This window comes from Scardinius erythrophthalmus (genome assembly GCF_964197995.2).
Source record: "Scardinius erythrophthalmus genome assembly, chromosome: 14".
Lineage (NCBI taxonomy): Eukaryota > Metazoa > Chordata > Actinopteri > Cypriniformes > Leuciscidae > Scardinius > Scardinius erythrophthalmus.
Window position 1 is genome coordinate 15,200,554 of NC_138234.1, and position 128,794 is coordinate 15,329,347.

General features: G+C 38.2%; 4 protein-coding genes and 1 long non-coding RNA gene across 6 annotated transcripts; 4 read left to right on the plus strand and 1 right to left on the minus strand.

Annotated features, from left to right (window-relative positions):
- Window positions 1–2,920: 2,920 nt before the first annotated feature.
- On the plus strand, window positions 2,921–49,557 carry LOC308702529 (uncharacterized protein). Its single transcript, XM_081385459.1, has 29 exons — window positions 2,921–3,019; window positions 3,220–3,324; window positions 3,580–3,636; window positions 3,873–3,974; window positions 4,093–4,194; window positions 6,508–6,606; window positions 7,125–7,229; window positions 11,677–11,793; window positions 12,516–12,600; window positions 13,606–13,801; window positions 13,900–15,730; window positions 28,412–28,582; window positions 28,671–28,841; window positions 32,006–32,176; window positions 34,015–34,188; window positions 34,495–34,662; window positions 35,078–35,251; window positions 38,109–38,276; window positions 39,509–39,682; window positions 39,854–40,024; window positions 40,146–40,316; window positions 41,101–41,274; window positions 43,333–43,503; window positions 43,979–44,152; window positions 44,236–44,409; window positions 45,125–45,298; window positions 46,830–46,991; window positions 48,261–48,403; window positions 48,810–49,557. Exons 1-29 carry the CDS (start codon window positions 2,952–2,954, stop codon window positions 48,962–48,964), a joined length of 5,907 nt encoding a protein of 1,968 aa, XP_081241585.1. The 5' UTR covers window positions 2,921–2,951; the 3' UTR covers window positions 48,965–49,557.
- Window positions 49,558–50,585: 1,028 nt separating this feature from the next.
- LOC308702527 (uncharacterized protein) lies at window positions 50,586–54,130 on the plus strand. Of its 2 annotated transcripts, none has more exons than XM_081385456.1 (4): window positions 50,586–51,131; window positions 51,647–51,802; window positions 52,418–52,489; window positions 52,665–54,130. In XM_081385456.1, the coding sequence occupies exons 2-4, from the start codon at window positions 51,757–51,759 to the stop codon at window positions 53,000–53,002; spliced, it is 456 nt and encodes a 151-aa protein (XP_081241582.1). In that variant the 5' UTR covers window positions 50,586–51,131; window positions 51,647–51,756; the 3' UTR covers window positions 53,003–54,130. The 2 variants fall into 2 exon arrangements, with proteins under 2 accessions (XP_081241582.1, XP_081241583.1); XM_081385457.1 differs by having other exon boundaries at window positions 50,978–51,233.
- Window positions 54,131–57,499: 3,369 nt separating this feature from the next.
- On the plus strand, window positions 57,500–60,633 carry LOC308702535. The gene is made up of 3 exons (XR_014031617.1): window positions 57,500–57,631; window positions 58,228–58,346; window positions 58,725–60,633. It is a non-coding gene; the product is annotated as an uncharacterized lncRNA (long non-coding RNA).
- Window positions 60,634–63,745: 3,112 nt separating this feature from the next.
- LOC308702522 (CD48 antigen-like) lies at window positions 63,746–65,508 on the minus strand. The gene is made up of 4 exons (XM_081385445.1): window positions 65,264–65,508; window positions 64,861–65,166; window positions 64,062–64,346; window positions 63,746–63,955 (listed from the first exon to the last, which is right to left on the minus strand). The coding sequence occupies exons 1-4, from the start codon at window positions 65,304–65,306 to the stop codon at window positions 63,771–63,773; spliced, it is 819 nt and encodes a 272-aa protein (XP_081241571.1). The 5' UTR covers window positions 65,307–65,508; the 3' UTR covers window positions 63,746–63,770.
- A 3,975-nt stretch (window positions 65,509–69,483) lies between these two features.
- Window positions 69,484–120,862, plus strand: LOC308702502 (NACHT, LRR and PYD domains-containing protein 3-like). The gene is made up of 20 exons (XM_081385403.1): window positions 69,484–69,613; window positions 69,807–69,871; window positions 71,585–71,715; window positions 72,128–72,272; window positions 72,565–72,672; window positions 72,862–72,946; window positions 73,237–73,432; window positions 73,527–75,354; window positions 75,665–75,835; window positions 92,400–92,573; window positions 92,798–92,968; window positions 93,630–93,803; window positions 95,792–95,965; window positions 96,061–96,234; window positions 114,627–114,800; window positions 115,243–115,416; window positions 116,312–116,485; window positions 117,392–117,565; window positions 118,465–118,623; window positions 120,141–120,862. The coding sequence occupies exons 4-20, from the start codon at window positions 72,223–72,225 to the stop codon at window positions 120,142–120,144; spliced, it is 4,164 nt and encodes a 1,387-aa protein (XP_081241529.1). The 5' UTR covers window positions 69,484–69,613; window positions 69,807–69,871; window positions 71,585–71,715; window positions 72,128–72,222; the 3' UTR covers window positions 120,145–120,862.
- The last annotated feature ends 7,932 nt before the right edge of the window (window positions 120,863–128,794 follow it).

Here is a 128,794-nt window from a genome sequence, read left to right on the forward strand (position 1 = left end):
ATACCCTGAGCATGATATTGTAAAGCTGGAATGCATTAACCATGCTCACAAGCGAATGGGCACAGCGCTCAGAAAATTTAGTGCAGAGCGAAAATTGGGTGGCAAGGGTTTGGGGAAACTGACTGCAAAGAAATGCAAAACACTGCAAAATTATTACAGGGGGGCAATTTTGAACAACCAGGGGTCAGTGGATAGAATGAAAGCAGAGATCTGGGCAGGCCTTCTCCACTGCATGTCAACAGATGAAACACCATTGCATACTAGGTGCAATCCATCTTGGTGTTGGTATCGGAGGGCAGAAGACAAAGACGAGACCCCTGAAAGCCACACTCGACATGCTGCAAATTTTCTATCTCACGAGGTAGGACAGAAACTTCTTCCCATCTATCATCGCATGTCAAGCGACAGTTTGCTGCAAAGAATGCAGCATGGTGGCACACAAAATGCCAATGAGTGCCTCAATTCGGTTATATGGGCCCGCTGCCCAAAAACTGTTTTTGTAGGCAAGAACAGGGTCGAGGCAGCAGCAAGCATGGCCATCTCCTCTTTTAATGAGGGTGCCTCAGCTATGCTTAATGTGATGGCAAATTTGTGGCTGGAGAGCACACTTATTACAGTGAACACCATCAAGCAGACAGACCTGCTCAGGGTGTCCAAAGCAAATGCCATTCAGTCCGCAAGTGCGAAACGCAAACGAAAACTTGTGAGTACAGACAAGAAAGTGAAAAGGCACCAGCAAGAGATGTTGGAGGGACCTACATATGGTGCTGGAATTGACAATTAGTCTTTAAAAAGCTGTGACAGCTACTGTTGGTCTTGTTCTGTGTCCATACTGTCTAGCGTGGTTTTTGTCTGCAATTTTATGCATGATACGCCAATGTTAATTAATTGAGTTACTGCAGTTGTAGGCCTTATATGCCTGCCATGTTATTAAATAATCAGTTTTCATGAGCTTGAAATATTATATATTGTTATTACTAAGTGCCTGAGCATTTATTCTTTTTTTGAGCAATGTTTTTCAATAAAAATGTATTAAATTCCCCTATTTAAATCTTTAAATGCCGTTTTCTCAAAATGAGTTTTTTGTCATTCTCCAGTACAAACATCTCAGCCTATGTAGCAAACTTTCCAGTTATACACTTAGCAGTATTTTGAAGATCTGTTCAGAGGGATTTGTTAATAAATCATTCCTGGCCTGATTTATGTGACATTTTAATTAAAAAAAAATGGCGAAAATCGATATTTTAAGGCTATGGACAGTATATTTTGATTTCCTAGGTAATGAAAGTATATATCCTGAAATCCCTCTGAACATCTTTTTTCATCTTGTGTGTAATCAAAATGAAAAAATAATTTTGCTTCTGGCTTTAGCATATTTTCAGATATATCTACTGAAAAAATATGCAAAATTGCACATATTTAATGAGATAATACCTAATTTGCATAAGTAAACATAAAAATTTCAAAAACTTGTAAAACATTTTTTTTATGAACTTGTGTAAGTAATGAACTGAGGAAGTTTCATGGTGTTATCTATTATTTAAAAATTTGACCCTATTCACCTGTAGTGTCTCGCCTTAAAATATCCCATAATCTCAAGGCCAGTGTTATATATTTTGTTAAGTTGATTACTTACAATATCCCAAATGTTTCCAACTATTTTTAAATCGTGAGAAAATTGCGATTTTAACCAAGGAAACGGGGCGTTAGAGCAGGGGGGAGCTGGGAGTCGCCAGTCAATTGCGTCATATCCTCGTTACCCTCGGTTTCCGCTCGTACTGCGTGGAGTCCTGGACAAATGTGGAAGTTGTAGTTGTAGCGTCTATCAAGAAACAAACGTTAGCTTGTTCATGCAGTCGTTATGGAACACAATTATTCTTTACCGATTGCAGCTGGTTCTGTCGACAAAGCATGCTTAATTTTATATTTTCCAAATGAAGCATTCAGTAATAGTTATGTTTATGTAAGGGAAGTATTATTTCTTTAGATTTGTGTTTAGTTTATTGACATTGTTTATCACGTCTGGTGTTTATGGCCATGTAAATAAATATGGCATGTGTTATACATAAAGATAAATCCGTATTTTGGCAAATGATGTGGGTATGTTCAAATGTACTTTTACAACAATTGTTTAGAACACGTAAAACTGCGCCGCGTTATTATCACAACAATGAATTCGACATACAGTAACATCTATGATAACCAATTTAGTATTAAACCTTACTTTTCTCGCGGTTAATTCATTTTAATGAAATAAAAGTGTGATGAGGTTCAAGAGTCAGGAAGGAAGAAGACAGGGGTCGGTGTGACTGTGACTCGTACTTTATTAAAATAAAGCAAAACAAACAAAAGTCGTGCACAACGCGCATTCACCGTGGCAACCGCGACGGCACAAAACAGTTCAAAAATGAGAGCTCGGATCCACCGGTTTTCTTTCTCTGCGTCCAATTTTCTCTTCAGTCTCTCTCTCGTTCCACCGCGCGGTTTATAAGCGGTCTCTCCACGCGGATCACAGCAATAAGACACAGGTGTTCGTCATTTGCACTTGACCTACTTGCGTCCCGCTTATCTCTTCTCTCTCCCATTACAGACCGCGCTGAACCTCGCCCCCCCTCGCCACAAAAAGCATGTCATTATAAAAATAGAACTTATCCTCATCCATGAACATGATTTTTCGATTCCCGTCTGACTGATTTACATCCACGGTGGAGTTTAAAATGACAGTTCCCATCATTCCACGCTCCTTCACATCGTCATCAAGCTACGCCGTTGTTGTTGTTTGGAATGTAGCGCCCTCTAGCGGCAAAAAAAATCTTGCATATTTTACCTTTTAAGCATTGTGTTAATGCATTTTCTATATATATCACTGAGTAACCTCCTGTTGTAATGTTTTATGTTTTTTTTTTTTCGTTAGTGAAAGATCGGGCTCATGTGTGTCCAGCTCTGTGTCTATGAAGAGTGACCATTCAAAAGGTGATGGACCAAACTTCAGTGAGAAAACACCATCATCTACCAAAAGGTATTTAATGGGTTTCTTATTGTTGCTACACATAGACTGTAAGAAAGTATTTTAATAAATATTTTTCTTAAAACATTTAGATTTCTTTTCTTAAAGCATTGTGTTAATGCATTTTCTATATATATATATATCACTGAGTAACCTCCTGTTGTAATGTTTTATGTGGTTTTTTTTTCTTTTTTCTTTTCTTCTTTTGTTAGTGAAAGATCGGGCTCACATGTGTCCAGCTCTGTGTCTATGAAGAGTGACCATTCAAAAGGTGATGGACCAAACTTCAGTGAGAAAACACCATCATCTACCAAAAGGTATTTCATGGGTTTCTTATTGTTGTAACACATAGACTGTAAGAAAGTACTTCAATAAATATTTTTCTTAAAACATTTAGATTTCTTTTCTTAAAGCATTGTTTTAATACATTTTCTAGTGTCATGGTTGATAAAATAATAATAATACATGTTTAAACTGTTTTTTCGCAGTACATTGTATTTAATAACTTAATTGCAAAACTAAATCTGACTCCGTAGTTCAAATTTTCTTTACTCTCTTCTTTGTATTATTAGTAAAAGATCCGGCTCACGTGTATCCTTCAGTGAAGAAACACTGTCACAAACCAAAAGGTATTCCACATGATTTATGTTACATTATTTAAATTATGCTATGTATTGTATGGTGGAGACAGAGACCATTTTTGCACAATGTGGATAATAAAGTAAACTGAAACCAGAACTTGAATGAATAATACCGGTACAATAAATGCACGGTTATTCCTTATTTAATTACCATTTGCAACTTCTCTTCAATGGAGACTGAAGTAATTCTTGAAGTAAAGATTCTTTTTTCTTTGTGCCATTAGTGTAAGATCAGGCTCACTTGTGTCCATCTCTGTGTCTGTGAAAAGTGACCATTCAAAAGGTGATGGACCAAACTTCAATGAGAAAACCCCATCTAACGAAAGGTAACATCTAACAAACGGCTGAAATACTGTACGTGAGCTGTTGTGAGAACGTTTGACAATGTAGTTGGAATAATTTCCTGTAGTCAAGTGTTTTTCTCCATGTTCTTTTTGTCATTAGTGGAAGATCAGGCTCACATGTATCCAGATCTTTATCTGTAAAGAGTGACCATTCAAAAGGGGATGGACCAAACTTCAGTGAGGAAAAAACACCTGGCAAAAGGTATTTTATATGTTTTGCATTACAGCAACGTTAACTAATCTTCTCACGGTGGTAAATGTGATAGAACTTGACTAAATACAAGAATAAATTAATTAATACACACAATGTCTGTGTAATATTAATCCTCTGGAGGCAAGTTGAAAGTGAGAACCCATGTGCAGTTCATTGAAACAGAATTTTCAGTATTTTGATTCAATACTTTATTGACTGTAAGTCTGTTTGTACAGGAATGTAGTTCAACATAAGCCTATACAATCAATGAAGTGGGGTCTATGTTTTTTATCAGTTTTATTTTGATGTACATGACACAATATAACATCATGACTACATGAAAAGAGCTTTTACTGTTATAAAAAACAGATTTGTGAACATTAGTAGAACTGAAGGTGTGAGAATAAACATGAAACAGACGTGATCATTGTCATGCGGTGAATCTGGGCCAATCGTGAAACAGTTGTGTCGTCATCAGAGCTTGTGCAGCCACTCTGGAGAAGCTGCGCAGAATGAACGAGCCAGCTGATCTCAATTCGCTCTCGCAGTACTTTGATGGCATACGTCACAGTCACGTGGCGTTGGTGCTGTTTCAAGACGTTTTTCTAACCAGCATGCGCTACTTCAAGTCAGTTGCCGATCAGTCTGCTCAGCGCTGCATGAAGTCAAACAAGCCTATAGCAAAAGGAGCACATGACATGAACACATTATGAGATCACAGGAATTATGGGAATCACATGACAAAACCAGGAACAGAAGTGTGACAAATACAAAATAAAAGACATAAAAACATGAAAGTGATATCAAATCCGAATGTGACATATCCCCCCCAAGTTGCCCAACAAATGGCGGATCCATTTGCCAATGGCACACCCACCCAAAACACAAACAAGATCAGGAGGGTGGTGGATTGGAGAAGGCCCAAGGGGAGGAATGGAGGGCCAGGCCCATGAAGGAGATGAGGGAGAGGGCCTGGATCATGGACAAGATCAAAGACTGTGGAGCAGTCAAAGAAACCATGGAGGATCAGGTGCCCATAGCAGAGCCAGGAGCTAAGTGGGCCACCAGGGTAGAGCTGGCGATGACCACAACAGTAGAGCAGTAAGTCGCCATGGCGGATTTGGTAGATTGGAAGGCCATGGTGAAGCAAGAACATGAACAGCCTTCATGACCGTAACATAGGGCATAGAACGTTCTTGGACTTGAAGAGACTCTGGCATGGCATGTGCTGCGGAATTGCGAGGTTTCTCCTCTGCAATTCCCACAGTGAATGATGAGCTGCTTAACAACAGAGTATGATTGTATTGCGCCAGAGACCAGTGGATCTTTCCCCCAGGAAGCCACAAGCAAATTTATTAATATAACCCCCTGCAAAACAATGTCCCTAAGGGTGATGTCTTGAAAATCCACATGGTTGGAGAGTCCAAGAAACTCATCAACGTAGTCCTCTATAGTCCTGTTTCCTTGACGTAGTCGAAGAAGACAAACTGCAAGGTTAATTTTAGCCTAGCTTTCTGTAATATTAATCTTCTGGAGGCAAGTTGAAAGTGAGCAGTTTATGGAAACAGAATACAAGACAAACCAAACAAAAACATGACAAACTTAAAGACTAGAATATGGCTTAAATTGAACAGACTTCACTATGAACAGATCAGGCTTGACAAACTCACTAAACAATAGGTTACACACACACCAAATCTAGACAAGGAAACAATGGAAATGTGGGCTATATATACTCAAGGACTAATGACATAACAAGACACACCTGAAAGTAATCAACACAATAACCCAATAAGACAATGACACAGAAACAAAGGAACCAATAAAAACAAAAGCAGACTGAGATGAGGATCAAAGTGCAGGGGTGTTTAATGAAACAAACAATAACGAACATAACACATAATTCTTCTGAGACCTGGAACTTCGACTCTTGAGAGATTTCTTTGAGACCCGATTTGAGGACTTTGAATTTACCACAACATTGACCACTACGGAGGAGCAGGCAGAGCTGGTGACCACTATGGCGGAGCTGGTGGAGCAGGGGACCACCACGAAGCTGGCTTCCTTGGCAAGTAGATAATGAGTTAATTTTGGCCGACAGTTCAAGGAAGGCTTCCTTGGCTGTGACAGAACAGGGGCTCACAGGGTGTTCAGGGATGGCCTCCTTGGCCGTGTAAGAGCAGGCATAGAGTTCAAAGAAAGCCTCCTTTGCTGTTAGTTTTTCCATCTACCCATCTAATTAGCATTTGCAACATCAAACCTTTTTCAAATGAGACTGAAGTATCTCCAGTAGTAAAGTGTTTTTTGTCTCTTTGTCATTAGTGAAAGATCAGGCTCACATTTGTCCTCTGTGTCTGTGAAGAGTGACCATTCAAAAGGTGATGGACCAAACTTCAGTGAGAAAACACCAGGTGACAAAAGGTATTTAATCTGTTTCTCAAAGCGTCTTACATGTGATCCATTGATTAATTATTATTAAATAAGTAAAATCTATTGTCACATGTAACTGTATTGGGGTGCATGTCTATATTAAGAGAAGGAAAATCTAAAACAAACACTTTATACAAAACAAACACGCAGAAGATCACAGAAGCAAATGACAGAACCAAACCAAAACAGAACAAACATGTTACACAAACATGCAGTGATGTTAACTTAGTGTATGTACTAGAACTTGACTAAATCCAAGAATAAATCAAAGAATTTTGAAAGAAAATTGTAATCGGCTTTACTTGTTAATGAACATGGTCATTCAGTAACACAGGTAGCCACTAGGGCACTACATTCCACAGTGGAAATACAGAACAGGCAATAAAGTATAAATAAATTCCATATGGGGCAATATTGCATCTAAGTACCATTTGCAACACCAAACCTCTTTAAATGACACAGCAGTATCCTGTAGTTTTTTTCTTCTTCTTTCTGCTCTGTGTCATTAGGGAAAGATCGTATTCACATGCATCCAGCTTTGTGTCTATGAAGAGTGACCATTCAAAAGGTGATGGACCGAACTTCTGTGAGAAAACACCATCATCTACCAAAAGGTATTTCTTGTGTTCTTTTTTTATCATAAAACAGTTTTTTCAATCAACCACCTTTCTGTACTCATGAAGTAGGTAGCAGTAAGCTGCTGGTTTGATAATGGTTCTGTCAGGACCACTATCGTCAAATTCGATTGTCAATTAGCATACAGGGCCCTATTATACCCAGCGCAATGCAGCGTAGTTTACATTTTCATGTCCTGCGCCACGTTGTTTAAATAGTAAATGCATTTGCTCCCATTTGTGTGCCCATGGGCGTGCTGGTCTGAAAATGAGGTGTGTTCAGGTACGTTGTTTGTGCATTGGTATTTTGAGGCAACTGAAATAGACTGCACCATTGATCAACTGAAACCTGGTCTAAAGTCAATGGCGCAATAAATATATATATGTATATATATAATTTTTTATAATTTTTTATTTTTTGTTAATTAAAGAGCAAGTTAGTAATGTGTGCCTGTTGGTGGGTTCACAACACAGGGATGCGTAGCAGCACACAAACATGCCAAATATTACAAAAGAAAAAATATTACAATGTAAAAAATTAATATTGTGTACATAAAGAAGATATGATGGAATCTGGCTTGTCCCGTAGATGGTCTGTTTGTGCGCTTTAACCTCGCGCACGAGCAGGTCCATTTGCTTTCTTGAGATGCGTTTACTCTTTCCGCTTGCAAACTGGCTTTAAAGGGAATGGGAAATTACACTGATAGGTTTTTTGCACGTTACGCCCAAAACACACCCATTACTCATTAAGAGAATAGGGACAACCCTTTTAGACCATGTGACTGTCACGGTATAGATGATCATGAGACGAGGATACAAATGCAGAGGAAATTTATTAATGACATGCAGACAAGGTACAAAACAAAAACTCAGGAAACTCCAGGAACGAGAAATACGGACAACGAACCGACACAGACTGCAAACAAGAGGGGACTTATAAAGGGAACAAATCAAGAGGGAACAGGTGGAAGAACTCAAACAATAATCAGATAACAAGGGGGAGGGATCAGACAATGAAATGAGCACATGGCCCAAAATAACAAAACACCCATGTGCAACACAAGACAGGACAGGCATGTGACAGTGACGGGCGCACCGACCATTTTTCCCGTTGTTGAACTAGCAAAGGTGGATTCGGACACTCCCTAAGTGCACTTGCCTGTAGACCATGCACATTGCGAAGTTTTATCACGATTAATACCGTTCCAAATTATCCTACATCCTATCCAGGACATATAGATAATCCCGCGGTAACTAAAGAGCCTATCCTTTAGTCGTGTCCTCAATAGTTAGGCGATCAGTCTCTACAAATTCGTATTCTATTAGAAAGATAATAGATTTCCCCTTCGTAGTATAAGTCTATATTTTTAGGTACTCTTCAACCGTGTTCGCTATACAACAATAACCCTGTCGTAAGCTGCCTCTTTGGCTAGGCTTTTTAATCAATCAAATCTCACAGTGATTATTCTTATATCAAAAGAATGCTTACCCTCTTGTCGTTTCCTCCGGTCAGGATCTTCCTGATCCAGAAAGAAGAATGTGACACGTACCCAAAAATCCAATGTCTAGTCAGATGATTATAATAAATGTTTAACAATATTTATTAAAAGAATCAAATGAAAAGAATACTTGTTACAGATTATAAAAGGAGTACTAACTAACAGAGAAATACTAGCTAGGCTTTAAAGCTTCTTGCATCCGATAACTGCTGGCGTATCGGACTGGAGATTGCAAGGTAGAGCAAAGAGTCCTGTCCAGGTCTCTTCTTTTATAGTCTGAATTCAGAGGTCTTCATCATAGTTACTGTAAGGCACATGACTGTTAGTTCAATATCACCAGTGTTGTGCAAGTTACTTCCAAACTGTAATACATTATACATTACTTGTTACTGTTATTTAAAAGTAATTCATTACCTTACAATATTACTGTCTCAGAATTGTAATGCGTTACATTACTCCTGTATTACTTTTGAGTTACTTTCACCAAAATAACTACAGAAGTAGAACTTAACATTCTAAAATGATTAGAGCTGTAACGATATGCGATATGAAACTGTGACACTCAGATCCACAAACCTGTGTCACGGTGCGCGGTGTGAGAAGGCAGAATCACGACACACCCCTTCCAACTCCCAGAGTTATCTTTCCCGTCCAGATCCAAAGCTACCACATCTTTAATTTATAGTATTATTTGAAATTAACATTATAAAATACGTACCTACACCACAAAACTAGTTGAGAATAAATGTTTTAAAATTGGGCAGTTCCAGCTTTATGGATGTGACATTTGCAGTAAAAACTTGAAATATAAATTCTCAGAAAATGTATTTAATACCAATATATTGAAACGTCTGTTTATATATCCATAGGCTACTCCCTTAATAAAGGTGTCCAGACATTAGAAAAATATCAGTCTACACATGCGTTTTATATTTAATATGAGGGAAATAGACATGCATGCATGCGTGACACAAAAACTCTTTAACTTTTAGGTAGCAAAATATTGTTTAGTAATTCTGTGAATTACACTATAGCCTAAGCAAGCCAAAACTAATACTACCCACCGGATGAAGAAGGGTTGGCTATCCACAGAACATAATATATTCATTTTATTTTATTTTATTTTTCGTGTTCGCTTTTATGAGGAAAACAATGTTATGGTTGGGACAGTTCCCGGTTACGGACGTGAGCCTTCTGAAAGCGGCACTAAAAGACTGATTTAAAACTTTCCCAGAATTCTCAAACAGAAAGCACAAAGCCTTTCTTTGGAGTGAATTTCGTTTTGTATTAATTGTATCTTAATTTTAATCAATGTTTCATCAACCAATTGCCTGCATGGATTAAATAAATAAGAAGTAAATATAGTAGACAAGAGATAATCAGGACACGGAGGCGCGGGCGCGTGAACTGGAGCTCTTCTCATAAATGAACCGAAACATAGCATCTACTTGCCTCACAGTCAGACATGTCTACTTTTAAACAGAACAATTCAAAACAAAAGAAAACAGACTGCTCTCTGGTTAGAAAGAAAACACAGAACAGAGTAATGCGTGTACGTCCATTCCGCGAATGTACAGTCTTCTTACCATATTATCCCATTAACCGCTCTTCACTGGCCAGCACCAGCACATAGACCGAAATCATGCCTCGCGGCACTCCTGTAAAACCTGCCCAAAACACGCTTTTACTGGACTGTGTCACACAATACAAAAGGTACACCAGCAAGAGGGAGATGAATGAAATAAATCGCTATACAAATATATCAGAAGCTGTAATTTAGTCATTATTTACAAACTTGGACGGCTATTGACTGACCACAAACAGGTAATAACTTGCTTGCATTTTTCATTCGTTAAAGTTTCGCGGTCTGGCTGTTTTTTTTTTGTTTGTTTTTTGAACAATTAAATTTTGGGCTAAAAGTGTGTTGTAATGCAAGCGTTACTGAACATGTACCGAGTAAAATATTACTGAAAATTGATCAGTAATGCCTTACACTACTGCGTTACAACAAAAAGTAACAAGTTACTGTAATACATTACTTTTGTAACGCGTTACTCCCAACACTGAATATCACATGTATGACTTGCTGGTCCCAGCAAGTGTAGTCCTGCTATTTCTGTGTAAGCATGACGATGTCTGGCCAGTGGCTTGTTCTCCGAAGATACAATAGTTCCTTTGTATTTGTGGATAATGAGCCTTGTCACTGCTCTCTCATGTGATTTGAGAAAGACAGAGATGGACAGCAACCTCTTTATTCAGTAGAATATTTTTAGATGGTTATATGTTTTAGTAACCAAGTCAGCTCGTGGGCTGCATCCTGAGTTACAGATTTCTTATTGTGACCCTTTCTGCGTTGATGTCGAGTTGGAGGTGCAAATGAAGCGAAGGAAGTGCCACTCTCAGGTGGACCTCCCTCAACACCCAAAACAACATAGATCGTTAAAATAGGGCCAACAGTTTGTATTGACGGTTCTGTTCTGGGCGAGAACTCCCTGCGCATCCATGCAGCCTTGCATGGATAAGAGGAGGGAGAGCAGAAATAACCCTCCTTAGGGTAAACAGAACAGAACCAACATGAACGTATTGCAGATATCATTAATTCAATCTTTTAATGTACAAGATAATTTGAGAATTTAGTCTAGTTCAAAGGGGAATCAGAATGCCAAATCCTGACTGGACGAGAGGAGCAGCTGGGGAACAGAGGAGGGTAATTAGCTCCTGAGAAACAAGATTGTTGTTGATAATACTGAAGGAGCTTAAATATATGAATGCTGTGAAAGGTGTCGTATTCCTGTAGGTAGACATGGAGAAGCTGAGAGTCAGCTGATGCTAGCTTTACTAACGTGACTTGCCAGAACTGACGCTACTCTTGATTTTGGCCAAATGAAATTGACAACTGTGAACCCGTTAATTTTTATGTTTTTTTTTTCTTTTTGTGTGTGGTTCAGTAACAAAGGGCAAAAGACCACAGTAAATATTGGTGCAGAATGTACACGGTGGGAAGCTCTAAAAGCACAGAAGCAATTGAAGAGTGATGAGGAACTGGCATCTTTTCTTCTCAACAGGTGAGAACACAATACAGACCCTTTCCAAAAAATTAGAATATCATGGAAAAGTTTATTTATTTCCATAATTCCATTCAAAACGTTAAACTTCCATAGATTATAGATTCAGGGCCCACAACTTAAACGATTTCAAGTATTTAGTTGCTTATTTGTACATAATTTGAGCCTCCAGCTCATAAAACCCACGAAAACAGGATTTCAAATGAACAACTAAAAACTTGAAATCGTTTAAGTTGTGGGCCCTGAATCTATAATCTATGGAAGTTTAATGTTTTGAATGGAATCATGGAAATAAATAAACTTTTCCATGATATTCTAATTTTTTGGAAAGGGTCTTGTATACCACAGTTTACCATTCACTTCCAACTTAAATGGATCTATGTTGTCAACATGTAATTAGGTTTATTTTTTTCAGACGTAATAAGCCATGATATGTAACATGGTTTTTCAATATAATGTATTTGTGCCTTTTGAATCAAACTGACTGTGTGCAGTGACCCATTTAAATATAAATTACACTGTCAATTTTTGAAAGTTCGATTCAGCACTTTGCAATGAGATCATAAATTTCAGTCATCAGGGTCAAGTGGAATATACTGTATATGCAATAGTCTATTATTACTACCAAGAGGATAGTGCCCCCACAAAACTCTGCTCTTTCTTGTAACTGAGCCAATAGTATGGATTGAAATGCAAAAAAATCACATTTATTTTGCTTCCAGGGTTCAATATGAGAAATCTGACTCGGACTTCAAGAATTACCGCTTCCGCAGAGATTTCAAAACAAATCTCCTCTGGATATTCAAGGTAAGTAAAAAACAGGTTATTGAACACATTTAAAACTGTATTTAATTCTTATTTTTAAACCTTAAAACATAAATAGAATCATACTAACTGATGTTCTAACAATCCCTAATTTTTCAAATCTCAACTCAAAAATAAGTCAAACTCATGACTTATTAATGGCAGTGATTAAAAAATCACATGAACTGAGATACCAAGAAATCATGTTGATTGTTGGATTTGATCCATACCAGGTAATAATAATGTAATAATAGTCGAGTCAAGTCAAGTCAAGTTTATTTATATAGCGCTTTTTCACGTATCAAAGCAGCTTCACAGTAATAAATTAAAACAATACATCAAATAATATTGTTATATTATATCGGCAAAACAGATTTAGCAAACGCTCCAGTGCATATTTGCGTTTCCGCTCTGGAGAACGTCAAACGTATCTATTTACAATGTGTTTTTTGCAGCAGTGAGCAATGTAGCCAATCACAGACATTGTTGTTGATCTCATGAACACAATGGTCAATCAGAGGTGTTTAAGTTAGTCAGAATCCACTCACCGCTCAAAACCCCAGAGTTTTATTCAGTGCTGAGTTATGCAGGATTGCGAAACCTCTCATTAACAAACAAGGTGTAGACACGGTGAGTTAGTTAGAGATTTATTGTGTTGCATATAATCTTAAATGTCCCTCTGTAGCCTACACTGCTATGGTGGAACCATTGCTCTGCCTTCATCTGCACTTTAACAAAATACCCTCACTAATTTCAGAAGCACCGTCAGTTATTTGATTCTGGAACCGGGCCTGCTGTTTGTGTTTTTTTATTCACCACGACTTTACCTCACATATGGTCAATACTGTCATATCATAACTAAATGAGTGACTTTTATTGTTGCTTGTCTGTCATTTGTACTACAAGTAAATTGTTTAAATTTTTTACGTTTTAAATGTATTTGAGAAGGGTATAGGATTTGGTTACTTTTTTTGGTCTGCCCCTTATTTTTTCTTGCTTTGTTTTTAGGCTCTTGAGAACAAAATGACCATATTTCTGAAGAATGAGCTGGAAAAGTTTAAGAAAATACTGAAAAGAGAGAACACACAATACTTTGTGCAGGACTTTATAGAGGAAATGCGTGATATTAAAGAAGCAGCTCTTGATATGACACTCTACTTCCTGAGAGATATGAAGCATGTTGAAGCTGCAGATGCTCTACAAGGTAAGAGTTTCATGGGCATAACAATCTGTCTATGTCACTTATAAAATGTACAAGAGAAAATGATGCATATCCATTTTTTATTATCATTTGTATGTTAGATGAGCTGGTCCTCATTCATCAACGACCACTAAAATCAAACCTGAAGAAGAAGCATCAATCTGTATCTGAAGGAATTGCAAAGCACGGTGACTCCAAGCTTCTGAATAACATCTACACAGATCTCTATATGACTCAGGGTGCTAGTAAACAAGTCAATACAGAACATGAAGTAAGGCAGATTCAGGCTGCTGCCAGGCGGCAAGAATCACAAGAGATACCAGTTGAATGCAAAAATTTGTTTGAATCACCTGAACAAGACAAGGAGATCAGAACTGTACTGACAAAAGGAGTTGCTGGCATCGGAAAATCCATTTCTGTGCAAAAGTTTATTGTGGATTGGGCTGAAGGAAAAGAAAATCAGGATATTACTTTCATATTTCCTCTTGCATTTCGAGAGATGAACTTAAAGGAGAAAGAAAAACAAAGCTTAACAAGTCTTATAAGTTTTTTTTTTCCAGAGATAAAAGGACTGAACCTTGCAAGAAATGATAAATTCAAAGTCCTTTTCATCCTTGATGGATTGGATGAATGTCGCCTTCCTCTAAACTTTGAGGGTAATGAGACGTGGCGTGATGTATCGTCACCAGCCTCTCTGGATGTTCTCCTGACGAACCTCATCAAGGGAAATCTGGTTCCTTCTGCTCTCATCTGGATCACCACCAGACCAGCAGCTGCCAGTAAGATTCCTCCTGAATGTATCGACCGTGTGACAGAAGTACAAGGATTCAATGATGCACAAAAGAAGGAGGAATACTTCAGAAATAGATTCACGGATGTGGATCTGGCCAATGAAATCATTGACAATGTTAAACAATCAAAGAGTCTCTTTATCATGTGCTACATCCCCGTCTTCTGCTGGATCTCAGCCACTGTTCTCCAGAACATTTTGGAAGAGAAAAGAAATAATGACAATCAGTCTGATGAAGCCTCTAAAACACTGCAGGAATCAAATACTGAATACACTCCCAAGACTCTGACACAAATGTACACACACTTTCTACGCTTTCAGATCCAGCAGAACAGACGAAAGTATGATGGAAAATACGCACCAGATGTTTCCTGGGATAAAGACGCCATCCTTTCACTGGGGAACCTGGCATTTCATCAGCTGCAAAGAAACAACCTGCTCTTCTATGACACAGACCTGGAATCATGTGGTATTGATGCCTCTAAAGCATCAGTGTATTCAGGCATGTGTACCCAGATCTTTAAGGAAGAAAAAGGGATCATTCTTGGTACCACTTTCTGCTTTGTTCACTTGAGTATTCAAGAGTTTATTGCAGCTCTTTATGCACATCTGTTTCTAGACATCAACAAGAAAAGTGTGTTTGTTCAAGAGTCTGCAGAACAGGAAAACAAAAATGAAGCCATGATTGATTTGCTCAAGACTGCAGTGGACAAGGCGCTCGAGAGTGAAACTGGACACCTAGACCTTTTCCTTCGCTTCCTTCTCGGTCTGTCACTCCAGACCAATCGTCCACTCTTACGAGGTCTGTTGACACAGCAAGAAGACAATGACCAGTGCAAAAAGGAAATGGTTCAGTACATCAAAGAGAAATTAGATAAGAATCTGTCTCCAGAGAGATCCATCAATCTGTTCTACTGTCTGAATGAGCTGAATGATCAAACTCTGGTGAAAGAGATACAGACTCAACTAAGAGAAGGAAGTCTGTCAACTGCTGATCTTTCACCTGCCCAGTGGTCTGCTGTGGCCTTTGTGTTGTTGACATCAGACGAGGAGATGGAGGAGTTTGATCTTCAGAAATTCAAGAAATCAGACGAGTGTCTCTTTAGACTGTTGGAAGTTGTGAAAATCTCCAAAAGAGCTCTGTAAGTCATTTAAAGCAGAGGTCCTCGGCCCGGCCCTTAAGGCCCACTGCCCTACAATGTTTATATCCAACCTGCTTCATTTTGTGTTTTTATAGTAATCCCGAAGAGCCTGATTAGCTGCTTTAGGTGTATTAATTAGGGTGTAGTCCATGGGGGGTTGGAGCTGGGGTTTGTGGCTTGTGAGGTCTGGCACGCCACTGGTTGAAGCTAAATTTTGCAGGACACTGGGCCTTCAGGAGGCAGGTTGAAGACATATGATAAAAATAAAAATTACTAAAAAGTAATTAAAAAGAGAAAAAAAAAAAACATTGATCAAAAATTTCCATAAATTATTATTCATATACCAGGTACAAGTATATTGTAATGTCTGAAGAACAACCAACAAAGGAGGCTCCGTTTCTGAACTTTTAATTGTAACACTGAACAAATGTAACACAGGTGCACCAGCCTAACTCTCTCTCTAGTTCCTCGACCTGGCTATGGAACCCTGTGAATAGGCTTTATGCCCAGCTCCACTACTTCCTGAACTTCAGCCAGCTCCTTTGTTTCCTGTCTGCAATTATTGGACAAACTGATTAATCCAGGTGTGCCTGACCTCAGTAACAATAATCAGACACACCTGGATTAATCAGTTTGTCCAATAATGACAGACAGGAAACAAAGGAGCTGGCTGAAGTTCAGGAAGTAGTGGAGCTGGGCATAAGGCCTATTAGCCCTTTGAATGCCGGTGCAAAATAAAAAAGCAATATCAGCAGTAACGATTATAAAAAATCTGTGCGCTATACACTATGAATGTTATTTAACATATTAATTTACAGTTTAATTATAACCAGTATTGCTTAGTAAGATAGTTAAAATGTTTAAACTATATTTAAGCATCTAGGGAATTCAGTTTAAAAAAAAAATTGCAGAGGAACACAACATCATTAAAATTAAATTCTGCAAATATTCTGCAGAATGTTGAGTTTGTATTCTGCTTGAATATATGTAATATGCATCATCATTAGGGAGTATACTAAATTTGTTCTCTTAATATTTACCTTTTTTTTTTTTACGTTGAGCGTTTTACAATGTCCCATCATTTTAGTGATTAAAATGCTGCGGCGGCTTCACAAATCTTAACATTTGTTCATATATCTTTGTTTTTCTTCTTTTGAGAGGTAATCTAAATATTTGTAGCTAGGAAAAGGTGTAAAATTCTATGGATGTTTTGCCCTCCAGATCTCTGTGAGAATCATGTGACAGACTTTGAATACTTAGGTCACCCACATCAAATCATCATTAACTCCCAGATTCTCCACCACTACAGACTCATAAAGTTAAATCAAACTAAACTCCTTTTCATTAAAGATTAAATTTATTTTATATAATCATGTTTATTTGTTTCATGTAGCAGTATGAGATAAGCTGTATTTTCAGTGTAGCCCACCACACTAGAGTATATTGTTATATATAATTAGTATATTATATTTTATTTATTGTTCGTCTAAATGTAATAAATGGAATTTTAAAAATAGTTGTATATAGCAAATCCATTGTTTGTAGTAAATTTTACTTTGCAATTTAATAATTTCTAAATGATTTCTTTTAGGTTAAACGATTGTGACTTAACAGACAAAAGCTGTTCAAGTCTGGCTAAAGCTCTCGAATCAGAAAACAATCTGGAAGAGCTGAATATGAACAATAATAATCTACAGAGTTCAGGAGTAATTCATCTCTGCTCTGGACTGAAGAGTTTAAAGTGTAAATTGGAGATACTGAGGTAAGTTGTGTGGCAGCAGACAAAAGGTGTGATTTAGATATCCTTTACAAAGTTTGTGTATAAATAATAGATTTCAATACCATCAGTTAATTAATATAAATTGTAATGACTACTAATTAGTTTACCACAATAATACAGTAGCTACTGTGTTTCAGAAAAAAAATATGGTTAATTTACATTGTAACCACACTGGGTACGTACATTAACAAATAGCTCAAATGATCTATAGGGAATTTTAATAATTAATCATGAATATGATTAATATATTGCATATTACAGTTACATTAAATTATCGAAGCTGAAACTAGATCGATTGCATATGAATAATCAATTACAACGAATTGTAATTCCTCATTCAAATATCAATTATAGTCCCATCTCAGATCGATTTATTTGAGATAAGCCTTAATGTAAATTAATGTAATTATCGAACAGGTGGTTGTCCAGCAACCAGCCGTAAGATTAACTTAACTTCTCAATAAAGTTAACACGTCTTATAATTCAAAGAAAGCTGTTTGCTGGCCATTGAAACAACTCTCTTGTCCTTACAAAATTTAGGTTACTGAAATCGTAACAAGATAAAGCCTGTAGCTGGGATCAACAAATCATTGACTTGAAAATGAGCATTGAGACAATCAGGGATATATGAAATTTAATAATTGAACTAATGAATACATAACTACGATTCACACAGAGTAAATATGTATGTATATACAGAACATGTAAACAAAAACAAGACTAATAACGAAAATGAGAGAGAGAGAGAAATGAGATCGGACAATGAGAGAGATGAGAGAAAGTAAAACTAACATGTGCGATCAAAGAAAGATCACAGTTAGGCAAAATCACAGACCAGATGTAAACTTTGAGAGACAACAAGAAATCAGATTACATTAAAAGTTCAATAAACTTATCTTGCAAAATGGTTCTCTTTGCTGCTGAAAGACGAGCGTGCGTGGGTTTGTCCTTTTGGATCTGTGCGGTCTTTCGTGTCTTCCGGTGCGACTCGCGCGAAGTCTAAAGGTTCACCGAACGTGAAGTGCCCGAAACATCCCTTTTGTGGAAGGAGAGTGTCACGAATCACACAAGAGGAGACAGATCCAAGTGCAGTATGTCTTTTAATTAGGAAATTCCAAGAGAGTAAACAATCCAGGCATGAGTCGATATTCATTAATTCAGTCCAACAATAAACACAGATCTCACGGGCAAGGGAACAAGAACACAGAGTGTCGTACATTTTACAAGGACTCGACAACACACACTGAAACGGACAGGACTATATACACAATCATAATTAAGGTGATAGAACGCAGCTGAGACTGTGATGGGAATCAGGTGTAGCGAACAGGATTATGGGAACTGAAGTCCATATGTGATGACACCGTGAGGGAAGGAGGACATCTCGTGGAAACCCGGGGAAAAGCAACCAGACACTGTGACAGAGAGGCACATATGGAAATAAAACTTAGTAAAGGAAAGGAAAGATCGGTCGGGAGTGACGCGGAGTTGCGCGTGGGTTTCCTGAAGAGCAGGGCATGCTCTTTCGTCTCTTCATGGCGAGCGCGGTAGTTTCAAAAGAGTCTTTTTCTTTGAGCTGACGTTGCCGGCTACGTTCAGGAGAGTCCGAAGACAAAAATAAAAGACTTAAAGGGAAATAAAAGAGAAAACGGAGAATGCTCCCTAAAAGGGAGCCATGGATCTTGAAAAACCTCTCACGGAAAAAGTGCTCTCCAAGAAACTTCGGTGTCAGTCTCTTATGGAGAAGCTGGGTCCACGCCTACTTCACGTGCGTGAACCAATCATCTTGGAGCATCTCGGGCGGGAAGATTTTTCCTTTGTCCTGTTTAGACACGCCCACTTGAATAAGTCATGATGAGATGGGCTTTGAGCTGTTCAGCTCCAGAAATATGAAAAGTGTAAAACAATGTACATTATTGCATTCTGCTATCGAAATTCGACCCTGTTAGATTGCGAGGTTTACAGAGATATGAAACTTGTCCTATGAAGATTAAAAGAACACCAAGTTACAATAACATGCACAAATAGAAGCACTTACAAGTTCGTTCCTTCAAATAAACGTCATACACAAAGTGAATATAACCTAGAAAAACACTCAGGAGTATATGAAAAATTACATGCTTATATTCTAAGTTTAATGTACAAAGTTCGTGTATGTGTGTGTGTTAATGTGTGTGTTGGAATGTTGGCTTGCAGAGGAACTGGATGAGCTGCAGCTTTGGAGTCATAAAGTTTATGACCATGTCGAGGTTGGGTTACAAGCCACTATTGAGGAACCTTCTTTCAGTGAACATTTAGGGCCCTATTTTAACGATCTGAAACACAAGTGTCAAAGCGCAAAGCGCAAGTAACTTTGTGGGCGGGTCTTGGCGCTGTTGCTATTTTCCCGGCGGGATAAATGACAAAATGATAAAAAATGATAAAATGGGTTGGTCTGAAGTAGCTTCATTATTCATAGGTGTGGTTTGGGCGTAACGTGAAATAAACCAATCAGAGCGTCATCTCACATTCCCTTTAAGAGCAGACGCGTTTGTTCTAAAGCGGATTCCTATTGTAACGGCGGATTTGCCAGGCGCGCGCCAGGAGCGGTTCACAGCCGAGGAGACCGACGTTCTCGTCAGGGACGTTGGGGATGGAGAAACCCACCCAAATTAACTTCGGTTAAAAAGGCGTATGATAATTTGGGTAAATGTGTAAGCTAGATGTATGCTTTTATAATAAATTGTCTATCTATCTATCTATCTATCTATCTATCTATCTATCTATCTATCTATCGTAATAATGTATGATTTGCAAAAATGAAAACTGCTGCTTCTGTGTAGATGAGAGAATCAAAGTGCATTCGCGTTGTGCACACGCTACATTGATTATGGCCAAGCATGCGCCCTTAAAATAGCATATGAATAACATGCGCAACGCGCCACTGACTTTAAACAATTTTTTCCTGGTTAGTAGCGCAATTGTTTTCTAAACCTGCAAAATAGCATGAAGGAACGTTTGCGCTGGAACACGCCTCCTCTTTGCGCTGAACCGCCCCGGGGAGCGCAAGTGTATTTCTTAGTTAACCGACGTGCTTCTGTGGAGGGAAAAGCGCGCTTTAAGCGGGTGCAAAATAGGAATGATACATGCGTCGGTGTACGAAGTCAATTGCGCTGGGTGCAAGATAGGGCCCTTAGAATTCAAAACTATACTCTAGCAAACCACACCTCTATTATAAGGCAAACTAACCACACATGCATAATGGAATTGTACATATATTTAAAAGGATATTACTTATTCTAATACAAAGGTGTGTGTGTGTGTGTGTGTGTATGATGTCACGTAGCAGGGGAAAGTTTCGTTATCTCTTTGGTGCAGGGAGGAATGTTAGTTTCAGGTTCTGGAGTGTCTCTGAGGTGTCATATAGTGTCGTAAAAGTCCATTTGCTCCAGTCTCTCTGGAGCCGGCGTATGATTTGTATTTGGGAAGGAATGTGCTTAGAAAACACAGAGTCTGAATTTGTTATTTCAAATCAAACGAACGAATGATTCAAATAGCCCAGTTGCTACAACATCTACTTCAGTTTGACGGATAAGGGGAGTTAATGGAAATTCACCATAACAAATTTACAAAATTTAATATTCGACTTACTAGTTTTAGATCTATCTGCTCTGCTTTTTCTATATTGTTGACGCCACATGATTTATTACATAGCAAAATGTTTGTGGCAAGGTTTAAATTGAAATAGATGAATAAGAATCAGGAAAGATTTGATATCCAGTTAGCTAAGTAGACAAAATGGTAAAGGTCTGATAGATATGAGAGATGAAACTGAGACTGTAACGGAGGCCAGATATTAAGTGCTTTGCAGTAAACCTCACTCCCTTTGCCTCAAGAGGCGCTAGCAACTGCTTCCGCTAGCATGCCTCTCATTGATTTATACAATTACATTGAAAAAAAAAAATTTTTTTCAGGCTCAGCCAGTGTGCGATAACAGAGGAATGCTGTTCAGCTCTGGCTTCAGTTCTTAGTTCAGACTCCAGCAGTCTGAAGGATTTTGACCTAAGCAATAATAATCTTAAGGATTCAGGAGTGAATCTGCTTTCTGATGGACTGAAAGATAACCATAAACTAGAGAAACTCAGGTCAGTTAATGTCTAACATATATGTTAGACTAACTCTGTCTAACACTGGCCATTTCGTTTGTCTCTATATTCAGTGATCAACTTTTGATCGAAATCTCTTTTCTGTAGACTCTCAGACTGCAGTATCACAGAAGAAGGTTATAAAGCTCTGGCTTCAGCTCTGAGATCAAACCCTTCACACCTGATAGAGCTGGATCTCAGAGGAAATGATCCTGGACAATCAGGAGTAGAGAATCTCCTTGATGTACAACAGAAACCAGACTGTAAACTAACAATAAGGTGATACATGATGAAATAATACAAAATGAATGTTATGCAGGCAATTTACTTGATAAAAGTACTGTAGCACTGAAATATTTCAATAAAAGTAAATTCAAGATTAACCATTTCACACTTGTTCCATTAGAATCAAATGCTACATCAAATTTAGTTAAGAATTGAATTCAATTTGGTTGAATCTCCATTCTGTAGGTTTTTGGGTTCTGAAGCAGAGAAAGTCTGTCAGAATCTGACTGATCTTCTAGGTGAAAACCTGTTACTCCTGAGAGAGCTGAATCTGAATGAATGTCAACTGGGACACTCGGGATTGAAGAAACTTGTTCCTGTACTGGAGGATAAACACTGTAAACTCAACAGACTGATGTAAGTTGTATTGTTGTTATGATGACAAGTTTAAGTGCTTTTAAACCTGCATTTTATTTATTATGTGAAAAGAGTGCTGAATGAATTGCTGTATGTTTCTTTTGTATTTGCATCATCATTATCAATTGTCACTTAAAGTAGTATCAAACACATTTACTTGGGTAATACTGACCCTTAGTTTTCTCTTTATACAGTCTGAAAAACACCCATGTAACAGAAGAAGATTGTAATGCTTTAGCTACAGCTTTAAATTTAAATCCTTCAAATCTGAAAGAGCTGGATCTAGGTCGGAGTATACTCAGAGACTCAGGAATGAAGATCATCTCGTCTCTGTTTGCAAATGTAGAGTGCAGACTGGTAAAGCTGAAGTAAGTAAATCTAAATGTGTATTACAAAGGCACAATATTGAATAAAAAAAGATTTAGTCATATCTCATATGGATGTATAAAAGCAGTAGCAAAGTTATTGGTTGTATAATTGTATGCATAGCTTAGTTTTGGATGTTATCACTTAGTTAAATTTGAGGTTTAATTACGTAGTGTTTAAACCCTATTGTAATTATAAAAATTTCCAAGGATCAGTGTAACGTGGTATGTTGTTACGGGAAGAAGGAGGCGGGAACCGGCGAACATTCAAACATTTTTAATAAAACAAATACAAAATGAAAGTAAAAGCCAGCAGCCCCTCACGGACGACTGCTGGCAACACCAAACAGAAAACAAAACACAACATCAAATAAAATCAGGCCTGTCCTCTCTCGCTCTTCACTGTCGTCGCTCCTCCTTTATGCTTCCGCTCCTCCGTGAGAGATGCGAGACCGGTGCGTCGCGCAGGTGTCGCTCATTTGCAATCACGCCACCGGCCTCGTGCCGTCCTCCCACGGCCCTCGACCTCGTCCTGCTCGCCACATACCCCCATCACCCCTCGCAGGCCGGGGGGTACCACCGAGGCTGCGCCTACTCCCCCCCCCCCCTCCCGTGGGGGGACCGATCACGGCGGCTGCGGTACCTGGGGGTATGGACAGACGAGGCGAGAGAAAAGGAGACGGAAGCATGAGGAGCGACAGAGACGAGAGAGGGGAGAGAGGAGAAACAAACAAACAAAAAAAATTCTTGATCCGGTTCCCGGACACACTGCCGCTCGGTCCTCAACCAGCTGAGAGTCACTCGCGGTGCCATGCGATGGCACTGGACATCCGTTGGGGGACGGCTCGACGCTCCTCCGCCTCCTGGCGGACGGCGATGGCTCCTCCGATCGAGGGCAGCTGGCAGCGAGCCTCCCGTCCCCTGCTCCGCCCCCATCATGGCCGACGGCAACAGGCTCCGGCCCACGGCGAACGGGAGCAACTCCTCCGCTCCCTCGCGGATGGCAGCCATCCCTCCTCGACCCAGGAGGACGACAGCGAGCTCTCCGTCCCACCAGATCTTCTTTCGATCCAGCACCATCGCCTCGGGCAGCAATCGGCGGCAGACGCTCCCTCGTGCTGCCCGACCTCCTCAGCACCGCGATACCTCCCAGCAGCGAGGGCTCTCCGACAGCGTGTCCCTCCTTCCTCCCGGGTTTCGGCACCAATGTAACGTGGTATGTTGTTACGGGAAGAAGGAGGCGGGAACCGGCGAACATTCAAACATTTTTAATAAAACAAATACAAAATGAAAGTAAAAGCCAGCAGCCCCTCACGGACGACTGCTGGCAACACCAAACAGAAAACAAAACACAACATCAAATAAAATCAGGCCTGTCCTCTCTCGCTCTTCACTGTCGTCGCTCCTCCTTTATGCTTCCGCTCCTCCGTGAGAGATGCGAGACCGGTGCGTCGCGCAGGTGTCGCTCATTTGCAATCACGCCACCGGCCTCGTGCCGTCCTCCCACGGCCCTCGACCTCGTCCTGCTCGCCACAATCAGCATTCTCACCAAAAAGTGATTGGGCAGACCAAATTGTAAGTTGTAGAGACTTGAAACTTTGAGGGATGGAAGTATTCACATCGTCTACAACATCACCAAGGATCACTCCAATCATTCTAATGGTGCCGCTATAGCGATCAAGAGTACATAATGGTTTAGAACTCCTAAACCGTTCGTTACAGACTCAAGAGTATTATATCATTGTAATCCTTGGGTCAAGACAAACCTCACTCAAATGTTTATGTATTTTGGATTTTTGTTTTTAAAACTACTTTTGTGAACTAGTCCTAGGTTTTTTGCCCAGGTCACAACCAAACCAGTGCAGTGAATCTGTAGTCTCTGGAGTCTGACTGTCAATAATTATTGGCTTTCCCTCTTGAACGGAATGAGATAATGCCACCAAACTCAGTACACCCATGTATGGTCTCGGTCTGTGGTCACGAGAATAAGGACTCGGCAACTCGCCACTTACTGGCGCTATAAAATGAAGAAAAAAATAAACACACACACACACACACACACACACACACACACACACACAAAGAGGGCTATAGCTGCGCAACCGTCTGTTTGATTGACTTGAAAACTGGCATGCTGTACTGACAAGTCTCACGTGTCCAAGGTGCCGCGATTGTCTACGAGTACATTAACATATCTAAAAAAAAACAGCCGCTGTCGGCCAATAAAGTTTGAGCGGCTATCAGACAAGATTAAAGGAGGCCGATGGGAACTAAACTCGCTGGGCCTGTTTGATTCACGGACCTACAGGGCTGTGAGAAATTCAAAAGAAATCGGCCACAGGAGGGCACCTTCACGTTAGTAAAGGATTGTATATCATGCTATTTTTTGCTACACACCGAATTCATTCATACCATATGGTAGAACTCCTCATTCTGAGGAACTTTGCCTCTAGGACAACCACTGTCAATCAAATCTTTCATTAAATATTGGAGATTATTTCAAAAACCTACTTTCATGAACCAGTCCTAGGTTTTTGGCTCTACCTCGACAACTGTGTAAACATGTATCTCCTTAGTAAATTGCCTGTTTTGGCTATAAATTATCTTTTCCATCAATGATCGGTGGTTACAGGCTTGCCAAAAAAAACATAATACCTTTTTTTACGCATGTGCTTAAAGGTCTTAAAGTGCTTGAACCCCGTTAATTGCTGCGTGAAGCTGTATTGTTCAAATTTTTTCTACAGGTTTAATCACATCTGTATTACTGAAGAAGGTTGTGCTGCTCTGGCGTCTGCTTTTAACTCAAACCCTTCAAACCTCAAAGAGCTGGATCTGAGTGAGAATAAAATAGGAGACTCTGGAGTAACACAAGTCTCCACTCTACTGGGAAATTCACAGTGTACACTGCAGATACTCAGGTCTGAATTCAGTTTATGTAAACATGAATTAATAAAGTTGAAGCCTAAAGCTGGCCGGTAAAAAGTTTCAAGTGTTGGAAAACATACTATTTGGCAGGCACAATATGCATGTAAACATTATACAACTATTGAAAAACATATTCATCTTTTTGAGGTGCTGGACATTATAAATGTCTCAATGGTGTAATGCTGATAATAAAATATTGTTTTTATTAAATGAGTAATTGATTAAAGTCTTATTATTTAGACTTTCAAACTGCAGTATCAGAGAAGAAGGTTATAAAGCTCTGGCTTCAGCTCTGAGATCAAACCCTTCACATCTGATAGAGCTGGATCTCACTGGAAATGATCCTGGACAATCAGGAGTGAAGGAGCTCAATGATTTACTACAGGATCCAAACTGTCAAGTCAAGACACTGAGGTGAGACATGATGAAATAACAGAAAAAAATTACATGCAGGTGAATTGTTTATAGAAATATGATTTAACTAATATTGTCTGTTGGATCAAAATAAATTAAATAAAAAAAAACATTTTCATTTTTTTTCCCTTCTGCAGGTTTTTGGGTCCTGCTGCAGATGAAGCCTGTCAGTATGTGATTGGAATTGTGGGTAAAAACCCGTTACTCCTGAGAGAGCTGAATCTGAGTGGACGTAAACTAGAAGACTCAAATGTGAAGAAGCTTGCTGCTCTACTGCAGGATAGACACTGTAAACTCAACATACTTCAGTGAGTATTTTATGTTGTTATAAACTGCAAAGTATCTAATCACTTTCAGAGTCTAATTGAATACTGTTATTGCTGTTCGTTAAAGTTTCGGGCGGCTATTAAATAAACCTACATATTGATTTATCTCTCTGTTATTGTTACTGAAAAAAACTGAAGATGTTTCCTGTCTTTGTTTTATTTCTCTTCAGGCTGAATAATAACAGTATTACAAAAGAAGGTTTTGCTGCTCTGACTTCAGCATTTAATTCAAACCCTTCAAACCTGATAGAGCTGGATCTGAGTGGAAATAAACTAGGAAATTCAGGAATAATGAGTATCTGTCCTCTGCTGAAAAATACACAATGCAGATTGGAGAAACTCAAGTGTGTATTTTTATTCATCAACATTTCTGAATGTTAATATGCATTCGTAAATTCTCCTTTTATAAGATTAACTGAAAATGAAAACTACAGTGGCTTAAATTTCATATTTACTCTTTTCACCTCAGTTTCATTATTTGGATAGTTTGACTTTTCTCTTCACTTATTTTAAATATCGTAATCAAGTATGTAACTGAATAAACTATGTAAATGTGGTTTAGTTCATGTTGTTGAAAGTTGTTTTTTTAGAATGTATTTATAAGCCCACAACTAATCTCTGTCCAAACTTATTTTTGTTTTTCAGACTTTCAGACTGCAGTATCACAGAAGAAGGTTATAAAGCTCTGGCTTCAGCTCTGAGATCAAACCCTTCACACCTGATAGAGCTGGATCTCACAGGAAATGATCCTGGACAATCAGGAGTGAAGGATCTCCTTGATGTAGCACAAAAACCAGACTGTAAACTAACACTGATGTGAGTGGCTTAAAATTATATAGAGCAGTATTTTGAATGAACTCTATAAATTAAAGACCATCAGGTGATTAATTTTTTTTTAAATATTTATCAAAACTGCACATTTAAAAAATCCTTTTCATCACATACAATTTGGGAAGGAACATAAGCATAAGCATAAGCCACAAACACATTGGTTTAACATAGCATAGCAGAAGTGTTTAATCAGTTACCATACTTTAAGTGCACAAGTGAAATCTGTGTTTTTCCTTTTACCGATAACAATGTCTGTCCCTTTGAAACTGCATAAAATCAAATGTTTTATACAATTGTAATAAACATTTAAAATACTGTTGAATAACATCACTTAACATTACAATTTAACATAGTATTTCTGTGTAAAATAATGAAAAAATATATATTTAACCTCATATCTAACAACAATTCAATAAATAAATTTGTAATGTCTGTTAACTTTTAAAAATTAACATAAAAACTTCATTCTAGTTTATTGTGAATGTTAGATTCTGGTAATAAAACAAAAAGAATGTTGCTAAAAAATCTGCTCCAAAAGAACCGAAATCAGAATCTTGCACTTAGACACTAACCACACACTATGTACATAAACTGGGCCCTTTAAAAAGTAAGAGTGTTGCAAAAGGCATTCAATTTTAAGATTATGTGATTTAAAATGTTAATCTGCTTTGTTTAGATTTTTGAAAAGTCCTGCTGCACTGGTAGCGTGTGAGTATCTCACTAAAGTTCTGGGTAAAAGTCCATTACTTCTGACAGAACTGGATCTGAGTGAAGATAAACTAGGAGATCTGGATGGAGAGAAGCTCTCTGCTCTTTTGATGGACTCTCATAGCAAAGTGGAGAAAATGAAGTGAGTAAACATGATTTTATGCATTATAACTTTTCGGTTTACTCATTCTAAAATACTGTAAGTCACATGTGTGAGCAGATATGAAGACCTGTTGATCTGATGTGTGTTGAACATGTGCTGAATAATAAATAATGCTGCTTTTGTGTTTAGGCTGAATAATTGTAAGCTGACAGAGGAAAACTGTTCAGTTCTAGTTACTGTTCTCTCTTCCAAAACCATCCTGAAAGAGATGAACCTGAACAACAGCCGTCTGCTGGACTCAGGAGTCAAAGAGATCTGTGAGGGACTGAAGAATCCTGTGTGTGAGCTGAAGATACTGAAGTGAGTACATTTCAGCTACACTCAACATCACAGCAATCACAGCAATATTGTGAAAAGTTGTATCATGTGTCTTCATTGATGCTTTATTGTTGTTTTTTTTCAGGCTCAGTAATTGTGATCTAACAGAGGAAAGCTGTATAGCTCTTGCTTCAGTTCTTATTTCAGACTCCAGCAGTCTGAAGGATCTTGACCTGAGCAATAATAATCTGCAGGATTCAAGAGTGAAGCTGCTCTCTGATGGACTGAAGGAGAACTGTAAACTGGAGAAACTCAGGTGAGTTGATAATCTAACATATTAATTGTATCTAAGTCTTTTGTCCTCATATTCAGTTATCAATTTTTTTTAAATCTTTCTTCTGCAGACTTTCAGACTGCAGTATCACAGAAGAAGGTTATAAAGCTCTGGCTTCAGCTCTGAGATCAAACCCTTCACACCTGATAGAGCTGGATCTCACAGGAAACGATCCTGGACAATCAGGAGTGAAGGAGCTCAATGATTTACTACAGAATCAGAACTGTCAACTAAAACTAAGGTGAAATTAGATAAATTTTTTTTTTTATATATATATGCATTACATCAAAGTATATTCAAGATAAAACTCACTGAATTTAAGCAGGGTTGAGCCTGGTCAGTATCTGGATGGGAGACCTCCTGGGAAAATTAGGCAGCTACTGAATGAAAAGTTAGTGAGACCAGCTGCACTCACTCTGTGGTCTGTGTGGGTCCTAACGCCCTAGTATAGTGATGGGACACTATACTGTAATAAGCACCAACCTTCAGATGAGACGTTAAACCGAGGTCCTGACTATCTGTGTTCATTAAAAAAACCAGGATGTCTTTCGAAAAAAAGAGTATGGGTGTAACTCAACCCTAATTTCCTCTGTCCATCATGGCCTACTAATCATCCCAATATATACTGATTGGCTTCATCACCCTGTCTCCTCTCCATCAATAAGCTGGTGTGTGTGATGGGCGTAGGGCTGGGCGATAAAACAGTATTGTTATTTATCGACGGTACACCATTGTCAGTAATGATATAAAAAAATTTCTATATAGCGCTCAATATTTTTATTCAAAATTGCGCACATCACTGGTGCGACCACCACAACCTAGCCTAACATTAAATGGCAAGCGTAATGAAAGTAGAACGAAACTGCGCTATTATTTTGTGCTTCACGGACCGTTTATCAGTTTGGACCATCAATGTCAGTGCAGGCTGATCTTCATCAAGCGACATTGTTACTACACAGCGCTAAGAGATCCAGTAAAGAAAGCATTTGAATTCGCCATAAGAATTAATAACATGGCTGCGAGATCTAGTGAGAAGCATTCACATTTCTCTGTTATTAGCACAGATCAAACAACGTTGACGTTGAAACCAGGAGAAACATTGTGCCATGAACGAACTAGTTAAGTTATAGGCTTTTTATCCACAGATCTGCACCATTCATCATGGATTTAATGTAGTAACACTAACTGTAAGTTAACCATGGAAGTTTGGCATGAGTAAATGCTTTCAAGTACGTCACACATCCTTTTCCAGCACTTCAAAACTCAAATATTATCATATTTAAATGTTATTTTTAATTAGCCTAGCAAGCCAGACCTACATCAAGATGTTAGGTCTGGAAACTTACCATAGTCACGGCTCACTCCGAGGGGCGGGATAAACGGTTGTCTTTCAAATTCCCTCTGCACGCAATAGGACAGCGCTTCAACCAACCAGAGCGTTTTCCCAACAGCGGAGCTTAGTTGATAGATTCAACTTTTGCCATATCTGGCCGGCAAAACGACGAACACATCTCCCTTTTTTAAAGAATGACTTAAGTGCCGTTCTTTGCTCTTTTCTCAAAGAAAAAAATAACTCCAAGTCCTCCAGAGTCGCGGCCAAAGCCGATTCGAAAGACCGTTGTTCTCCATTAACAGCCGTCATTCTTTGTTTTCAAGTAGCAGCAGGTAACCGTCGCAACTCTGTCGTCATATGTTAAGCCCGCCCCGCCTACTCTATACACGACGTGATTGGCCTGACCCAATTTGGGTTTTTGCAGCTAGAAGGTTTATTGAGAGTTGCTAGACTAACCTGGCTGCGAAATACATTTTGCTGCCGCTAGGGTGCGTCTAGATTTCTAGGCTAATTTTTAATGTGATGACCAAAACATTATTTGTTCATCCTTCAGATATTGCCCCCATTTATAAAACTAAAAGTGTCAAGGTGTAAGAAAACTCGCACGCATTTAAAAAAAAAATTAAATCAAGGAAATTTCTTTGGCATTTATTTATTTTTGCTGTATGTACTTAACCGTGACACCACTGTGTCGCATCGAACCGTGAATTTTGTGAACCATTACACCCCTACTTTTTACAGATGTTAATCTACCTCAAAGTTTACCTTGATTGTTCTACGTTTACACTTTTACATTGCACACATTTTGTAACATTTTAAGTTCAAAAGTTTCTTTAACACTTACTTTTTTATGTTAATATTAGACAAAAAGAAGATATTTTTGTTTACATTTTATTTTTGACTGCTAAAACTAATATAATTTGTTGTTTGCCTTAAAGGGGTGGTTCGGGATTTTTGACATCGGACCTCATTTTTAAGTCAGCCTGGTTGTTATTCATCAGTGGAGACATTTTTTAAAAAGAATTATCCAGTCCTTATATTTGGATAGTTAGCCGATGCTAGGCTAGCGCGAGTCAATGGTAGATGTTAGCCAGCCATTAGAAACCGTTTTACCCACTCCACAGTGCACCAAACGCAAATCAATTATAACACTAGACTATCAATGTATATGTCCGTTGAGAGAATAATGTTAGAAATCAAACTTACCTTTCATCACATTGCATTAGTTATAATTTGTTCCCTGTAATCATAAGCCTTGTCTACAGCAGCAGCGGAGTGATATTGATTACCTAGGCAACCGAGTGAGCCGGTCCACACATGACATGAAGCAAGTGTATTTACCTGCCGCTGGCACACTGTGTTTACTTTTTGCCGCATTACTAACCGGAGCAAAGTAAAATTCCGCAGCTGCTGAGAAACTAGTTCCTTTGGGATCATTGAGATGAAAGGTAAGTTTGATTTCTAACATTATTCTCTCAACGGACATTTGCATCGATAGTCTAGTGTTATAATTGATTTGCGTTTGGTGCACTGTGGAGTGGGTAAAACGGTTTTTAATGGCTGGCTAACATATACCATTGACTTGCGCTAGCCTAGCATCGGCTAACTATCCAAATATAAGGACTGGATAATTAAAAAAAAAAAATGTCTCCACTGATGAATAACAACCAAGCTGACTTAAAAATGAGGTCCGATGTCAAAAATCCCAAACCACCCCTTTAATAATGTGGATTAATAAAATAAATAAAAAACAGTGGTTTAAATTCCAACGTTTCTACTTGTCTTTAAAAAAAAAAGGTAATACAAAAAAAGGCAATTATCGATACCAAACGATATGAAACATTATATTGTGATATTTGTTTTAGCTATATCGCACAGCCCTAGATGGGCATTCTGGTGCACTTAAGCTGCCGTCGCATCATCCAGGTGAATGCTGCACATTGGTGGTGGTTGATGAGACCCCCCCCTTCTATGTAAAGCACTTGACAGTTTTTTATTAGAATCAAATGCAATGTTTCATTACACCAACTTTGATAACTGAACTGAATCATGCTTCATCTTCTCTTCTGCAGGTTTTTGAATCCTGCTGCAGATGAAGCCTGTCAGTATGTGAAAAAAGTTACGGGTAAAAACCTGTTACTCCTGGAAGAGCTGAATCTGAGTGACCGTAAACTCGAATTAAAGAAAGTAAGGCAGCTTGCTGATCTACTGCAGGATAAGCACTGTAAACTGAAAATAATTCAGTGAGTATTTTACATGGTTTTCATATTTGCAGTTTGCATAAAAAGATAGACCCAAAAATGAAATTACCTATGTACTCAACCTCCAGTTGTTCTAAACCTGTATGAGGTTCTTTCTTCTGTTGAACATGAAGGAATGGTCCCCACTGTCTTCCATAATATAGAAAAAATACTATGGAAGTCAATGGGGACCAGAAACTGTTTGGTTACCCACATTCTTCAAAATATATTCTTTTGTGTTTAGCACAAGAAATAAATACAGATTTTAAACAACTTGAGAGCGAGTAATTGAAGACAGAATTTTCATTTTTGGGTGAAATATCTCTTAAAAGTATCTTAAAATTATAACATTTGTTGTATATTGTATTTTAATGACTGGTTTAGATTAACGTATGTATTCATCTACATGTATTTATTTATCAAAGCAACAAGACACCCACTTCTGGACCAGGATGTACATACATGGGTCGCAGAAGTTATGAAAGTCTCGTTCATTTTCAATGGGAGAAAACAGCTCTAGCACAGCTTTTGATTAAAAGTTTTTATCTAATCAAAAAGATTATTGAAAACCAATCGTAAAAAAATCACTAAGCTCATATAGAGCTAAAAACATGTAGACAATTTTCATTATTGCATGATCCCCCTTATTTTATTTGATCACTTTTGTCTGCATTATCAACTGATTATGATTTAACTTATTATTGTAATCTTACTAATATCTGATTTGATTTAAAGATAGGGTAGGCAATTTTTGAGCTGCTAGCAAGAGCTAACTAGCTTTGAAAGCATGAGATCCCACCCTCCCTTCAGAGCGTTTCTAAAGCCACGTCTCCTTCAAAACACATGAACACACACAGCAGATTCTGCAAAGCATCACAAGATGAGAGACGGCGATAAACTACCTCATGTCTCAAAGCACATAATATTTCAATAATAATGAACATCAGCAACTTAAAGAGCACTGACCTTATCACCTGACTGCTGATTCATTTCAACATTGATAGTGTTGACATTGAAACGCATAAATTTGAGAAACAAAACACTCTGAGTTTAACGCCACCGGTTTCCATTTCTTCCAAATGACAGAAGTTATGGTGTGAACGCAGCATAAGCTCGTTGTTTTGGTTCAGGAGCAACTGTAAAAGGCAGCTGCTGTTTCAGTTGCAGTGCTCGAGTCGGTGCAACATCTGTTAAACTGCATAGCATGAAGTGCACTGATGACGAGTGATTTCTGTGAGAGCAGGTGCGCGGAGGTATAAAAATATGTTGACTGGAAGGTAGGACACCGTTTGGACTGAATGCAATGATTGAACAAACATTTTATTGTCCTACGCCTTCCACATATTATATACATATAAATATTTTTAGACCACTTAACTTAGTGATTGCTATCCGGATGCAAAGAGATTTACAACCAGCATTGCAAAAAAATCTTTCTGGAACAAACTGCCTACCCTGCCTTTAAGTAATATATGAACTAGACTTTGTTCGTATTTTATTTATAAATACAAATTTTAAAGATTTGACAACGAGGTGCAATGACGTTGTTGATTGTGACTATGGTAACATCTCCAAAACCGTAACATGAGCTGCACAAACTGCGCACACACAAGCTGCGCTTTGTGGCAGCTGCACAACAATTCCACCGGTTGCTGTGTCCTATGAGAGAGATTCTTTAAACCAAAATCCACCATGCCCCCCCCCCCCCCCCCCCCCCCCCAATTTGTGTGTTCTGGCACAGATTCTGAAACAAATGATGATAATATGAGCAGAAAGAGTTACGCCAGTTAAGAACATTTAAGGTTTACAATATTTTCTGTCTTTGTTTTCTTTCTCTTCAGGCTGAATAATAACAGTATTACAGAAGAAGGTTGTTCTGCTCTGACTTCAGCGTTTAATTCAAACTCTTCAAACCTGATAGAGCTGGATCTGAGTGGAAATAAACTTGGAGACACTGGAATTAACAATATCTGTTGCTTATTGGAAAATCCACAATGCAGATTAGAGAAACTGAAGTGTGTATTTTAATTGATCTATTTCTTCATATTAATATACATTTGTGAATGTCCATTTGATTAGATTAACTGAAAAGGCTTAAAAAGGCTACTTACATATGCTATATTTAATATTGTAAGAAATGTTTAGAAATTCAAATTAAGTGGATGTTAAGGCATTTGTTGTATGTATATTTCTGGGGTGAAACTTTGTGCAAATAGGCACATTTTTCCACATTCTATAGCAATATATTTTTTTCTAAATAGGTTTTATTTGTTTTATATCTTAGAACATGCAATACCTTATATAAGCCTCTTTTCATACAGACTTTCAGACTGCAGTATCACAGAAAAAAATTATAAGATTTTGACTTCCTCTGTGAAATCAAACTCGCACCTGAAAGAGCTGGAACTGAGAGGAAATTATCCTGGGCGATCAGGAGTAAAGCTGATAACTGATATGATGCGGAGTGGATGGTCTAAATTAAAGATCAGGTGATAAAATATTTGAAAATAAGCCACAGTCATGGAGTCAGGAGTGTTAAGATTTAAGAGTGATAAAAAGACAAATAAGATGGTATAGAATTGTAAAGAGGAATTTGCTGAATTGCAAAACAATATTTTTCTCTACTGTGTGACACATTTTGAACTAGAACTACGTTTTAGAACTATGTAAAAACATAAAGTACCACATAATTTTGACATTGATTATTTATTTCCTGTTTATTATTTGTAATAAATCTTCACTCAAGGGTATAAACTTATATACATAACTTCAGACTTCAACCAGATACTTCACACTTTACTACATTTTAATACTGCTCTGCACACATAAAGAGGATGGATGATGTCAAATGTACAAAATTATGAGACAATTTTCTAATCTAGATTTTTTTTCTGCATTCTGTAGCTTTTTGAAAAACTCTGCTGCAGAGGACGCGTGTAAGTATCTAACTGAAGTTCTAAAAACAGATCCCTTACAGCTGACAGAACTGGATCTGAGCGGAATTGAACTAGGAGATCAACATTGGGAGAAACTAAATGAATTTCTGGTGGACTCTTATTGCAAAGTGGAAAAAATAAAGTGAGTGAACATGATTTTGTACATTATAACTTCACTGTGTGTAGATTTACCATAGCTATGTGAAGTTTTGCAGGTGAAACAATGAACCACCCAAGTTCGTTGTTTTTTTTTTATATAGAACTTTGCTAAGTTCTATGATTCACGTTGAAATTATTGAATTGTGTCGCAAACTTTTGCTGACCAACAGTAAATGTGACCTTGCCTTTAAACATTTTATTTGTATATCCTTTCTCAATACACATTGTTTCAAACCAGCTTTACAGAAAATCTGTCCGTTTTTAACTGAGGTATTGAAGAGCAAAAAACCTTCATATAGGAATCATACCCATCTGGGAATAAATGTCCTTATGACACAAATAAATAGCTCTAAGGTTATGCATAGTCATGTGATTCATTAGACAAGCGAAATGAGGCCTATAGGAGCTGATGCAGATGGAGATGGTCATGGAGTCCTCATTGTCAGGACAGGTCAGGCAGAAGGTTTTAGCTGGCAGTATGAGAGATGCTGAGGTAGACAAGGAAAACAACATGAACATGATTTTTAGGCAGATATTAGCATGGGCATCTGTAATGGTTTCATCACTCATAATAATTAGATGAATAAATAAATTTGTAATCAAAGTGAAGTAAATAGTTGACTATTGAGACGTTTCTAATTTAGTTTTAAACAGAGGTCTGATTCCTCGTACACTGCCAGGTAGACTTTTCCAGAGTTTAAGTGTCAAATGCCAAAAGGTTATTTTTTTGTGGACTCATTTTGTGGTGATATTTGTGATACTACCTATAGTTTAGAGTTTGTGACCTTGTGGCATTTATAAGTAGCAGTATTTTGTAAGCAATGTGGAACTTAACAGGAACATAACTGTTGCTGAATTGAATTATAGTTAGTTCTAATTCTAATAATTTAAGAGAAGGAACCACGCCGACGTGGGCAGCGACAGTGACACCTGGAGGGGCGTGATTGGGAGGAACGGTCTCCCTGATCTGAATCCGAGTGGTGTTCTGTTATTGGACTTATGTGCTAGTTACAGCTTGTCCATAACGAACACCATGTTCAAGCATAAGGGTGTCCATCAGTGCACATGGCACCAGGACACCCTAGGCCGGAGGTCAATGATCGACTTTGTGGCCAAAAAATTGGGCTTGGGAGGAGTTTGTGAGGCCATGGAGATGGACTACCTGTTGGCCTCGAAGAAATTCTGGCAAACCGTCTGGTGCCTCAGGAGAGGGAAGCAGTGCCCTACCAACGCTGTTTACAGTGGAGGTGGGCAGCTGTTGACCTCGACTGGGGATGTCATCGGACGGTGGAAGGAATACTTCGAGGATCTCCTCAATCCCACCGACATGTCTTCCATTGAGGAAGCAGAGGCTCGGAGGTGGACTCGTCCGTCACCCAAGCTGAAGTCACAGAGGTAGTCAAGAAACTCCTTGTGGCAAGGCACCGTGGTTTGATGAGATCCGCCCCGAGTACCTCAAGTCTCTGGATGTTGTGGGGCTCTCTTGGCTGACACGCCTCTGCAGCATCGCGTGGCGGTCAGGGACAGTGCATTTGGACTGGCAGACTGGGTTGGTGGTCCCTCTTTTTAAGAAGGGGGACCGGAGGGTGTGCTCCAACTATAGGGGGATCACACTTTTCAGCCTTCCGGGGAAAGTCTATGCCAGGGTACTGGAAAGGAGAATCCGGCCGATAGTAGAACCTCGGAGGAACAGTGTGTTTTTTGTCCCGGTCGTGGAACACATGTGCTTTGTGGATTTGGAGAAGGCATTCGACCGTGTCCCTCACGGCGTCCCGTGGAGGGTATCCAAATTAATTATAGGCAGGACACTGGAAATCTGGCAAATAGATTCTACTTATTGCTATCATGGGCTTTGGTTGCATTCTGATGGCATTATTAATACATTTGACATGACAAAATACCTCCATAGATATATTAGTCTGGAGCGGTTTCAGACCATACTAAATGCTCTGACTGCATTTGTGCAGGACAAAGCTCTGAGGACATCAGAAGTTAGAGGGACTGATGGCAGCTGTACAAAGTACACAGGCTACACCGTAATTTTAATTTTACTGGACAGTAAAACAAAGGCAGATAACCATACAGTCTGGTAGGTAACATTATTTGATAGAACACCGGCACAGTAACTTCATATTGACGCACTGCTAAACAAAGGCAGAGTACCGTAACTCAATTTGAGCGTTCCAAAACAAAGCCAAAGAGCGGTAACTGGTGTTACGGTGTTCTGCCTTAGTTTCTCATGGGCTTTTGGAAGTTACTGTTAAGAACTTTAAAAAAACAAGCTCGACAACGACAACTCATTATTCTCTCGAAAAAACAACAGAATTGATTCAAGGTACTCATCCACATGATAAAGGAGGTCTTGAATGTGCCAAAAATATAAATAACTCATTGTCGACCAAAAACGAAGTCACGGTCTTTTGCCTTTGCAAGGCAGTATTGTTCTCTTTTAAAATGTTTGATTTTGAAACTGAACTTTTTGAAAGAACTGTCCGTCTTTGCCTGCACCTTTTTTCACTCCTTCCATTTCAGGCAAAGCACATTTCAAGCGAGCCTATATATTGTCCAGTTTTCTTCGCGTTTCATGCACACCGTTTTGTTTCCATCTAGCATATTGGATTGTTCTTTTCTTTTATTAAATAGTTACACTGCTGTTTTAGATCCACTTTGCCTGATCTTCTTCCCCAGCCAGTGCATGACAGCAAGAGTTTCTGAAGTGCTACACATTTTTGACACTGTCAGACAAATTTGTGAACATACAGTATATGAAAACCTGTTGAACTGATGTGTGTTGAATATTTGCTGAAAACAAGAATAATAAATCAGGTCTTCCTGTTTAGGCTGAATAATTATGAGATGACAAAGAAAAGCTGGTCAGTTCTATCTACTGTTCTCTCCTCCAAAAATACCATCCTGGAAGAGATGAATCTGAACAACAGCCATGTGCTGGACTCAGGAGTCAAAGAGATCTGTGAGGGACTGAAGACTTCAAAGCTGAAGATCATGAAGTGAGTATATTTCACCATCAGCTACACAAACCAGATCTAGCTTTATTGTGTAGTATTATTCTTTATTGTGTAGTATTATTATACATATATCAGTGCCACAGTGACTTGGGCACACAGTTTTCAAAGGTAATTAAGAGATTAAAATGTTTTGGTTACCTCTGTTTTATAAAGAGATTTAAATATTGTTTGTTGTTTTTCTAAGCAACAGTAAAGATTTATCTAAAAGCAGGCAAAGATATGATCGATTGTCTTATGATGAAAATAGCTGGCTCTCAAAGTCTGATGCGAGTTTTAATTTTTCAAATTTAATTTGCAGTAATTTAAGAGAAAATACAGGGTATGGATTTAATTTCAATTAGTAACAACATATTGTGACATGTATAATTGCTGTTGCTGACAATTAAAGATTTTGGTCATAAAACATCCCAACCTCTAAGTAGTTTAAACAGAGCTGCTAGAAAGTTGCTGCTAGACATGTTGCATTAATCCCCCAGTGATCGAGCCAGAGGTCACAGTGGCAAGGAATGAAAAACATCAAATATGGTTGTAGCAGGAGAAAAATACTTTGAAAGAAACCAGGCTGCACCGGGGGAGCCACTTCTCCTCTGGCGTAACAATTAAAACAATGTCAACTTAAAGGAGAAGTTCACTTTTAAAATGATAATTCTGTCATCATATACTCACCCTCATGTTGTTTCAAACCTGTATGAATTTCTTTCTTCTGCTGAACAGAAAGGAAGATATTTAGAAGAATGTCAGTAGCCAGACAGTTTTTGGGTCCCATTGTCTACCATAGTATATTTTTTTCCTACTATGGAAGTCAATGGGACCCAAAAACTGCCTGGTTACTGATATTCTTCTAAATATCTTCCTTTCTGTTCAGCAGAAGAAAGAAATTCATACAGGTTTGAAACAACATGAGGGTGAGTATATGATGACAGAATTTTCATTTTAAAAGTGAACTTCTCCTTTAACAAATGATAACAAACAAGTGTCTTTGAGGCTTGTGGTTGGCATAGATTGTTTCAGATTTGACATGGCAGCAATTCATCGAGTCTTTGACCTCACAACAGTGAGGCTCCTGGTGACCATTATTTATTTGTAATTCATTAGTCAACTTAGACATTAATGACAGAATGTGATTTACTGTGTATCTGATAAGCGATTCAGCTCATTAATAAATTGGATCCACAATGTTAACTTTATTTAAAAAAAAAAAATTGTGTGTGTAGACTTTCAGACTGCAGAATCACAGAAGAAGGTTATAAAGCTCTGGCTTCAGCTCTGAGATCAAACCCTTCACACCTGATAGAGCTGGATCTCACAGGAAATGATCCTGGACAATCAGGAGTGAAGCAGCTCAATGATTTACTACATAATCCGAAGTTTCAACTGAAGACACTGAGGTGAGTGTTATTAAAATAATAAAGTCCAGTAGTTTAAAAACAGTTTTAGCTGAGAGAAATAAACCATCAAAAATTGGTTTATGGTGTCTTGGAAATGACTGGAGGCACTTTCACAAGATACTGTATGCCATTTACATTACTGGTGGCCATTTAATGAACGTCTGTCTCCAGGTTTTTGGGTCCTGCTGCAGATGAAGCCTGTCAGTATGTGAGAGGAATTGTGGGTAAAGACCTGTTACTCCTGAGAGAGCTGAATCTGAGTGATCGTGAACTAGGAGACTCAAATGTGAAGAATCTTGTTCCTTTGCTGCAAGATAAACACTGTAAACTCAACACACTGATGTGAGTATTGTGTTCTTACAGAAATCAGATGACCTTAACACAATAATCCTCAGTAATCACTGAATATTGGCATCAAGTACTTTGTGTTTGTAAATTCTCTCTCTCCTGTTGATCATTTTAGGCTGCGTAATTGTGGTCTAACAGAGGAAAGCTGTTCAGCTCTCGCTACAGTCCTGAGATCAAACTCCAGTCTGAAAGAGCTTGACATGAGCAATAATAATCTGCAGGATTCAGGAGTGAAGAAACTCCAGATCGCATTAGAAAATACAAACTGCACACTGGAGAGACTCAGGTGATTTAAATGTTTATTTAATTATGTTAAATACTGTTTTTTTAAAATAATGAAATGATCTTTTGGTTAAAGTTTAAATATTTTATTAGTAGTAAACTAAAGAAAAGACATGCACTTTGAATATCTTGCATTTAAAGACTAATGTTATACATTGATCATACTATCCTTACTAATAGTGATATTAAAACACATTTTAGGCTTAATATTAAGAAATGTGAACTGTGCAATAAAATACTCCGAATAAAGTTAATTATAATATTTATATCAGCAAGTCTCAAGCAATATGCCAGTAAATATGTTAATGTATTTGTAGTATACTGATGGTGTTTTCACACTTGAGTCCTCTTTAAAATAATTTAACTCAGACTCCTTTAAGTAGACCAAGAGGAGAACCAAGTGAAAAAGGACCCAGTTCTCTTTACGTACACACTGTCCCTGAAAGAGGACTCAGATAATTTTTTGGTCCACTGAAGTAGGAATTTGGTCTCAGACGTCTTTGTGTTCATACTGTTGGTCTTTGGATCTAGTCCAGTTCAGTGTTTTGATGGCTGATCCTATGGCCTTCAATATTGTATCCCATTCACTTACATTGTATGTGCCTCCCTAACCAAGATATTTGTTTGTAAATGATGATTATTATTATTATTATTATTAATTATTATTATTAAGTGTAATGTATTCTTAGTATGAAATAAGTGTTTTGTTTTTTACTAGGGATGTCTTTGATGTTTTTACGATATAAAACATTTTTCAGAATTTAGTAATTCAATTCTCTTTTCTATAGACTTTCATACTGCAGAATCACAGAAAAAGGTTATAAAGCTCTGGCTTCAGCTCTGAGATCAAACCCTTCACACCTGATAGAGCTGGATCTCACAGGAAATGATCCTGGACAATCAGGAGTGAAGGAGCTCAATGATTTACTACAGGATCGATACAATTCACTGAAAACATTGAGGTGAGGCGTGATGAAATAACAAACACAAATGATATGCAGGCATATATATATATATATATATATATATATATATATTAGGGCCGGGACTCGATTAAAAAAATTAATCTAATTAATTAGAGGCTTTGTAATTAATTAATCGAAATTAATCGCATTTTAATTGCATATAAATTAGGGCTGTCAATCAATTAAAAATAATTGTGTTGAACATGTTATTGAAATAATGTTCAAATGTTCAAAGGGTGAGCATTGAAATAATTGTGCCTAGCAAATAATCAATACAATACAATTGAACATTATTAAATTATTGAACATTATTAAATTATACATTTAATATTAAACATTAAAGTATAAACATTATTTACACTTGCTTTACAGGTTTTTAACATTACTTCGAAAATGCTTCAATTTAAAGTTTGAGATGTTTTTCATCTGTTTTAGAAAGTATTTTTAGACTTTTGTTTTTTCAGAATAAAACTTGTTTTACAATCTTGAGCATGTGTTATATTTTTATTAAATGTGTTTAATTAAGCCAATGCTGCAAGTAATTTGACAGTTAATAATATTTTAGTGTACAGTTAATCACAAATTCAGTCAGCATCGTCATGACTCATTATCCCATGATGAAAGGTAAGACGGTGAAACAACGTCACGATATCAACGTTGATTCAATTTGCAAAACCGAAGCATAATTCAACATTGGTTCAATGTCGACATACAATCTTTATTCACCCATATTGAAAGAAGAGACGGTGAAACAACGTCACGAAATCAACAATGAAACAACGTCACGATTTCAAAGTTGATTCGTTTTGCAAAATCGAAACATAATCCAACATTGATTCGACCTTGGTCCCTTACGTTCACCGGTGAATCAACATTGAAATGCCGGCTGTTTTTTTTATAAATAAATGTTCCAATCAATGATCCAGGCAGTGCCAGCGCGTTCTCGTCTCCCTCCTTCATCTTACAGTCGAATGGTGGCTAGAACGGCTCCAGGTTCAAATGTCAATATGGAATGGATTAATCTGCGTTATTTTTTTTTTAACGCGTTATTTTTTCTCAGATTAATTAATCGAAATTAACGCGTTAATGTCACAGCCCTAATATATATATATATACAGTGCTCTGCATAAGTTTATACACCCATGCTAAAGTTGACTAAAAAGAGGAATAAAAAATCATATTTTGGAAATTGAACTTAATGCCTTAATTTAAAAATTAGGAAAAATCCAACCTTTAAGGACACCAATTTTCTTTGTGAATGAATAATGTATCGTAAATAAATAAATGTTCTTCCTTAAAATACATGGTGCATAAGTGTGTACACCCCTATGTTAAATTCCCATAGAGGCAGGCAGATTTTTATTTTAAGTTTTTTTTTTTTTTTTTTTTAGGATACTATGCATCCTGATAAAGTTCCCTTGGCCTTTGGAATTAAAATAGCCCCACATCATCACATAGCCTTCACCATACCTAGAGATTGGCATGGTTTTATTTCAGTTAGCCTAAAAGCTAGTTTGATTTGCATTGAGAGATCCATGCCAATCTCTAGGTATGGTGAAGGCTATGTGATGATGTGGGGCTATTTTAATTCCAAAGGCCAAGGGAACTTTATCAGGATGCATAGTATCCTAAAAAAAAAAATGTAAAAAAATACTTAAAAATAAAAATCTGCCTGCCTCTATGGGAATTTAACATAGGGGTGTACACACTTATGCACCATGTATTTTAAGGAAGAACATTTATTTATTTACGATACATTATTCATTCACAAAGAAAATTGGTGTCCTTAAAGGTTGGATTTTTCCTAATTTTTTAAATTAAGGCATTAAGTTCAATTTCCAAAATATGTTTTTTTTATTATATAAAAAAGTTTATATATTTTTATTATATATATATATAATTTTTTTTTTTTATATATATATAATATATTTCTAAATTTGTTGTATCAATGTTTAAATTATTTTAAGATGTTTTTATTAATATTTTCTATAGTTTCCATTATACCATAAATGTGTCATAACTGAATCGAATCCTTCTTCATCTTCTCTTCTGCAGGTTTTTGGGTCCTGATGCAGATGAATCCTGTCAGTATGTGAGAGGAATTGTGGGTAAAAACCCATTACTCCTGAGAGAGCTGAATCTGAGTAATCGTAAACTAGGAGACACACGAGTGAATCAGATCGCTGCTTTACTGCAGGATAAACACTGTCAACTTAACACACTTCAGTGAGTATTTCACATGGTTTAAAATATTTTTTTAGTTGACCATACTATGTCATAATTTTTCTCTGACGGAGTCTTATTGCCTTTCACAGAGCCACAATAAAATTTATTAAAATGATTCAAGCTTCTACCCGAAGCTCTGTAGAAACTAGTGACGTCAAGCTTGAACAAGACACAAATTATCTCAGTTGTACTGGAATGTATCATAATGAAATTGATTAGTTATCAAGTCAGTAGTATGTTATAAAAAGTATTTAAAAAATCAAATGTCTATACATACATACTGTATATAGGAAGTAAATAATATAAAATAATTTGTCTCTTTTCTCTCTCTCTCTCTCTCTCTCTCTCTCTCTCTCTCTCTCTCTCTCTCTCTCTCTCGTCCAAAAAAAATGTATATGGTCAAAAGATTGGATCTGTGCATTAAGACTTACAGTGTAAATGCAGCCTTTTTTTCTCTTCTTTTTTCTGTCTGCAGGCTGCGTGGATGCAGTATTACAGATAAACAGTGTCTCATCCTGACTTCATCTCTGAAATCAAACCCATCACACCTGAGAGAGCTGGACCTCAGTGAGAATGAAATAAGAAACACAGGAGTGAATCACTTATGTGACGTACTGAAGGATTCACACTGTAAACTGGAGAGATTGAGGTCAGTAACATTCACATAGGCTTAAAGTAAAGCCTGGGAAAAAATAGTTTTGGCATTTGAATGTCACATTTCTCTCAATATAGGTTAAGAGGATGTAAAATGACAGATGAAGGTTGTTCTGCTGTGACTTCAGCTCTGAAATCAAACCCATCACACCTGAGAGATCTGGACCTGAGCGGGAATAAACTAGGAGACTCTGGAGTGAAAAACCTCAGAGATCTACTGATGGAAAAACCATGCAAGCTAGAAAAACTAGAGTAAGTTGCAATATACTTAACAGCAGATACTGTGTTATTCAGTGATAAGTTTAAAGCTGGTATAAAAAATGTAATTATACAAAATGTTAATATTAGTAGTGGATATTACTGCACTTATTGTGGATGAACCATAAAGTAATTTGCCCTTGTAATCTTTAGATAAAACTTGATCTTTCTGAGATATGCTCACTTGACGTCTATGACTATGACTATGACGTCTAGTACATAAATCAATGCACTTCACTTCCATTAAGCCCAACTGCATTTAGAGCTGCATCCATTAAAATATACATTGCTCATTCTCCATCTAATTAACAACAGACAAAAATCAAGTAATCTGTCCCAAGTATGGTGGACACAAGATGCCCTGCATTTTTTTTCTTTTTTTCACAGTTTCAAATATGCCATAATTCAGAGATAAAAATCGTTTAAAACAATGGTTCAGTTTAATGCTAACTTTGCAAAATTTGTATTTAGGGATTGTAAACAGCACTTCATGATTCATGACTTTCTCACATTTAAATTTTGAAAATAGTATATTTAAATTTTTTCTAATTAATTTATTACTTAAATTATTTATTTATTAATTGTTCTTAATATCCTAATCCACTGTACATTTGATGAAACCTAGACTTCTTTTGTCTGTTTGTTGTATTAAGTGTGGGTTTAGGAATGCATTTTACTGAATCTGGCTCATTGTTCTTTCTGTCTTCAGTCTGTGTGAATGCAGTATTACAGAGGAACAGTGTCTCATCCTGACTTCAGCTCTGAAATCAAACCCATCACACCTGAGACAGCTGAACCTGAGTGGAAATAAACTAGAAAACACAGGAGTGAATCACTTATGTGACGTACTGAAGGATTCACGTTGTAAACTGGAGAGACTGAGGTGGGTAATCTTCACCTACAACAATTTAAACTAAGACACTTTATATACTTAATGTTAGGTATGCACTGAATTGAAAATTCTGTCAAAACCGAAATCAAAAATTCAGGATGCACTTAGCCAAAAACCGAAACAGACATATAAATTAGAAATGAATAATCAATTAATTAATCAAACTTATTTAATAACCAACACTCATAGATCAAATTGAGTTGTACAAACAAGATAAATCTGAGTTGTACAAACATTTCAATTGCACCTAAGGCGAGTTTTAAATCAACTTTTTAACAGAACAGAATAGTTTCTACTCCAGTTTGTTAGTGAAATATAAACATTTAAACAACAATTAATGGTAATAACTTGTTTTCATGACAGATTTATTCAAACATAAACTATATAATGAAGACATTAAAAAAACAGGTTAAGTAAAAATATAATGAATATGTAAAAAAGTGCATATATTTAGCAAAATGCTCTTCTCTAGGCAAGGCAAGTTTATTTATATAGCACATTTCATACACAATGGCAATTCAAAGTGCTTTACATAGAATAAATTAAAATAATAAAAAGAAACAAGAATAATTAAAACAGTTTAGAAAAATAAAAAATAAAATACAGTACAGTACAAACAGTCGGACGAACATTGGCACAGTGCTCATTCAGTAAATTGACAGTTAAACAGATGTGTTTTGAGTCTGGATTTGAATGTGACTACAGTACTCTAGAGTTCTCTAGAGTTATTTTTTTCTAGCTAACTAAGTTTATGAGTTTATGGACATAGAACAGCTTTCTTAACGTAAAAGTAACATTAAGTGTATAGCCTACAAGCTGTTTTATTGACGTCTTTCCTTCTGAAGGATTACATGAGACTTACATGAGGCATGATTAATTTCAATAAATTTGTAATGTAATGTATCTTTCAACATACCTTCTGGTGTTCACCCATTTTATTTTGTGCTGTAACTAATAGTAAAGAGGAGATGATCGGTTCATGTGGACTTGATCTGTGCTCCTGAACTGAGGCTCTACAGCGATCTGTCATGGCGCATTAAGAGTGCCAAAACATCATTTATTTTTTTAATTCCGTAATAAAATCGACAGCATTTTAAAGTTCAGAATTTGCTTCATATTAAAAGTAACAAACATTTTTGCCTAGCAGGCATGCTATAAATACAAAAAACATTAAATACAAAAGTTATGTTCAAGCATAAACAGAAAACAGCAACCATATCATTACTGATTTAAAAAAATTAAATAAACAAATAAAATTGTCAATCCAGAGTTAGTGTCTAAACAGCTGACATGTTCAACTGTTGTATCTTGTCCACGTTGTGTGCATGAAATAGACACTGAACACAAAGCGTGCCATTGAGGAAGTCCTAATTAAACGTCTTTTTCAGTCACTGATTTAGGCCCTCCAAAACTGTTTCAGTGCATCTCTACATAATATCTCATCTCATTTTTCACCTTAGATTTTTGTGATCTGGTCAAAGTAAGATAATCTCTCTTCTTCTGTCTGTTTGTCTCTTTCTAGCCTAAATGACTGTGGCATTACAGATGTTTCTGCTTTAACTCAGTCTTTGTCTAAAACAAAAGCACTGCGGTTTTTAAAAGAGCTTGATCTGAGAAACAATACAATAGAGGACTCAGGGAAGCAGCTCGATGACGTGCTACGAGACTCAAACTGTACACTGAGGTGAGTACATGTCTCTTTGTGGTATAAAATAGAGCTTTCCCCTCTTTTCCCCTCTGATACTGCACAACCACAGCTTTATGGAACAATACCTGTTTTAATAATTGCTTTAGTAGAAAATGATTACAGTTTCATATAAAATCAGTAAAAATGGGGTCAACTCAAGCATAGGAATCGATTATCGTTATCTGAAATCGTCATATACACATAAGTGTAGAATAAACACACAAGTGTACATTGTAAGTATTTTTTGTATGTATTGTATTAATTTGGCTATAATTATTAATTAATTAATGAATAATTGGCTCTCCTGGCCAACCTTTTAAGATAATGATCATGTGTGTTTAGCGCTATCACCTGACCATTATAATAAGATTCATTAAAGAATATCTTCTTTCTTGTTTATTTAATTCTGACGTAATATTCAACTACAGCTTTTTTCGTGACACTTCCTTCTGTTAAATTAGGTTTTGCAACAGCTATCAGTGTTGATAGCTACTCATCAATTAAGTCATTACGTCAAAAGTGTGCTGTTGAACACACAAGGGAATTGTAAGGCTTTGTGTCGGGGGAAATAAATTAAGTGTTTAACAACTGCAATCTTGTATTATCCCTTACCCTGTTTTGATGTAAAGTAAATGGAGTCAAGGACTCCATTCTCTCTAGGACTCTATTCCATCGACTCCTGCGGTGGGATTCGGAGTCGACTACAAAAAAACTGGAAGCGAAAACCCCGAACCACTACAAACACATTTAAACTAGAGGGCAAGCTTTACCTAGTGTAAAATGTTGACTTATTTTATTGTATTTTTTTTTATTAAAAATGAACTTGTGTATTTGTATTTTGTATTTTGTATTTGTATTATTTTCAATTATCACATTTAAACACTCAACAGCATTTTTCTCCTTTACACTGACTCGATAGAATTCATATAAATATAAATCATGTTTAAAATGCATTATTTTTTAACTAATATTCTCATTCACTAACCATAGTGCATAGTGTAAATCTAATTGCAAATGTTCACAAACAAAGCGTGTTTCATCAATTCGTCCTTAATTTTATTCTTAACATAATTATGAAAAAATGTGAGCAGTTCTTTAGAGAGCATAATACATTTTCTGAGTGAAGAAAGGCTGCAGAAGAGATCATTTGGGAGTGTTTTTATGCAAATTACTAACTTCTGGCATGCAGTCATTTATTCATATAGTATAATTTGCAACTTGTTTCACCCATCACTGATCATTTTCTTTTCTGATTCCTCATTACAGCCTAGACAGGGAAGGCTGGATAAGAGCTGGTATAAATGTAGGTAAAAATGCTGGCAAAAAGGTGAAAAACTTATTTGATGGATTGTTTGGATCTGAAACTCAGGAATCAGTGAAATCAACAGGAACAAACCCGTCATCATCAGGTGAGAGATCCTCATGAAGAGCCTCACTATATTACTGTCTTTATCAGAATACATTGAGGATGTGACGTCTGTACAGCAAAATCTAAAATATACCTTATATATTCAAATATAAACTTTTAGAATACAAGCACAAAAATAAACTTGATCTTTGTATGAGTTTTAAATCTTTGAAAAACGCACTAGGTAACACTTTTCAGCACTTACATTATGAACTCAGTCTGTTCATACATACGCCTTTATCTGATTTTATCAGAAAATTTAAATGGCATTGTTTTATATTATTTAAGTTTATAGCTCTTATGTATTACTATTTATAATGCACACATGTGTTAAGAGATTCAGATGTTTAAATTAAATGATACAGCATTAGTGGACACATGCAACTGATGGTTTTGTTTGTTTACAGGTGGAATACCGGATGAAGAAGGGCCTGCTCAGAGATCAGACGGGTCCAAAAAACAGAAACCTGGCTCTTCAGGAAAAGGCCTACAAACCAGGGGCGTTTCCTCTAAGGAGTCAAGGGAGGCAGTGTCTCCTCAAAAAAGCTGGAAGAAAAAATAATCCATATTGCAAACATTAAAACGGTGCACATATTACAAAATGTGACGTTAAAAAGTGTAAGGCACTCGTTTTTATAAAGTAACAGCGACATCCGCAGGTGAAGATACAAGCGCACCTCCTCTGTCCTCATAATGTGTGCGGTGGGTTTAGTGGGGGTTAATTGAGAATGAATGGGGGAAAGTCGCATTAGAGGAGGCAATGTCTCCATGGCGTTATGATTGGATTTGATTGGTTCACGCAATAAATCCCACCACTTGTTTTGTGCATGTTCTCATTGGCCTGAATGAAGAAAATGACGGCGTTAATGGGAAGACTAATAAAAAATTAAGAAAACAACTCAGCAATTTCACCATTTATGTTATGTCAAAATCAAACCTGAAATGGTCTGAAAACTTGATGACTGTGGGTTTTTTTCAGCAGTCAGCTTGGGGAAATGAAAGGTAAATGTGTCTTTGACAAGCTTGATGACTGCTGAAAATAAGTTGACTATTAAAAAGAAAAGCTGAACATAAGTTCACAAATAATATATATTGTTTACATTGTTACTGTCTTTAGTTATTATTTTGGAATAAATTCCTTACTTGATGAAATTTATACTTTGTTTTTTTATAAATAGAAATCTAGTTATAGCAAAAAACAAAAATGCAAAATAGAATTGTATTTGTCTCTCTTTTAATGTTTATTTAACCAGGAAAATGAAGTGTAATGGACATACATTTACATTTGATATACAGTATATAAAGAAATGAGAGGACACTTCCTCATTTTAAACCACCACCGCACATCACTGCTACAAACATAATGGCGTTGGAATTAAACTCATCCATAATGAAGCAGTTAACATGCTGCTTATCTTAGAGCTGATTTAGCAAATCAAAATTTAGCACACAAATATATCAAATTCTATACACTGAATGCAAAAGTCTTTAAAATGTGATAGTTAAATAATTTTTTTAATGCAACAAGGACCACCCGTCAGACCTATGATGGAATCCAGTGGTTTGGGCGAAGGTATAATGCATGCATGTATTTTCAGTGCTCCAGTGAAGTTCACTTAATTTATTAGAATTTAGTTCCAATATTACTTTAGCTCCATGATTAATCTGACTCCAATTTCAAATGATTATGAAATTTAGATTGTGTTTTTTAATTACTTAATTCAGTGTCACAAGGTCAGATTTGGATATAGCTATCAGTTCATTTAAGATCCTTTCAGATATATATTTTGTCAACAAATATCACTGACCATTACAGGTTAACAATCTAATTTCATTATAATCATTATCATTATTAAACATCGCATCAATTTTAAAATATTGCTGATCACGTACAAAGCACTGTTTAGTAAGCTATATAATATGATATTCCTGCAAAGATCAACATGGAGTGGTGATGCTGCACAGTTATAAGCACTATAGATTCTATGTTCACTTGGAGACAGGTTTTTTGCACCCAGAAAGGCAGTGATGATACTTCTTGGAAGTTGTTCAAAATTCCTTTTATGCTGTATGTGTCTACTGGTAAGACTTTTATTATGAAACGTGTTATTGTGCGTTGACGTTAGTTTACGCTTTATACTTTCACTTTCACCTCACCACAGTCACCATGCCGCTTGCTCTGCCATTTTCTTTAGGTATGAAGGTGCGTGGTTGAATAACACCACATTTAATATCTCGTGGCTATACTTATTACTTGTTGACATGTTATCACGGCTGTACAATATCCAATCAAACTGGATAGCTGTTGATATGTTTTGTTAGTTGCTGTGAATATTCAAGATTTCATATAAAAATCTGAACAATTCCCTGTCTCTTGTAACACTTCTAACGGAGCCCCGTTAGTGGATGAGCATTCACCTACGTTCAAAATACAGATAGCCTATGTCAATTGATTTTCAATGTTTATTTATTTTTTTATTTTTTTTTTTTAAATTTTATACGAGACACCGAACAGACAGTCGGACAGAGACAAATATATCTTAATCAGTCAATAATTAAACCACTTGAAAATTAAATACATTCCTTTAGGCCTACTCGTCTGAAAATTACATGTTTGCACTTTGCAGTCTTTTGAGATAGAAGGCTTCACTTGGTAGTGCGCATGTGTGGAACGGGTCCATTCTTGCTCTCGGTTTGTTGAAAGCAAATATCTTACCTGAGCTTTTCTGGTAAGTAGCACATCCTGAGGCTGTGGGAGACTCTTTTGTGTCCCATAAGAAACTGCTATTAGCTGTCATCATTTGTCACACAGTTTTCAAGCATTAGGCTACGTAAGTATTTATTAGGCTATTATTTTAATGAGATGTGTTTTTTTTTTTTTTTTAGCCTAAATCATTGTTTACGTTCTCATATTTTAGAACTCGCATGGTTCTGAAATGTTTTGATAAACGGTGGCATAATAATACGTGATACGTGGCTGGTCTAGGATAGCTAACGATGACTGTTGCTAATGACTAAACATTGTAAAAAAAAATATATATATATTCCTACTGGTTAATTTTATTAACTGGCCCCTGGACAATTTCTAAAAAGTCCCACTCTATAAATAATTAATCTGAACTAACTAACTACGAATAAAAGCCTATGTTTTGCCATGATCAAGTATGTATGAACACGTTTGACCATTTTGACCTAGTCCAGGTTCACGTCGAAATAGTATGACGTAACACATCTTCTTTCGCAGAAATCACGTGACTTGGTTGGTTTGACACGAGCCCATCATCAGTAGACGGGCTAGCCTACACTGAATCACTGCTGTCATTCAGTTTAGATGCGGTCAGAAACGGCATCACCATGAGGAACCTTTCCTTTCTTTCGGGGGTTTTATTACTCTTGGACGGTAAGATATTTATTTTTATTAATATTATAAATACTTTCGGTTTCAATAAGCCATAGAAAATGCGCATTTGCTGCTATCTCCTGTTTTAAAAATCTGCAGTGTGTTTGGTGATATAGACACTAGAGGGCGCTGACGGCCTATAATATTATGCGCATCATTTGTGGACACAAGCGTCTGCTTAATGAATAAATGTAACTCACCCTGGTCGTGTGGGACCGGTTGTGTCAGTAGTACTATGACTCTTACTTTACACTAACGTTTACAGTTTGCTATATTTATTTTTATGAGATAGCCTAAATGTGACAACAGCCTATTAAAGTTTGAGACATGCATTATGTTTATAATGCTTTTATGTTTAAGCTTGATGTAGCCTTTTTTTGTTTCAATTTAGTGTACAACACAAACTTATTTCTTACTGTTTTAGCAGGATAGAAATACTAAATAAAGACAAAAAATAAATCTCAGTTTATAAAAGCATCTACAAGTTATTTAACATTTACACATCACAAGAACATGTAGAAAAGAGCAAAAGCTGACATCTGAGGCTGTGAAAATAACTATTTTTATACAAATCATTTCTTGCGTGGTTTATTTTTATTCTCTTGTGTTTTCCAGTTTCTCCATCTGGTCATGTCAAATCCAGTGAAGAATCCAACATGGCGAGGATTGAGCAATATTCTGGCATGAGTATGTTTTCTCCTCCTTTTAATTTTTTACTATTTATAATAGATTGCACCAAGTATATTGCAATGCTGTAAGTACATATTATTCTTAAAGGATAGTTATATATATATATATATATATAAAGAATTAATAATAATAATAACAGCACATATATTAACACTTTGCAATCTCTCTTCAGATGTGTTTGTTGCTGTGGCAGACGGAGTGAAGACGGTGATAGTGATGGAGGAAGATTCTGTCACTTTAAACACTAATGTTACTGAAATAAAGAGAGATGATACGATACTGTGGATGTTTGGAGATGATAACTCTATCATAGCTAACATGAATGAAGCAGCTGGAATGTTCTCTACTAAGGAAGATGAGAGATTCGGAGACAGACTGGAGCTGGACAAACAAACTGGATCTCTCACCATCAGAAACATCAGAACTGAACACACTGGACTTTATCAACTAAAGATCAAGAGCACAACTGAGACAACGAAGAGATTCAGTGTTACTGTCCGTGGTGAGTAAATTAAGTCTTACAATGTGATAATTAAAAGTGCAGTGAGTGATTTCTGAGAAACGTTGTTGCAAGCGGATCGGACCAAGCAGCACAACACACTTGTAGCCAATCAGCATTAGGGGGCGTGTCCACTCATGATGGGGAGGAGAGTGTGAGCCAATCAGCATTAGGGGGCGTGTCCACTCATGATGGGGAGGAGAGTGTGAGCCAATCAGCATTAGGGGGCGTGTCCACTCATGATGGGGAGGAGAGTGTGAGCCAATCAGCATTAGGGGGCGTGTCCACTCATGATGGGGAGGAGAGTGTGAGCCAATCAGCATTAGGGGGCGTGTCCACTCATGTTTGTGTTCCGATCTCAAAAAAAGTTAATGCGATGGATGTCGGTGCCCCTGTGACAAGCTTTATGCACGTGCTTAATTTATTTTTTAAATGCTCATTAATTTGGTTTATTTTTCCTCCCTGACTAACTGACTAATGGCTTATAAACGACTAACTGTTGACTGGGAAAATCTTTAGTCGGGGGTAGCCCTAGAGATTTGAAGAAAGACTGTAGAAAGAGAGACGGCTGAGAGGCATTACAAAAAAGAAAAGATCAGAGGAATATCACTGGAAAAAGATCAGGCAGGAGCTTTAGGACCTGCGTTAATATTAGAAAAGCTTTCCTGCGCTGCAGAAAACGAAGCAGGAAGGCCTGAAAACGGATGTCGAGGTTGCGTTATTTCTGCACTATATGCAAGTTGGTTTTGCTATGTCTCACAGAATATGCTGTTGTTGTAATGTTAGCTATAGTAACAGGACAGTTTTGAGTGTCATTGCTTGTCTGGAGCTGCTGGTGACTAACAACAAACTATTGCTTGTACTCCTGTGTGTTAGTTTTTTTTATCTTTGCTTCAGTTTGTTGAACATGATTTTGCGTTCATGTATTTTGGGGGTAGAGCAATGAAGGGAGGGGTGTGTTTGTTTGGCCGGATTTCAAATATCAACAGTGTTTCTCTAAATCACCTACTGCACCTTTAATTGTCTGAGAATAATTTAGGTGCTGTAAAAATTATCAAGTTTCACCTTTATAGATGAGTTTGGATTTTTTTTTCTTCTGTAAAATAAATAGTTACAAATAAAAGCAGCAACTAGCAAATACATTAAGAGTACAGTGTGCTTATTCTGATCAAAACTGCTGTAAAACTATTACACCAGATTCAAAAAAATATTTATTTCATAATCATTCTCAATTCAGGTAATTGCATAGCAATACATATGTTATCAAAGCAACTTCAAAAGATGAACATGTAGAATGACAGAGTTAATAGACAAAAAATGCAATTGTGTTTGTTACTGTGACAGACGATGTGGTGTCAGTGTCATTGATGGAGGGAGATACTGTCACTCTACAGACTGGTGTTACTAAAATAGAGAAAGATGATCAGATACTGTGGAAGTTTGGAAGCGCCCTCATTGCTCACTTAACCTTTTAACAGTCGCCCCCCGTTGTTGAGCTCAAACGCAAACCTGACATACACAAACTAAAACAGTCACAGTTCATGAACACTCTGGACTACAGGCATAACTGACGGCTCTTTAGAAAGATGACAGTTGAGAATTTGTTGTTCAAGTATGCGAATGAATTATTTCTGTGTACACAAATAGTAAGAGAGGCTTAGATATTTTGAAAAGAAATAGTTTATTTTTTACATAAAAGATATTTAGGAGCAAATATTTGAAAATGTGCCATGAGCAACTTAAAAAGCAATAAAGTTAAAGTCACAATTCTGACCAAGTTATAAATCAAATTTGAAGATTAAGCCACTAAAAATGAGGTTCTTCTAAGCTTTTCTTCTTGAAGAATGCAACTTTTAATAAGGGCTCTTAATACAAGTAATTAATACAGTCATTAATATGAGGTGAAACACAGAACATGGTTTACACTAAGCACAATTGTTGTGGCTGTATGAACACTAATACAGTCTTTGTAATGTCTGAAACATTCATGTTTTGTCTGAAAGCACAGTGGCACATCATGTTAGAAACATGACTCTTCTCTTCTTCTGAAGTTTGATTCATATGTTCAAATCTGAGATTCCAAACTGTTCTTTTGCCATCCATTCATACATTTACTTACACATACATAAACATACACTTTTGCACTTCTTATTACCGTCTTTAGATTTCTCAGTTTCTTTTTAAACAGCAGCTTTTTTAATGGATATTGTGGAAGTCACATTCATGTCTGGCTCCATTCTCATATGGAACGCCCATGTTTTACCATCCAATCAATTCTCATGTATAAAATCAAGTCCTGCCCTATTTTTTTCTCATTGAATATACTATTTCACTTAGTAATGAATCAAATTGCATTAAAAAATTGCAATAAAAGGGGTTGCTAAGTTTGTTTCACATTGATTTTAAGATCTCATTTTCATGTTTTCAATGTTAAAGTATATTTTCCTCTCCCAGTTTAATATGCAACATCAACTATAAGTGAGCCATTCATAGATTTCACTGGAAAGGGGAAAAACTGACTTAAACTGTTGAGAAAACTTTGATCTGTTTCAACCAGCTTGACAAAGCAACATAGACTCAACCAATGGAGTAAGATTGGGGCAGGACTACCTGTTTGAGCAACCAAAAGAATATAAGGGGAGTGTTTGAAAAACCTGTTTGAATACAGTTACCATTTTTACAATTCTGCTGTGTGATGCCAGTGGCCCATGAATTACACAAGGTAACTTCAGTAAGAATACACAAATTAAGATTCCTAAGTACACAATTCTGTGCTTGAACATTTACACATGGCTGACTGAGGAATCCAAACAATCCATATATTCTCTTATTCTCTGTAATTATTTGTTAACTGCATTTTACATCCATCAAAACTTCTACTACTAGCGTTATACTGACTTGACTGTGTGCAGTGAATTTTTTTTTTTTATATATATAAAAAATACGTTTTTTATTTTTTTTTTATATAAAGAATACGTTTTTTTGAGGTCACGCTGTTAGAATGTTTTGAGTCACTGACCAATCACCGCTGCAAAAAGAACTCAGGGGGCAGGGTTATTCTGTTCATAAGAGTCTAATAAACATGGTAATATAGCGCTTTATTATTGATAAAACCTCTGAGTGCATAATTCCTGGACAATAAAAAAAATAAACATTATCTCTCTGGAGAATGTTATGTTAAGAAAGCAAATGTTTCAGTAGCCTATTCATCTTAAATTTCCAATTTTTTAACTAAAAACTAACTGATTTTGTGTTCCGTGTAATTATCATGAACACTACATCGATGTTTGTGTGATTGAATTTATCTGTCATCGTCACTGAACAAAAACAGTCCAGAACTCCCTGTTTCGATGTTGTGTGTATTTATACAAACTCCTGATACGTATTAAAAAGAGGTTATCACTATAATATCACAACTGTAGATTTCTAATCTTGAGACTTTGAGCTTTCAAATGACATATTGTAAGTCAATATTAATTAAGACTGTGATAGTAAAATTATTCAGTAAATGTAAACTTACAAACCTCGGAACCGTCGATGGTCTCGAGCAAGTTAATGGATTAAATGGCACTATTGATGCAAGATGGAAAAACGTTGTCAAACTGAACGATCATACCCGAGACCTCATCATCAGAAACATCCAAATTGAACATTCTGGAGACTATGAACTGGAGATCAACAACAGCAGCACGATCTTACACAGGAAATTCCATATTGCGGTTAGTGGTGAGTGGCTCAAACATTTCTATAATGTATTGTTTTTTTATGATTTTGTTGGTTTCTATAGGCATAATTATCAAATCGTCATATTTTATGCTCAAATTTACACCTAATTTTGCATTAATATAGACACAAATTTATGGCATTATATTTCCATTAACTATCTATTATAATTCAGTGAAAGGTAAAATGAAAACTGTCATCATTTATGCACCTTCATGTCATTCCAAATACTGTATTTCTTTCTTCTGTGGAACATAAAAGAAGATTTGAGAAATTTCTCCAGGTTTTTAGTGCATAATAATCGATAAAAAAAAACTGTTTGGTTTCCAACATGCTTCGAAATATCTTCTTTCTTCCACATAATAAAGTCATACAGGTTTGGAATTGCATGAGGTTAAGTAAATGATTGCATAATTTTGTATTTTGGGTGAAAAAATAATACTTTTAAGTATAAAAAAAAAAAAAAAGCCTGGATATTTCAATGTGACACAATGAAGGATTATTTTGCGTGCCAGTCATCCTCTGGAGGATGAAAAACTTTGAGTTTGACAATGGTGACATTAGTGTCCTTTGAAATAAGCAAGTTATGAGAAGAACTGATTGCTGGTGTCGATCACCGGCATATGTGAGGCGAGGTACAGTCTTATTAAAAGCCTCATGTAAATGTTCATGCATATATGTATTAGGTATTGGGGATGAAATAAAATGTCAATCAGCCTGTCTGTCAACATATAAGGTCAGAATAGCAGGAGTCTATCATTAATGTCTCTGCTGAACTATTACAGAGCTCCCCCCAAGTTCACATTGGGAAATAACTGGTCCAGTGTTGGCAGTGATTGCAGTCATTGCATTCGTGATTGGGATCGGAATCTATATTGGGATCAAGAAGGGCTGTATTAAAGTATCCTGGAGTAAGAGTAAGTAACGTGAATTTAAAAGTGCAATTCAAGCATGAACGCTTGTAAAACTAGCCTGTTTTATTATAAATGATTATCATTGAAAAAATACTCCAGACTGATGGAAAAGTAATAAATACCACTGAAATACCTTTGGCTTAGGAAGATCCTGCTATTTTACTTGATCGCATCTGCATCTGATATCTGAACTCTAAGAACAGATAGGACAGATTAATCAGTGTTTGGTTTCTGAATAATTGTGTGTGTGTGTGTGTGTGTGTGATGTGATGTGACTTCATTCAGACATCAAACACCATTCCAAAGAAACACCATTCCAAATATTAAAGTCCCTGTGAATTGACTTTATGAACCCAGTTTTCCTCTGTGTTGACATGAATTGGAGTACAGGGTATCCATCCATCCATTTTCCAAACCACTTGTCCTACTGTATGTTAAGTAACAGGGATGCTTTAGTCTATCCCAATGTCTTGGGCTGTAGGCAGGGAATCACCCTGGATGGATGGCCAGTCCATCACAACGCTCACACAGGCATTCACACTCACACCTAAGGGCAATTTACTGTCTCCAATTGACCTGTCCTGTATGTCTTTGGATAGAAACCAGAGCATCCATGCCAACACAGGAAGAAGATGCAAACCCAGCAGAGAAAGAATGCCTGGATCGGGGACCCAATGCAGGCGACAATGCTACCCACTGAGCTATTGTCAAGTATATGGTATATTTCAACATTTTCGATTCATCATTATTTGTAATTGTATTATTTATTAAAAAGAGAAGCCCTAGATTTTGACACACTGTATCATTGTGTGTTTCTCTTCTTTTTTCAACTGATCACCATCAGCTTGATATCAAACAGAATATAATTTAACATGTTTCTGCATGTTAAACTGGGAAAAGAAACATTTCTTTTAAAATCTCTTATGTACTAGTTTTCCCATTTCAGTTAACCCGTTAGAGACTGTAAAAAATAAAAATAACAGTAATAGTCTTGCATACATAAAAAACACCCACATTTGTAGCATTAGCATTACATGTAGATCACTATTTCTCTGTCTCTTTTTAACGTCTGTGATTCTTTTGTGTTTTATTATAGATGGTGGTACAGATACAGAGCATGACACAATGCTGTAATTGAACGAAGATGCCCAGCAGCAGTAGATCATAATCAGCACACATTAACAGTGTTTGAAAATCAAACATTTTGCACTGTAAAATGAGTTAAGACTTTCATTTGGTGTAGCATAAATAGACACCTTTAATTTATTATAAAAAAATATTACATCAATACATTAGTGCTCTCTGACAAGCATGTTGCATTCCCCTGAGAAACTTTGCATTTGCTCGCAAAAAAACAGACGGGGGAATGCAAAGTTACTTGTGGGAACGCAACACAAAACTTTTGTGAGTGAACGCAAAATCATTGCATTTTTTTTCTCCCATTCCATATTTTTTTCAACCACTGTGTTCTTTTAAGGGGTCCGCAACAGGTTATGTTAACCAATATATCCTGTCATTGGCTAGATCCATTGACTGTTCCAAATGGAACCCTAAGCCCTTGTGATCTTCCGTCCAAACTTTCATGACGTAATGCTGCTTTCTATCAGGTAGAAGTCTACTACAGAGCTTGGCGAAAGTGCGCATCAAGGGCGCATATGGCCACAAAGGGGGTGCACGTGTGCACCCTTCTGAAAAATAAAATGACAAATGGGACACCCTACAGTCTTGTTAGGAACTAACAGCCATGCGCACACGGTGGCAATTGTAAGTCCACAAGACTCCAAGTGCTCATTAAGTGTGCCATTTTGACAGATTACACTTAAGGTGATCTATTGTAAATTATAACTGTAATTCGCACTCCTGTTCAGTTGGTGGTGAGTGCGCACCAGTGTAGCAGCACTGAATATCAGAATATTTACTTGAATATTCAGCTTCCAGAACAAAATTAAAACGAAAAGTCGGCTGCGTCTGAAAACTTAGGCAGCTGGCTTGTTATGACTTGCTGGGGAACATTAATTTGCTTCATATCTGTTCTCTTTATAAATAAATAAATAAATAAATAAATTCATAATCTAGCCTATATGCTTATCCTCGGCCTGTTGAAATTCTAATACAGTGGTGCCTTCGACTATGGCTGTACGTGCTGTGCGTACCATGAGCACTCCAACTGACCTGAGAAACATTTTACCTAAGAATATTTCAGCAAATATGATGTGTGTCCAGTCTTTATATCAGCTGTTCAGAATTGGGGTACGTTTACACGACAATGATGTACTAAATACGGTGGTTTTTCATTTGCACTTTTCACGTACAGATGACAACATTGTCAAAATAATCCCTGTTCACACAGATCCAAAAAAAAGAAATAGACTAAAAATGCTGTATTATGCTGCCAGGCCAGTAGTTGGCGATCTCACTTTGTAAAGAAACACTACATCTATAGACTGAAAGCATAATATGCATGCGCATGACGTCAGTTTTCACAAATTCACATTTCTGTAGTTTACATGGAGACGATATCGGTATCGTTTTCAAAAACTTCTTTTCAGCCCCCCAAAACACTGTTGTCATGTAAATAAACACACCAAAAAAAGTTTTTTTTGTTTTTAGTTGAAAACAGTGCCATGTAAATGACCCCTTAGTGATGATATTTAATCATTAATTCTGTTTAATTGGTCAAATGGGTTTTCAAAATGATCTGAATTAATTTGTGATTTGGTTTAATTTGTTTGGACTGCTTTCTTACTGAATGGTTCTCTAGAATGTAATTGTATGCTGTAGAATTAAGGTCCGTCTTCATTGGAATTACTGGAATAACCAAACCTGTTAATTAGAAGATGTGTCCACATACTTTTTGCTGTATATGTGCTAAATGTACAGTATATCTTACTTTCATGTTGTTCTGTCCTGTGTGATTTAGTGTCTAATTGGAACATGAATTGAAACACATACTGTACATATGCTCTACTTTTGTTTGAATTTAAATAAAAAAAATTGTGCTGATCATGTGAATGATTATTCTATGAGCAGACATGCCGTATTTAACATTATTTATATACATGCACAAATATCATAATAGTATTAACATTTAAATATTAACTAATTTAAACAGGCCCATTTGTGACCCTGGATCACAAAACCAGTCACAAATCGCACGGGTATATTTTTGGCAATAGCCAACACTACATTGTATGGGTCAAAATTATTGATTTTTCTTTTATGCCAAAAATCATTAGGCTATTAAGTAAAGATCATGTTTCATGAAGATATTTTGTAAATTTCCTACCGTAAATATATAAAATATTTATTTTTTATCAAATATTAATAAACAAACCAATACATCAATGAAAAGCTTATTTATTCAGCTTTCAAATAATGTATATATCTCAATTTAAAAAAATTGACCCATGTGACTGGTTTTGTGGTCCAGAGTCACATTTATAGAATAGAGTGACATTTTGAAAACTTGGAGGGGCAGAATTATCCTGTAATGGTTCATGATTAAATTCAAACGCAGTATTTGCAAATTTAGAACAATTCACTTTGAATCGTAATAACAATAAGAAACAGTATCATGACATTCCCATGTCTTGTGTTTCAGGACTCTTATTCTGAAGTGTTCCTGCTGTTTGTCTTCCTGTGATTAGTTTCCATTGCTGCCTTGTTAGTTTCCATAGTTACCCTCATTAGTAACCATCGTTTAGTGATGGCAAAATGAGGCTTCCTGAACCACTGAGACCTCGCAGGCCATTGCTTCAGCTAAAGGTTCATTACTCGAAGCTTCATTCAGCATTGCTCACTAGTGACACCTAGCTACTGTGTAAAGAAATAGAAGACAAATTAATTAATTCTGAACCAGTGTCGCTCCCTCCCTCCCTCCCTCCCTCCCTCCCTCCCTAATTTTCTAACAAATATTTTTTTTAATATTTTTTTTTATATTTTCTAAAAATACTTTTATAAATAAAAATATTTATTTGTAATGTAAATATACAAATAAATATTTATATTTATTTGTATATTTATATTTAAATGTATATTTTATAAAAATATTTTTATAAATAAAAAATATTTATTTATTTATTTTGTACTCACTGTTGATGTCTGTAACCTTTCATTTGCAATAATAAAAAGACATGATCAGACATTTGCCCATTACTGTGTATAATATAAAATATGTATCTTTCTCTGTCTGAATTTACTTGTCCAGAGTCACACACACAGTTAATTAATTATTCATAAATTGTTTGGATAGGGGCAGTATGAACAACAACAGTGACACTGTTGAGTGCAGTGCTTATGTTAGAGGGAGTGTAATAAAGTAGCCTACATTTATTAATTTAACAGATTATAGATAACAGATTAAAGTAAACTGCAACAGAATAGTCCGGAAGGAAGGAAAATAAGAGAAACAGAATTATTTCAAGTGTGTTGGGGTTTAGACGATTCCTCTTCTCGGACAAAATCTCTCAAGCCTTGGAAAATATCCTTTCACAAGGAACAGAGGATGCAGGGGAACGTAAAAATGGCAGTGGTACAAATGAGGACACGGATGCTTCTGTTGAGCCCAGACAGGGGAGGATTCCCGCTTTCTTGCTGGCTCCATTACCAGGGAAAAGGAAGAGTCACAAAAAGCAAACAAATCCAAAAGGGCAATCCAAATCAAAAAGCAGTCCAGTCCAGATCCAAAAATCCAGAGCAATCCAAATAATCTTATCTAATTAATATAGCAAGACTATAATATAGGCCTACTATAATAATAATATACTATAACTATTCTAACCTAATAATGTAATAATATAAAGCCCTCACATATGACACAATAACGACAATGAAAATGATAGTTATCTAACTCTCTGAGACACTACTACAACTGCTTCTACTACTGCTGACAACACCCACAAGGTGGCGCGAGTTTCGAACCGGCTTTAATCCGGAAGCGACACTCAGACCGAACCGATGACGTATCCACACAAACCGAGGCCTCGTTTGTCATTAGTCACGTGATTTTCACGTTAACAACACAAGCCTCGAATCGCGGCTTCATCTGGCACGCCCACTTTTTCTCGACACACGCTCCGACGCCTCGGTTCAAATGTCACATCACTACCATCGTTCGATCTCGTTCATCAAAATGAACGAATCTTCATTCGAGTCATTTCGTTCATTTAAGTGGCTTTAAAATGTTATACTTTTAACAGCCAAATTCCCAGAAAACATCCACCTACGCAATCTTGATCATATGTTGAATTAAGAAATCATTATAATGCAGCCATAGATAATTTACAGGGAACATAAATATTTAATTTACCTTTCAAGTCTTTGGTTCATTTGCCATGTGACACATGCAATGAATGGATCATTCATGAATGACACATCACTATTAGACAAATTTAAACAAAACAACAAAAGTAAATCCAGGCAGAACACAGGTTATTCCAGACACAGGAGAAACAGAACTAAAACACACACACACACACACACACACACACACACACACACACACACACACACACACACACACACACACACAGAGACAGACAGACAGGTGAGGTAATAAGTTGCTATGGTGACTAACAAGGGTAACTATGGGAACAAACAAGGTATCAATGGAACCAGGAACTAATCACAGGAAGACGAACAGCAGGAACAATAATACAGTCAAAATAAGAGGCCTGAAACACAAGACAGGAATCATAACAGCAACATGCATAAAAAGCTCAGAAACCTTTTTGGGAAATGACAATGTAATTTAGTTTAATTTATTGTTACCAAAGCTTTTACAATGTAATGCTTTCTTACCAAGCAAATAAAGCTACTTGGATCTTAATAGTAAAAATAATAATAATAATAAACTTGCTTAGCTATGCAGAATTACTCAGCATGTAGTTTCAGGTGTTATTTTTGAACCAGTGACGGTCTTTTTGTGAGACTAATGGTCCTAATGGTGTAATGCCTTTTTACATCATTATAAAATTAGCAAATTTGCATTTTGATTTACATTTCTTCATAACCAAATTGGAACCAGGATTTAGAATTAAAAATGACCATCTACCATGTGAAAATGAAAATATTTTATATATTTCATTACATTTTCCAAAAAGAAAAACGAAGAGAAAGAATCAAAAACACAAACTGTTTATTCTCATTTTAGAATCTTAGATCCATCACTGAGGGTCTGATGTCTCTCCAGTTCAACTCTTCTTGATCTGATGTCATAAACCAGCACAATGAAAGCAGCCACAGCGGCCACGCCCACCAGAGCAGTGACGACCAATCGGATCACAGCTTCAGTCCCTCCACAATAATGGACTTCATCTGAAGAGAGAACTTAAGCACAGAAACAAAATGTTCCGACACTGTTCCGCTAATATTACACTAATGAACCTGACAGAGACTGGTTCATAAATAAATTATAACATCACTGCTAACGTACCTGTACACAAACGACAGAGATCAGTAATGCAGACGTGTTTGGTCTGGTTGTTGATAGGATTGTTGATCACACAGCTGTAAGTGTTGTTATCCTGATATTCCACCTCCAGAGGTAGAGAGAGACTGATGCTGAGATCAGACACACTGATGCTGGACAATACACTGATTCCTTTGTACCAGGAGAGAGTCACATGACTCACATTCATCACTGAACACAGCAGCACACATTTTGAGCTTGATGAACATTTTGAAATGTCACTGGTAATGACAGGAATGGGTAGTGGAGCTGCAAAACATGAAATAAGATGAATCCTGTGTACATTTAAGAGTAACAAGAGGACTGTTTTATTTGTTAGTGCTTTAAGTCTTGCATGAGCATTTACTGTGACCACATATAGTTGGGACCTGAACTTGGTGTTTCCCAACTGGGTGTTTCAAATGAGACAGAGGCATCCACAATGCGGAAAGGCTCCAGGAGCGGTTTGAAAACCCGAATGAGTTACATTTGTTCATTTCATTTCAGGAATAAAATCTGACAAGAAGTATATCACAAAGTGTGCTTAAAAACTTTAAAAAAAAACTTACAAAAAAAAAAAAAATCAGGCTAATGCTATTGTGCAACAGGTGATACCTCCATGAAAAAGTAAAATGGCTGTTTTAACTAAAGTGGGACCACAGTCTATATCTGTAAATTCAAATGTTAAAACCATTGTGAAATATTGCTCATTATTATTAGGATGATATTGTAGGCTACTATTTACAATATGAATAGGATATGACATGCATTATACTCTACTCACCATAAATGGTAACACTGAACGTCTTGATTGACTCATTATTGATAATAATACTTAATTCATAGACTCCAGTGTCTGTGGTTCTGGTGTCTGTGATAGTGAGAGATCCGTTTCTCTCCAGCTTCAGTCTGTCTCTGAATCTCGCATCATCATAATATGTAGGATTGCCCTTCATTACTTTAGCTAAGCGAATGCCGTTAAACCTCCACTCGATCTCATTCTTTAGCTGTATTTCAGAAATATCAGAGTCCAGAGTGACAGAATCTCCCACCATCACGGAAACTTCATGTGACTCAACATCAAACACGCCTGCAGAAAAAAAATCAAATAACGTAAATATTTAAACAAAGTTCATTTTCTTACGTGACGATAAAACAATTGGCATAAATATAGATTTATAACTTACCAACCAGACACAACAAAAAGAACAAAACAAATGTGCGAATCATTTCCGTAAAGCCTCTGAGAATTAAAACTAATGTGACATTAATTAATATGTTTATTTTGCGTAAATCGCTCAAGTTTAGAGCCTTTCATAACCCCCCTCAGAACTCCGACAGTCTGCACACACACACACACACACACACACAGACATTATTGTGCGCGCGCCTATGGTCGTGAACTAGTCCTGGCTGCAACACGTGGTGACGTATGCATCTGTTCAACCAATGAGAGTTTTAGAGAGGTTAGTCCGGTTGTGCTTTCGGAAATCCAGTTCATTGGTCAGTTTTATTTATAAGCTTATTTATTTATTTACTACTAGTGATTTAAGTTGAAATTGTGTATAAAGCTTACAGTGACTGTAACATGTATTTTAGTGATGGGAGTGGTAGCATGTAGAGTTTTGATAATTGGATAGGGCCAGTGGACTTTTATTGACTTTTTAGTGGCTATTATTGATTGATGTTTGGGCTGGTTTTGTTACACAGACCTTGCAACCCTGTCATTGAGCTCCTGTTTAACAAGTCGGATAATAAAATTGACATGGTAAATAAAGTTTCCAATCAACTGTATTTGTGCATTATTACATGTACAGAAAGTGGTCACAGATCTATTGATCTGTCTCATTTAGCGAGAATTCCATCCACCGACATGTTGACTGACTATTTAGATCATGGCTGCCCAATCCGGTTCCTGGAATACCTACCACTTCAGTTCACACACACACACACACACACACACACACACACACACACACACACACACACACACACAGACACACACACCTATCTGTAATGATAAAGTGCTTCTGAAGATCTTCATTTGCTGCTTTAATCATTAACAGGATCATATACTAACCAAAAGCCTATATGTATTGTTTTTGAGAATGAACTCAAGCATGTATGTACAAACAATTCTATAATAAAAAATAATAAAAAAAATCTAAAGCTGCCAAGACTGAGGCTGAGCTTTCGAGTGTGCTGAACCCCATTTATTGGCCTGTCTGATGTATTTTTCTTAATGTGCATTATTCAATTTAGATTTATAATATCATATTATGTTATCAAACACTGTTTGTATGGGAACAAAAATACTAAAAGTTGGTCATTTGACCATAGGTTTAAGAGATTGGCTCAAAAAAAGTGATTGGCTTCTGATCAGTGTTGCAGTCGATGTTTGGTTTAATCTGCTGTCTTATTTAGTGCTGAGATGATCATCTGTTAATCTGTTTCAGAGAAAGTAGAGAGGTTCTTGAATAATGCATGATGGGTTTGACGAATACCACTGTGAGGAATTCACTTTATTTTACAGCGAATCTTTTGTGTAGAGTGGAAATCTGACTTAAAGGAAAATAATGTATTTTTCCATTTACCCATCAGTCAACCGCACACACGCAATAGTAAACAGGAGCAAGACGTTTGTCCACTCAACACAAACCACATTCATTTGGGTCACTCTTCCACTAAACTAACCTGAAATAAACTCAGACCGCAGCAGTTTCACTTTAACTCAGAAACTGAGCTGAGAGTGTCTAAAGTTTTCAGTGGAAACATGATGTTTCTTGCAAGAGAAAAAACACCTTTATTTAACATTATTCCAACATAAAACCGGTTTTGAGGGGAAGTCATAGAAGATTTATAAGCACTAAACATACAAGCTCACACATGATTGGTCACTATTTTTACGGTTCTTTATTCCGCTTCTCATTTAACTTTTTTATAACTTTTAAGTCCAATAGTCCAAACAAAACAGTCCGGCAATCATGTTTGGAGTTCATATTTTATGATAATGATTCTGTACTCATTGAATGTAAGTCATCTTAAACGGATATCTGTTCTCTGATCTAAAGCTAATGTTTGCAGATGGTCTCAGTTCTTGTGGTTTATTTTCAGCATCTTCTGTTCTCTGTGGTTACAGACCCTGTCTAGAGAACAACAGCATTAACAAAACCTTTCCCTTATTTCCAAACCTATCCAACCAAATCTTTATTAGTGGCATATTAGTATGTGGATACATATCAGGACTCACAAAAAGAGCTTTGTGTTGTTATTTTAATTTCTCATCTCATACCGACTGAACTTTGTTTTTTGTCACTGAGTTCCAGAAGACCACATCCTGTAGATGTTTGACAGTATCTCAGCAGACACAAACTGACCCTTCATGTTCTGTGCACAATTTAATGTAAATGTGTATTTAGACAGAATCTAAGGAGCATTTACTCCTTATAGTATTTAATTCATCACTTTGGCATGATATTCTGCACTCTTTTTTTTTTTTTTCTAATGATACATTATATTTCAAGGAAACTGAACATGGCTTGTGACTTTGTTTGGAACAATCCTTCTGTGCATTTTTGTTGTGCCTTATTATTATATTAGGTTTTTTTAAATCATATTAACTACAATGCATTCAAACACATTGTTTTTTTAACTTTAGACCTCAGATTTTACTCTGATCTTCTAACAGATAAGGCTCATTGGGCGCCCCCTAGTGACTAAACATGAAAACATATCTCTTTTTTCTCATGAAAACATATCTCTTTTTTTTTTTCTTACTGTTGATATGCCATGATCTAGGATTTTATTTTATTTTACAATGTATGGTCATCAGCTACTTCCTAAACCACTCACACCTCATTGTTTAAAACAGCGATGAGTGCAGGTAAGTCTTAAAAATAACCTTCTTAATACAGTCAAAATTAAACTGTTAAACAAGTTACTCTGGCCAATGTACAGACAAGTGTTAAATAACCCATTCTCATATCACTGTAAGTAATCATTGTCAAATCAAAGTCAGTGTGTTGTTATTAACATGCACAAAGCCAGACTATTGTCAAATGATGGAGAGAAGAAATGAAGTAAAAATGGGATGACCCTGAATGACCACACTATCAGGGTTAGGCTTTTTTTCTCTTTATAGAAAAGCATGTTGTGTTTAAAATGTGCAACCAAATTGAATATAAATATTACTTCACTTTTATATATAAGTTTTGTGCTTTTTATCTTTATTTTTATAGGAAAATGTGCAGACAGAAAGTAGGGATGAGACTGGGATTTGATTCAGGACAGCTTTGGACACATGTCCAGTGTGCACATTTGATTTAATCATAAACAGATTAGCCCATTAAAATCAAATCACATAATTATACTGTTTATTGATTTAGGATGTAATGCTGCATCAGTCTTCTAAAACACTGTAAAATTGATCTGCAGTTTGAATTCATCACATGTGAAGTGTATTTCTGGCCATCAGCCGGGCAAAGTAATGATGGAACCAAAAACCAGTTGGACGGGAGGCTTTAGATTATATTATAATTTGTTTACTAAATAGTTTGTAGTGTGGTAGGCCTATATATATATATATATATATATATATATATATATATATATATATTTTTTTTTTTTTTTTTTTTTTTTACTACTTACACTCTCAGAAAAAAAGGTACAAAAGCTGTCACTGGGACAGTACCCTTCAAAAGGGTTCTAATATGTACCATTTAGGTACTAATATGTACACGTTTGGTACCAATATGTACCTTTGAGGGACTTAAATGCACTCTTTAGGTACAAAGGTGTACCTTTTGAAAAGGTACCGCCACAATGACAGCTTTTGTACCTTTTTTTCTGAGAGTGTATAGTAGGCTATTTATTAGTTCGTCTTGCAGGATTTATAACGATATGTTGTAGAATATTAACACTCCAGCAGGTGGTGGTAAGCACATGTTCAGCTGGTTCAAAACCCACCAGTAAAACCCAAGAAGAAGACGAAAACGAAAGTAACTAGGGAAAACACATAAACAAACAGCGATACCAAGAGAAAGCGTTGCTCATTTTGGATTTGATTTATGTATATGTCCCAGAAATTTGATTTATTGATCATTTATTTATATTTCATCTACAATTGTGGTGGGTAGTCCGGTTCTTTTCCGCGAACCGGTTCTTTCGGACAGTTCGTTTAAATGAACCGGTTCAAAAATACGGTTCAACGGTTCTTTTACGTCCTCACGTAGCCTAATTACGTCAATTGTATAATCCCGGCGATAAAAATAATAATAATAATAATATATATATATATATGTATATATATTCAAAGACAGCAATTTGTAATCATATTTGGTGTACTGGTTCGACCGGTTCACTAAAAAGAACCGGTTCAAAAGAACGATTCGTTCATGAACCGGACATTACTCCACTCAACCTACGAGAGATTTGGAGAATGTGTTGGTGACGCGCGCTGACAGGCCACAAGCATAAAGGACAGAACAATTCGTTTTTTACGTACTAATAAATACACTTTTTAGTGAACAAGACTGCAAGTAAGATTTGATTACTATTAATTGGGGGAATGAAATAGGGATTTCATAGACTAGCCTACTGTATGTAAGTGTGATTTAAATTTGAAGGTACAGAAGGCCGGAAGTTTGTATAGGCCTATAAGTTCATGAACATGAAATTTACTGACAAATATTTAAGTTCACATCTTTATTGAACACACTCTATCTTTAAAAGGGGCATACATTTGTCAGTGAAGAGTGACTCGTCAAAAGATGGTGGCCCAACCAAACTTACCAAAGGTATTCTATGTGTTTCTTATTTTTGGTCACAGACTGTGTTAGAATGTGTATCAATTAATATTATCATATAACTATATAGTTGAAATATTTACCAGCGTTTTTTTTTTTTTTTTTTTGACTTTGCTAAAAATTATTTACTGGATATATTGGTAATATTTTCCCTGGAAATGCAGTAGGCTTTTTTGATTTATTTTATACACTAACATGCTTCAATATGTTTTTCATTATGCTGTTTTTGTTATATGAAATCGAAAATATTTTCAAACCAGACATTTACGCCTGCACTAAGCTATTCGGCTGATATCTCTAAATAAGCTCTAACTTTAATAATGTTCGACCAAGGGTAAAAAGGCTTCTGGGGGGGTGTTTGGCTCGAGGTCATGGTGCAAAGGACCCTAGGTATGTTTTACTCCGAACCATCCCTTTAAAATACTCTATAGTTTCTGGTCATACAGAAAAGAATAATACATCATTCGCAACTACTTTTCTTTGTGTAAACTCACAATAACAAGAAAACGTTGTGCTTTTGTAAAATAAAATAAAACAATCAGACGCGCTTTCATGATCTACGTGAACTGGAGCGTGTCTCAACAATGAACTGAAACAAAATATCGCCTACCTATATAAAGCTTGAAAAGTCCACTTTTAAACGAACAAATTCGAATCGAATGTAAATACCGTCTGATTATGTAATCCGTATGAAAGGTGCATTTCTCTCTAAAGGCGCATCTGCTTTACAGCGAAGATTGAGATATATTTGCAGCCGACACTGATTTAGAAAACACTAGTTTATTAATAAACAATTAAAATGCCTTGTTATTTTTTTTCACATTTATTATCATTAGCCTATAAATCACCTCTCTGTTTCAGAGACATGGCTCTTCTCATTCAGCACTGCGGGAAAAATATCATTTCCGGGTTCTAATTTGGCCTTAGAAAACCAGTAAAGTCGATATTTTTTCCATATTAATTTGTGAATATTTTAAATGTGTAATAAAGGGGCAAAAAGTCATAATCAAAAACCTGAAAATAGGTCAATATATGTATATATATATATTTTTTTTTTTTGCACAGCATTTGGTGTGTACAGTTCAAATTCAAATTTTAGTGTTCAACTTTGCATTTTAAAAATACAACAACCATTCAACCATTCATTTTTCGTTTTTCAATAACGGGTTAAAAAAAGAGAAAGGAATGGACGCAAAAGTACACGGACTGGGGTCCGTTGCTATCTCCATTTGGTCCTGTTTGGTATTGCATTTTTCTACCCTGAACGAAAAATTAAGTTGAATTCTTGTTTTTCTTTTTTGAAAAATTTAAAAAGGCCATTTTCTAATTTTTATACTTACCGCATAAAATCAAAAACCATTGAACAAATATACAGCATTTGAAAATTATTAAATTTATTGTGAACTTGAAATAATGATCAAATGACAAAAGAATCAACAATTAATATTATTGAAACATTAAACATTAAATATGATTGTAAAATTATTCTAAACTGCAATAGAGAATGTAACAAACTGGGTATAGTTATCCCACTCAATGTTTTTAACACGCAGTGTAAATGTATATTCACTAATACATTTAGAGCCATGACTCAGTTTATTTTATGTTATAGTGTTTGTTGTTGTTGCTAACTTAACATTCTTCATTATTTTCTTGAATAACTGCCATGTTATTAATCTCAGGAATATATATTGTCATCTCCAGGTCAAACTGAATAAGTGATTGTTTCCACAAACCAGAGCTGATCTGTTAGCACTGGTTGTTTAGCTGCAGTATGACAGAGGAGCGAGGAAAGGACTCTCTCTCTCTAAGATGAGTCTCTCAGAGAAACTGAGGTAAGAATCTGTTTTCACTCAATCATTTTAAACTACTGAAGTTTTAGATTCTTCCTGTGAAGATCAAAAATAGCATAAAACATATTTTGTGGCCAGTAGATGATAAACATCTCAAATCTGAAAGGGAAAATCAATATTTACAGTCTAAATCAAATGTACAGGCTCTCCTTCAGCAGTAGTGTTATTTTGCAGTACTAAAGTATTGTTATAGGAACATTGATTTTTAAAATTCATTTTAAATACTAAGTGTACAGTAATGATTGTGCAAATGCCTCATCGGTATTCCGTCTGTGAAAAGAATGAGCGATGGGTGATGCGTACGTTTCTGTGAAGGACTAGAGAGAGTTTGTGCCGTTATCAAACACAGATGAACATCTGTAGCAAAGTTTCTCTTCTCTCTTTGTGTCATTAGTGAAAGATCAGGCTCACATGTGTCCAGCCCTGTGTCTGTGAAAGAGTGACTGTTCAAATGATGGTGGCCAACCGAACACACAAAGCCATGTCCACATGGCTTTGTGTGTAGGTGTGAACGAGGAAAGGCCACAAGAAGTTTTAAGGCAAGTTTTGAGATCATGTTTAATAGAGCACAAGTAATAAAGAAAAACATTTGTTTGCATCTACATCCGTCTGCATGGACTCTGTTTGTACGCGTTCTAAACTTGCTTACTCCTATTATCAATGGCAAAGGCATTGGAAAGTCAATACACCATCTATCCAGTCATGAGAGGGACAAATACATGACTATACTGTATTTAATTACCAATTGTAACATTAAACGTCCTCTTAAAATGAGACTGAAGTATCTCCTGTAGTGAAGTGTTTTTTTCTCTCTGTTCTTTGTTTCATCAGTGTAAGATCAAGTTCACATGTGTCCAGCTCTGTGTCTGTGAAGAGTGACTGTTCAAAAGATGGTAACCTACCAAACTTCAGTGAGGAAACACCATCACAAACCAAAAGGTATTTCATGTGTTTCTTATTTATGGGCACAGACTGTGTTAGAAAGTGTATCAATGAATAATTAGAATAAAGCTGTATAGTTCAAATATTTACAAGAGTATACTTTACTAAAATCATTTACTAGAGATTTTGGTCATACATCTCCTGGAAATGCAGTATTTAGATTTTTATTTATTTATTTGCTAACAGGCTTAAAAATGAAACATTAGATTCAGATTTCCAGACTCATGGGAAACACAAGAATTTCACAGACAATCTCTTGTGGATCTTCCAGGTAAAAAAAAAATCATACATTTTTATAAATATTTAATAATTATAATAAAAAATATATATTTATTATGTTTTCCTGAAAAAGTACTCAATAGAAATGTCATTTCTAATTATTTCTGACCATTTACTTTTCATTTAAAGAACCTATAAAATAAGAACGAAATATGAAAACAGTTTATTTTTATTTATCAATAATTACAGCTAATTAAAATGTTTGTGTTTTTACTTTTATTTTTATAAATATAGATGTACGGTTTTATTTTATTTTATTATTATTATTTTTTTGCTTTGTAGGATCTTGAGAGCAAAATAATCACCTTAATGAAAAATGAGCTGGAAAAGTTTAAGAAAATATTACAAAAAGAGAACACACAATCCTTAGTGAAGGACTTTAATGAGAACAGATGCAGTATTAAAGAAGCAGCTCTTGATTTCACACTACACTACCTGAGAGAGATGAAGCAAGATGAAGCTGCTGATACTCTAAAAGGTAAGAGACTCGTGACCATCTGTCAGATTAACACTTATAAATGTATGAGAGAAAATTAAGATTAAAACTGTCTGTTTGTTGTTCCTGTCTTTAGATGAGCTGATCTTTAATCATCAGCTAAAAAGTAACCTAAAGAAGAAGTATCAATGTGTGTTTGAAGGAATTGCAAAGCCTGGTGACTCCACACTTCTGAATAACATCTACACAGATCTCTATATCACTCAGGGTGGTAGTGAACAGGTCAATACTGAACATGAGGTCAGACAGATTGAAGTTGCTTGCAGGCATCATGAATCACAAGAGATACCAGTTGATTGCAAAAATTTGTTTGAAGCTCCTGAACAAGACAAGAAGATCAGAACTGTACTGACAAAAGGAGTTGCTGGTATTGGAAAATCTGTCTCTGTGCAAAAGTTTGTTCTGGATTGGGCTGAAGGAAAAGAAAATCGAGATATCAGCTTCATATTTCCTCTTCCATTCAGAGAGATGAACTTAAAGAAGAAAGAAAAACAAAGTTTAATGAGTCTTATAACTCGATGCTTCCCACAGACAAAAGGACTGAGCCTTATAAGAAGGAATAATTTCAAAGTCCTGTTCATCCTTGATGGATTGGATGAATGTCGTCTTCCCCTGAAGTTTGATGGTAATGAGACGTTGAGTGATGTATCGTCACCAGCCTCTCTGGATGTTCTTCTGACAAACCTCATCAAGGGAAATCTGTTTCCTTCTGCTCTCATCTGGATCACCACCAGACCAGCAGCTGCCTGTAAGATTCCTCCTGACTGTATCGACCGGCTGACAGAAATACGAGGATTCAATGATGCACAAAAGGAAGAGTACTTCAGCAAAAGATTCAAAGATGAGAAAATGGCCAATGAAATCATTGATCATGTTAAACAATCAAAGAGTCTCTTTATCATGTGCCACATCCCAGTCTTCTGCTGGATTTCAGCCACTGTTCTCCAGAACATTTTAGAGGAGGAAAAAAATAATGTGAAAAATAATCAGTCTGATGAAGCCTCTAAAACACTGCAGGAATCAAATACTGAAGACACTCCCAAAACTCTGACACAAATGTACACACAATTTCTCCGCTTTCAGATCCAGCAGAGCAGACGAAAATATGATGGAGAATACACACCAGATGTTTATTGGGATAAAGACGCCATCCTTTCACTGGGGAAACTGGCATTTCATCAGCTGGAAAGAAACAACCTGATCTTCTATGACACAGACCTGGAAGCCTGTGGTATTAACGTCTATAAAGCATCAGTGTATTCAGGCATGTGTACCCAGATCTTTAAGGAGGAAAGAGGGATCATTCTTGGTACCATGTACTGCTTTGTTCACTTGAGCATTCAAGAGTTTATTGCAGCCCTTTATGCACATCTGTTTCAAGACATCAACAAGAAGAGTGTGTTTAATCAAGAGTCTGCAGAACAGGAAAACAACAATAAAACCATGATTGATTTGCTCAAGACTGCAGTGGACAAGGCGCTCGAAAGTGACAATGGACACCTGGACCTTTTCCTTCGCTTCCTCCTCGGTTTGTCACTTCAGTCCAATCGGCGACTCTTACGAGGACTGTTGACACAGCAAGAAGACAATGACCAGAGCAAAAAGGAAATAGTTCAGTACATCAGACAGAAATTAGAATCTGATCTGTCTCCAGAGAGATCCATCAATCTGTTCTACTGTCTGAATGAACTGAATGATCAAAGTCTGGTGAAAGAGATACAGACCCACCTTAGCAAAGGAAGTCTCTCATCTGGTGAGCTTTCACCTGCCCAGTGGTCTGCTTTGGCCTTTGTGTTGTTGACATCAGAGGAGGAGATGGAGGAGTTTGAGCTTCAGAAATTCAAGAAATCAGATGAGTGTCTCATTAGACTATCAGCAGTCATCAAAACCTCCAAAAGAGCTCTGTAAGTCAGATAAATCTCATTTATCTACATTGCTCTAAAGTGATTCTTAATCATATAACACATATTTTCAGCAAAACATGAACTTCAGTTAGCAAAGGACGAAGAACTCTATTTATGTTTGTTTTATCTAGCAAATTTGTCATAAATACTAAGATAAAGAAAATACTAGTTAAACCGTAATGTCAGTGTAGCTCATACTGTATATTTACTGTTAATGCGAAAATAATGGAACATATTTAATATTTCTATACAGAGAGTGTATTGTATATGTTCCATCCAATTCTGTGATGTGATTTATTTTTTCTTGTAGGTTAAATAATTGTGACTTAACAGACAAAAGCTGTTCAGCTCTGGCTACAGTTCTTGGATCAGATAACAATCTGAAGGAGCTGAACATGAACAACAATAATCTACAGGATTTAGGAGTGAAGATGCTCTGCACTGGACTGAAGAATATAAAGTGTAAATTGGAGATAGTGAGGTAAGTGGTGTGTCAACAGACAAAAAAAAATAACTCAACCAAAATGAAAGGTGTGATTTGCTTTAGATATTCTTTACAAAATATATGAATAAGAATGTGTTGTTTGGATGGAAGGCCCGAAAACATTGTAAAGTTTCAGAAGTGACAACTGCATTTAAATGTAGGAGTGAGTCCTGTAAATTATCGTTCCATCTGTGTAAATTATCGTAAATAATTGTTCTGTAAATAATCTTTCCATGTGTATATGGAACATGACTCACTCACAAAACTGCAATGATTGGCACTGTGGGAAACATAATGTTCTGACATTTTGCGTGTTTAGTATCCTCTATTCTGACCAAAAAATATATAGGCTATATTACGGTAAATTGACAAAAGACTCGTTATGTTAAGCAATATTAACTAAAGCACAGTTGACGGAGGCTTTGTGTTTTTATGCTGTAAAAACTGTTTCAAAGAGTGTGCTTTTTGCTGTGTTGCCATGTCCAGTTATTATAAGAAGTATTTGGGGTTATTGTTTAAGCTTAGCTCATAAAGCAACCGACTTTATTATATAATTATTAAACTGCGGGTCACGATATTTTGGTCTTATTTTCAGCATAAAGCATTTGGATTGATTTCTGTTTATTGTGGACTTGTTCTTCTTTGCTGTTTTTCTAGCAAGATCTGGCAACACAAATGAGTCAAGGCTCAAACCGCTTTCCCTTAGATTTATTTTTTTTTGCTCCGTGCATTAGAAGAGAGAATTTTAGCTGTTCAGTTCTGTTCTGTACACACTGTGTCGAATTTTTTTAAATGCGGTTGTCACTACATGCATTTTTCCGGAGTTAATTCGGTTGTAGAATGAGATTGTCACTCCTGTAAATTACTGAACTCTGTGTGTACAGAACAAGATTAAGCACTAAAAGGTGAACTGACAACTGAATTTAGCTGCAGTGTGTACATGGAATTTCTGCAAAAATGTGTTATATAAAGTATGTTTTCTGTTAATATAAAGGAATGTTTCATATTGATTTTTCACAGGTGTTTTACCCTTATTCTGAATTACACATTGCATTTTATTGTGTTTTAGGGTTGAAGGAATTGTCTGTAACTTTAACAGAAAAGGTACTGGCAGTTTTCTGCATTAGTACAGGCTTGATCTTGTAAAGATAAATCATTTGAACAAGAGTTGCTTATACAGGTATAAAAAAATAGGCAATAAGTGAAATATTTTAATGCAGCAACTAATGGATAATACTTTGTTACACCTCAAATGACAAGGAAATGTCTATTAATGTAATTATTAATAAGCAAGTCTGTGCGCTGATTCTTCCTTGAACATGGAAATAATCAACAACAACAATTTATGTTATCATTAAGTCAGGTCTGTTTTTGTTATGATTATTGCAGAATGTCCCTTTAGAAAAGGGAAGAGAGAAAGAGCCAGAGCTAAGGAGAGCCAGCGAAAAGTATCCAGAGAAAAAGAAGAGCCAGAGAATAAAAGAAACAGAGTTACAAGCCCTTATGGCTATTTCTTTTTGGCTTGTTTGGAAATACCGTAAAACTTCAAATAATAGCCCGGGCTTTTATATTCCCAAATCACCGAACTGCACCGGCTTGTATTTGAGACAGGCGTCTATATGAGTCGGGCCTTTGATTTAGTGTTCATTAAGTGTAGGCTTAGAGATAACGATCCAAATAGCATAGGCTGATAGACGGTAAGCATGACAGTAGGACGGCGCTGCGCTTCTCGTACGGTGTGCGACCCCCTTTAGATTATTGGCAGCATAAAAAAACAAAATGATGTGACAGCCATGCGCTGAACAATACAAGTTACCGGTAATATCCATCGAACCTATGAACTAGTTGCCCGAAACACATCAACAAGAAAGAATGAAGGCTACCCTGTAAAACAACTGCAATCATGTGATCCAAAAGGACCCTATTTATCACTATCATCATCACTGCGATCCTCAACTACAAATTCATTGGCGAATTTTGGGCTTGTGGCTTAGCAAGTTGCGCCATCCTGTTGATGCTGATTTTCCAAATTTTTTCAAATTTGTCATCCTTCAGTGTGAGAATGAGCACACTAAACCATTAGTTAGCATCAAAACCATTTAACCATCTTATTTTTATTAAATAATTTAAAATAACAAACAGGCATTGACATATTATCATTGTTAAACAATTAAACATTGTTAACAATCAGACCAAGCAGTATATCGTAAACAACAATAATATCTAAGATAACTTTGTCACTAACATAAATTGTGTTTAACCTGATAGTCAAAATCCACATTAGAAAGAATAGCTTCTGATTAGCATGCTGCTAAGCTTACTAGCATATGGCAACAAATACAGGCAAGGTCACATTCAGAGACGAATATCTCGGGAACGGTAGTGGGCCCTGGGCCGTCAGGGCCAGCAGGGCCTTCTCTGCTGGCCCTGTCAAAAGTGGAGATCATTACTGAAGGTGTACGTTACCATCAGAGGCGGACAGAGTACACAGCTTCATTACTTGAGTAAAAGTACAGATACCCCTTGCTAAATTTTACTCAAGTACAAGTAAAAGTACTACAGTCAGATGTCTACTTAAGTAAAAGTACTGAAGTACTTGTTTTTAAAAGTACTTGAGTATCAAGAGTACAAGAGTACATTTTCTAAATATTGCATTACTACTGCCACAGTGCTTACATTGGTAAACACAGCAAACACACCTTAAGGGAAATACTACTAAACATCTCATTAGAGAAAATGGAAATTACTCTCCAGAACAGGACCAAACCCAAAAAATTCTAAAGACTTAAACGGAAAAGAGTTTCTGAGGGTATCAGACACCTTGAAAAAATCTAGAAATAAAAGTTTGTCTGAGAAATTAAATAATTATAATCAAACATATTAAAGACAAATCTACGATGACTGTAAATATGTCTCCTTTTGATAAAAGTTCACTGATCATTTCACCAATGCCTTTTTTAAGTTTATTTGCAAAAATAACAGAGCAGTTTGAAACTGTTACATTAAAGAGTTATTGGTCTCCAGTTGTCAAAAAATTATTTACCCTTGTTCGAATTTGGAAATAGAATAATTAAAAGATGCTTCATTTATGGAGATAATTCAGCTTTATCTATACACTCTTTTAGTGATTCAAAAACTAAGATTCTAATTTGGCGCCAAAAATATTTATATAGTTCTACTGTGATGTCATCAATACTGGGGACTTTCCAGTAGACAGTCGTGAAATAGCAATGTCTAATTCTGAAATCCCAATGTCAGCTTCCATCATATTTCTAAAATCAGTGTCTATAATAGGAACTTTATATTTTAAGAAGGAAAAGAAAAGATCACAATCTCTCTGTAAATTTATTTATTTAAAGGAGCATTTCACCCATGGGAACATTGATCTTTATTGAAAGTAGGTCATATATGTAGTCGAAATCATGGGCGTCGGAAGCAAAAAAAAAGTGGGTGGGTCCTCCCCCAGAAAAATGTTACTAATGTCATTTCATGTATTCTGATGCCTTTTAATTAAACAAGTAAACTAAACTCACCTCCACGTCATGCATTAAATGCACAGCTATCCGTGGATTAACCTGCTGACCATGGTCATTTGCCAGCATTGACAACTTAAAGCGATGTTTGCAATATTTGACTGGAAGGGTACAACAGGCGTTTTTTTCGTCAGTTGCGGCTCGTTGAGAAATATAATGTAGCTATTTCAGCGGAAATGGAGTTTAATTCATTAGGGCATTCCTCAAGTGGAATGGATTTGACTGACAACGCTCTAAAAAGCGAACAGACATATGCGCTGAATGTAAAAGTGAGTGGGTCCAATATCATTGGTCTTAAAAAGTGGGTGGGTCTTGTCCCACCCATATACAATGGTTCCGATGCCCATGGTCGAAATGTAAAATAAATTTCGAATTTGGTGCCTTCTTGACTGAGGAAAAACAGAAAGTAACTTCAGGACGCATTTGTATGAAAGACAACAACTCCCACAATGCACCACAATGCACCACATTGCACAGCTCCGCAAGCCACTCCCACTAATTCAGAACAGCGCATATGAGGTATCCGCCTATCGGGGAAATCACTCTTCCATCTACAAGGCTAGCTACCACCAGAGCTTGAAATTCATTTCACACAAAATGTCTAGTTAGTTTGCGAACTCATTAGTGAATTACTCCTCATTTGTATTTATTTCATAATGGTGAATTATTGCATGGTACCGTGTTCAGTCAGAACATATGCGGTGGGAAACTAGGATGGTTCACAACACAAACGTCCGTGTCCTCGTCTGATTCAGAGATTTCGTCCAGGAGAAATTGGCATCGTTGAAATTCTTTGCAGCAGACGGACTCTATCTTTGTGTCCGTAGTCACACAGTGAGAGCACCGGCGCCACCAGTCCGCCCCAGCTCGAGGATTAGGGGAGGGGTTAGGATTAGGCAATCAGGTGCTGACTTCAATGAGGGGGGTAATAATTTGGCAGGGGGTCGAAATTCTGCACAACACCTTGATCATCGCACTGTGTGAAAGGGGCTGTAGAAACATGTCGGCACAAAATGCCTATTTCAATGTAAATAGCCTGCGGTGTATGTAGATAGAAATGGCTCATTCTAAGGTAATAAAACATAACGGTTCATTACACAAGGCCTTTAGTTTACACACCACTGAAAACATAGTTATGTATATTATATTGCATTTCTGTCTACAGATCCTCATAAATATTACACAATGCACCTGTAACGCTTGTTTGTGCTTTTCTAAGTCAAAGAAATAAAAATATTTTCCTCTCCTCAATCCACCTGGCTCTAGATTGTATAAATGCTCTTTTTGCCTTTTTTTAATAAAAATTAACCAGCTCTGATTGAAGAAAGTGAAGTTATTTCTGCTCTCTATCACTGAGGATGTCTTTATTACCAAAATAATTTAGTCTTGATAAAATGATCTGTCTTAATTTTCTAGCTTTTACAAATTTGTTTAATTGCCAATCTTTAAATGCTAAATTCAACCCATTCCTATTCAACCAATTGAAGTTAACAATGTTAATAATTTTAACATTGCTGATCATTAACCTAAAGGGATACTTCACCTCTGGAAAGATGAATGTGTATTTAAAATAGGTCATTTATGTAGAAGAAATGTGAAGACATTTTTGAATTCGGAGCTTTCTAGCCTGAGAAAAAGGATAGTAGGATAGTAACCCCTACTACTCAGTTTTCTCCACAGAACAAGAGCCTGCTAGCTTAGATTCCAAAGCTGACACTGTGTGTACTGTGTACATTCTGTGAGTGAGATCCCACCAGGCGGGAAGGAAGTCGACCGGAAGTTGAAGCCGGCCGTGTGCCACCATCTTGTAGCAGAACTTCAGCTGCAGTTAGCATCCCATTGACTCCCATTCATTTTGGCATCACTTTGACAGCGAATAACTTTACATCTGAGGCGTTTGAAGACTCCATTTGTCCATTATTTATTTCTAAAGAAACACGACAATGTATAAAATGCTCCATTACCTTGTAGCTTATGTTATGGCCCCGTAGAAGCAGTTTTTGTAAAAGTAGGCTAGCGATTGCGTCATAACCACGCGACTCTCTGTCGCACAGTAGAGAGATTACCGTATGGACGGGAGGAGAAGCTCGCGGGCAATCGGGGAGACGTGGAGGCAAAATGACAAAATAATTAATCAGAATACTTAGCAAAAGTTTCTCCTGCTCCAAGCTCATGGACAGCTCCTACTCACACTCTCCGTCTCTGCAAGATTTGGAAGGGAATGATTCAGATTTCTCTTGGCGCAGCTACTAGAAGACAGACGGGTTGCTCACGTGGTCCGTGTAACGCTTTGCTCGGTTGGAGTCTGCGCGTCAGGAAAGGAAGTGCTAAAAATCTCTAAAAATGGGCTTCACTTGTCTTAATTGAGTTCCAATGGGGTCGCTGTGTCCATTTCTTTTACTGTCTATGGATCCCACCCTGTAGTCCACAAAGTGCTCTCACACAAAGTCTAACCGTATCAAACTTCTACCCGCTAAATTGTAGCATTCTTTACACGAAAAGTTATATAAAAAATTCACAGACAACATATGTTCACATTCATGGCACAATTCAAATGGGACCAGACAATAATTATTTTCTCCCATTCACTTGCATTGACGGTTTTTCAACTTTGAGGTCCAGCGGGGTTTTACGGAAGGGGCGGGACTTACCAGCTCTATGGGCGGGTTGAAAATATGCGGAACAGCTCCTCCTACTGAATCCGTGTATCATTCGTTCAATCGTTTTTTGATTTAATATTGAAAGTAGAAAAATGAGAAAACAGTTCCTTTTTCGATTTTTAATTTTTTCCCAAAAAACCCGAAAAACAAGAATTCAGCTTGATTTTTCGTTTTTCGTTCTGAATAGCAAAATTAATAAACAGCTGGAAAATTCGATTTCTACACGTGGGCGGGAATGAAACGCCCCTTTCCTCTGATTTGTCAGCCGAAGATCAAACTGTCCCGTCATCAGTTCTTCCTCAGTTCTGCACTGCAGAATAAGAGTCCTCCGTTGTGTGGATTCTTAACGCGTTTATTGCAACTACATTTAATCTTTTTTTCATCAAACAACCAGACTAACGAATGGTTCGACACAACCCGTACTGGGAAATAAACTAGACAGGGCTTTCTTCTGTGTCGATATAAATTCACCTAACTTTATGCTTTGCCTCAGCTCGGTATTTAGGGTAAATGACGGCTGTTAGCCTATGGTCGCCCTCGATCGCCCAGTAATTTTTTTTTAAATAATAAATGTAGATATAGATAATCAATATAATTAGTTGTAAATTAAATATTTTAACACTTAGAAAAAGAAAATAATAATGCATTGACTATATATAGCCTATAAGCCTAGGCTTTATTAACATAAACGCATGAACTGTCATTCAGACTGACTATCTAACAACCGGAGAACAGAGAACAACAGAGATATTAAAATACATACTCTTCTGAGTTTTATAATGTAGGCCTTATTGTGTTTTATTAAAATGTATTAATTTATATCTCAAAGATGTGCGCTTGTGCGCAGTGCACTGGGTCATGTTAAGAGCATTTTATTATTAGCCTATTCAGAAAAAGACCGGTAAATAAAATTCAACATTAACATTATAAACACTATTAATAACATATAGGCTATTTCTATGCGTATTTTACTTCCCCTTACCATTACTTCCCCTTTGACATTTGCCTATGTCAAATCCTTAAATGAATGGTATTCAGAAAACAACAAGAATAAAAAATAAGTAGCCACGTATAATAAAAATATAACCTAATAGCTTATAATAATAGCCTATTGTGTCCTTTATTATAAACAACATTTAGCCTATTTTAAACGCCAAGCCTAAACAAATTTAGGCTATTTGAATCGAAACTGAAACTGTACCGACGTTGGTTTCGCTTATCTCGGTCCCAAGTTTCCAATATAGGCCTACACGTATAGGCTAAATCATCATCTTCACAGCATGGGAAATGAGTTTGGAATAACTGCTGTGCGGCACAGCCTTTATATTGTACAACAGACGAATTAAATTAAGCAGAATAACTTTTTATATATTTGGTTGACTGTGTTTTATTTTAATAATGAACAGGCTGCGATGTCAAGTTATCAATGCCAGAAGTGAACTGATAATAGCCTATGTTGTGAGAGCGAGCGATGCGTCGGCGCCATCACTTGGATTTGTTGCTCAGCAGGGGAAATAACTTCGTTATTCGTTACTCTGTCATTCGAAACAGTAAAAAATTATATTTTTATTTGTGTACATTCAAAATGACTACAAAATGTCATGCCTTTGAAAAATAAAGAAAACAACATGATTTCTACTTTAGTGCGTCTCAGTCTCCTTGAACATCTTTCTGGCGCACACCAAAAATGAACCAAAAAAGAGTGAATAGCGTTCGGACGCACCTACTTTTCAAAGTCAACATTTAGATTATTTGAAGTAAAATGCATTATATAGTCACTTAGGAAAATTTTACAGTTCGGAAAATATGAAAATAGCAAACCCCTGGCACTTGAGAACTCTGGTCTACAAAGAAGAAAGCCGGTCCGTGTACTTTTTGGTCATTTCATTTCCTGTTTGGAATGGAATAACGAGAAATGAAAACCAGCTCGTTTATTCGTTTTTTAGTTTAGTTTAAAAAACGAAAAATTTGATTTTGGCTCGATTTTTCATTTTTCGTTTGTGGTTTACAAATCGGTTTATGGGTTCAATATTTCATTTGCACACGTGGGCGGTGCTGAAACGCCCCTTTCATCTGATTGGTCAAAACGCTCCACCTTCAGTAAGCTAGAGCTTTTCTTTCTGTCAGGCAGAATAAGAGTCAGTACGAGTGCGGCACTGACAAATGCACTTTAATAAAATAATGTCTAAAACCACCACTCACTGTTAACTACGCACAATATTTGAAGCAGAATATGTTGCTGGTCACGTAATTCGTGCTGCTGCGACTTGCAAGTGTGACTCCATTAATGTGAGCCACAGTAAATGACAGATTATTTTAGCATGATGTATTTCCCATTGATAAATACAGTGCAAATAGTTCAAATATCTCTTTGGATAAAAGGGAAGTGGAAATAAAAATCAATAATAGGCTGAACTGTACCATGATATGTCCGTAACATGCGCGTAGATGACCTACCCATAACTGTTACATTAGAGTTATCTAAGTTTAACACAGTTTGTACAGTAGCTATAAAAGTTAAAAAATTATGTCTAAAGTTCCCATAAAACATGAAAACCCAACAACCCAATGGGAATATATCCTTGTTGTGTAAAACATCTGTTCATAATCTGTGATTACACAATTCTAATGCGAATAGCACCGGGAGGCGTCTGGAATAAGTCTGCAATGATCAATCCGCATTTTTAAGACAGCTAATTTTACAGTAGGCTCATATTCAGAATGTCGACCTTCTCGTATAACGCCAACGACCGCACAAATGGGCTTCCTTTGTGAAATATAGCAGACCACCGTTTTAAATAACAGTTTAAAAAAGATGGTTTGTTATAGTCCGACAGACAGACAGACAGACAGACAGACAGATAGATAGATAGATAGATAGATAGATAGATAGATAGATAGATAGATAGATAGATAGATAGATAGATAGATAGATAGATAGATAGATAGATAGATCTTGAAGTGTAAAGCTGGTTCTCATACACAGATAATGCCTATTTATGAATGAAATTCATGCGTTTATTTGTCATTTAAACTGATGCAAACAGGGAAAGAGTAGAAAAGACGTATTATCCTGTCGCCCCCTCTAGTGGACAGCATTAAGTATTACTGCCTTCATTGCTCAGATAACGTCAATGGATTTTTTTGGGAAGTCAGTCTGACCAGACCACTAGTTAGAAAAGATATTAGCGAGTCAGACCAGTGTAAAGGTCTGAGCTGAGTTTGGTGATGCATTTAAGTTCTAGGCGGAGTCAATTTCTCATAATAATAATACATAATAATACACTCAGAAAAAAAGGTACAAAAGCTGTCACTGGGACAGTACCCTTCAAAAGGGTTCTAATATGTACCATTTAGGTACTAATATGTACACGTTTGGTACCAATATATAACTTTGAGGGACTTATATGCACTCTTTAGGTACAAAGGTGTACCTTTTGAAAAGGTACAGTGACAGCTTTTGTACCTTTTTTTCTGATATGCTAGCTTTTTCAAGCCAACATAATAAAGAAAACTCAGAGAAACATCGACCAATTCAGTATGTAATAAAATTGTATTAGTTTTATAATAAAACTAATAACATTTTAAAGGTATGCTGTGCTCTTCAACCGACATGATTTAATTAATCCCAAACCTGGTAATTTTGTCAGTACTAATGTACGTTCACTTACAGTTTCTCTCTTTTCTGTCTCTTTCTTTTCATGTGAACTGAGGCTACACATGCATACATTCATAAATATAATCTTTATTTCTATTCAATTTTCAAAATTATGTATACGTCACACACACCTACCGGCCTTCTGATGTAAATAAAAGACGAGAGTGGTAAATGTTACGGACATATTATCAAGTTACAGTTCAGCCTATTATTGATTTTTATTTCCACTTCCCTTTTATCCAAAGAGACGGAACTATTTGCACTGTATTTATCAATGGGAAATATATCATGCTAAAATAATCTGTCATATACTGTGGCTCACAAATGGGGTCACTTGCAGCACGAATTACGTGAGCAGCAACATAGTCTGCTTCAAATATTGTGCATAGTTAACAGTGAGTGGTGGTTTCAGACATTATTTTATTATAGTGTAGCCTATGATTTGTCAGTGCCGCACTCGTACTGACTCTTATTCTGCCTGACAGAAAGAAAAGCTCGTAGTTTACTGAAGGCGGAGCGTTTTGACCAATCAGATGAAAGGGGCGTTTCAGCACCGCCCACGTGTGCAAATGAAATATTGAACCCATAAACCGATTTGTAAACCACAAACGAAAAATGAAAAATCGAGCCAAAATCTCATTTTTCGTTTTTTAAACTAAACTAAAAAACGAATTAACGAGCTGGTTTTCATTTCTCGTTATTCCATTCCAAACAGGAAATGAAATGACCAAAAAGTACACGGACCAAAGCCCCGTCTAGTCTGTACGGGTTGTGTCGAGCCATTCATTAGTCTCGTTGATGGAAAACATGAAAAAGTTGCAATAAACGCGTTAAGAATCCACACAACGGAGGACTCTTATTCTGCAGTGCAGAACTGAGGAAGAGCTGATGACGGGACAATTTGATCTTCGGCTGACAAATCAGAGGAAAGGGGCGTTTCATTCCCGCCCACGTGTAGAAATCAAATTTTCCAGCTGTTTATGAATTTTGCTACCTCAGAACGACAAACGAAAAATCAAGCTGAATTCTTGTTTTTCGTTTTTTTGGAAAAAAATGAAAAATCGAAAAAGGAACTGTTTTCTCATTTTTCTACTTTCAATATTAAATCAAAAAACGATTGAACGAATGATACTGATTCTACTGGCTGTAGTCTTTAGCCTCTGGACAGAAAATCCTCCGATGACGCAAAATGAAGATTTTTGCATCATCGGAGGATTTTTTCCAGACAAAAAAATACATAAATCTCTCGTCTCAGGGGGATATGAGGGTGGAAAGCATGGTAATTCGAAAATACTACAGGTTTTCTACTAATACAAAGTTTAATGCTAAATCCTGAAGTAACCCTTTAACAAAATTACAAAATGAATCATATTCTAACAGATTATTGTTAAACTTTCAATGAGTTCTGGTAGACGGTGAGCTGCCATTGCTCCTAAGACAGAGTGATATGGCACTGTGATCAGTTAAAGGAGACATATTATGCAAAATTCACTTTCACATGGTGTTTGAACATAAATGTGTGTTGGCAGATAGACAAATAAGGGCTTTTAAAACATCCTATAATAAATAATCTGTGGGGTATTTTGAGCTGAAACGTCACAGACACATTCTGGGGACATCTGAGATTTCTGAGATTTATATTACATCTTGTAAAAAACTTATATTATATTACTAGTTATCAACCAAAAATTAAATCTAGAACGTTGAATGCACCCTGAAAAGGTCCCCCATGTAAAACATCAGTCAAATCAAGAAACTGGGATACATTAGAAATCAGGGGGTTATAGGAAAAGTTTTGAAAGGAATCCTGACATTCATCTGGAACGGCGTTAAAATCCACTCCCCTAATAATTTTGTCTATAAAATCTGTTCTTCAAGTCATCAATTTTGGCAGCCATATTCAAAAAAAAAAAAAAAAGTATTATCAGACTTTTAGTGTAACCATTAACATTAACCCTCATCTTTCCCTCACGTTTTGTAACCCAATCCTTTCCTCGCGAGTCAAAATGACGCGAAGCCCTAATTATAATTTTTTTTTTTTTTTTTTTTTTTTTGTCCAGAGAGCTTATTTTATTTAATTGTGATAATTTTTTTCTATATTTTTATGCAATTTTTTGGGAGATTTTATTTGTTATTTAGACTCATAATTTCATGCTTTTCATTCAGCTCAAAATATCTTACATTGGGTGTCTTTGACGACTTCTTGTGGAAAAAAATTATAATATAACATCATATTTCATGACTTGAGACTATGGCCTTATAGCACTATATGGAGCAAATGAGCTGTTCAGCTGGGTCCTAAAGTCATTTCTCTTCAGTATGCATTCAGATACAAATGTAGACATTATAAAATCATATTTTGCTAAAGTTTTAGCATTTTTAGTCAGAATTTTGAGCATTTTTAGGTTTTTCTATGTGTACTGAAGCATTCCTCGCAGTCCGTTCATTCCTTTGACGGTAAATTTGACCCGCAAGGGAAGGATTTGTTACTTTTATACATTTTAAATACAAAACTCCTCGAATCCATTCGTTTTTTTTTTTTTTTTTTTTTTTGGTTCAAGTGTGACAACATTTCTGGGGTCTTGGACCCCTCCAATGAACACTCAATTTAAAAAATAATTTCATGATGATTTCCGGGTCAAAATGACCCTAGGGAGGATTTAATTACATTTTATTAGAAAAACAACGATAATCCGTGACTCTCGTTATCGCCTGAACTTGCAACAATTTTGCTCTCCCTCCATTTAGACAAAAATACAACTCCTGCTGAGTGAGAAGTTCCAGAATAAAGAGAGAATAAAGCCTCTCCACCCCACTGTGACTTCCAAAATTTCACATCTACATCAGTTGATTGAGTATCTTGAAGAAAGAAAGAACGTTTAACATTACACCTAGCCTACCTCGAAAATTTAAAAATAACAGAGAAAAAGACATGAGCTAAGTGGTGTTGTATGTACTGTATTGATTTATCAAGCCTCTGAGAATTACTCACAAGAACACTGCTAAGAATGGACTTGAGAGTAAAACAATTCTTGGCTCAAAGCTGCGCTTAAAAGTTAGTTATCAAGTGTAACGAGGATCGTTGTTATGGGAAGAAGGAGGCGGGAACCAGCGAACATTCAACCACTTTAACACAATAAATGAAACCAAATACAAAAGTAAAGTAAAAGACAGCAGCCCCTCCCGGACGACTGCTGTCACAATAAAACAAAACAACACACAAGTTCAGGCCTGTCCTCTCTCGATCTCCACTGTCGTCACTCCCCCTTTATGCTTCCATTCCTCCGTGAGAGATACGAGACTGGTGCGCCGTGCAGGTGTGGCTCATCAGTAATTACGCCACCGGCCTCTTGCCACTCTCTCAAAGCCCTCGGCCTCGTCCTGCTCGCCACATCAAGCATCTCACTCGTAATTTAAGTGAGGTGTAGGACTAAAACTTAAGTGTCAGTCTTGGAGATGATTCCCAACACTTTGCTGTGCCACAAATGGGATTTTGGATGATGACATAGGCATGGATCAATCACTGAATAGATTTAACCATCGCTTACAAAGATGATGCCTGCTCTGTCCAAATGATATGTTTGATTAACTGCTCGTTGTCAAACATTTCAAAAACATTCTTCCTCTCCTGAAAGATTTGTGCACATCTCTGTCTCCTCAGTGCGATCACAAGCCCCTACTGGCAACTCCTCACTTGAGAGACCTCTCGAGTTGTCTTAATGGAGGATCTGTTGACAGAAATGCAATATCATATACATAACTTGTATGCTGAAATGTTTTCTGTGGTGTATAAAGACCTTACCTACCTAGAACCATTATGTTTTTACTACCTTAGAATGAGTCATTTCTATCTACATACCACACCACGGGTCCCCTTACATTAAAATGTGCCGACCCTCTAAACAGACAAATGCGTTTTGTTACTATATTGTTCTTCATGCAAAGAAGCCATGTAAAGTCAGCGAATAAAACACTGACACAATGATGAGCAAGTAACAATAATATTCACAATAACATATCGTATTACTGAATAATTACGTAGGCTAATTATAATTTCTTAATATATATTTGTAAAGAAACCTTATTGCTTAACTGGCTACCCTCTGCAGTCTCACCCCGGATTTCCACCAACTGCGGAACGGCTACGGATCGGCTCCGCTGCGTGTCAGCTCCGTGCTCCGCTGTCTTTCAATACCCACCAGGTCCGGATTTGTTGCGGAACGGCTGCGGGCATGACTAACAGCTGAAGTCACAAGGACCCACGAGATCTCATGAATTCACGTATGATCGCGCGATATAAGTGCTGAATTGCTGTGGAGCTCTCCGGCATCTGGCAAAAATAGAAGCTCTGCATATCTGCTCCGGAGGGCTGCGGATCGCCGGAGTCGGAACGCAGCCGTTCCGCAGTCAGTGAAAATACACACATTGACTTTAATGGAAACCTATTGACTCCGCCGCCGTTCCGGAGCGGATCCGCAGCCGTTCCGCAGTTGGTAGAAATTGGCGGTAAGACGCAACACCTTTTCCTGTCGGCCACCGTAACTTCTGTTGGTTGCATTTCGCAACCTCACCACTAGATGTCGCTAAAATTACACATTGCTCCTTTAAATAACTGGGAGAGTAAAGAGTGATTCTTAGCTTTAAGAAATTTGAAAACTTGCTTTTATACGTAAGTTTGAAAGTAGGAGTAAATTTCATGAATTCTCAGTACTTAAGACTAAAATGGCACTTTGAGAAGCTTGATAAATTCGGGCCCTGATATTTAAGACTCAGGTTATTTATTTTTTAACATATAATTTTAAGATTTCTTAGTGTTTTAAGATATCTATTGATTATAGATTCAGCTTTCACCTCGCCAACTTTGTCCCAATCAAACATTTCCTGTAGTTGTTTATCCCCCGATCTCACAGACTAGGCTTAAAGGGGTCATGAACTGGATTGTTTTATTATTTTATAATGTTGCCTGGGGTGCCCTTATAATGTTAGTATGATTTTTATATCAAAAATTGTCATAATTTATAAATAAAAGCCATTTTTCCAAGCCTGATTTCAGCCTCAGGTTTGAACGCTCCGTTTTAAGGGGCGTGTCTGCTGTGAGACTGCAGTGCAAACGCCGACTGCTGTGATTGGCTGACATGCTTGCATATGAAATAGCTAGTATTACATGAACTCTCTCGAAAACTTTTACTACGTTTTTACTATTACAGCTATCGAGATTAACAAATCGTGAAAAGAATCGTTTAAAGCATTATATGTAAATCTATTCCATCACATGAAAGGTTGCAGCATGATGAGCACTGAGCGGATGACAGACAGTCTGTTGATCGCGTGAATAAAGATCTTATCATTGCAATGCAATTTTTGCACTCTCACAAATGCTTACACCAAATCACAATGCAAACACGATGTGAATACACAGTAAGAGCTTCGTTGTGTAGTGTAACAGTGTCATTATTTCATCACGAGTCTGGTAAGTGTCCAGATAAGCCCTCGCGGCTCGCGCTGTGCTGTTTGATTGACAGCTTGGGCGAATGGAAATGGATCGTTCTTTGATCGCTTTCTGTATATAATTTAATAACAGTTTAAAAAAGATTATTTTCATAATACTACGAGAAATTATGTGAAGTTGATCGTTTAGTCACTGATGCATTAATAGTATTGAACGATTTTAAGAGAAAGATATCTGAACTTGAATAATTACACATCAGAAATCACTGATCGCAGATCAGGCATTAGAATACACATGGTTTACTTACATGTTGCTGGCAGATCCGTCGGGAAATTGTGATTGACTGATTTAATAAAGTTTAACCATGCTGGAGTCCGAAGGAAGCTTATGCAGACTGTCTTCTTCCACAAACAGGCACGCACAATATTTAGTAAACAGCATGTTTATTGCTTGGAAGTAGCTCGATCCGGTTTAGCAATCATCATGTCATCCTATGTTATTTAGCATGTTTGGGTGAATCGGTGGGCGGGGCTAAACAGGCCGTGTTGAAGTAGGCGTTGATCTTCTTTTGTGGAGGCGGTGTTTTATCCTCTTTGACGTCATAGATCCCCACTTTGAAAAAGGAGTCGTTTGCTGAGCCTGATGTCTATAAAAGCTTTTATTGGACTAACAAGGTAGTTTTCAGTTCTGAAACTTACAGGATATTATTATAGTATGATGATCTCTTATATGTCAAAAGCTCAAGGAAAATTTGATTTCTCAGTTCATCACCCCTTTAAGTCAAGTCTTAGACTAAAATGCATGTTTGAGCTGTTTTAAATGAAAGCAACTTGCACTGTAATATCTTAAAATATGTCAGTGCCATTGTTTTGTTTTGTTTCAAGATACACACCAGTAATGGTTAATTAAAAAAAAAAAAAATTAAGCCCTGACTGTGAAACCAGGCCTATGAGTTTTATACCACTGTGGAGATATTTTAGACACATTTTGTTAGATTCCTCCTTACAAAACTGCTTCAGCTAGAGTGAAATATGTAGTAGGCTTTCCAGCATGATTCTTTGTACATTTCACATCTTCTTTGGGGCCTTTTGTTTGACTGCATTTCCAATTGTCTGTTTTTTGTTTTGCAACTGACTTTAAATTTTTGTTGTACAAGGAACAAAATATAATTCAGTCCCGTTCATTTAATTTTATTTTGTTCAGGTACTTTCTAGAATAACTGATTAATTAACTGAATGTTACAACTGTCATTTTTTTCTAGACTTTCAGACTGCAGTATCACAGAAGAAGGTTTTAAAGCTCTGGCTTCAGCTCTGAGATCAAACCCTTCACACCTGATAGAGCTGGATCTCACAGGAAATGATCCTGGACAATCAGGAGTGAAGGAGCTCAAAGATTTACTACAGGATCAGAACTGTCAACTGAAGACACTGAGGTGAGACGTGATGAAATGATAGAAAATATATTATATGCAACCAAACTATGTATAGGAATATTATCTCAATAATACAATAAGCTACATAATATGTTGTTGCATAATATGTTACATCAAAGTTGACTGCATGATTCCAAGACTAAAGTCATGTAAAATGGATTTTATCATTACACCAAGTTTAGTTGAGAATTTAACTGAGTCCTGCTTCATCTTTTCTTCTGCAGGTTTTTGGGTCCTGCTGCAGATGAAGCCTGTCAGTATGTGAGAGGAATTGTGGGTAAAAGCCCGTTACTCCTGAGAGAGCTGAATCTGAGTGCACGTGAACTAGGAGACACACGAGTGAATCAGATCGCTGCTCTACTGCAGGATAAACACTGTAAACTCAACACACTGAAGTGAGTATTTCACATGGTTAAAATAGTATTTTTATTACCTTTAATAGTAATGTTCTATTAAAGGTAATAAAACCCCCTGCAAAAAAAAAAAACGCTGCAAAAGATGCTTTCCAGCAGGTGTTTTACCATTCGTTGTAAAACTGTGGACCTATTTTTCCAGGCGCCTCACACCCGTACATTCTTCCTTTGAGAGCTTGAATAATAGACACACCAGCCCAGTTGGTGGCGATAATGCACCTTTGCCAATTGCAAGCTAGCACAGAAACCGAAAATTTTCGGGCCAGCAGCATGTGTCCAAATTTCAGTCTTAACCATTCTATTTTATTAGAAACGATCTGAAAACAGGGCTTTAAGTGTAAAATACCGAACTTGTCCTTTAACTAGGCTATTACGTTATTATAGTTATGTTATCAATGCATGTGTGGATGATACCACACACACACACACATTTTTTGTTTTGCAAAAACAAACAAACAAATAAATAAATCTCATGAGAGAGCATGCCCCGGGACCTCGCTAAATGGTTGACACTTCAACTCCCCCAATGTTCAAACCAAAACTATGCCCTTGGACATGACCACCAATAAACAAAAAACAAAACAAAAATAATGAGTGAGCCATCATAGATCTGAGTCACTTTCTTTTCTCTTTCTGTCTTCAGTCTGCGTGAATGCAGTATTACAGAGGAACAGTGTCTCATCCTGACTTCAGCTCTGAAATCAAACCCATCACACCTGAGAAAGCTGGACCTGAGCGGGAATAAACTAGGAGACTCTGGAGTGAAAAACCTCAGTGATCTACTGATGAACCCACAGTGCAAGCTGGAAAAGCTACAGTTAGTATCATTATACTGTACAGCAGTTACTGTGAGATTACAGTTCACTGTTTATTTTAAAACAACAGGACTGAAGTAATAGTGTTTATAGCTCTGAGTCTGCACTTTCTGTTACACTTTATGTTAAATGTTTTTTTATATATATAAAACTTAGTGTACCAGTATATATAAAAAAAATTCTCACAATCTCATTTTCATACACATAAAATTCAATATGCCGTCTAACCTGACTAAGGTCTATTGCGTTACAGTTGAAGAATTTTATACAATGTACTGATTGTGTAAATGTTGTTCTGCAGAAATCTGCTGCTACGATAAAGAGTAAAGAAAACTGATAAAATATATTGTTGAAAAATGATAGAGAAGAATCTTCCACAGAACTATTGTGACAGCCTTAAAGGGGTGGTTGAGCAAAAAAGCAAGGGTGTGGTGTGTACACCCTAAAATGTACACAAACCCCTCCCCCGGGAACACACAGTCCATGCTGAGAAGGGGAAAAGTAGTTGTATAAGAGTACATTTGTGAGTCAGCTCAAACTTTAGCATACATCTTTTCACATGCAATAGAAAGTCACTCTGTGTGCATCTCACAACAGTTCCTATACGAGCGATTAATAGATTACCATGACAGAATATGCTAATTGAAGATAGTTAACTCCACATCAACAACATAAATTCATCAACTAACAAACCATTCAGAGACGTCCTGTTGCATTCTATGTGTTGTCACTTCTTCTTGAGTCTCTCCATCTTTGTCTAATTACGTTTTAACATTAAAGGCAGAACAGTTTCTGTCATTTTAGTGTGTCTGCATGAGGTAATTGCAGCTGCTAAAACACACGAAACCCCGCCCTCTGCAGCAGCTCATTTGCATTTAAAGGGCCAGGCACAAAACAGTGCATTTTTTGCAAACCCTCAAAAAGTGACAACTTTAACATGCTATATAAAATTATCTGTGGGGTATGTTGTGCTAAAACTTAACACACACACCCACATCAGGACAACAGAGATATATTTTACATCTTGTGAAAAGGGCATTTTACCACCCCTTTAAAGGATTGGTTCAAATCAAAATGAAAATTTCCTGATAATTTACTCACCCCAATGCCATCTAAGATGTCCATGCCTTTCTTTCTTCAATGGAAAAGAAATTAATTTTTTTGAGGAAAATATTTCAGGATTTTTTTCTAAACAATGGACTTCAATGGCAACCAGAATGTTGAAATTCAAATCAATGCTGTTTCAAAGGGCTCTGAAGTGCTTCAAAGGGTACTGCACGATTCCAGCTGAGGAATGGGCTCTTATCTAGCTAAACGATCAGTCATTTTCTAAACAAAAATAAAAATTATATACTTTTTTAACCAGAATAGTTTGTCTTGTGCTGGTCTGCGACGCCCCACGCATTGCATCATCACATTGGAAATGTCACGCGTCACGTCATCTATATAAGTTCTTTGTGTACTCCAGTTCAAAAAGGTAAGGAAGGGTGAAAAATTCCATCTCATTTTCTCTTCCAAATTCAAAATCGTCTGACATCTTTGTTTTAATTTATTATTATTATTTTCTTATTTTTTTCATGACCTTTCCAACTTTATGACGTAATACATGGCACATCACAGACCAGCACAAGACGAACAATTGTGGTTAAAAAGTATAAACATTTAAAAAAAAAATTGAAAATGACCGATCGTTTCGCCAGATAAGACCCCATTCCTCAGCTGGGATCATTCAGAGCCCTTTGAAACGGCATTGATTTGAACTTCAACATTGTTTAGAGAAAAATCCTGAAATGTTTTCCTCAAAAAAAAAAAAAAATTTCTTTTCCACTGAAGAAAGAAAGACATGGACATCTTGGGTGACATTGGGGTGAGTAAATTATCAGGAAATTTTCATTTTTAGGTGAATTAATCCTTTAAATACAGAGTATAAGAAATTTAACTAAGTGCCTGATGTAGCACTTCAGTTAGTCTTTTCTCTTTCTGTCTTCAGTCTGTGTGGATGCAGTATTACAGAGAAACAGTGTCTCATCCTGACTTCAGCTCTGAAATCAAACCCATCACACCTGAGACAGCTGTACCTTCATAAGAATCAAATAAAAAACACAGGAGTGAATCACTTATGTGACGTACTGAAGGATTCACACTGTAAACTGGAGATATTGTGGTGAGGAAGATTAATTTAATCTAAACGAAAGGCAAGAGTTTTGGTATTTGACTGAAACAGAATTAAGATATTTGGTCTTATTTCTCCCAATGTAGGTTAAATTACTGTGATATGACGAATGAAGGTTGTTCTGCTGTGACTTCAGCTCTGAAATCAAACCCATCACACCTGAAAGAGCTAAGCCTGAGTGGGAATGAAATTAGAAACACAGGAGTGAATCACTTATGTGACCTACTGAAGGATTCATACTGTAAACTGGAGATATTGAGGTCAGTAACATTCACATACATCAATCATACAGTTGGTAGACAACCAGAATAATACTTTTACCGCCGCCGTTTCCGCAGTGGTAAAATTGGGGATGTGTATTTGCTGCCTTTTACCGCTCAGAGGCGCTATAATCACATACTTTGAAAAGTGTCAGTTTATTATCTCTATTGCGTAATCATTGAGAGCTGTAGCAGATAAATTCAAGAGAAACATTGTAGTTAAACGAATTCATACTCACAATACTGAAATTACAGTACAAATTTAGAACTGAAACAAATGTAGGCTTCTATTATTGGATCAAATTTAAGCAAAGTAGGCTAAACATTAACATTGTGTGCCCAGTTTTTCTATGATTTAGAAAGGCTACGCATGTCAATAGGTTATGCTTTAAATAGATTTATTTACTGAAACGGTGAAATAAATTATACTAAATGATTGTAAAATTAAAACATTGTCAGGACTTGCTAACCAATGTCAGTCAGCAGCATTTGTGTTTAAGCATTCTTTAAGAATTAAATAGGCTTACAGTAGGTTGTTATGATTAGCGTAATTTTCTTAAATAAATAATGGAAACATTTCAACATAAAACATTTTGCATGAGCATAAGACTTAGTTAAGCACATGCTCTTAAAGCGGTGTTCAGACGGGGTGTAACGATACGCGTATTCGTATTGAACCGTTCGGTACGAGGCTTTCGGTTCGGTTTTCGGTACGCATTTTCAAACCGAACGGTTCGTTGGACCATTTTTTCTTGCCAACCAAAATTTTGTTGTTTCAAATGTAGCCGCGTTGCGCGTGGCAAGCGACATGTGCCTCGCTGTGTTTCAACCGTTCTGAGTTCGAATCTCAGCGCTAAAAACATCTTCATAATTATGTCACTAGTTTAATATTTGTCAAAATATATATTTTTTGAAATGTTCATTTATTGATTCAAAACACTTTTCGGAGATTGTACTTTATTGTCTGTCATTTTTATTAATAGCTGTTTAGAAGATAACATTGCAGCCTGATGTTAACCGATGTTGGCCGACAGTGTTTGTTTTACCGTTCTTGATGCTCAAGTAGGTAACATATTATTAAAGTCAAGCGTTTTGTTGAATTAATAATGGCACATTAGGCCTACAACATAAATTTGCTCCAGTAGAGCCTCTGTTTCACTGCACAGACGACAAAACACGCACAGGCGATAACACACGATAAAGCTCATCTTTAATCTGCTAAATTATTGATTTGTGAATCATTCACGAAATTGAGATGACTGAAAGTGATAACCAACGAAATAAAAATTTCAAAACAGATCCATACATTGAACAAATCAGAAAAATACTCTTAACATTTTGTTGACTTGGCTACAAAAATAATAGACTAACTAAATAGTATTGCTTTCAATATAAAAACCAATGAAAATGTAAAAGAACACTAAAATTAAAACCCAATCGCACATTTCAAGGTTTAAATAAAGTCTCGAGGCAGTTTATTTATTTAAAACAAGGTTGCATCGAGTTTAGCGTTTTCCCTTTGCGATGCAAAGTGAGAAATACAGAATATTATTCTTGCGATATTTTAAATTTGTTTTGCCAAAGAAATTTCAGCTTTGCTGTGTACAATTAAAACAGTACAAAATGAAAATAGTACAAAGAAACAAATTAAGAACAGGCGTTTTTATTTGCCCCTCTCTCTCGGGATTATGGGGGGTGCTGGATGGCAGAGGCAGGCTAAATACACATAAATTGCGCAGATATTTACATAAATTAAAATAATAAAAAGAAATAAGACTAATTAAAACAGTTTAGAAAAATAAAAAATAAAATACAGTACAAACAGTCGGACGAACATTGGCACAGTGGTCATTCAGTAAATGCATAGTTAAACAGATGTGTTTTGAGTCTGGATTTGAATGTGACTACAGTAGGAGCACATCTGATCTCCTCTGGAAGCTGGTTCCAGCTGCGGCTGGCATAATAGCTAAAAGCGGACTCGCCATGCTTAGAGTGAACCCTTGGTATTTCTAGCTGATATGATCCTAATGATCTGAGTGATCTGTTGGGTTTATATTCAGTGAGCATATCTGCAATGTATTGAGGTCCTAGGCCATTGAATGATTTATATACCAGTAATAATACTTTAAAATCAATCCTAAATTTAACTGGGAGCCAGTGTAAAGACCTGAGGACTGGTGTGATATGTTCATATTTTCTGGTTCTGCTCAGAATCCTGGCGGCAGCGTTCTGTATGAGCTGCAACTGTCTTATGGTCTTTTTGGGAAGGCCAGTGAGGAGTCATTACAATAATCCACCCTGCTGGTGATGAAAGCATGAACAAGTTTCTCTAGGTCTTGTCTGGAAACAAAGCATCTAATTCTTGCAATGTTTTTCAGATGATAGTATGCTGATTTAGTTATTGCTTTGACATGACTACTGAAACTAAGGTCTGACTCTAGTGTCACACCAAGATTCCTGACTTGATGTTTAGTTGTTTGACCCCTGGAGTGAAGATATGCGTTCACCTTGAGAACTTCATCTTTGTTTCCAAACGCAATGACTTCAGTTTTGTCTTTGTTTAACTGAAGAAAGTTTTGACACATCCAACTGTTAACTTCATCAATGCATTGGCACAGGGAGTCAATGGGGCTGTAATCGTTAGGCGATAGGGCTAAGTAGAGCTGTGTGTCGTCTGCATAGCTGTGGTAAGCAATTTGGTTCTTTCTCATTATTTGGCTTATTGGGAGCATATACAGGTTGAACAGGAGTGGCGCAAGAATTGAGCCTTGAGGGACTCCGCATGTCATGGATGTCCACTCAGACTTATGGTCTCCTATACTCACATAATAACCTCTCCCATCTAAGTATGACCTGAACCATTTTAGGACTATCCCAGAAAGCCCCACCCAGTTTTCCAGCCTGTCCAGAAGTATGTTGTGATCGACAGTGTCAAATGCAGCACTGAGGTCGAGTAGTACCAGCACTGATAATTTGCCTGAATCAGTATTTAAGTGAATATCGTTTATTATCTTTAAGAGCGCTGTCTCTGTGCTGTGGTGCGGTCGGAAACCAGATTGAAAATTGTCAAAGTATCCATTCGAGCATAAGAATTTGTTCAGCTGATTGAAGACAACTTTTTCAATGATCTTGCCTATGAAAGGAAGATTTGAGATCGGCCTATAGTTGCTTAATATGGTCTTATCTAGATTGCTCTTTTTCAAGAGGGGCTTGACAACTGCAGTTTTTAGGGAGTTTGGAAAACTCCCAGAGAGAAGTGAAGCATTTACCACTTCTAGAAGATCTGCTTCTAAACTGTTTAACACACTTTTGAAAAAAGATGTGGGAAGTGTGTCAAGAGCACAGGTTGATGTTTTAAGGTGCTGTACGGTTTCTTCCAAAATTTTGCCATCAATTTCTTTGAAATCAGACATAGTAACTACTTTCTCAGGTGGTCTGATCTGTCTGACCCCAGTGCAACTCAAGGATGTGCTGATCACCTTTCTGATATTATTGATTTTCTCAGAGAAGAAAGAAGCAAACTCACTGCACTTGCTGTCTGAGAGCATTTCACTGGGAATCTGGCTTGGGGGGTTTGTCAGTCTCTCTACAGTAGCAAAAAGAGTGCGTGTGTTGTTTAAATTGCTGTTTATAATATTTGAGAAGAAAGTCTGTCTAGCTTTGCTTAGTTCCATATTGAAAGCATGAAGGCTGTCTTTGTAGATGTTATATAGGACTACAAGTTTTGTCTTCCGCCACATGCGCTCTGCTTTTCTGCATTGTCTTTTCATATTTTGCACTGCTGTTGATTTTCTCCAAGGTGCTTTTTGTCTGCCACTCTTCTTCCTGACTTTCACAGGAGCAATATCATCAATTACACCTTTGACTTTTGAGTTAAAAGAATCAAGGAGAAAATCAACAGAGTCTGCAGATATGCTTGGTGTTAAGGATATAGCCTTCATAAATAGTACACTGGTGTTCTCATTTAAGCATCTCTTCCTGACAGACACAGATCTAGCTTCAGTGGCAGGAGAGATCAATATATCAAAGAAGATACAGAAATGATCAGACAGTGCTACATCCTTAATAACAATCGATGAAATGTTTAGACCCTTACTGATAAGTAAATCTAGAGTGTGTCCACGATTGTGTGTGGGTCCATGTACATGCTGAGTCAGATCAAAAGTTTTTAAAACACTTTTGATTTATTTTGCCATATTGTTCTCTGCACTATCTATGTGGATGTTAAAATCTCCAGCAATGGCAAAACAGTCAAACTCTGAGGTAATTGTTGATAACAGTTCTGTAAAGTCCTCAGCAAAGGCTGGAGAGTATTTTGGAGGCCTGTAAATAATGATAAGTAAAATGCGTGGAGCACCTTTTAACACAGTACCCAGATATTCGAAAGAAGGGTAATTCCCAAATGATATTTGCTTACATTGATAGATATCTTTAAAAAGAGCAGCTAGACCCCCACCTCTCTTAACAGCTCTGCAGACACTCATAAAAGTAAAGTTAGGAGGGGCTGCTTCATTGAGGATTGTTGCACTGTAGCTGTCTTCTAGCCAGGTTTCATTTAGAAGCATAAAATCTAGGTTGTTTGTGGTTATTAAGTCGTTGACTAGAAGTGATTTATTTTTAAGTGAGCGAATGTTTAAAAGAGCTAACTTAACAGACTTACTTTTCTCCACAGCAATATTGGTTTGACGTGTAATAGGCACCAGATTAGTTTGGTTTGCTGTACGGCTATTGAAGGCCTTAGACTTTCTATCATGTAACAGAACAGCAATAGAGAAAGATACAGGCACACTGGGTTCCCGCTTGTTCTGTAAACATTTGAGAAAGTTACTGTTATCAAAACGGGGACCCGACACATATCACTGAGAGCTGGTATCAGTTGTTTTTGGTTCACCTCGAGCAGAAGGAGGAGGGTGTGGGCCCTGGCGTTGTGGCAGAGGCCGAAGAGCTCTCACAGGAGGAGGGGGAGGGCGAGCTGGGCCCGCAGGCTTTGGTGGCAGCGGTGCCTGTCTTTTTTTAGTTGGTATCTGGGGGCTTGCAGCAAAAGAGTGGGATAGTCTGGTTCCAGCATGCACCAGTTCTTCCATTTTCTGTGAGAAGCACAGTAGTGGCGTTGCAGGGGAGAGGGAAAAAGTGTCTGGTGAAAGGGGCTGTTGCTCTGGTGTTATAGGAGGCTGTGATATGCTGTCCTGGCTTCCCTGGCTGTTTTCCAGGAAGTCGTCCTTGGGTGCTGAATCTTCAAGCAGTTCTGATATGGCTGTCTGTGGTGAGCTCTGTGGGCAGGGCTCAGCTGAGATTGTGTCCGTGAGCAGAGGTTGTTGTGGCGGAGTGGTGTTATCATGTCCATTTTGCTGCTGAAGTGAAGTCCCCTGGTCATTCATACTGTGTCGAGGTGTGTGTGTGCCGTTCAGATTGAGTGGATTGGCACAAACCGCAGAAGGATGATTTAGGGAGAAGTAGATATTGTCCTTTAACACTCTTGAATCAAGTTTGTTTGGGTGATGGCCATCCCGATGACACAGTTGTCGTTGACTCCAGAAAAGATTGAAATTGTCAATGAAGTTCACTCCTTTTATATTGCAGGTTTTTTGCAGCCATGTATTAAGGCCAAGCAACCGTGAAAACCTGTTTGTTCCTCTTGCTGGTAGTGGTCCACTGATGAATGTCTGAACTTTCAGTCTTTTAAGTGTTTCAAAAAGTTCATTGAAATCCTTCTTAAGGAGTTCTGACTGCTTTTTATGAATATCATTCTTCCCCACATGTATGATGAGTCGATTTGCAGTCTTATGTTTCATCAGAATGTTCTGAAGTTCCCTGTTTACATCAGAAGTTGTTGCTTGTGGAAGGCAGCACGTAGTTGTATCCCTGCTGCTAATGTTTCTGATTATGGAGTCCCCCACTATCAGAGTCCTGGGCTCGGCTGCGCTCTGAGCTGAGTGCCGCTGTCTGCTCGACCTTGAGCGCCAGTTAGCATCAGTGTTAGCTACTGGCCCATTCAGTCTGTGTTCGATCACATTCATCACATTTGGGGATTCCTCATTTACATTCATTAGTACTTCAAATCTGTTCTCAAGATGTATAGGCAGTGGTAGCAGACCAGTGTTTGCAATCCTTGTCAGAGCTGTATCTGGAGTAGAGGATGCTACTGCGGTAATATGTGATGCTCGTGACAATCTGATGTCTCGAGTGCCTTTGGGTTTAGCTCCCTGTTTGTGCCATCGATTAGTAAGTCGATCGGCTTGTTTCTCTACCTGTCGAGGAGTACTAGTTTCATGGGACTCACCGGTATGCTGAGGGTGTCCATGACGAAGCTCTGTTGTGTGCTCCGTCTGGTTTGGTGGTCCCGTAAGTAACTTTGTTTCTAGAACTGCAATCCTTTGTAAAAGTCTGTGGCAGTTAGTGCAGCAAGTAAATTCCAGAAGAGGCATTTTCTCTTATCCTTGTAGGCAGTTGTGTTTTCCTTTCCCGGAATGTAAGCTGGTCGGGTAAAAGAATTCTCAGTTTTTGTAGTAATCCAAACTTTGTCGTATGAGCACTGTGCTGATTTGCTGAAGTTAAAATTAGGTGATAAAAGGAAATAAAATAAAGGAAATAAAATATAAAAAAAAAATAGGAGATAAAATGTAAAAGCGATAGAGCAAAGCGCGGAGCAGTAAGCAAGAGTGTCCGAACAGTAGCTGAGCAGGAAGTACCTAGATTAATCACACTTTTTTTCTGATTAATCACGGGTTATCACCTTACGTTTTTAAAATATTTTATAATGTAATAATTTCACAGTTAACCTCCAAATTAATGTAGAAACAACATAAAGACAGTATATTTTAAATATTTGTCTAACAGGTAGGAAATATACAGAAATTGAATAAAGCTATCAAACAGTTTGCACTGCGTACATTTTAAATTATAAATAGATTAATCCTTATTAAAGTTACAAAAGTTCTTTAGTCAAGAGCAGTCAGTGTTTTTCTCTGTTACCTTTGTTCTTTGATTAACTTCACTGATAAAAAGCTTTATTGGCTGCTGTCACTTTAAAACCAGCCGCTGCTGCAGAGACGCGGATCTCACACATCTCATTCTCTCACAACTCTTTGCCTTCATTTAAGACTTTATTTAACGAATTTAACAGTACGGTGGCCCAGTGTGTTATGGTGGCCCAGTAGTGCACAACACAACGGCATTTAAAAAGCAAACATAAGTTCACAACACAACGAAATTAAGCCACAACACAACGGAAAATCTACAACACAACGAAATAAAGCCACAACACAACGGAAATAAGCCACAACACAACGGAAATAATCCACAACACTACGGAAAATCTACAACACAACGAAATAAAGCCACAACACAACGGAAATGCTCCCGACCACTAGACGGCTCTCGGAGCGCGATAAAGTTAGTTTGACGCGCTACCACAGCGCTTGATCCCTGAGGGAACGTCTGCCAATTCCTCCAAGTTGTTAAAACGTATAATTTGTATTAATTAAAATTACTTTTAACATTCAAAAACAGACATGTTCAAAATCCAAAGCTTTATTGTATTTGATAGTAAACTGACTTAATACAGGTGACTTTTTTCCAATACCCTTCATGTATTTACAGTAAACAATAATTTTTTTTAGGAAATTTCTGTAAAAGTGTTTTTTCTTTTATCATGTTTCAAAGGTTGTAGTTTCTATTAACCAGACTGACTTACAACTGGTGAAATTGTGCCAATAGCTCCCTGTATGCACAGTACAAGATTTGTTTTTTATGCAGACATTAGGCCTAAATCAAGATTTTTTTCTTGTGGTTCCTAGTGACCAGACTGACTTATTATAGGTGAAATTGTGCCAATACCTTCCTATTTCACCAAATGGCTTTTATTTTTATTTATCAAATTATATTATAATAAATTATACGTTTTAACCATTTGGTGGAATTGCCAGACGTTCCCTTACGGATCATGCGCTGTGGTAGCGCGTTCAAGCATTCTCGAGTATAAATCAAATACACAGCTATAATTCATGTAGGTTATTTTGAAGTAATATTTTATGTCGATATACACTGTTAAAACTAATCGTGGTATTGATATATTAAGACTGCTGACTCTATAGAACAATGGCTAGGAAAACTAACTCTGAGAGCCCTCAAGTGGTCGGGAGCATTTCCGTTGTGTTGTGGCTTTATTTCGTTGTGTTGTAGATTTTCCGCTGTGTTGTGGCTTATTTCCGTTGTGTTGTAGATTTTCCGTTGTGTTGTGGCTTTATTTTGTTGTGTTGTGGCTTGTTTCCGTTGTGTTGTGATTTAATTTTGTTGTGTTGTGGCTTAATTTCGTTGTGTTGTGAACTTATGTTTGCTTTTTACATTTCGATGTGTTGTGCACTACTGGGCCACCATATTAAACTCTACAAAACCAGTTGAAACAACTGGATTGAACACTTCAAATGAAAAACCTTATACATTAGTTACAATATTTATAATTTAGATAGAGCCTACATTTGGACACATCAAGAGATTTATCCTGAAAGGAACTTTGCCTTTGCCCGCTCTTTTATGGGGTGAGATTTCGGTCACAATTCTGCGCGCGCAAGATCACATTTTGAGCGTGCAAAAGGGCATTTCGCACGCGCGTGAACTGAGTTTTGCGCAGAAATGTTTGTCTCGCAGATAAGAAAATATTGCGAGCGAACGAAAATCAATTTTGCATTTAAAATAAGTATTTGGATGTGCGCGGACGTTCTCTTTCGCGTGTGCAAAGTTTCACTTTCTTGCTCCTTTCATACCAGCCGTGAGCGCTCTCTAAGCGCAGACGGCTCGCTTGCTCAACACAACCCAACGTTACAATATGCCATAATTCCAGCCAATCAGAGATGAGACTGCTAAATTCTGATTGGCTGGCTTGAAAACCAATCACAAGACTCCCTGCATCACCGACTGCGGAAGAGAACTAGTGCAGTTGAGTTTATTATTTATGAAAAATATTCAAAAACTTCACTGTAATTCACTGTATTGTTGGCAAATTCAGTTCACACATCACTGCTGTCCTGATGGTTATACTACAACACTTATTTTGTATAAATATCGTTTTGCTTATTTTTTACGATTATTATTTATGAAAAATATTCAAAAACTTCACTGTAATTCACTGTATTGTTGGCAAATTCAGTTGACACATCACTGCTGTCCTGATGGTTATACAACAACGCTTATTTTGGGAAAAATATAGATTTTAAATTGTATATACTATTGTAAATGTAGAAGTTTTATGATTTTTATGAAAAATATTCAATAACTTCACTGTAATTTACTGTATTGTTGCCAAATTCAGTTCACACATCACTGCTGTCCTGAAGGTTATACAACAACACTTATTTTGGTAAAATATATATTTTAAATTGTATATACAATTACTGTAAATGTATAATTTTTATGATTTTTATGAAAAATATTCAATAACTTTACTGTAATTCACTGTATTGTTGCCAAATTCAGCTCACACATCACTGCTGTCCTGATGGTTATACTACAACACTTATTTTGGATTTTTTTTTTTTAAAGTTGTATACACAATTGTAAATTTATGATTTTTTAATGATTTTTATGAAAATATTCAATAACTTTGGACATCACATCAGTGATGTGTGAACTTAATTTGGCAACAATACAGTGAATTACAGTTATGTTATTGAATATTTTTCATAAAAATCATAATAATTATACATTTACAATTGTATATACAAATTAAAATATAAATTTTTCCCTAAAATAAGTGTTGTAGTATAACCATCAGGACAGCAGCGATGTGTGAACTGAATTTGGCAACAATACAGCGAATTACAGTGAAGTTATTGAATATGTTTCATAAAAATCATAAAAATTCTACATTTACAATTGTATATACAATTTAAAATATATATTTTGCCTAAATAAGAGTTGTAGTATAACCATCAGGACAGCAGTGATATGTGAACTGAATTTGGCAACAATACAGTAAATTAGAATATTTTTCATAAAAATCATAAAAAATCATAAATGTACAATTGTATATACAACTTAAAATATATTTTCCCCAAAATAAGTGTTGTAATATAACCATCAGGACAGCAGTGATGTGTGAGCTGAATTTGGCAACAATACAGTGAATTACAGTTATGTTATTGAATATTTTTCATAAAAATCATAAAAATTATACATTTACAATTGTATATATAATGTAAAATATACATTTTTCCCAAAATAAGTGTTGTAGTATAACCATCAGGACATCAGTGATGTGTCAACTGAATTTGCCAACAATACAGTGAATTACAGTGAAGTTTTTGAATATTTTTCATAAATAATGAACGTACTCGGTTACTAACGTAACCTCGGTTCTCTCTAGAAGAGGGAACGAGTACTGCGTTCGTAGAACGCTGCGGGAAAAGTCTCTTTTCACGAAATACTGAAGCAAAATTATCCTTAATTTTCATATTTGTAAAACGCATTGCAGCAGTGCACAGCCATGGCGAGACGGCTCGCTCACTCATTGGCTGTTCTGCGGCAACTGCATGAGCCTATCGAGCGAGGGCTGATGCAATATCAGACCAATGAGAGCGCTTCGCGCGCTCCTCGTCACATCCCGCCGAAACGGGTGTGGCCATCCCCTATAAAAGGAGCTCGAGTAGGCTGATTCAACTGGTTTTCATCGCCGAAGCGAACCAGAGCGAACCGCGCGCACGGCAGGGAACGCAGTACTCGTTCCCTCTTCTAGAGAGAACCGAGGTTACGTTAGTAACCGAGTACGTTCTCTTACGAGAGTTCTCTCGTACTGCGTTCGTAGAACGCTGCGGGAACCACTTGTAAGACGCCGTGCGTGCTGGGATGAGAAAACACCGACCACTGGAAGCTAGTCCAGGTATACAGTGCATAATCACCCGGTAGACTTCGGAGAGTCTGGAGGGGGGGGGGGGGACAACCACCCTCAGATAGCTGCGTCCTAAGACGCGATATAACATCACATAGGCAGGGGGAGGCCTGGCTAATGTGGGAAATGTGGGTCTTACGCAAATTTTTGCCCAGATATATGCGCCCCTAGGCGCGAAACAGCGCCACATAGGCAGGGGAAAAACCTGGCTGATGTGGGAGATGTGGGTCTTACGTAATTTCGCCCAATGGATGCGCCCTTAAGCGCGATACAACGTCACATAGGCAGGGAGAGCCTGGCTAATGTGGGAAATGTGGGACTTACACACTTTCGCCCAAATAGGTGCGTTCTAGACGCGATATAGCATCACATAGGCAGGAGGGAGCCTGGCTAATGTGGGAAAACATGGGTCTTACACAATTCTGCCCAGAGAACTTCGGCGGCGCTGTGCGTCTGCGATATCAGTGCCGTGTTCAGACAGCTGACTCGAATACGCCGAAAACACTTGGCTTGCAAGTGCGGTGAAGTATTCGGTGGCGTTGTGCGCCTGCGAAATCAGTGTCGTGGTAGACAGCTGATACGGCTAAACCGAAAACAACCTGGCCTGCAAGGCGGGAACTTCTAGGTTGTAGAACCTTATGAATGTAGACGGCGAGGCCCAGCCCGCCGCCGTACATATTTCCTGTAAGGAAATCCCGCTAGACCAGGCCCACGATGAGGCAACGCCTCTCGTGGAATGCGCTCTAATGCCCAACGGGCACTGAAGGCCCTTGGTAGTATAAGCCATTGTTATGGCGTCAACCACCCATCTGGACAGGCTCTGTTTCGAAACAGCCGTTCCTTTGGAACGTCCACTGAACGAGACAAAGAGCTGCTCCGTCTGTCTGAAGGCAGCGGAGCGGGACACATAAGCTCTTAACGCCCTAACGGGGCAAAGACAGCTCGAGTCCCCTTCCTCGTTTGACCCCGGCAGGGCAGACAGGGAAATAACCTGAGCCCTAAACGGAGTGTTGAGGGATTTCGGCACGTAGCCGTGCTTAGGTTTGAGTATGACTTTGGAGTCATTGGGCCCAAACTCCAAGCACGTTGGACTCACAGAGAGCGCGTGCAGATCGCCTATGCGCTTCACCGAAGCGAGGGCCATCAAAAACACCGTTTTGAAAGACAGATGTTTGAGGCTAACAGATTGGATAGGCTCAAAGGGGGGGCCTTTCATGGCTGCCAAGACCGTAGAAAGGTCCCACACCGGGACTGAGGGAGGTCTGGGGGGATTCAGCCTCCTAGCTCCCCTGAGGAAGCGGATGACTAAATCGTTCCTACCCAGTGACTGGCCTGGCGTTGCTGTCGAGCACGCTGCGATAGCCGCCACATAGACTTTGAGCGTGGAAGGGGATCTGCCCTTATCCAACAGCTCTTGTAGGAAGGAGAGAACCTCCGTCACCTCACACTCGAGGGGTGACAGGCCCCGAGCTGTACACCAGCTGGAGAAAACCGACCACTTCGAGGCATAAAGCCGCCTGGTGGAAGGCGCTCTAGCCTGAGTGATGGTGTTCAGCACTCCATCCGTGAGGCTAACGGGTAACCGTTGAACGTCCACGCATGAAGGGACCACAGCTCTGGGTGTGGGTGCCAAATCGAGCCCCTGGCCTGCGAGAGGAGATCTCTCCTCAATGGCACTGGCCATGGAGCGGAGTCTGCTAACTGCATCAGGACTGGAAACCAGGCTTGGTTGTCCCAGAACGGTGCTATAAGCAGTACTGGGCATTTCACTTCCCTGACTCGCTCCAGCACCTGAGGTAGGAGGGAGACTGGGGGAAACGCGTATAGCGGGCAGTGCGGCCACTTGTGGGACAGCGCGCTGTCGTTCTTTGAAAAGAACACGGGGCAATGAGCGTTTTCTGGGGACGCGAATAGGTCCACCTCCGCTCTGCCGAATCTCTGCCACAACAGCCGGACTGTTTGTGGGTGTAGAGACCATTCGCCTGTGGGAACATTGTTCCTGGACAGCCTGTCTGGACCCAGGTTGAGTGTCCCGGGCACATGCACCGCTCTCAGCGAGCTCAGGTTGCGCTGAGCCCATATTAGGAGGCGCTCGGCCAGCCTGTAAAGGGAACTGGAACCGAGGCCGCCTTGGCGATTTATGTAGGACACCACGGCCGTGTTGTCCGAGCGGACTACGACGTGTTGGTCCTTGATGTGGGGACAAAAGCGCGTCAGCGCGTTGTGAACTGCTAGCATTTCCAGGCAGTTGATATGATGGAGCTTTTCTCGTTCTGACCAGAGGCCAAAGAACGGCCTGCCCTCGAGCAGCGCTCCCCATCCCGAGGTGGATGCGTCCGTAGACACCACTTTCACTCTCGAGGAAGTCCCCAGGCTTACACCTGAACGGTACCAATCGCCCGCCGCCCATGGTCTCAGGGCTGCTGCGCAGTCTAGATCGACTTTGAGGCGCAATCGGCTGAGTGCCCACGCTCCGCGTGGCACTCGCGCTTTCAACCAGAACTGCAGAGGGCGCATGCGAAGCAGGCCCAGCTGGAGAACTGATGATGCTGAGGCCATGAGGCCCAGCATCCTCTGAAAACGTTTGAGCGGGATAATCGCACCGCAGCTGAAGGACCTCGCTGCGTGCTGTATGCGCAGCGCGCGCTGTTGCGACAGCCGCGCCGTCATAGAACGAGAGTCCAGAACGATGCCCAGAAACGAAATAGTTTGGCTGGGGTTCAAGGAGCTCTTCGTCCAATTGATCGTGATACCAAGATTCTCGAGGTGATCGAGTAACATGGTTCTGTGCTCCACGAGCTGAGATCGTGATTGAGCTATGATCAGCCAGTCGTCCAAATAGTTCAGCACTCGCATGCCCCTGAGTCTGAGGGGGGCGAGCGCTGCGTCCATGCACTTCGTAAATGTACGGGGTGCCAGGGACAAGCCGAATGGCAGGACTGTATACTGGTATGCCCGACCCTCGAAGGCGAATCTCAAGAATCGCCTGTGGCGTGACGCTATCTGTATTTGGAAATACGCGTCCTTTAGATCTATCGACATAAACCAGTCTTCTCGGCGAATGTGCGCGAGGATTTTGCTGGTTGTGAGCATTTTGAAACTGCGTTTCACTAAAGCTCTGTTTAGTCGTCTTAGATCTAGTATGGGTCTGATACCACCGTCCTTTTTGGGGACTAGGAAGTATCTGCTGTATAGCCCCCCTTCGCTTTGAGCTTGGGATACATGTTGTATCGCCCCTTTGCTCAACAGTTTTGATATTTCGGCGCGAAGCAGGTGTGCTACTTCTGAATTCACCGTAGTTTCGACGCGCGCTGTGAAGCGTGGAGGGCGCCGACAAAACTGTAGCGAGAAGCCTCTCTTTATAATGTCTAGCACCCAGTCCGAAACCCCTGGAAGCGCGGCCCATGCGTCTGCATGGCCGGCTAGGGGTTGGATGCGAAGCGCGCTCTGTTCGCTGTGCGACGGCGGCGCTTCGGGGCGCGCTAGCATAGGCGTTACGCCTGTGACATTTGAGGCGGGGAGCGCGCATAGTACAGCGGGCAACACGCTCATCCTCGACCCCGCTACAGTGTTTATCTGAACGAGGGAGGTCTGAGAAGGTCTCATGGGACTCATGCAGCCTACAAGTGAACGTGGGCGGGGACCGGGCACGTTTACTGCTTTGGCCGCGCTGTCTGCTTGAACAGAGCGGGTGCTCACAGGTCCCGTTTTACAGGGAGCCTGTGGCTTGCCAGACATAGCGTTTGTGGGCACTGGGAAGTGGGCACTTTGACTATGTTTGTGGCGCGATCGAACTGCGTCGATCTTATGAGTACGGGCCCTGTGTGCAGGGCTGTGCTTGTGTGTAGGGATGGGCACAGGGAAGTGGGCATCAACACTACATTTATAGCACCATCGGCCTTGGCCGGGACACCAGAAAATACACTCTTTTCGGGATTTATCTGGGTAGCCGTAAAAACGGCTTTTGTGTGCAGGCAAGCGGGCAGCTGTGCGGGCTTGTGCTCTGCTGAGAACGCTGAAGCAGTCGCAATTCCTGGGACTGAGACAGCGGTGCGCTTTGGTGAGGGCCCGGTCGCAACGGGGCTTACACACCTGCGCTTTCCTAGGCGTGCTAGGACTTCTTTGGGGCTTCCGGCTTCAACACAACCCTTGGTCGCGGCCCGCGGTGAGTGGGGCGGCGGCTGGTAGAGCGAGAGCGAGGGCGTGAGCTGCGCTGCTGTCGCTGAGAGGGGGCGGCCGGAGGCTGAGGCTGTGAGCTCCGAGGGGCCTGTTTCTCACGCCCCGCTGCGGAACTGGAGCGCTTCGGCAGGAAGTGCTTGAATGCCTGTGACGCTTTCTGGGCTTCGGAAAATCTCTCCACGAACTCGGAGAGAGAAGATCCAAAGAGGCCAGCGGAGGATAGCGGGGCGTCGAGGAACGCGTTGCGCTCTGCATCAGCCATCTCCGTGAGCGTCAGCCACAAATGCCTCTCGGCTACGGTAGCGGAAGCCATACAGCGTCCCATGGCTTGTGCTGCAGCCTTGGTAGCGCGGAGGGAAAGATCCGACGCGCTTCTCAGGTCCGTGATGCAGATAGCTTCAGGTCCTATCTCGTCCAGTTTGCGGAGGAGATCGCCTTGGAACACCTGAAGCGTGGCCATGGTGTGCAGGGCCGATGCCGCCTGCCCAGCGGCGGAGAAGATCCGCGCGAGCAGCGACGACGTCATGCGGCAGGCTTTCGACGGCAGCACTGGCTTAGTCCGCCGTCCAGCAGAGGGCGGGCAAAGGTGGGCTGCTATCGCCTGTTCCACCGGCGGCAGAGTGAGGTAGCCTCGATCCTGAGCATTATCCAGGGAGGAAAATGCTGGGGATACAGACGAACGTGTTCGTGCAGAAAAGGGAGCGTTCCAGGCCTTCGCCACTTCTTCATGAAGCTCAGGAAGAAACGGAGCGGGCTTAGACACAGGAGAAGAACGCTCACCAGGGAGGAAGCTACCATCAAGCCGGGTGCGCGAGGGGAGTTCCGGTGCAGACCACTCGAGGCCGAGGCTCGCCGCGGCCAACGCGAGTACTCGCATGAGCTCCCTCTCGATGCTAGCTCTAGCCGAGGGCTTTCGGGCAGGAGGCGTGAGATCCGCAGAGCTCGCCCAGTCCTCACTGCCTGAAGCTAGCAGAGAGCAGGAATCCTTATCGACCGACTCGGCTTCAGAAACAACTTCCTCAGATGAAGCGGCGGCAGACTGCGGGCGCTGAGCATCGGGAAGTGCTCCGGGGGAAGCCGGCGAAGCTGGCGGGCGAGCCGGCGAGCTTTGTCGGGAAGAGGAGGGTTCCGGGGCCCGCTGCGAGCGGCGCTTCTTGCGGCGCGGCACCGCGGCGGGGGGCGCAGGCTCGGAGAAATGTGCCAGGCGAGTCCGCAGAGTCACCATCGGCAAAAGCTCGCAGTGAGGGCAACCGCCGTCAGCGAGCGCGAGCGCTGCGTGATCTTCGCCCAGGCAGGAGACGCAAATAACGTGGCGGTCTCCCTCGGTGAGCGGGGCTCGGCACGAGCCACAGGATGGCATCTTGATAAAGACGCGGCTCTTTTAGGGGTGAGTGTTCGGGGAACACTGCACACACACACACAGAACAGAGCAGGTAAAGGATATGAAGCGCCGGAAAGCGCAGCAGGTACGGCAGTAGAGGCGGCGAAGGCCAGCGGCTTCAAGGGCTCGTCCCGCTGAAAAGCTTGCCTCGACGACGCTTGCTTCTCCGTGATCCAGCGATGCGTGAGCTTCGCTGAAGAGATGAAAATCAGTTGAATCAGCCTACTCGAGCTCCTTTTATAGGGGATGGCCACACCCGTTTCGGCGGGATGTGACGAGGAGCGCGCGAAGCGCTCTCATTGGTCTGATATTGCATCAGCCCTCGCTCGATAGGCTCATGCAGTTGCCGCAGAACAGCCAATGAGTGAGCGAGCCGTCTCGCCATGGCTGTGCACTGCTGCAATGCGTTTTACAAATATGAAAATTAAGGATAATTTTGCTTCAGTATTTCGTGAAAAGAGACTTTTCCCGCAGCGTTCTACGAACGCAGTACGAGAGAACTCTCGTAAGAGAACTCAACTGCACTAGTTCTCTTCCGCAGTCGGTGATGCAGGGAGTCTTGTGATTGGTTTTCAAGCCAGCCAATCAGAATTTAGCAGTCTTATCTCTGATTGGCTGGAATTATGGCATATTGTAACGCTGGGTTGTGTTGAGCAAGCGAGCCGTCTGCGCTTAGAGAGCGCTCACGGCTGGTATGAAAGGAGCAAGAAAGTGAAACTTTGCACACGCGAAAGAGAACGTCCGCACACATCCAAATATTTATTTTAAATGCAAAATTGATTTTCGTTCGCTCACAATATTTTCTTATCTGCGAGACGAACATTTCTCCGCAAAACTCAGTTCACGCGCGTGCGAAATGCCCTTTTGCACGCTCAAAATGTGATCTTGCGCGCGCAGAATTGTGACCGAAATCTCACCCCATACTCTTTAAGATAAAATCCGATCATCAGGCTGGCTATCCGACCCTCTCCATATGAAAGAGGAGTGTTTATCACCTTGTCCTGCACCCCCACGATAAAGCCACAGAACTGTCCCTGCAAACCCCCCACAGGCTAAAAAGAGAGGAGCATCTGAGACTGACTTAAAACAAAGAGAAGTCGCAAATTCACACTTAAATATTGTAGACATTAGCATTATTAAAGTGTTAATAATGAAGGTAATAAATAATTTAGGTTTTGTTGTCATAAAAGTTTATTAACTATATATTTAAGTATTTCAATGATGAAGAATTAAAATGCTACTTTGGTTTAGGCCAGCTTTTTCCAAGCAAAACGAAATACAAACTTCAAACTCATGTTCATTTGTTGTCATGAACTAAATGTTAAACTCAATATTCAATTCCACAGGGATCTTTGGATCCTTACAACCAGGGTGCGATTTGTGAATAAAGCAGAAGGGGGAAGTGTTTTTATTTTATTTTATTTTATTTTTTTATCTCAAACGAAGCTGGGTATTTCGTGCTGCTGTTAAACTAAATAAGATTTATAGAATAAATATGAACTTAAATGAAACAATATCGCAACATGTTGACAAAAAAAATAAAAATGTAAAAATATTAGAGCATACATTTTATTAGAGCGAAATTTTCACTCTTGTCCTTTCCTCATGTTGTGAAATGTAGTTTGCGGACCAGATAGTGTTGTCAGTGATTCTTCCTATTGTAAAGTCATTCAATGTGTAACCAAACCGATCCATCGTGCAGTGAACACAGCAGCAACTGAAAGTTACCCCAGATAGTCGTGCAGTGTGGAAAGAACAGTGATCTGACCACTTGGCCCTTTATGATTTGATTCAGTTGTTCACTTTCGTTTTGAACGTTCCTACAAATGGTGTCTCCTCTGCCATTGAAGGGCGCAAAAAAAGCAGTTTGAAATTTGTCCTTTATTCGTTATGAAGATGCTATAACTTTGCAGAATTAATATTTTCTTTTTCTCATTTCTCCAAATGTAGTTTCAGATATTGTGATATTACAGATGAAGGTTGTTCTGCTCTGACTTCAGCTCTGAAATCAAACCCATCACACCTGAAAGAACTGGACCTGAGTGGGAATAAACTAGGAGACTCTGGAGTGAAAAACCTCAGTGATCTACTGATGAACCCAGAATGCAAGCTGGAGAAACTAGTGTTAGTATCATTATACTGTACAGCAGTTACTGTGAGATAACAGTTCACTGTTTATTTTAAGACAACAGGACTCAAGTAATAGTGTTTTTAACTCTGCACCTTCTGTTACACTTTATTTTAAATGTTTTTAACTAAGTAATAAATCTTAGTGTACCAGTATATATTTAAATTTTTCTCACAACCTCATTTTTATACACATAAAATTCAATATGGAGTCTAACCTGACTAAGGTCTATTGTGTTAAAGTTGAAGAATTTGATACAATGTACTGATTGTGTAAATGTCGTTCTGCAGAAATCTGCTGCTACAATAAAGAGTAAAGAAAACTGAATCGACATCTTCCAGCATACAGAACTAGTGTGACATCCTTAAAAACAGTATCAGAAATTAAACTAGTGACTGATGTAGCTCTTCAGTTTGTCTTTTCTCTTTCTGTCTTCAGTCTGTGGAGTTGCAGAATTACAGAGGAACAGTGTCTCATCCTGATTTCAGCTCTGAAATCAAACCCATCTCACCTGAGAGAGCTGGACCTGAGTGTGAATGAAATAAGAAACACAGGAGTGAATCACTTATGTGACGTACTGAAGGATTCACACTGTAAACTGGAGAGACTGAGGTCAGTAACATTCACATACATCAGTCATAAATCCAATTGAGCATCCTTATGCCCTTCTTACTCTGATAGTCCTTGAAATGGAACTTTACGGGCGTCAGTGTTTTTGTGTGTCACAATGAAGCGGTTTGGAACGCACTTGGTGAAGAAAAAGACAATGTAATTTCCTCATTATCTTCACTGGGAATGTTACCATGACAATGCAGTATGGCGTCCAGAAGCCCATTAGCTTACAGTAATATATGATTGTTGCAAATAAATATACATTTTATAATGAAGCTTTTAGTGTGTGTGTGTGTGTGTGTGTGTGTGTGTTGTGGGTGTGTGTATGTGTGTGCATGAGTGTGTGTGTGCGTGCGTGCGTGTGAGAGAGAGATTGTGTGTAAGTGTGAAAGAGTGCAAGAGTGAGTTTTGTGTTTCTACTCCTGCCATTTCCACACGAGGTTGCAATTCTTAAATGTGATCTAACAAAGGTAAAGATAAATTAGTAACCATATTACTATTACTAATATTGTAACTATTACTGTAACTAATATTACTATTACTATGTGTGTGTCACAAATTTTGATCATGTGTTTACTCAAACTCTTCCGTCATCTGTCTTTTAAATGAATCACAAGGATTTGTCACCCTGGGTCACATGACCATAAATTATAAAAGTGTAATGTAAAATTAAAAAGTGACCACGATGCATGTACCCTTTGTTAACAGACTTGTGGAAATGCCCTTCAGGAAGGGATTTAGTTGTTCACTTTCGTTTTGAGCGTCCCTACAGATCGTGTCTCCTCTGCCATTGAAGGGCGCAAAAAATCAGTTTGAAATTTGTCCTTTATTTGTTTTGAAGATTCTATAACTTTGCAGAATGAAGATTTTCTTTTTCTCATTTCTCCAAATGTAGATTAAGCTGCTGTAAATTGACAGATGAAGGTTGTTCTGCTGTGACTTCAGCTCTGAAATCAAACCCATCACACCTGAGAAAGCTGGACCTGAGCGGGAATAAACTAGGAGACTCTGGAGTGAAAAACCTCAGTGATCTACTGATGAACCCACAATTCAAGCTGGAAAAACTACAGTTAGTAATATTATCCTGTACAACAGTTATTGTGAGATTACAGTTTATTTTAAAGATCCCAAATTGTACATCTTTCTGAAGTTTTATTGTAGATTTTGTTGTCCTTAAGATTATATATTTGCTACATAAGTACCAAAAGACATCACAATATAAATTTTACAGCTCCTTTCTCAGGAGCTCTGCCAAGAACAGGTCAATTTTGGCCTATCTACTTAATATTCATGAGCCCTATCTTCTGATTGGCCTGTTGTTTTCTGAGTGACCCACCATTGGTGGGGGTGGTGACTGGTGGGGGTAGTTCTGACATAATATTTATACGGAAGTCACAAGAGCTCGTGAAAAGGCACAGCTACTTTATGCAGGCTGTGAGCATTTGTCTGTGGATCAACTTTTTTGAAACTTATATGGTAGTTTCATAGACCCTAGACTTCTGTTATCATGAAAAAAGCCAGGAAATTTCAGCTCTGACAATATGGGACCTTTAAGACAACAGGACTCAAGTAATAGTGTTTATAGCTCTGCACCTTCTGTTACACTTTATTTTAAATGTCTTAGTAATAGTAATAAATCTTAGTACACTGCTATATATTAAACATTTTTCTAAAAGCCTAATTTTCATCCACATAAAATTAAATATTTCATCTAACCTGACGATGGTCTATTGTGTTAAATTTGAAGAATGTAATGATTGTGTAAAGGTGGAAAAGAAATCTACTGCTACGATAAATAGTACAGAAAAGAGACATAAAAGAAAAACGAAAGATAATAAACAACATCTTCCAGGACACAGAACTATTGTGACAGTTGAAAACAGAGTATGGGAATTAAACTGAGTGTCGGATGTAGAAGTTCAGTTAGGTGGTTCACATTGATCTGAGTCATTGTCTTTTCTCTTTCTGTCTTCAGGCTGTGGAGATGCAGTATTACAGAGAAACAGTGTCTCATCCTGACTTCAGCTCTGAAATCAAACCCATCTCACCTGAGAGATCTGGAGCTCAGTAAGAATAAACTAGAAAACACAGGAGTGAATCACTTGTGTGACGTACTGAAGGATTCACACTGTAAACTGGAGAGATTGAGGTCAGTAACATTCACATACAACAATATTACTATCCCTGTAGTTCAGAATCATGTGCTTATGAGATCCACATCAGTTCTTTGACTCTTTCCTTTTGCAAGATCTGTGGAATCTAATAACACACACACACACACACACACACACGCGTTATTAATCTGAGAGTTTAGATAAAACAGATCAATCTTCCAAACCGTGGCTGTACTCAAATACACTTTGATGAACCTGTAATATTGAACTGTATTTTTAGAGCTGTTTGTATGGATTTCATGGGAAATTACTTGCATCATACACACTTATACAGAGAAAAGTAACTCCGAGTTATTTTTATTTTTCACCACTAGACAAGTGTAGTGTAGTGTAGCGATAAAGAGATACTCAACCCAAAACTGAAAGTTTCATCATTTACATTCCTTAATGCCATCTCAGATGTATGAGTTTATTCAGATGAACAAGATTTTTAGATAAATAATCTGTCTCTATTATATTATATTATATTATATTATATTATATTATATTATATTATATTATATTATATTATATTATATTATATTATATTATATGTACTGGACCTCCAAAGATGACACTTCATAAACCACACAAAGCACACACAACAGTTATCCATACGACCCCAGTTGATAAAAAGAAATAAACGATAGGTGTTTGTGAGAGAAATAGTATTTTAAACTTTTCAAACAATAAACCATCATATCTATAAACCAACTGTAACCTTGTGTGGAGGATCTCTTTAACAAACACTTCAACAGTTTAAACCAAGACACTTTGAAAAGTCTCTCCTGAAAAGACAGTTTACAGTGTATTTGTGAAACATATTTCACCTAGTCATGTGTTTTGTGATCTGGTGAAAGTAAGATGATCTCTGTCTGTTTCTCTCTCTCTCTAGCCTAAATGACTGTGGCATTACAGATGTTTCTGCTTTAACTCAGTCTTTGACAAACTCAAATGCACTGCAGTTTTTAAAAGAGATTGATCTGAGGGACAATATGATCAGAGACTTAAAGCAGCTCAGAGATGTGATACGAGACTCAAACTGTACACTGAGGTGAGTAAACATCACTGTGATGTTAAAGATACTTTCATTTATCTCTGACAGTCTTTCAATATTTGTGAAAGGAAAATATAATTAAGTTTTATTGAAACCTGTTTCAAAGTTTGCGTTGTCATGCCACCAAAATGCTGTGTCATGTAAATGAACGACCAGAATGCATTCAACGTTTTCTGTTGAAAACTGTCGTGTAAATGGCCTTATAAATTATTTTTACAATGGAAATGAATCAACCCTGAACTTACTTAAAGTCCAACTGAAATCAAAATTGACCCCATTTACTTTGTTAGCGCATATTACTAGTCTTGTGGTGAACAATTAATCCGTGCAAGTTAATACACAGAAAAAAATTGTTTGCCGTCGTAATCTTTAATCAAAGTCTGAAAAGTTACTTCCAGTCTGGAATGGCATTCCTTCTCTGATGACGTAGGTTTGACTGCTTGGTTTGGGAAACGCTTAACCACTCCCCTCAAATCGTTAGTCTGTAATGAGCGAGAGATGGAGAGGAGGAGCGCTAGAGTAAAACCCTGCCCTCTGTTCAATATTCCTTTTCACTGGGAAATACGTCACAACACTGGAGAAAAGTTGTTTGCAACTTCCGGTTCACGCAGACTTTAAACTAGACACAATGACTTTCTTCTAGAGTTGCTGTACAGCAAAAAAATAAAATAAAAAAATGTTGCTTTCATTTCCTATTATCACTGTAAAGCTGCTTTGTAAAAATCTGTATTGTAAAAGGCGTTATATAAATAAAGGTGACTGGGCTTGACATGACCAATGAAATCTCTAGTATCAGCCGGGGGGCGGGGTTTGGACTTTAATGGTTTCTGGAGAAAAAACTAAAGAACAAACAACTTTATTGAACAATAGCTTTATGTTATAATATATATAATATATAGTATATAGCTCATCAGTAGAAAATCAATAGAATCTGATAGAACAAAATTAGACTGATAGTTGTACACAGATTGTAAAACGCAGGTAAAATCAGTGCAGATTCCAGCTTCAGCTCACAGCCGTCCAGCCTCACATGATCAATGTCTCTGTTTTGTGTGTGTTTCTACTTTCACAAGCACCACGTCACATTGCTTTAGGCTTTCTTTACTTTATAAACTCTAAGAAATGTGTGAGGGTCTGATGTCTGTACAACTTAATGTAAAATGTACATTCTATATTCAAATATAAACTCTGTTATCAACTGACAATATCAGTTTTATATCTTTAAAATGAACAGGGATTTTGGTGAGATTTGGTGAGACTATTTAAAACCTACATCTAATGAATTCAAAGTGATTATACAGAAATGCATGTAATAGAAAATTGAAACTGCTTCAAACCACACTGCTTTAACAAATGTAAAGTTTATCATACTAGCTCTTATGTATTACTATTTTAAATGACTAGTAATGTAAACAGCATTATTAGAAATATACATGTACACATAAGTGATATTGAATGCTTATTGTTGGTTTAGTACTCTGATAGTCTGGTACTCTGTTTTATTTTATTTACAGGTGAAATGGATTGAGAAGATCTTGGTCAGAGCTGAGATGAAGCAAGAATACAGAAGTCTTTAGTATAAGGCCTACAATCATGATGATATTGGAATTAAACTCATCCATATTGAAGCAATTAAAAGTTAATTCACGATTCATCACAATTCCTTTTCATGTTGATTTAACTATTTTCCAAGTGACCATTACAGCCAAACTAATTTCCATATTTTAAAAACAAAGCCTTACAAGTAAACAAAATATAAAAACTATAAAATTAAAGACTGAAGTTCTGCCTACTTGCCTGTCAATCATCCACTGAGCTGAAATAAATGAACTTTGCCAGTTACATGCAGCTTTTAATGAAAATAACCTGTACAGAAAACTCTGAGAAGCATATACAAAACTTCTTCAGTATACCTTATTATCCTGATTAAAACATCACGATTGTTTAGATTAAAATCCAAGTAAATCTATAAAAAATGCTGTACTTTAACCAGAGACATTGGCATTAGTGTATATTATTAGTATGTGATTATTTTTACAAACTTACATTTAGATGTTGTTTAGCTGATTCAGTTAATGACAAATAATCTTGTTTATTTGTTTAAAGCAGAATAAGGTTCTTCCTCTCCACCAGTTTTTTCATCAGATAACTTTATTTCTTTATCCACTCATGTTTTTTTATTAGTTCTGTTAGTTACTGTTGTCTATCTTTATCTTAATAAAATTCCTTTTATTGCACATGTGTCCTCCTTGTGTTGATAATGCAGTCAGACTCAGTTATCCACTATCTCATAAATCCTTTAGATTGTTCAGCTGACAAACTCCCTCCAGTTTACATGTTCATTTATTCTGCAATCCTCCTTGATTGTTCTTAGTTGTAAGTTAAGTTAATAGTAAGTAGTTATAATAAGTTATAATTAAGTAGTTAAGGTGAAAATCCTGAGGTAAGTTATAACTGTTCATTGTGCTGAATTATAATCTCTCAATTTTCATTAAACATACGTTTATGAAGGTTATGAGGCAAATATTCCGCCTCAGATGTTTCTCCTCAGGACAGTTGGTGGTCAAACTGAGCTCAATAGTCTTCAAGACTGAAGTTACCACTGTAAGTCTCTCAGTTTTAAATGTAAAGTTGCTTGTTATACTAAATGATAGCAATAACAAAATTAAAATTTCTGAAGCCAAGTGGCTTTCAAAAATGTATTGAAATGGGATTTATTGCATTTTTAATGCTACACCGTTCAAACAGCAGCAGGTTCCACCTTCCTTTTTTTTTTTTGAAACAAAGATATTATGAAAGCTATTGTTTCAGATGAGATGGATAATATTTGAGAATAAATTGAATTGACGGTAAATACGAGAGCTGTTCATTGTTTATTAAAAAGTATTAAACAATAAACTGTTATAAATATACATTTTAGAATATAAAGTTTTAATTTATCTATCACTGTCATTAACCGATTCAGTTGAGGTTAGTGACTTTCTATAGAACACATTAAGAGACAGACTTTTATCGGCGTGTTGAGGTGCTGTGATGGTTTTGGGGATCTTTTGGATTGATTTTTGTGATTTTTGTTCAGGTTTGTGCTTTTATTTTCAAGTCTTTGGTCTCCTTCCCTGTTTGAAATCATTTATGTTCTGTTTAAATTATAGTTTTTTTTTTTCTATAAGTAGCATAGGATCTTTACCTAATTGGGGAAAAGAGAGCCCAGAAAGCAAATAAATTGAGAAGTCATTAAATCTTATTGTTTCCTGACTGCGTTTCCATTAACCGTTTTACACAAAATGTTAAAATGGCATTACATGCATTTTGTGAAAGACTCATTGCATAAATTATATTTAGGCTATTTACTTTTATCTGCAATGTACAATTGTACTTATTTTTATTATTATTTACCAGTACTACTATTTTTTTTTTTTAAACAACTATTACTTAACTGTAAATAGCAGTGTTTTGTCAGACAGTCTTTTCAAACGAGTAAAGAGTTAAATCCAATTTTCCCCTCTGATTACCAAGAATTAAAGGGGGGGTACAATGGTGTTTCATGTATTCAGAGTTGTTTACAGAGTTAAAGAGATGGATTCTCATGCTAAACATGGGCAAAGTTAAAAATATATATATTTTGGACGAATAGGCTAATGGAGAATTTCTGTGCCGAAAATCTTACTTTCGGGTTGGTACAAGTTTCGGCTGGTTTTTTTCGATCGTGGATCTAATGACGTAGATGAGAGTGGAACTCCTTATATGAGCATTTCTCTCGGAAAAGCTCGCCCGCGCACACGTCGACCAGAGGAGAGCGAGACCGTGCACATCAACGCGCTTCAACAGGAAATCATCGGCAGCCAGCGCTGCATAGGATTTGTTCAAGAATGTCTCCAAAAAAGTGGGTTTTTGGATGTGAGGGAAAGCTTACCGTGTTCAGCTTTCCAAAGAACCCGGCGTTACAGGAACAGTGGATGCAGTTTGTTTTTCCGGGGCAGCAACAGAGTAGCCTGGGTGCCAGCCCGAACCCCGCCCACAACATTTTTTGGTCGGGAAGTTCGGTCTGGACTCGCTCCGTTGAGGAGCTATTATGCCCGAACAAAAATTGTTCGGACCAATCAAATTGTCAGGGCGGGCTTTATACGATGATGGACAGATGAGCAATCATCCACGTCACCAAAGAGCGCTTGATTTGAATTAGTTTACAACAAAGACGACTGCTGCTGGAGAATTGAGTTCTCTTACGAGAGGTTCTCTCGTATTGCGTAAGCTAGCTTACGCTGCGGGAAAGTCTCCTTTCTCGAGATACTGAAGCCAAAAATTATCCTTAATTTTTTTAATCTTGTCAACGCAGTGCGGCAGCCTGCAGACCTAGGGCAGGCGAATCGCGTGCCCATTGGCTGCTCTGCGGCAACTGCAGCAGCCTATGGCTGAGCCTTGCGCGTGACGTCACGTCCAATGAGCGCGCTTGGCGCGCTTAATGCGTCACAGCCCGTCATTAGGGGTGTGGCTTAGCGTATATAAGCAAGGTACAGAGGCTGCTTCGCTGATTTCTGTCTCTTCAGCGAAGCTCTTCGCATCGCATCTCTGAGGAAGCCGCCGTCGAATCAAGCGACCAGCACGCCGAGGATTTCAGCCTGAGGACGCCGGCCGCTTCGCCGCCTTCAGCCTTCCCTGCCTGCTACGCCATCCGGCATACATATCCTTTACTTGCTCTGTGTTGTGTGTTCTGTGTGTTCGCCCCGCGACACACTTGCATCTAAAAGAGCGCGAGGCGTTGTTGCAAATGCCTCGCTCATCCTGTGGCTCGTGTGAGCCACGCTCAGCGACAGAGACCGCCATGTATCTGCGCTCTCTGCCTGGGCTTCTATGACAGCTATTTCCTTCTCCCCCCCACCTTCCGACGCGCAGCGGCCGGCTTCGCCCGCACTGCCGTCGCCTCAGGGGTTGAGGCAGACAGCGCTGTTTTCTTAGACAGCTGCTTTCTCCCCTCTGTCAAGCCGCGCAAACGGCGCCGCTCACAAGGGATGTCAGAAACGGACGGTCTCGGGCTATAGCTTCCTTTACGTTACAAGAAAGCTACCCCCCGGACGACGCACGCCCCTCCCTGCGCTCTCCCCCTCTGTTCGAGCCGCGCAAACGCGCCGCTCACAAGGGATGTCAGGAGTAGACGGTCACGGGCTGGCTTCCTTTACGTTATAAGAAAGCTACCCCGCGTCTCGGTCGCGCGCGTCACTCTCCGGCCACCTCCGTTTCTCACACATTTCTCAGTCCCCTCCTAAGCTCAGGCGACTAGAAATATCAATATTGCAGTAAACGAGCCTGTTTCAATACACGCACGCCTGCAAACATACGATGTCATAGCACATGATGACATCTTCCCGCTCTCTCTCCCTTGTTCGAGCCGCGCAACTGCGCTGTTCTCAAGGGACATCAGAGCGGACGTCACGAGCACCGGCGAAAAGAGGAAGAGAGAGTGTTTTCGTCCTCGTATATTCTCAGTCCCCTCCAAGTTCAGGCGGCTGGAAATACTATACTGCAGTAACGAGCCTGTTTTATTACACGCGCGCGTCTGCAAACAAACGCCGAAACGAAACATCGCTCGGTCATATGCTCGCACTAACTAAATGTTTATGTGTGCTCCTGTGGCTCAGTGGCAGAGCATTGGACTTCCACACGGGAGACCCGTGTTTGAATCCTGCTCTGGCGGCAGATAAATATTTTTTCTGCTGGCTTCTCCGAGCTCGCGGCCAGCTTTCTCACATACAGAAAGCGAACCCGTATCTCGCAGGATGGTGCTTGAGTATTTATGAGCGTCTAAACTTATGAGCCATCAAAGCTTCTCGCTCTATCAGTTTCCTATAACACCGATGGTGTTATACGTGTAGAAAATGTGCCCACTCCCACGTGCTCACTGCTACACACAAACACGGTCTCCCCGGTAACGTCCACAGAGCGCACTCTCTTAAAGCGGTCACACGTACGCCGCTTGAGTACTAAGTGTAGGAAGTGTGCCCACAACTCTGTGCTCACACCTACCCGTTGCTCGCTCTGTCACTCAGTTACCCCGGGTTGCAGATCCTCTAAAGCTCACTAACATTCCAGCTCTAGCCAAAGATAAGTGTAGAAAATGTGCCCACTCTCATGTGCTCACTGCTTCACACAAACACGGTCCCCATGGTAACGCGCTCAGAGCGCTCTCTCTTAAAGCGGACACGCGCCGCTCGAGTACTAAGTGTAGTAAATGTTCCCACAACTCTTATAATTTTTCTCTTTTCTACAGAAGTAAACTACAACCAAGTATAACAAGGTTATGACGTCATTGACAGGTGGCAGTGTACGCAGTACACGTCAACAAATTACTTGTCTATAACTTTGTGTAAATGTATCCAAGCATCAGCATCACGCTTGTTACATTAAACCATCCAGCTAATTCTAATTCAGTATTGCTAATTCTGGGTGAACCAGAAGTTTCCACCAGGATTACTCCAGTATTGTGTACTTCAGTACTTATTTCCAATGAAAAAGATCATTGAAAATTAAATCTCCATCTCTCATCTCTAGCTCACAGGCGTCACTCAAGAAACTGGAACTGGACCGCGGATATACAACAAGCAAGCAGCTGATTCATTTTAATATCTAACTTTAACTTCATTTCAGGTGGTATGTCATTCATTGCAATATGCATGTTTACTGCTGAACATTTCGGGTATTAACAACATGCTTGTTGCTATGGCTTATGTGGGTATTGGCATCATACTCATTTAGGCCATCTAGGTAAGGGCAACATACTTGCTTAAGGCTTCTGGTATTGTTGGTAACATGCTGTTGCTCAAGCTTTTCAGGTATTGGCAACATGCTTGTTGCTTTGGCTCACTCAGGTAACTTCAAAGCATCCAGATTGCGCTGTCAGTTGGTTTTGGGGGATATTGGCATATGGTTTTGTTTTGGGGGATTATTGCTGCTCTCCCTGCTCTTATCCATGCTAGGCTGCATGGATGCGCAGGGAGTTCTCGCCCAGAACGGAACCATTCCGCCAATCCAAACTGTATGCTAATTGTCAATCATATTTGACGGTAGTGGTCCTGACAGAAATCAAGCATAGCGTTAGTTCTGGCAGGTCACGTTAGTCAAGCTCGCATCAGCTGACCCTCAGCTGATCCACATCTACCTATAGGAATACGACACCTATCACCGTATACATATATAAGCTCCTTCAGTATTATCAGCAGCTATCGCGTTTCTCAGGAGCAAATTACCCTCCTCCATCCCCAGCTCCTCCTCTCGCCCAGTCAGGATTTGACATTCTGATTCCCCTTGAATCAGAATAATTATTGAATAATGTTGTACTTTAAATCTTGAATTAAATATATTTGCAAATTTTCATGTTGGTTCTGTTCTGTTTACCCCAAGGGGGATTATTGCTGCTCTCCCTGCTCTTATCCATGCTAGGCTGCATGGATGCGCAGGGAGTTCTCGCCCAGAACGGAACCATTCCGCCAATCCAAACTGTATGCTAATTGTCAATCATATTTGACGGTAGTGGTCCTGACAGAAGTCTATTTGACATCTGACAGGAAACGTCCTATAGACGTATTGCAGATGAGCAAACACTCTTTAAAATACGTCTTCCAGATGTAAGTTTCACATCAAATAGTCGTGTGCTATCTGGGAGGTCTATCCAATTGAGTGCAGAGTTTTTTTTTTTCCTAGTTCGGTTGAGACACACCCCATAATCAAATCTCTATGGAGCAGTATCAGACTCATATTCTGACTAGAATCTGAGTATGACGACGTCAGGCTAGCAACAGAGTGTACCAAGTGCTGTTGTGTGTTCTGGTCATTTCAGTGATGAATGTTTTATTAACAAGGCTCAGGTCGACGCTGGATTTGCAAATCATTTGCTATTAAAAAGTACACAACTAAAAAAATATATATAACATAGATATAGTGATTTTTGCTAATTTTAAAGCAAAAAAGTTACATATTGTGCCTTTACCACATTTCATACAAAATGGTAATTCAAATTGCTTTATTTAAAAGTGAATGAAATTAAATAAAAATAAAATAGGAAATATAAATAAGAATATAAATTTCTATAAAATATATTTAAAGAATAAAGAAATTCATTTGTACAGTGCAATAGGATGCAGTAAAATACTACGAAAAACCGTTTGTAGAAACGAAGCTGAAAGAGTTAAACTCAGTGCCAAAAATAAGAGAAAGAAATGTTGAAAGCGCGCCGCCGGTGCTCGAACACGGGGGCTGATAAACAGTATTGGCCGGCTGTACAGCGTTCAGTAGCTCGGTCCTGCAGGATGGAGCGCGTTTTGCTGTCAAACACCCCTGGCGCGAGAGCGGCGTGGGGGATATGGTGTCTGAAAGTGAGTGCGCGTGCTCGTGAGCGGGCGCAGGGTTTACACTTATAACACGGCCAGTGTTTTGGAAGCTTTAGAGGGTCTGTAACCCGGGGTAACCGTATGGCAGAGCGAGCAGCGAGTAGGTGTGAGCACAGAGTTGTGGGCACATTTACTACACTTAATACTCGAGCGGCGTGTTTCCGCTTTATGAGAGAGCGCTCTGAGCGCATTACCATGGGAACCATGTTGTGTGAAGCAGTGAACACATGGGAGTGGGCACATTTTCTATACTTAATATCCCCTCGGCCTGAGCCGTTGCAACTCGAGCAGCGGGTAGGTGTGAGCACAGAGTTGTGGGCACATTTACTACACTTAATACTCGAGCGGCGAGTGTCCTCCTATGAGAGAGCGCTCTGAGCGCGTAACCATGGGGACCGTGTTTGTGCGAAGCAGTGAGCACATGGGAGTGGGCACATTTCTACACTTATGACACCCTCGGCCGGAGCCGGAGTGTTTCGGGGCTTTAGAGGGTCTGTAACCCGAGGTAACTGAATGGCAGAGCGAGCAGCGGGTATGTGTGAGCACAGAGTTGTGGGCACATTTACTACACTTAGTACTCGAGCGGCGCGTGTCCGCTTTAAGAGAGAGCGCTCTGAGCGCGTTACCATGGGGACCGTGTTTGTGTGAAGCAGTGAGCACATGAGAGTGGGCACATTTTCTACACTTATCTTTGGCTAGAGCTGGAATGTTAGTGAGCTTTAGAGGATCTGCAACCCGGGGTAACTGAGTGACAGAGCGAGCAACGGGTAGGTGTGAGCACAGAGTTGTGGGCACACTTCCTACACTTAGTACTCAAGCGGCGTCCCAGCTAACACACGACGTCGCAGTTACGTAATTTATTCGTACTTTTTGGTCATTTCATGACTTACCAACTGACAACGTAACTACAACGTCGTATGCTCGGAATTTCATTACCATCATATTACCAAACCACAACGTCGTCAGTACGTCCTCCTAACGTTATAAGATAACCAACTACGTTCCAGATACGTACTCTATTCGTAATATCTTGGTAATTTCATGACTTACTGGCAACGGAACTGCAACGTAACAAGACCGTAATTTCATTACCATCATATTACCAACCCACAACGTCGTCAGTACGTCCTCCTAAGGTTATAAGATAACCAACTACGTTCCAGATACGTACTCTATTCGTAATAACTTGGGCTGCGTCCGAAATCGCATACTTTGTGAGTAGGTACTACATTTAAATTAGAACGTACTTCGCGACCGTTAAAAAAGTACGTTCTATATAGTATGAATACGGGTAGTATGAATGGAGTCCGGACGTACTACATGCGCCATGTTGGTATTGTCACGTAACATGCGCGGTCACATCAGCGCGAAAATTTAAAGAGCCCGTTCCACTGACTGCACCAGAGCAATGTTTTTAGTTGTTCTTTCCGCTTTCGTCTGCGTTTTTACGTCGTTCGTGCTCACAATTCAGAGTCGTCGCGGTCAGTTGCTCGCACACACACAAACCTGTGAACAATGAGAGAGGTTGATTTTTGGTAAGGAAAAAATAATTTATTTGCTTGTGATATTGCCATCAATGAATAAACATGAATGAATCAATAATATGCGTGTGTTTATCTCTGTCGATTCATTCATAGATGGCAATATCACAGTGTGTGTGTGTGTGTGTGTGTGTGTGTGTGTGTGTGCATATATATATACACACACACACACACACACAGTGAACAATAGGGTAACACACTCGAGGTCAGATACAATACACACACACATTCATTCATACATACATA

Bases quoted from the DNA above. Each gene is read 5' to 3' on its own strand.
- LOC308702502 (XM_081385403.1), top strand. From the start codon at position 72,223: ATGGCTTTGTGTGTAGGTGTGAACGAGGAAAGGCCACAAGAAGTTTTA. The intron at 73,433-73,526 runs GTAAGAGACTCG...TCCTGTCTTTAG, and splicing joins AGCTGCTGATACTCTAAAAG to ATGAGCTGATCTTTAATCAT. The intron at 96,235-114,626 runs GTCAGTAACATT...CTCCAAATGTAG, and splicing joins TGTAAACTGGAGATATTGAG to TTTCAGATATTGTGATATTA.
- LOC308702529 (XM_081385459.1), top strand. From the start codon at position 2,952: ATGAAGAGTGACCATTCAAAAGGTGATGGACCAAACTTCAGTGAGAAA. The intron at 6,607-7,124 runs GTATTTAATCTG...CTGTGTCATTAG, and splicing joins AAAACACCAGGTGACAAAAG to GGAAAGATCGTATTCACATG. The intron at 44,410-45,124 runs GTAAGTTGCAAT...TTCTGTCTTCAG, and splicing joins TGCAAGCTAGAAAAACTAGA to TCTGTGTGAATGCAGTATTA.
- LOC308702527 (XM_081385456.1), top strand. From the start codon at position 51,757: ATGAGGAACCTTTCCTTTCTTTCGGGGGTTTTATTACTCTTGGACG. The intron at 51,803-52,417 runs GTAAGATATTTA...TGTGTTTTCCAG, and splicing joins GGTTTTATTACTCTTGGACG to TTTCTCCATCTGGTCATGTC. The intron at 52,490-52,664 runs GTATGTTTTCTC...ATCTCTCTTCAG, and splicing joins TGAGCAATATTCTGGCATGA to ATGTGTTTGTTGCTGTGGCA.
- LOC308702522 (XM_081385445.1), bottom strand. From the start codon at position 65,306: ATGATTCGCACATTTGTTTTGTTCTTTTTGTTGTGTCTGGTTG. The intron at 65,167-65,263 runs GTAAGTTATAAA...TTTTTTCTGCAG, and splicing joins CTTTTTGTTGTGTCTGGTTG to GCGTGTTTGATGTTGAGTCA. The intron at 63,956-64,061 runs GTACGTTAGCAG...TCTGTGCTTAAG, and splicing joins TCTCTGTCGTTTGTGTACAG to TTCTCTCTTCAGATGAAGTC.